The sequence below is a fragment of the Oncorhynchus mykiss genome, chromosome 11, assembly GCF_013265735.2.
Source record: "Oncorhynchus mykiss isolate Arlee chromosome 11, USDA_OmykA_1.1, whole genome shotgun sequence".
In the NCBI taxonomy this organism is placed as follows: domain Eukaryota; kingdom Metazoa; phylum Chordata; class Actinopteri; order Salmoniformes; family Salmonidae; genus Oncorhynchus; species Oncorhynchus mykiss.
Window position 1 is genome coordinate 7,807,889 of NC_048575.1, and position 144,179 is coordinate 7,952,067.

The window sequence follows — 144,179 nt, forward strand, 5'->3', positions numbered from 1 at the left end:
TGGAAAAAAAAGTGTAACAGGCTGCGTTTACACACACAGCCCAATTCTGTTCTTGTTTCCACCAACTGGTCTTTTGACCAATCACATCAGATCTTTTAACATCCTCTAATTTTCATAGCTGATCTAAATGGTAAAAAGACCAAATAGTGGAAAAAAATATCTGAATTGGGCTGACTCTGAAAACGCAGCCTTAGGCAACAGTAAGGCAGCAAAAACAGTTCAAATTCGGCAATGTGGTTTACACATGTAGGCCGAGCATCGTCGCTCTCCCTCACTGCGCCAGTGTCGAGATTACAGAATAAGTAGTCCCGGCTATATTTAGAGGGAGCAAACTGCACGTGAAGCCCAGCCATAACCCACATTACCCTTTAATGAGCATGGAGCGCCTGCCATATTCACATTCTCTCTGCTAATGCAAACACAGCAGGCCCTTTCCGACTGTTTAGAAATGCTACAGTAAGGTATGCTAGAGAAGGTATGCTGGAGAAGGTATGCTGGAGAAAGGTATACTACAGTAAGGTATGTTACAGTATGGTATGCTACAATAAGGAATGCTACAGTAAGGTATGCTAGAGTAAGGTATGCTACAGTAAGGTATGCTAGAGAAAGGTATGCTACAGTAAGGTATGCTTCAGTAAGTTATGCTAGGGAAAGGTATACTACAGTAAGGTATGCTACAGTAAGGTTTGCATCAGTAAGGTATGCTACAGTAAGGTATGCTACAGTAAGGTATGCTACAGTGAGGAATGCTACAGTAAGGAATGCTAGAGAAAGGTATGCTACAGTAAGGAATGCTAGAGTAAGGTATGTTACAGTAAGGTATGCTTCAGTAAGTTATGCTAGGGAAAGGTATACTACAGTAAGGTATGCAACAGTAAGGTATGCTACAGTAAGGTATACTACAGTAAGGTTTGCAACAGTAAGGTATGCTACAGTAAGGTATGCAACAGTAAGGTCTGCAACAGTAAGGTATGCTACAGTAAGGTATGCTAGAGAAGGTATGCTAGAGAAAGATATACTACAGTATGGTATGCTACAGTAAGGTATGCTTAAGAAAGGTATGCTACAGTAAGGTATGCTACAGTAAGGTATGCTACAGTAAGGTTTGCAACAGTAAGGTTTGCAACAGTAAGGTTTGCAACAGTAAGGTATGCTACAGTAAGGTATGCTAGAGAAGGTATGCTAGAGAAAGATATACTACAGTATGGTATGCTACAGTAAGGTATGCTTAAGAAATGTATACTACAGTAAGGTATGCAACAGTAAGGTTTGCAACAGTAATGTATACTACAGTAAGGTTTGCAACAGTAAGGTATGCTACAGTAAGGTATGCTACAGTAAGGTTTGCAACAGTAAGGTTTGCAACAGTAAGGTATGCTACAGTAAGGTATGCTAGAGAAGGTATGCTAGAGAAAGATATACTACAGTATGGTATGCTACAGTAAGGTATGCTTAAGAAAGGTATGCTACAGAAAGGTATGCTAGAGTAAGGAATGCTACAGAAAGGAATGCTACAGTATGGTATGCTAGAGAAGGTATACTACAGTAAGGTATGCTACAGTAAGGTATACTACAGTAAGGTTTGCAACAGTAAGGTATGCTACAGTAAGGTATGCTACAGTAAGGTATGCTACAGTAAGGTATGCTACAGTAAGGTATGCTACAGAAAGGTATGCTAGAGTAAGGAATGCTACAGAAAGGAATGCTACAGTATGGTATGCTAGAGAAGGTATGATAGAGTAAGGTATGCTAGAGAAGGTATGCTAGAGTAAGGAATGCTACAGAAAGGAATGCTACAGAAAGGTATGCTAGAGTAAGGAATGCTACAGTAAGGAATGCTACAGTACTGTATGCTAGAGTAAGGTATGCTACGGTAAGGTATGCTACAATATGGTATGCTACAGTATGGTATGCTACAGTATGGTATACCATGGCCTTTTTTTTGCCTTTACCTCCCTTGTCTCACCTCATTTGCTCACATCGTATATAGACTTGTTTATACTGTATTATTGACTGTATGTTTGTTTTACTCCATGTGTAACTCTGTGTCGTTGTGTGTCGAACTGCTTTGCTTTATCTTGGCCAGGTCGCAATTGTAAATGAGAACTTGTTCTCAACTTGCCTACCTGGTTAAATAAAGGTGAAATAAAAAAATAAACAAATAAAAAATACTACAGTAAGGTATGCTACAGTATGGTATACTACAGTAAGGTATGCTACAGGAAGGTATGCTACGGTATTCTACGGTAAGGCATGCTACGGTAAGGTATACTACAGTCAGTAAGGTATGCTACAGTATGGTGTCGTGTCTTTTCTATCCTTAAATTTAAGACTTCTTGAAGATTCTCTGTAATTAGTATTACGCGATCAACTGATTAATCATGTAACTGGAATTAACTAGGAAGTCGGGGCACCAAGAAAAATATTCAGATTACAAAATTATAATTTCCTAAAATAACTTTTCAGATATTTTATCTGATCAATTAGTCTTCGAATTAATTAATTGTTTACTTTACCTCACGTTAGTCTCATTCCAAATGTCGTAAATTGTTGGTTATCTGCACGAACCCAGTCTTCACTATGAGTCATCCATACATCAATTGTCTTAAACAATTGATTTATTACTAACTAAGTAATTCACAGGAATGCATAAACAAACAAACAAGGTAAATGTGGTTACAAGAAATGATAGGGGAATGTGCCCTAGTGGGCTAAACAAAAGGGGAAGTGGGGGTCAACTGAGATGAGACACTACAAAGTTGATAATTATAACAATTGAAATTCTAATCCTTTGCACATGAACGCTCACTCATACGGGAACAATTGCAATCAATATATATACTTACGCTCAGTGTGTTGTCGGGATCTTTGTTGAAAAGTTTGTTTCTGTTGGAGAGTTTTGTCCGTCTCTCTCTCTCTGTCTTGGTTAGAGGGGATAGTTCAGAGCGACATTCATTCATGTTGTTGTAGGCTAGATGTTTCGGCGGTTGTCGTTCTTCACGTTCAATGATCCCGAATTCCTAGCTGCAGACTAGTAATTAATATCAAAGACTTGTTCTTATTCTGTCGGAATCGATAGTCTAAGAGTTTAACCACATTAGTATGGTTAAAATATTCAGCAATGGTCTGCAACCTTTGTCCTCCTAATGGAGAAAAACATGGTCTGGTGATAATTTCTCAAAGTTGGGTTTTATTCGAAATTGCAGAAAAGGGCTGTCCCAGGATGTCTGACCCTAACTGGGCTCAGGGGCGGTCCTCTGATTTAGTTAACTCCAATTCCCTTTTTGAGTTTTCCTTCATTAAACAGTCCAAAATCAAACCTCATATCTAAGGCTATTATATAAACAGCGTTATGGTAATGTGGCCACACCGTCTCCCATGAGCTTCCCCAAGTTGTAACAAACGGACCACTTCGTAGCTGGATTCTTCACCGATCTTCTATGCTTTCTACGGAACATGAATTTTGTTCGGACCTCGAGTTCTGTGAGGTGGAAGAAATTCCCCTGTTCTCTATGAAAATTTACTCTCTCTATACTGTGTGTCCATGAGGAGATCCTCAGGAATTTACGACGTCTCTCTGACCACAGCAGCCTAATTGGGGAGGAGAGGGGGATGGGGCTCGCCACACCCAAAGAGGGCAACGTCATGACAATGGTATGCTACAGTATGGTATACTACAGTATGGTATGCTACAGTATGGTATGCTACAGTATGGTATGGGTCACAGAGAAATAGATCTACTGTGGAGAGAGTGGTACGATTTAATTCCATCCATCCTTTCTCACATCCTTGAAGTAATCATTGATTAAATATTGGATAGGTGAACACAAGGGCTGTCACCTGTCCAGTCATTTGTAATTACTGACTGCTTCAGGGCAGTGGAGGCTGCTGATGGGAGGACGGCTCATAATAATGTCTGGAACGGAACAGATGGAATGGCGTCAAACACATGGAAACCATGGAAACCATATATTTGATACCATTCCACTGATTCTGTTCTGGTCAATACCACGAGCCTGTCCTCCCCAATTAAGGAGAGGAGAAGGAAAGGATTCAAACAGGGCCTGTGTCTCTGTAAAGCCCCCTACTGGAGTAAGGGGGAGTTGCTGAAGACCCCGTTGAGCCTCCACACCACCACACCAGTACCAAATTGACTACCATCACTAATTGACTCAGAGGCCTATCACCTCTGACCAGGTGATATTCTGCCGTCATATTTCCAGATGACTCTATGTGTTCAATCACCACCGTTCGTCGACACCCATCAGGTGATCAACAGCACCCAGTGTCACGGGAATGCAAAGAAGATCATCAAGGACCTCAGCTACCTAAGCCACGGCCATTTCACCCCGTTACCATCTAGAAGGTGTAGACAGTAGAGGTGCATAAAAGCTGGGGCCGAGAGACTGATAAACAGCCTGTATCTCTAGGCTATCAGACTGTTAAACAGCCATCACTAGCCGGCCTCCACCCAGCACCCTGCTCTGAACCTTAGGCACTGTCACTACTGCTGTACACACCAATCGCATATACTATATATATTTATTGAAAACAAAAACGATGTTTTAAGTGAGAAGTAGGCATTGGTCTGAACCAAGGTTTTCCAGCACACAGCTTTGACCTACTACAAACAATGTGAAGGCAGGATGCTTAGGGTTCAAAACCTTCTCAAACAGCCTGATTCATTCTCTTAGACGAGGTGCTTCCACAATAATATGATTTGTAACACATACATGTTAAAGTATTGGATTCTTCACACATCACACTAATCCCATTCCATTACCTTTTCAAGATTTTAAAAAAGTTATACAAACGCACGCTTTGCTTTTATACTTACAAGACCAGCAAGCTTGATTGAGTGCCTGCTTGTATTTCCTTAAACATCTGTTTGATAACATTTTTATTTTGGGGTCAGTAGGTAACAAAGTGGTGGAGAGTTGGACACAGTCATTCATATACTGTACACTGAGTGTACAAAACATTAGGAACACCTTAATATTGAGTTGCACCCCCTTTTGCCCTCAGAACAGCCTCAATTCATCGGGCATGGATTCTACAGGGTGTCGAAAGCATTCCACAGGGATGCTGGCCCATGTTGACTCCAATGCTTCCCACAGTTGTGTCAAGTTGACTGTATGTCCTTTGGATGGTGGACCATTCTTGATACACACGGGAAACTGTTGAGCATTAAAAAAAAAGCAGCATTGCAGTTCTTGACACACTCAAACTGGTGCGCTTGGCACCTACTATGATATCCTGTTCAAAGGAATTTAAATGTTTTGTCTTTCCCATTCACCCTCTGAAGGGTCCATGTCTCAATTGTCTCAAGGCTTAAAAATCCTTCTTTAATTTTAACCTGTCTCCTCCCCTTCATCTACACGGATTGAGGTGGATTTAACAAGTGACATCAATAAGGGATCATAGCTTTCACCTGTTCAGTCTGTGTCATGGAAAGAGCATGTGGTTCCTAATGTTTTGTATACTCATGTATCCATTCCTCATTTCTGTAACAGTTAGCTTGCCCGTGTAATATTGACAAAAGTTCAGAAACACAAACATGGTCCTGTTTGTGGAAGGGGTCTCGAATGGTTGAGGGACAGCTATTGGGGAACTGTGGTGGGATCTTGGAGGGTTGGGGTTCACGTTTTTTGGCCTGGTGGGAGATCTGTCAACAGGCCCTTGAGCAGGGCATTGACCCTGGATGCTTCTGTGTGTCTCTCTGAATGGGAATCTGTTGGATGACTGGCATGATGTAGTTGTTGAGGGGCTTCACTGCAAGTATATTGTATGTTTCGAATATAATAATATTTTTTTTATTTAAAAAATGGTTCTGTTTTATCAATTGCTGTGATGATCAATGGCAGTTCATTACCTCTGTCAAATGAGTATGGAGCTTGGATTTGTGTTTACGTGTATTCCTTCAGTGCTATTGTAAACTTTAATTTGAAACTTAATGGCATAGGTGGTGTGCTTGCATAAGTTCAAGGGTCACTGGTTTAAACCCTGGTCTGTAGGCTGTTGCCCTCTCGTAGCTGAAATCAGTTTTGAACTAACTATTAATGTGTAGAAATGACCATGGATTAGTCAAAGGTAATTGTCTGCGGTTTTCAGAAGGGGAAAAGCTCAATTGATTGTGACAGTCTGACATTATAAAATGTGACTCTATTCCCATTGAAAGTAAAGTAAAGGAACATGGTTTTAAATCTGTTTTGTTCATGGTCCTAGGTCTCGCCAGATTTAGTGACTAACAGTAAATTAATTCAGTGCCTTAGGAAACAATTCAGACCCCTTGACCTTTTCCACATTTTGTAACATTACCTTATTCAATTTTTTTTTTAAAGTAAAAATCCTCAGCAATCAACACACAATACCCCATAATGACATCACAATAACCCATAATGACATCACAATACCCCATAATGACAAATCAAAACATGTTTTTAGACATTTTTGCAATTTAAAAAATATAAGTATTCAGACCCTTTGCTATGAGACAAGAAATTGAGCTCAGGTGCATCCTGTTTCCATTGATCATCCTGTTTCTACAACTTGATTGGAGTCCACCTGTGGTAAATTCAACTGACTGAACATGATTTGGAAAGGCACACACCTGTCTATATAAGGTCCCACAGTTGACATCGCATGTCAGAGCAAAAACCAACCCATGAGGTTGAAGGAATTGTCTGTAGAGCTCCGAGACAGGATTGTGGCGAGGCACAGATCTGGGGAAGGATGCCAAAAAATGTCTGAAGCATTGAAGTTCCTCAAGAACTCAAGAAGAGTTTAGAACCACCAAGACTCTTCCTAGAGCTGACCGCCCGGACAAACTGAGCCATCGGTGGAGAAGGGCCTTGGTCAGGGAGGTGACCAAGAACCCAATGGTAACCTTCCAGAAGGACAACCATCTCTGCAGCACTCCACCAATCATGACTTTATGGTAGAGTGGTCAGACGGATGCCACTCCTCAGTAAAAAAGCACATGATATCCAGCTTGGAGTTTGAGAAAAGGCACCTAAAGACTCTCAGACCATGAGAAACAAGACTTTCTGGTCTGATGAAACCAAGATTGAACACTTTCTCCTGAATGCCAAGTGTCACGTCTGGAGGAAACCTGGCACCATCCTTACGATGAAGCATGGTGGTGGCAGCATCAAGTTGGGGGGATGTTTTTCAGCGGCAGGGACTGGGAGACTAGTCAGGATCGAGGCAAAGATGAACGGAGCGAAGTACAGAGAGACAATTGATGAAAACCTGCTCCAGAGTTCAGGACCTCAGACTGGGGCAACAGTTACCTTTCCAACAGGACAACGACCTTAAGCACACAGCCAAGACAACGCAGGAGTGGCTTTGGGACAAGTCTCTGAATGTCCTTGAGTGGCACAGCCAGTGCCCGGACTTGAACCCGATCATACATCTCTGGAGAGACCTGAAAATAGCTTTGCAGCAATGCTCCCCATCCAACCTGACAGAGCTTGAGAGGATCTGCAGAGAAGAATGGGAGAAACTCCCCAAATACAGGTGTGCCAAGCTTGTAATGTCATACCCAAGAAGACTTGATGCTGTAATCGCTGCCAAAGGTGCTTCAACAAAGTACTGAGTAAAGGGTCTGAATACTTATGGAAATGTGATAAATCTGTTTTTTTATTTTTTTAAATGAGCAAAAATGTCTAAAAACTTGGTATGTCATTATGGGGTATTGTGATCTCATTATGGGGTATTGTGATGTCATTATGGGGTATTGTGATGTCATTATGGGGTATTGTGATGTCATTTTGGGCTATTGTGATGTCATTTTGGGCTATTGTGTGTAGATTGATGAGGGGAAAAAACAAGGTAATTGTAACAGCTCTTGTTGGTGGTAGAAAGAGTAGACCAAGGCACAGCGTGGAAAGTGTTCATGATTTTAATTAAAAAATAAAAAATAAAAATATTGAAAACGCACAATTTTGTCAGGCAACAGTAACTAAACAGAAAACAAGATCCCACAACCTAATGGTGGGGAAAAAAGGGCTGCCTAAGTATGATCCCCAATCAGAGACAACGATAGAAAGCTGCCTCTGATTGGGAACCACACTCGGCCAAGAACAAAGAAACAGAAAACATAGAATTTCCCACCCGAGTCACACCGAGACCTAACCAAACATAGAGAATAATAAGGATTTCTAAGGTCAGGGCGTGACAGTAATACATTTTAGAATAAGTCTGTAAAGTAACAACATTTGGAAAAAGTTAAGGGGTCTGAATATATACACACAAGCTCACAGAACGGGACCGCTCAGTGCTGAAACACGTAAAAACCGTCTGTCCTCACTACCGAGTTCCAAATTGCCTCTGGAAGCAACGTCAGCACAATAACTGTTTGTCGGGAGCTTCATGAAACTGTTTTCCATGGCCGAGCAGATGCACACAAGCCTAAGAACACCATGCGCAATGCCAAGCGTCGGCTGGAGTGGTGTAAAGCTCGCCGCCATTAGACTCTGGAGTAGTGATCAATTACTCTTCACCATCTGGCAGTCCGACGGACAAATCTGGGTTTCGAAGATGCCAGGAGATCGCTACTTGCCCCAATGCATAGTGCCAACTGTAAAGTTTGGTGGAGGTGGAATAATTATCTGGGGCTGTTTTTCATGGTTCGGGCTAGGCCCAGTGAAAATTTTAATTTACCCCTGTTTCTCCCCAATTTCGTGGTATCCAATTGTTAGTAATTACTATCTTGTCTCATCGCTACAACTCCCGTACGGGCTAGGGAGAGACGAAGGCCGAAAGCCATGCGTTCTCCGAAACACAACCCAACCAAGCCGCACTGCTTCTTAACACAGCGCGCATCCAAACCGGAAGCCAGCCGCACCAATGTGTCGGAAGAAACACCGTGCACTTTGGTTAGCGCGCACTGCGCCCGGCACGCCACAGGAGCCGCTGGTGCGCGATGAGACAAGGATATCCCTACGGGCTAAACCCTCCCTAACCCGGACAATTGTGGGTTGCCCCACGGACCTCCCGGTCGCGGCCGGCTGCGACAGAGCCTGGGCACGAACCCAGAGTCTCTGGTGGCACAGCTAGCGCTGCGATGCAGTGCCCTAGACCACTGCGCCACCCGGGAGGCCGAAGGGAAATGTTTTAACGCTACAGCATACAATTACATTCTAGAGGATTCTGTGATTCCAACTTTGTGGCAACAGTTTGGGGAACGCCCTTTCCTGTTTCAGCATGACAATGCCCCCATGCACAAAGCGAGGTCCATTCCAAAATGGTTGGTTGAGGTTGGTGTGGAAGAACTTGGCTGGCCTGCACAGAGCCCTGACTTCAACCCCATGAAACACCATTAGGATGAATTGGAACGCCGACTGCGAGCCAGGCCTAATCGCTCAACATCAGTTCCTGACCTCTCTAACGTTCTTGTGGCTGAATGGAAGCAAGTCCCCGCTGCAATGAATCAACATCTAGTGGAAAGCCTTCCCAGAAGAGTAGAGGCTGTTCTCGTAACAAAGGGGAGACCAACTCCATGTTAATGCCAATGATTTTGGAATGAGATATTCGACGAACAGGTGTCCACATACTTTTGCAATTGTTATGGATTACAATTGGATAACTGTTACAGTGCCATTTTGGTTGTTAAATGGCTCTGTTACAACAATTTCTTGCTTTCTGTTTTTTTTTAAATATATATAAATGATATATATATATATAAATGAAAAAGTGTACTTGTTTGACATTTTACTGCATTATTAGGAGCTAGTAACATAAGCATTTTGCTGAACCCGTTATGGCATCAGCGAAACTTTGTTCGCGACCAATAAAGTTTGATTTGATTTTGATCTACTACACACGGCTGATTGGTTGATGATCTGTATTGGTCTGTCTTGTCCTTTAACCACAGTACAGACTCGACGTAACAGGACCAGATTTCAAAACAGATTATATCAGACTCAGATTATTAAGAAAATGAAAAACATTTTTAATCAATAAGCACCAATGATTGTATAAAATATACTCACTTATAATTGATCAAATCTCTTATGAATTTCATAAATTATAACTTTTTTTGTGGTGAATTGCTATGTGATTGGTGGAAATATATGTTGAATGAAGTCACATCTAACTAGCCACCTATCAAATCAAAATTCTAGCGCCATAAAAGGAATGCTGTACAACGAAATTACAAAAAACTAAAACAGTCCCTGACAAACTATAAATTACATACTTAACCTTTTAATAATTTGATTCATTCACGTTATGTGAAGTCACCGTATAAATAAGATGTTGAATTGAAATGAAATACTGAGAGAAATTGTTGCTCAAATGAGAAATCACTGGACGTAGAAACACATCTAATATAGTAGTACATCAGCATTTCTTTCCTGAACACCTTTGTAGAATATGGGTGTTATGCGTGTGAAATATACTATTGGCCCTGGTCTAATGGAACAAACATTTCTTAAAGAATGACCTAATAGGACAAACGATAAACATGGCCAATCACTGGAAGACGAAAGGTGACATCTTGAGTAGGATAAAAAACATCTGTAGTGAGAAATAATCTCCGCAAAGCCATGATTTGGAGCTGGTATCGACAGACAAGTATCCGCCATCTCATCTCAGTCAGTCAACCAACCAATCAGAGGATGGGAGAGGAGGAAAATGTTGATGACAATGATGAAAAGTACAATCAACCAACCAATCAGAGGATGGGAGAGGAGGAATATGTTCATGACATGTTCATAAAGGAATGTACATATATTTGACACCTTTCCAGAGTGATAAGATGAGAGCAGATGAGTGGTGGAGGAGGACGGAGCGGTCTGTTAAACATGCTCTCTTGTCTCGATGCAAAGGACCACGAACTGGTTGCTACAGCTTTGTGCTTGCTGTCCCAGGAGGAAGCCTGAAGCTAGATTGGACGACTGGCCCATGACGGACATGTTGTCAGACTGCCACGAATCGCAGGACCGGTCTTCCAACAGGTTGCCAAACGTATTAGAGCCATGCCAGATGCTCTTCTTAGGCCTGCGGGAGAGATATATACATATATAATGGGAGGGTGTATGGATACAGCACATACAGAGGCACATGTACACATCTACACACATTAAAGTCATACTGGCATACATAACAGACGTTCACGCAAACACCAATAAATAGTTTCGATCTCCTACCATGAAAAAAATCTCAAAAAAAAACATAACGGGACTTGAACGAATGTAGCCCCGAACTGAGCAGAGATACCCACCGATGTATGGATCATTTTAATTTAATCTGTTCTCTTCTACCTTTCCTGGCTGGAAAAGTACCAGGAAGTTCATGTTTTATTTGTCACATGCACAAGTCCAATGCTTTAGAGTGTCGGGTCAGTAATGAAAGGTCGTTGGTTTGAATCCAAGCTGACAATGTGTGCAAGGCACTTAACCCTAATTTGCTCCAGGGTATCGCCGGATGGCTGACCCCTGTAAAACAACACATTTAGGTGCACCTATCCGGTGTGTGACAACAAACATTCTTTTTGCAAGCGCTACCCAACAGTACAGTTATCAATATCAAAATAGTATAAATAATTTAAACATATATATATATATATATAAAAACAAAACAGGAAGCTATATACAGGGATAGTGCAGTACCAAATCTACAATGCGCAGGGATCTGAATTTAGAAAACTCAATTTGAATGGATGTGATAAATTAAATATATCAAACTTTGGTCAACTTTAAATTATAATTTGTAAACTTGATACACAGACAATGAATGCAATGCCTACCATATTGAAACTGAATATATAAATATTGAATTTAAAATATTCAATTCCATTTTAAATGGTATTTGAAAACTGAATGCAATATTAATTAATTCAAATCATGAAATTCAAGTTGTATTTATGAATTCAATGATTCAATTTGTGCAGTACAAATGATAAAATATTGAATTAAAATACAGTTTCCGTTGGCACTGAAATCCCTTCCTACAGATGCGACCTCAACATAACAGATGACATCAACAGCCATATCCTTTTTTTTTTGTGCCCAGGCTCTATCTATTCATACACGTTCTCAAATAAGACCTCGCCACAAACTAGGAAAGCGTCTGTTTGAAAAACATCTATAAAAAAGCCACTTTGGAGCCACAATTGCCAGCCTCTAGTCTCTGGTTTGTCGGGGCTGATAAATTCAGCGAGGCGGTATATAAATAGAAGCAATAGAACGAGGGTGGACACAGCTGGCTCGCATGGGCCCGGGCTGAAACACACAACGGTACAACCCTCAGTGTCTGGATTGCGGGTTGTGCTATCCTGCACTTTGTGGAAACAGCCATGTGTGTTCCCCTCTGTCCCTCATGCCCACGTTCTTCCAAACCCATTTGTCATTTGGTGAAGCAGCTTTTACGGGAAGATGAGGGGTGGATGAGGATGTTTATGTAGTCTTTACTATTCAGACAGAGATATAGTATGAGGGCAACCTAGACTTCACCACTCAGACCCCCTACACACACACACACACACACACACACACACACACACACACACACACACACACACACACACACACACACACACACACACACACACACACACACACACACACACACACACACACACACACACACACACACACACACACACACACACACACACACCAGAAGGGGTCTGCCATTACGTCCCGTCCGTCGAAGGAGTAGATCGGGATGTTTGATGGGAATTTGCCTCCACCCCCAGTGAAGATAGACTTGTAGTTACTGAACAAAATGTCCCCCTGTGGATACAGAACGAGTTGAGTTGACTGACACTTCATGTTGTTTCAACGTGGCGGTATACACTGACCTTAGATGATCTTAAGATGAGAGAGGTTGGCTTACCCTGAGGTTGGTTATGGGGTAGCTCTGTCTGAACCTCTGGGGGACCAGGTCTTTATTGATGGTGTGGATTTTTGAGGATACGAAGCCTCGGTAGTTGGCAGGCAGACCCATGGCCATGGCCTGGTCATAGCACCGCTTGTCTATCATGTCGTCGCCACCGAAGTTCCCTGTGTGGGGTTGGTTCAGGGCCACCAGGTTGAGCTGAGGAAGAGACCGAGGATTAGAGATGCTTGTCTGTCATGTCGTCGCCACCAAAGTTCCCTGTGTGGGGTTGGTTCAGGGCCACCAGGTTGAGCTGAGGAAGAGACCGAGGATTAGAGATGCTTGTCTGTCATGTCGTCGCCACCAAAGTTCCCTGTGTGGGGTTGGTTCAGGGCCACCAGGTTGAGCTGAGGAAGAGACCGAGGATTAGAGATGCTTGTCTGTCATGTCGTCGCCACCAAAGTTCCCTGTGTGGGGTTGGTTCAGGGCCACCAGGTTGAGCTGAGGAAGAGACCGAGGATTAGAGATGCTTGTCTGTCATGTCGTCGCCACCAAAGTTCCCTGTGTGGGGTTGGTTCAGGGCCACCAGGTTGAGCTGAGGAAGAGACCGAGGATTAGAGATGCTCCATTTGGTGTGTATTCTAAACCGCCACCTCGTTCAGAGTGATCCTTCCGCTACTCCAGGTGGTCAAGGTAACCAAACAAAAACGTCATAACTGACGTGTGGCGACAGGTAGCCTAGCGATTAAAGTCAATGTTATGCTTGATCTGAAAATGTGGTCAGAGGCGTCGTATGGATGATGTCACGCAATTTCGGAGCCTTTGGAGGCTTGCAGAGTCCAAATTGAGACCGCATCGCCGGGCGCCTCTCAAATGTTGTAACAATGCTGAGGGCTTCGCATTGACATGATTGGTTGACGGTAGGTGAGAGCTGGAGGTCCTGTATTAACACAAACTCACTTCCTTGACAACGTCCTTCACAATCGCTCTGCTCTGCTCCACGTAGCACAAGAAGTATGAAGGTCCTGACTTCTGCAGAGGCCCTATGACGGTAAAATGCTGCACGGCCAATGCAGACGTCAGATTGACCATGCAGAGCCTTTTGTTAAGAGCGTTGGGCCAGTAACCGAACGGTCTCTGGTTCGAATTCCTGAGCAGACTAGGTGAAAAACCTCCTGACGTACCCTTGAGCAAGGCACTTCTCAACAATAACAACAATAACAAATTACTAAAATGTTAAAAATAATAATAATGTGCACATTCACAAACACACACAAATGTTAAGTCATCAACAGTATCATTCTCATCTCTCTTAGGTGATGGTCTTGGTACAGAATGGACCGTCTGCTACTGTGAAATGGGAATCTAAATCTCTAAAACTCGAACCTGGGCAGTCCTTCAACGACAGCACACAGATAGTAATTTAATCCAAAAGTAGAATACTCAAACCACTGCTAAATCACATTTAGACTCCAGTTCATTTTGTGGCCAGGCTTGAGCCAAACCAATGACTTGTTTTCACGAACAATAACAAAAGGTTGAACTTTTTCCCCTCAGTTTTTCTCCTTTTTGGTATCTAGAAGTTTTCTAACTACTAACTAGGGAGCAGAAAGTTTACATAATGTATTTTTGATTGACTGTTTCTTGGCTCCAGTGCAAAGTTTCATAAAACAACCCCGGGTGTTACAAAAGTTAAAGGAAAGATGTGAGTAAGAATACAGAAGTGTAAATAAAGACTGTTTTAAAAAACTTTATTGTTCCTCTATGGAATAACAACAGCTAACTTTGCACAGGTGCAAACGCTTAGCCAATCAAACGCTTAGCCAATCTTGTCATTTTTTTGTCAACAAACTTACCCCGTATCTTCTGGCGGTGCCTGGCTGAGCCTAAGGAGGCAAACGTTTGTTACTAACTGGATTACAATCAGCAATCACACATCATATTCTGCTATAAGCATCCCTTATATGGAGGTCTACGATGCACTTTCACGTAAACAATCCATTGAGGACAATGGGAGACATGAGCAGACAATTCATGCAGTCGAACATGTCCCATCCTCATCTCTACTGTCCTTACCGTGTCAGGTAGAGGGATATTGACTGGGCGGTAGATCAAGTTACCAAGCTGTGCAAGACAGAGACACAGGAAAACACCAAACATATCAGATATATTCACAGCTCACTATTGACATTATTGACACATGGAGACATGGAGGACAGGGACCAGAGACACATGGAGGACAGGGACCAGAGACACATGGAGGACAGGAACCAGAGAGACATGGAGGACAGGGACCAGAGACACATGGAGGACAGGAACCAGAGAGACCAGAGACACATGGAGGACAGGGACCAGAGAGACATGGAGGACAGGGACCAGAGAGACAAGGAGGACAGGAACCAGAGAGACCAGAGAGACATGGAGGACAGGGACCAGAGACACATGGAGGACAGGGACCAGAGACACATGGAGGACAGAAACAAGAGAGACATGGAGGACAGGAACCAGAGAGACATGGAGGACAGGAACCAGAGAGACCAGAGAGACATGGAGGACAGGGACCAGAGACACATGGAGGACAGGAACCAAAGAGACCAGAGAGACATGGAGGACAGGGACCAGAGAGACATGGACAGGGACCAGAGAGACATGGAGGACAGGGACCAGAGAGACATGGAGGACAGGGACCAGAGAGACCAGAGAGACATGGAGGACAGGGACCAGAGAGTCATGGAGGACAGGGACCAGAGAGACCAGGGAGACATGGAGGACAGGGACCAGAGACACATGGAGGACAGGGACCAGAGACACATGGAGGACAGGGACCAGAGAGACATGGAGGACAGGAACCAGAGAGACCAGAGAGACATGGAGGACAGGGACCAGAGAGACATGGATGACAGGGACCAGAGAGACATGGAGGACAGGGACCAGAGAGACATGGAGGACAGGGACCAGAGAGACATGGAGGACAGGGACCAGAGAGACATGGAGGACAGGGACCAGAGACACATGGGGGACAGGGACCAGAGAGACCAGAGAGACATGGAGGACAGGGACCAGAGAGACCAGAGAGACATGGAGGACAGAGACCAGAGAGACATGGACAGGGACCAGAGAGACATGGAGGACAGGGACCAGAGAGACCAGGGAGACATGGAGGACAGGGACCAGAGAGACCAGAGAGACATGGAGGACAGGGACCAGAGAGACATGGAGGACAGAGACCAGAGAGACATGGAGGACAGGGACCAGAGAGACCAAAGAGACATGGAGGACAGGGACCAGAGAGACCAGAGAGACATGGAGGACAGGGACCGGAGAGACATGGAGGACAGGGACCAGAGAGGCATGGAGGACAGAGACCAGAGAGACATGGAGGAAAGAGACCCGAGAGACATGGAGGACAGGGACCAGAGAGACATGGAGGACAGGGACCAGAGAGACATGGAGGACAGGGACCAGAGACACATGGAGGACAGGGACCAGAGATACCAGAGAGACATGGAGGACAGGGACCAGAGAGACCAGAGACACATGGAGGACAGGGACCAGAGAGACCAGAGAGACATGGAGGACAGGGACCAGAGAGACATGGAGGACAGGGACCAGAGAGACCAGAGAGACATGGAGGACAGGGACCAGAGAGACCAGAGAGACCAGATAGACATGGAGGACAGGCACCAGAGAGACCAGAGAAACCAGAGAGACATGGAGGACAGGCACCAGAGAGACCAGACAGACATGGAAGACAGGGACCAGAGAGACCAGAGAGACATGGAGGACAGGCACCAGAGAGACCAGAGAGACATGGAAGACAGGGACCAGAGAGACCAGAGAGACATGGAGGACAGGGACCAGAGAGACATGGAGGACAGAGACCAGAGAGACATGGAGGACAGGGACCAGAGAGACCAAAGAGACATGGAGGACAGGGACCAGAGAGACCAGAGAGACATGGAGGACAGGGACCGGAGAGACATGGAGGACAGGGACCAGAGAGACATGGAGGACAGAGACCAGAGAGACATGGAGGAAAGAGACCCGAGAGACATGGAGGACAGGGACCAGAGAGACATGGAGGACAGGGACCAGAGAGACATGGAGGACAGGGACCAGAGACACATGGAGGACAGGGACCAGAGATACCAGAGAGACATGGAGGACAGGGACCAGAGAGACCAGAGACACATGGAGGACAGGGACCAGAGAGACCAGAGAGACATGGAGGACAGGGACCAGAGAGACATGGAGGACAGGGACCAGAGAGACCAGAGAGACATGGAGGACAGGGACCAGAGAGACCAGAGAGACCAGATAGACATGGAGGACAGGCACCAGAGAGACCAGAGAAACCAGAGAGACATGGAGGACAGGCACCAGAGAGACCAGACAGACATGGAAGACAGGGACCAGAGAGACCAGAGAGACATGGAGGACAGGCACCAGAGAGACCAGAGAGACATGGAAGACAGGGACCAGAGAGACCAGAGAGACATGGAGGACAGGGACCAGAGAGACCAGAGACACATGGAGGACAGGGACCATAGAGACATGGAGGACAGGGACCAGAGAGACATGGAGGACAGGGACCAGAGAGACCAGAGAGACCAGAAAGACCAGAGAGGCCAGAGAGACCAGATAGACATGGAGGACAGGCACCAGAGAGACCAGAGAGACATGGATGACAGGGACCAGAGAGACATGGAGGACAGGGACCAGAGAGACCATAGAGACATGGAGGACAGGGACCAGAGAGACCAGAGAGACATGGAGGACAGGGACCAGAGAGACCAGAGAGACATGGAGGACAGGGACCAGAGAGACATGGAGGACAGGGACCAGAGAGACATGGAGGACAGGGACCAGAGAGACCAGAGAGACATGGAGGACAGGGACCAGAGAGACCAGAGAGACCAGAGAGACATGGAGGACAGGCACCAGAGAGACCAGAGAGACATGCAGGACAGGGACCAGAGAGACCAGAGACACATGGAAGGACAGGGACCAGAGAGACCAGAGAGACATGGAGGACAGGGACCAGAGAGACATGGAGGACAGGGACCAGAGAGACATGGAGGACAGGGACCAGAGAGACCAGAGAGACCAGAGAGACCAGAGAGACATGGAGGACAGGGACCAGAGAGACATGGAGGACAGGAACCAGAGAGACCAGAGAGACATGGAGGACAGGGACCAGAGAGACATGGATGACAGGGACCAGAGAGACATGGAGGACAGGGACCAGAGAGACATGGAGGACAGGGACCAGAGAGACATGGAGGACAGGGACCAGAGAGACATGGAGGACAGGGACCAGAGAGACATGGAGGACAGGGACCAGAGACACATGGAGGACAGGGACCAGAGAGACCAGAGAGACATGGAGGACAGGGACCAGAGAGACCAGAGAGACATGGAGGACAGAGACCAGAGAGACATGGACAGGGACCAGAGAGACATGGAGGACAGGGACCAGAGAGACCAGGGAGACATGGAGGACAGGGACCAGAGAGACCAGAGAGACATGGAGGACAGGGACCAGAGAGACATGGAGGACAGAGACCAGAGAGACATGGAGGACAGGGACCAGAGAGACCAAAGAGACATGGAGGACAGGGACCAGAGAGACCAGAGAGACATGGAGGACAGGGACCGGAGAGACATGGAGGACAGGGACCAGAGAGACATGGAGGACAGAGACCAGAGAGACATGGAGGAAAGAGACCCGAGAGACATGGAGGACAGGGACCAGAGAGACATGGAGGACAGGGACCAGAGAGACATGGAGGACAGGGACCAGAGACACATGGAGGACAGGGACCAGAGATACCAGAGAGACATGGAGGACAGGGACCAGAGAGACCAGAGACACATGGAGGACAGGGACCAGAGAGACCAGAGAGACATGGAGGACAGGGACCAGAGAGACATGGAGGACAGGGACCAGAGAGACCAGAGAGACATGGAGGACAGGGACCAGAGAGACCAGAGAGACCAGATAGACATGGAGGACAGGCACCAGAGAGACCAGAGAAACCAGAGAGACATGGAGGACAGGCACCAGAGAGACCAGACAGACATGGAAGACAGGGACCAGAGAGACCAGAGAGACATGGAGGACAGGCACCAGAGAGACCAGAGAGACATGGAAGACAGGGACCAGAGAGACCAGAGAGACATGGAGGACAGGGACCAGAGAGACCAGAGACACATGGAGGACAGGGACCATAGAGACATGGAGGACAGGGACCAGAGAGACATGGAGGACAGGGACCAGAGAGACCAGAGAGACCAGAAAGACCAGAGAGGCCAGAGAGACTAGATAGACATGGAGGACAGGCACCAGAGAGACCAGAGAGACATGGATGACAGGGACCAGAGAGACATGGAGGACAGGGACCAGAGAGACCATAGAGACATGGAGGACAGGGACCAGAGAGACCAGAGAGACATGGAGGACAGGGACCAGAGAGACCAGAGAGACATGGAGGACAGGGACCAGAGAGACATGGAGGACAGGGACCAGAGAGACATGGAGGACAGGGACCAGAGAGACCAGAGAGACATGGAGGACAGGGACCAGAGAGACCAGAGAGACATGGAGGACAGGGACCAGAGAGACCAGAGAGACATGGAGGACAGGGACCAGAGAGACCAGAGAGACATGGAGGACAGGGACCAGAGAGACCAGAGAGACATGGAGGACAGGGACCAGAGAGACATGGAGGACAGAGACCAGAGAGACATGGAGGACAGGGACCAGAGAGACATGGAGGACAGAGACCAGAGAGACATGGAGGACAGGGACCAGAGAGACCAAAGAGACATGGAGGACAGGGACCAGAGAGACCAGAGAGACATGGAGGACAGGGACCGGAGAGACATGGAGGACAGGGACCAGAGAGACATGGAGGACAGAGACCAGAGAGACATGGAGGAAAGAGACCCGAGAGACATGGAGGACAGGGACCAGAGAGACATGGAGGACAGGGACCAGAGAGACATGGAGGACAGGGACCAGAGACACATGGAGGACAGGGACCAGAGATACCAGAGAGACATGGAGGACAGGGACCAGAGAGACCAGAGACACATGGAGGACAGGGACCAGAGAGACCAGAGAGACATGGAGGACAGGGACCAGAGAGACATGGAGGACAGGGACCAGAGAGACCAGAGAGACATGGAGGACAGGGACCAGAGAGACCAGAGAGACCAGATAGACATGGAGGACAGGCACCAGAGAGACCAGAGAAACCAGAGAGACATGGAGGACAGGCACCAGAGAGACCAGACAGACATGGAAGACAGGGACCAGAGAGACCAGAGAGACATGGAGGACAGGCACCAGAGAGACCAGAGAGACATGGAAGACAGGGACCAGAGAGACCAGAGAGACATGGAGGACAGGGACCAGAGAGACCAGAGACACATGGAGGACAGGGACCATAGAGACATGGAGGACAGGGACCAGAGAGACATGGAGGACAGGGACCAGAGAGACCAGAGAGACCAGAAAGACCAGAGAGGCCAGAGAGACCAGATAGACATGGAGGACAGGCACCAGAGAGACCAGAGAGACATGGATGACAGGGACCAGAGAGACATGGAGGACAGGGACCAGAGAGACCATAGAGACATGGAGGACAGGGACCAGAGAGACCAGAGAGACATGGAGGACAGGGACCAGAGAGACCAGAGAGACATGGAGGACAGGGACCAGAGAGACATGGAGGACAGGGACCAGAGAGACATGGAGGACAGGGACCAGAGAGACCAGAGAGACATGGAGGACAGGGACCAGAGAGACCAGAGAGACATGGAGGACAGGGACCAGAGAGACATGGAGGACAGGGACCAGAGAGACCAGAGAGACATGGAGGACAGGGACCAGAGAGACCAGAGAGACCAGAGAGACATGGAGGACAGGCACCAGAGAGACCAGAGAGACATGGAGGACAGGGACCAGAGAGACCAGAGACACATGGAGTACAGGGACCAGAGAGGCATGGAGGACAGGGACCAGAGAGACCAGAGAGACATGGAGGACAGGGACCAGAGAGACATGGAGGACAGGGACCAGAGAGACATGGAGGACAGGGACCAGAGAGACCAGAGAGACCAGAGAGACCAGAGAGACATGGAGGACAGGGACCAGAGAGACCAGAGAGACATGGAGGACAGGGACCAGAGAGACCAGAGAGACATGGAGGACAGGGACCAGAGAGACATGGAGGACAGGGACCAGAGAGACCAGAGAGACATGGAGGACAGGCACCAGAGAGACCAGAGAGACATGGAAGACAGGGACCAGAGAGACCAGAGAGACATGGAAGACAGGCACCAGAGAGACCAGAGAGACATGGAGGACAGGGACCAGAGAGACATGGAGGACAGGGACCAGAGAGACCAGAGAGACCAGAGAGACATGGAGGACAGGGACCACAGAGACCAGAGAGACATGGAGGACAGGGACCAGAGAGACATGGAGGACAGGGACCAGAGAGACCAGAGAGACATGGAGGACAGGGACCAGAGAGAAATGGAGGACAGGGACCAGAGAGACCAGAGAGACCAGAGATACATGGAGGACAGGGACCAGAGAGACCAGAGAGACATGGAGGACAGGGACCAGAGAGACATGGAGGACAGGGACCAGAGAGACATGGAGGACAGGGACCAGAGAGACATGGAGGACAGGGACCAGAGAGACCAGAGAGACATGGAGGACAGGGACCAGAGAGACCAGAGAGACATGGAGGACAGGGACCAGAGAGACATGGAGGACAGGGACCAGAGAGACATGGAGGACAGGGACCAGAGAGACCAGAGAGACATGGAGCACGGACACCAGAGAGACCAGAGAGACATGGAGGACAGAGACCAGAGATGCTACTGTACCAGGACCTCCTTCCATCCCTCTTGTACCCGGATGTAGAGTTTGCCTGTCCCCGTGGTGATGAAGCTCAGGGTCCCCTGTCTGCTGTTCATCGTCCTTTGCATCATGACCTCGCTGGAAGGAAACGTCTCCATCTAAAGGAAAAACACAGGAGAGAAGCACCTTTTGAGACTGGAAGGAAATATCTATGACTGTTTATAAAACTGTAATTGTTGGGGAGACACTGGCCAGAGTGATTGAGGAGACGACAGTCATTTTATCTCCAGACACTGGTCAGGGCAATTGAGGAAGACAGACATTTTATCTGTAGTGTGTCTGGGGTTATTTGATGATGGACGTGTGATTACATGATGTTACAGGATTGACAATTGATGGTATGACTGGATGACATTATGATGTGACTGACGGGGGGGACAGACTGACTCACCACGGCAGAGGCCCCAGGAGGTCCAGCTGGGCCAGGGGGGCCTTGAGGTCCAGGGACGGTCACAGCTGGAATTGCAAAAATGGGAGACAAACAAACGTAACATTTTATTATGAGAAGCTAGTGAGCATATTACACTATACAGCAAATGCCACAAAGGGTGACCACAAATCTTACCTGGAGAGGGTGCTCCGGGGTGTCCAGGAGGCCCTTGGGGGCCTTCAGGGCCAGGTCTTCCATACCCCGGAGTACCTGGAGACCCCGGAACGCCTGGATGGCCAGGGGGCCCCATAACAGTTTCTCCTTGAGGGCCCTGAAACAGACCCAGTGCTTTAGCAGATATTCATCTACAGTCATTTTTTTTTACCTTGAATGAATATTTAAACCTCATGACTCTGTGAGGTTATTTAAACCTCATGACTCTGTGAGGTTATTTAAACCTCATGACTCTGTGAGGATATTTAAACCTCATGACTCTGTGAGGTTATTTAAACCTCATGACTCTGTGAGGTTATTTAAACCCCATGACTCTGTGAGGTTATTTAAACCTCATGACTCTGTGAGGTTATTTAAACCCCATGACTCTGTGAGGATATTTAAACCCCATGACTCTGTGAGGTTATTTAAACCTCATGACTCTGTGAGGATATTTAAACCCCATGACTCTGTGAGGTTATTTAAACCTCATGACTCTGTGAGGTTATTTAAACCTCATGACTCTGTGAGGTTATTTAAACCCCATGACTCTGTGAGGTTATTTAAACCCCATGACTGTGAGGTTATTTAAACCTCATGACTCTGTGAGGTTATTTAAACCTCATGACTCTGTGAGGTTATTTAAACCTCATGACTCTGTGAGGTTATTTAAACCTCATGACTCTGTGAGGTTATTTAAACCCCATGACTCTGTGAGGATATTTAAACCCCATGACTCTGTGAGGTTATTTAAACCTCATGACTCTGTGAGGTTATTTAAACCCCATGACTCTGTGAGGTTATTTAAACCTCATGACTCTGTGAGGTTATTTAAACCTCATGACTCTGTGAGGTTATTTAAACCCCATGACTCTGTGAGGTTATTTAAACCTCATGACTCTGTGAGGTTATTTAAACCCCATGACTCTGTGAGGTTATTTAAACCTCATGACTCTGTGAGGTTATTTAAACCTCATGACTCTGTGAGGTTATTTAAACCTCATGACTCTGTGAGGTTATTTAAACCTCATGACTCTGTGAGGTTATTTAAACCCCATGACTCTGTGAGGTTATTTAAACCTCATGACTCTGTGAGGTTATTTAAACCCCATGACTCTGTGAGGTTATTTAAACCTCATGACTCTGTGAGGTTATTTAAACCCCATGACTCTGTGAGGTTATTTAAACCTCATGACTCTGTGAGGTTATTTAATCCTCATGACTCTGTGAGGTTATTTAAACCTCATGACTCTGTGAGGTTATTTAAACCCCATGGCTGTGAGGTTATTTAAATGGAGCCAGTAGGACAAATCCTCTTTTGTTGCATGCAGCATCTGAATTTGAAAGAATTAAAAAATATTTGTATTCCCTTTCATGTAAACCAGCATTTTGCCATTGCAGCCAAATTCAAAATCCTCACAACAAAAACGGCTCATTTCAGACATAAATCATCTCGTGCAGCAATTAAACTCAACTGAAACTCACCAAACATTCTTTAGCTATCTAGCACACCATCAAAAGAGGTCATAGACCGTAATAACACCCTCAAATTAAGATGATACCGATGATGTACTCATCTCACGTGTCTATGTTGCATGCTGCTCTTCTCAGTAAGTGTAATTGGTCAAAGCTGTGGTGGGTGGGCGTGGCTTTGGGAGAGTGTGGTCTCCACGGAAACGAGACTCACCACCATTCCAGATGTCCCACGCATACCAGGTGGGCCCGATAACCCGGCCTCCCCCTTCTCCCCCTTGTCCCCTTTGTTCCCCTGTGGACAGACAGACACACAAACTGTGAGAGGTAAGCACACACACACGTGCACACACACGTGCACACACACACACATAACTCAACTCACCATAGTTCCTTTGGGAAGCATTATGACTGTAGAAAAAAATACAACATCCATTGATTATTAAAGATAATAACATGTCTACATGAATAATGACACAGGCATTATGACACATTAGAACATGTCTTGTTTATATCAAAAGTAGAACTGAAATAATACTGTTAGGTTAACAATGATCCATCCAATGTGACTCACGTGGCGGGGCAGGCATCCCAGGGAAGCCCCTCTCCCCCTTGTCCCCTTTGGTCCCAGATGAAGGACAATCCGGCCCCCCTACAGGTCAGATAAGGAACAACAGTTGAGCATTAGGCTGTCGCATAAAAGAGAGGACAACACGACAAAGTAATGACAGACAATGTTGGAACAGACAATGTTTTTTTTTCATATTTAATATGTTGTATTGGATGCAGCAGGTCTCAGAGGTCTCGTGTTGTGTGTGTAATAACAGCACATATCATAAGTTACCATTGATGCTTTCCTTGTCAACAAACAAATAACGGGTCATGTGATGTCATGTCCTTCTTACTTACCATTTGTTGAATTCTCAGAGCCATTTATCTGCAAAAATGAAACAAATATGTTTCAAAGACTTTCCTGAACAGAAACAAGAACAGGGCATATGAAAGGAACAGTTGAAGTGACCGTATAGAAACTTCCCATCATGCATTTCAGACAAACTAAAACAAGATGGCTATTATATGTATATAACATTTGATATTATATATTGTGATGATACATCCACAGATTCAGAGGTCACATCAGGATGTGTCTTTTAATCTATGTGTAACAAAATGGAGGTTTAGAAGGATGAAACAATGCAGTAACCACCACTGCCATGGAAGAAAGAAGATTTTTTCAAGATGGCCCCCATGAAAGACAGGAAACACCAATCACATTTGGCTCATCTCACTTCTGAGAGACCTTACATAGTACGTACATTCTTTAGGTTATGTTGTATTTGAGAACACAATTAACCTGGTATTTACAAAACAATTACATGGTTATACAATCTGAATGGAATTATTGGAAATTACAATGTCTGAAACAGACTTCATATAAAATATTATATAATTTGAATGAATGTTTAATATTCAGTCTTGGGGACCATCCTGAATTGTGTTAGTGTCTTCCCCATGGAAGACCAACCAATGGAAGAGCAACCCCCCAACCGCATGACCACCATGTCCATATGACATGCAGCATGCTGGGAGAGATCCTCAATTCACACCTGGAATAGGTTAGGGACTATGGATGCAACATGCACATTCCCCTTTTATGATGAAGAAGTAAGGAGGGGGGGGGAAGAGAGAGAGAGAGAGAGAGAGAGAGAGAGAGAGAGAGAGAGAGAGATACAAAGTGTGCGTGTGCAGGTGTGTATGTGTTTGCGTGTGTGTGTGTGTGTGTGAGAGAGAGAGAGAGAGAGAGAGGGGGGAGAGAGAGAGAGAGAGAGAGAGAGAAATACAAAGTGTGCGTGGCAGGTGTGTATGTGTTTGCATGTGTGTGTGTGTGTGTGTGTGTGTGTGTGTGTGTGTGTGTGTGTGTGTGTGTGTGTGTGTGTGTGTGTGTGTGCGAGAGAGAGGGAGAGAGAGAGACAGTGTATGAGACAGTGTATGAATGAATGAGTGATTGAGAGAGAAAGAGAATACCCCACAGAGACAGACAGACAGACAGGCCTGAGATCAGCCTGCCCAGCTCTATGAGTGTGAGAGAGAGGGAGAGAGAGAAAGAGAATACCCCACAGAGACAGACAGACAGGCCTGAGATCAGCCTGCCCAGCTCTATGAGTGCGAGAGAGAAGGAGAGAGAGAAAGAGAATACCCCACAGAGACAGACAGACAGGCCTGAGATCAGCCTGCCCAGCTCTGTGCTGTCTGCCTGTCACTTACGGCCTTTTTGCAGTGCGGTCTGGGAGGGATGGGAAAAACATACTGCAAAAAATGAAAGAAAGGGACAGTGAGCAGAACAGCTACAGTACCTGATAATGACATGAACAGCTATAGTACCTGATAATGACATGAACAGCTATAGTACCTGATAATGACATGAACAGCTATAGTACCTGATAATGACATGAACAGCTATAGTACCTGATAATGACATGAACAGCTATAGTACCTGATAATGGCATTAACAGCTACAGTACCTGATAATGACATGACCAGCTATAGTACCTGATAATGACATGAACAGCTATAGTACCTGATAATGACAGGAACAGCTATAGTACCTGATAATGACATGAACAGCTATAGTACCTGATAATGACATGAACAGCTACAGTACCTGATAATGACATGAACAGCTACAGTACCTGATAATGATATGAACAGCTATAGTACCTGATAATGACATGAACAGCTATAGTACCTGGTAATGACACGAACAGCTATAGTACCTGATAATGACATGAACAGCTATAGTACCTGATAATGACATGAACAGCTATAGTACCTGATAATGGCATTAACAGCTATAGTACCCGATAATGACATGACCAGCTATAGTACCTGATAATGACAGGAACAGCTATAGTACCTGATAATGACATGAACAGCTATAGTACCTGATGATGATATGAACAGCTACAGTACCCGATAATGACAGGAGCAGCTATAGTACCTGATAATGACATGAACAGCTATAGTACCTGATAATGACATGAACAGCTATAGTACCTGATAATGACATGAACAGCTACAGTACCTGATAATGACATGAACAGCTATAGTACCTGATAATGACATGAACAGCTATAGTACCTGATAATGCCATGAACAGCTACAGTACCTGATAATGACATGAACAGCTATAGTACCTGATAATGACATGAACCGCTATAGTACCTGATAATGACATGAACAAGCTATATTATCTGATAATGACATGAACAGCTATAGTACCCGATAATGACATGAACAGCTACAGTACCTGATAATGACATGAACAGCTATAGTACCTGATAATGAAATGAACAGCTATAGTACCTGATAATGACATGAACAGCTACAGTACCTGATAATGACATGAACAGCTATAGTACCTGATAATGACATGAACAGCTACAGCACCTGATAATGACATGAACAGCTATAGTACCTGATAATGACATGAACAGCTATAGTACCTGATAATGGCATTAACAGCTACAGTACCCGATAATGACATGACCAGCTATAGTACCTGATAATGACAGGAACAGCTATAGTACCTGATAATGACATGAACAGCTATAGTACCTGATAATGACATGAACAGCTACAGTACCTGATAATGACATGAACAGCTATAGTACCTGATAATGACAGGAACAGCTATAGTACCTGATGATGATATGAACAGCTACAGTACCCGATAATGACATGAACAGCTATAGTACCTGATAATGACATGAACAGCTATAGTACCTGATAATGACATGAACAGCTATAGTACCTGATAATGACATGAACAGCTACAGTACCTGATAATGACATGAACAGCTATAGTACCTGATAATGACAGGAACAGCTATAGTACCTGATAATGACATGAACAGCTATAGTACCTGATAATGACATGAACAGCTACAGTACCTGATAATGACATGAACAGCTACAGTACCTGATAATGATATGAACAGCTATAGTACCTGATAATGACATGAACAGCTATAGTACCTGGTAATGACACGAACAGCTATAGTACCTGATAATGACATGAACAGCTATAGTACCTGATAATGACATGAACAGCTATAGTACCTGATAATGGCATTAACAGCTATAGTACCCGATAATGACATGACCAGCTATAGTACCTGATAATGACAGGAACAGCTATAGTACCTGATAATGACATGAACAGCTATAGTACCTGATGATGATATGAACAGCTACAGTACCCGATAATGACAGGAGCAGCTATAGTACCTGATAATGACATGAACAGCTATAGTACCTGATAATGACATGAACAGCTATAGTACCTGATAATGACATGAACAGCTATAGTACCTGATAATGACATGAACAGCTATAGTACCTGATAATGCCATGAACAGCTACAGTACCTGATAATGACATGAACAGCTATAGTACCTGATAATGACATGAACCGCTATAGTACCTGATAATGACATGAACAAGCTATATTATCTGATAATGACATGAACAGCTATAGTACCCGATAATGACATGAACAGCTACAGTACCTGATAATGACATGAACAGCTATAGTACCTGATAATGACATGAACAGCTATAGTACCTGATAATGACATGAACAGCTACAGTACCTGATAATGACATGAACAGCTATAGTACCTGATAATGACATGAACAGCTACAGCACCTGATAATGACATGAACAGCTATAGTACCTGATAATGACATGAACAGCTATAGTACCTGATAATGGCATTAACAGCTACAGTACCCGATAATGACATGACCAGCTATAGTACCTGATAATGACAGGAACAGCTATAGTACCTGATAATGACATGAACAGCTATAGTACCTGATGATGATATGAACAGCTACAGTACCCGATAATGACATGAACAGCTATAGTACCTGATAATGACATGAACAGCTATAGTACCTGATAATGACATGAACAGCTATAGTACCTGATAATGACATGAACAGCTACAGTACCTGATAATGACATGAACAGCTATAGTACCTGATAATGACATGAACAGCTATAGTACCTGATAATGCCATGAACAGCTACAGTACCTGATAATGACATGAACAAGCTATATTATCTGATAATGACATGAACAGCTATAGTACCCGATAATGACATGAACAGCTATAGTACCTGATAATGACATGACCAGCTATAGTACCTGATAATGACATGGACAGCTATAGTACCTGATAATGACATGAACAGCTATAGTACCTGATAATGACATGAACAGCTACAGTACCTGATAATGACATGAACAGCTATAGTACCTGATAATAACATGAACAGCTACAGCACCTGATAATGACATGAACAGCTATAGTACCTGATAATGACATGAACAGCTATAGTACCTGATAATGACATGAACAGCTATAGTACCTGATAATGACATGAACAGCTACAGTACCTGATAATGACATGAACAGCTATAGTACCTGATAATAACATGAACAGCTACAGCACCTGATAATGACATGAACAGCTATAGTACCTGATAATGACATGAACAAACATGGATATAGGAAGGGCCCCGATTGGCGGGCCACTGGCCCAATCATGTCACAAGACCTGGATTTGAACCTTTATTAAAAAATGGGGGGGGGGGGGGGTCATACTTACTCCTTTGGGGCAGTTGAACATTCCGGGACGTCCAGGGGGCCCGGGGGGGCCAGGGGATCCCTGAGAACAGAGACGGGGGAACAAGACAGTGACAGAGGAAGAGGAAAATATTAGAATCACCATTAGAGTTAAATGGGCAACATACTGGTTCAGAGTCACCATTAGAGTCGAATGGGCAACATACTGGTTCAGAATCACCATTAGAGTTGAATGGGCAACATACTGGTTCAGAATCACCATTAGAGTTGAATGGGCAACATACTGGTTCAGAATCACCATTAGAGTTGAATGGGCAACATACTGGTTCAGAATCACCATTAGAGTTGAATGGGCAACATACTGGTTCAGAATCACCATTAGAGTTGAATGGGCAACATACTGGTTCAGAATCACCATTAGAGTTGAATGGGCAACATACTGGTTCAGAATCACCATTAGAGTTGAATGGGCAACATACTGGTTCAGAATCACCATTAGAGTTGAATGGGCAACATACTGGTTCAGAATCACCATTAGAGTTGAATGGGCAACATACTGGTTCAGAGTCACCATTAGAGTTGAATGGGCAACATACTGGTTCAGAGTCACCATTAGAGTTGAATGGGCAACATACTGGTTCAGAGTCACCATTAGAGTTGAATGGGCAACATACTGGTTCAGAGTCACCATTAGAGTCGAATGGGCAACATACTGGTTCAGAGTCACCATTAGTTTACAATTGGCTCATTCATCCCCCTCCTCTCCCCTGTAACTATTCCCCAGGTCGTTGCTGCAAATGAGAACATGTTCTCAGTCAACTTACCTGGTAAAATAACGGATAAATAAAATAAAAAATAAATAGAGTCGAATGGGCAACATACTGGTTCAGAGTCACCATTAGAGTCGAATGGGCAACATACTGGTTCAGAATCACCATTAGAGTTGAATGGGCAACATACTGGTTCAGAATCACCATTAGAGTTGAATGGGCAACATACTGGTTCAGAATCACCATTAGAGTTGAATGGGCAACATACTGGTTCAGAGTCACCATTAGAGTCGAATGGGCAACATACTGGTTCAGAATCACCATTAGAGTCGAATGGGCAACATACTGGTTCAGAAGTCCATTTCACATCATTCATCCACAAACCTTCATAGTGGAACAACCCTTGATCTGCAGACTTCAGATATGACCACAAGTACACCAAGTCTGGTTAAAACTGTTCAGCCAGTTCGACCAACAGTAAAAGTGATGTCACAGACAGATATTGTTGCTTTACTGGAAGTAATCATCACAGTGAGGTAGGACCAGAGAAGTAATCATCATGGAACACTGAGGTAGGGCCAGGGAAGTAATCATCACAGTGAGGTAGGGCCAGGGAAGTAATCATCATAGTGAGGTAGGGCCAGGGAAGTAATCATCACTGTGAGGAAGGGCCAGGGAAGTAATCATCATAGTGAGGTAGGGCCAGGGAAGTAATCATCACAGTGAGGTAGGGCCAGGGAAGTAATCATCACAGTGAGGTAGGGCCAGGGAAGTAATCATCACAGTGAGGTAGGGCCAGGGAAGTAATCATCACAGTGAGGAAGGGCCAGGGAAGTAATCATCACAGTGAGGAAGGGCCAGGGAAGTAATCATCACAGTGAGGTAGGGCCAGGGAAGTAATCATCACAGTGAGGAAGGGCCAGGGAAGTAATCATCACAGTGAGGAAGGGCCAGGGAAGTAATCATCACAGTGAGGAAGGGCCAGGGAAGTAATCATCACAGTGAGGTAGGGCCAGGGAAGTAATCCTCACAGTGAGGAAGGGCCAGGGAAGTAATCATCACAGTGAGGTAGGGCCAGGGAAGTAATCATCACAGTGAGGTAGGGCCAGGGAAGTAATCATCACACTGAGTTAGGGCCAGGGAAGTAATCATCACAGTGAGTTAGGGCCAAGGAAGTAATCATCACAGTGAGTTAGGGCCAGGGAAGTAATCATCACACTGAGGTAGGGCCAGGGAAGTAATCATCACAGTGAGGTAGGGCCAGGGAAGTAATCATCACAGTGAGTTAGGGCCAGGGAAGTAATCATCACACTGAGGTAGGGCCAGGGAAGTAATCATCACAGTGAGGAAGGGCCAGGGAAGTAATCATCACAGTGAGGTAGGGCCAGGGAAGTAATCGTCATGGAACACTGAGGTAGGGCCAGGGAAGTAATCATCATGGAACACTGAGGTAGGGCCAGGGAAGTAATCATCATGGAACACTGAGGTAAGGCCAGGGAAGTAATCATCATGGAACACTGAGGTAAGGCCAGGAACCTCTGACACGTGTTGAGGAAAGCTGTCATACTGAAAGCAGTGCTGTTCTTTTCTGGCTTAGTGGGCGCCACTTTCAGATGTCTGCAGTACCGTTCGGGTCTGGCTAGGGGGCCCTCGTGAAGTGGTTGGCCCTAGTGCTGTGGTTCTCAAACCTTTGTCCCTGACCCATCATAATAGGGAGGGAGTTCAACTCACCGACACACCCACAGCGTCTCCTCTGTCTCCTTTATGCCCCATTATTCCGGGACGACCCTGTAGCGAGAGGCAAACCACATCATTAATGGAATGATGTCAATATGACCACATTCTGTAGTGTTCTGCATTTGTGTAACCCAAAAGAGTGCTCTTGGGTTTAGGCACTATATGTCACTAACACACATTCTCACTGCCATTGTTATCATTTGTAGACGACAAGGTTAAAATAACATCTCAAATCATAATGTGCGGTACTTACCGGACGACCAGGATAGCCATATTCTCCTTTGGGTCCTTCTGGCCCAATGGGACCCTGTAAAAAACAACACAGCAGCAGTGTTTCCCTTTGTATTTCAACCCTCAGCAGGTGACAAAGATACAGTTTATTTCGGAAGTTTACATACAATTAGGTTGGAGTCATTAAAACTCGTTTTTCATCCACTCCACAAATTTCTTGTTAAGAAACTATAGTTTTGGGAAATCGGTTAAGACATCTACTTTGTGCATGACACAAGCAATTTTTCCAACAACTGTTTACAGACAGATTATTTCACTTATAATTCACTGTATCCCAATTCCAGTGGGTCAGAAGTTTACATACACTAAGTTGACTGTGCCTTTAAACAGCTTGGAAAATTCCAGAAAAGTATGTAATGGCTTTAGAAGCTTCTGATAGGCTACTTGACATCATTTGAGTCAATTGGAGGTGTACCTGTGGATGTATTTCAAGGCCTACCTTCAAACTCAGTGCCTCTTTGCTTGACAGCATGGGAAAATCAAAAGAAATCAGCCAAGACCTCAGAAAGGAAATTGTAGACCTCCACAAGTCTGATTCATCATTGGGAGCAATTTCCAAACGCCTGAAGGTACCACATTCATCTGTACAAACAATAGTACGCAAGTATAAACACCATGGGACCACGCTGCCATCATACCGCTCAGGAAGTAGACACGTTCTGTCTCCTAGAGATGAATGTACTTTGGCGCAAAAAGTGCAAAGGACCCTGTGAAGATGCTGGAGGAAACAGGTAGAAAAGTGTCTATATCCACAGTAAAACAAGTCCTATATCGACAGCAAGGACGAAGCCACTGCTCCAAAACCCCCATAAAAAAGCCAAACTACGGTTTCCAACTGCACATGGGGACAAAGATCATACTTTTGGAGAAATGTCCTCTGGTCTGATGAAACAAAAATAAAACTGTTTGGCCACAATGACCATCGTTATGTTTGGAGGAGAAAGGGGGAGGCTTGCAAGCCGAAGAACACCATCCCAACCATGACGCACGGGGGTGGCAGCATCATGTTGTGGGGGTGCTTTGCTGCAGGAGGGACTGGTGCACTTCACAAAATAGATGGCATCATGAGGCAGGAAAATTATGTCAATATATTGAAGCAACATCTCAAGACATCAGTCAGGAAGTTCAAGCTTGGTCGCAAATGGATCTTCCAAATGGACAATGACCCCAAGCATACTTCCAAAGTTGTGGCAAAACGGCTTAAGGACAACAAAGTCAAGGTATTGGAGTGGCCATCACAAAGCCCTGACCTCAATCCTGTAGAAAATTTGTGGGCAGAACTGAAAAGGCGTGTGCGAGCAAGGAGGCCTACAAACCTGACTCAGTTACACCAGCTATGTCAGGAGGAATGGGCCAAAATTCACCCAATTTATTGTGGGAAGCTTGTAGAAGGCTACCCGAAACGTTTGACACAAGTTATAAAATTTAAAGGCAATGCTACCAAATAGTAATTGAGTGTATGTGAACTTCTGGCCCATTGGGAATGAAAGAAAGAAAAATAATTATCTCTATTATTATTCTGACATTTTACATTCTAACAATAAAGTGGTGATCCTAACTGACCTAAGACAGGAGATTTTTTACTAGGATTAAATGTCAGGAAATGTGATAAACTGAGTTTAAATGTAGTTGGCTAAGGTGTATGTAAACTTCCGATTTCAACTGTATATCCTCATGAAGCTGCATCCTGATGAAGATACATCGCAGGTCCGTAATATTCCCGAAAATATGCATTGTCTGGATTAGGGGGCCTAGAGGCAGGCCTGTATGTGCATATGCAAAAAATGGTTCCAGAACACTTTGAAAGAAAGCAGCTGCTGTAACACGACAAGAGAAGATGTTGAGGGGGGGGTTACTACAAAGGGTAGTGTCAGATTAAGAAGCCAATAAAGTCTTACCATAACTCCAGCTGGCCCAGGAACACCACAATCGCCCTGCGAAAGAGTGAAGATACAAAGTGGATCGTCTGACACAAGTATCGAACTTTGACCGAGGAAACACTGTGCGGGTAAGACTAACCTTGATCCCTTTGGGGCCCTGTGGCCCTGTGAGTTCAGACATCATAGACCTGTCTGCTGCAACCATGGCCCCTGGCTCACCCTTCTCGCCCTGCAAACACACGTGACCAATAACACGATATACATACAGTCAAATGACAATAAGACGATATACATACACGTACAATCAAATGACAATCATACATACTGTAGACACATGAGCACAACCCCTCCTCCGTACACACACCCAGGGGTAATGTGCAGCACATGCATGTTGAAGCAGCATGAGCACCTCTCAGAGAAAGGAAAACATTACATAATAATCTCATTCATGTTGTTCCACAGACCTTGGGACTGAAGCATATTGTCTATGGCTGCTCAGTCTGGAACCCATTAGCAGGCTTATACACATCAATGCCCTGAGTGCAGCAACTAGCTTTAATCATAAGCACTGGCGTTCAGTTTCACACTTTGAATTGATTGAAACCCAAAAGGCTTTGAGCCTGTATATTTGATGTTGATTCAGTCCAGTGCAGAAAAGGTCACATAGTATTTATTACATTTTAGCAGACATTTTTGTACTGGTCTCCCGTAGCCTGGAGGCCCATGGGAATCGACCCCACAATCGTGGCGTTGCGAGTGCCATGTGCTACCATCTGAACCACACGGGACACAATAGGAAATCCTGGGCTCTTCAGTCGTTTCCTTTTCACATGGTGACCCTAGCGGAATTTTGAGCATAGCGGAATTCTGGCCCTAGTGGAATTCTGACCCTAGTGGAATTCTGGCCCTAATGGAATTCTGACCCTAGTGGAATTCTGGCCCTAATGGAATTCTGACCCTAGTGGAATTCTGACCCTAGTGGAATTCTGGCCCTAATGGAATTCTGACCCTTGTGGAATTCTGACCCTTGTGGAATTCTGACCCTAGCGGAATTCTGACCCTAGCGGAATTCTGACCCTAGTGCAATTCTGACTCTAGCGGAATTCTGACCCTAGTGGAATTCTGGCCCTAATGGAATTCTGACCCTAGTGGAATTCTGACCCTAGTGGAATTCTGGCCCTAATGGAATTCTGACCCTTGTGGAATTCTGACCCTTGTGGAATTCTGACCCTAGCGGAATTCTGACCCTAGCGGAATTCTGACCCTAGTGCAATTCTGACTCTAGCGGAATTCTGACCCTAGTGCAATTCTGACCCTAGTGGAATTCTGAGCACAGCGGAATTCTGACTCAAGTGGAATTCTGAGCATAGCGGAATTCTTAAAGGGATAGTGCGTAATTTTTCAACTTCCCCAGAGTAAGATGAACTCATAGATACCATTTGTATGTCTCTGCATGCAATTTGAAGGAAGTTGAAGGTAGTTTCACGAGCCATTGCTAACTGGCATTAGAGCAATGGACTGGAAGCTGTTCCTGTAGAATTCGTCATTGCGCTAACGCCACTGTTCATAGCAACTTCTTTCAAACTGCATGCAGAGACATAAAACATGTATACCATTAGTTCATCTGATTCTGGCAAGTAGAAAAAGTTCTTAGTTGCCAAAATGTGGAACTATCCCGTTAAAATGAAAACACACAACACACACACTTACCTTTAAGCCTGGGGGCCCTATGGTCCCTGGATTCCCCAAGTCCCCCTTTGGACCCCGCGGCCCCTGGGAATTATCATTGTAAATGTAGGTAAATAACCAAAAGAAATCCATCAACAAGAACAGACACATCTACAACAGCTATACTCATAGGCAGACAGCGGGCCGAATCCGGACCCAGAACAGGGTCAATACAAACCGATCATTTTCTTTCTTTTTTTTTAGGAATTCGGTCAGGATTCGACTCCTGGTATCATATGAACACACATAAGACATGGAACAGTTGTAGAATTGCAAGAAATTAGCTTTAAAACTGCTACAGTTTCCCTTCGCTCGATGGCATAATGGGGCGAATATCCATCAGGACCTTTGCCACCTAGGAAATGTGTGTGACAGGACCGTATCCAATAGTATGAGAACCCTGATCGACTACAACACTATCTCTCTCCTATCAGTAAGTATCTGTCCAACTGCACAGTATAAAGTTTGCACTGTCAAGTTCATCCCAAACGCGTGTTCCGCATACTGTATATTCTGCAATAGAGAAAGGACAGACACAATACCATGGTAACCCTACCAACAGATCCTCTGAGCAGTAAGAGAGAAAATCTGATTTGTTTTTACTATCGTATGAATTATGGACCCATACAAAAAACAAAAACAATAGTGTGTTTCAAGGCCCTGTCAAGGGGTCACGTTCCAATGAATCCAACAAAATGACCGAATTAACCGCCAGTCACAGATAAATACAGGTAAATGCATCTCTCATAGCCTGGACCTAATTGTCTTTTGGGACACACAGATAAATACAGGTAAATGCATCTCTCATAGCCTGGACCTAATTGTCTTTTGGGACACAGATAAATACAGATAAATGCATCTCTCATAGCCTGGACCTAATTGTCTTTTGGGACACACAGATAAATACAGATAAATGCATCTCTCATAGCCTGGACCTAATTGTCTTTTGGGACACAAAAAAACCTGTTTAAACCAATTTTATGACCATACATTACAGATATTATTACAGCAATTTGAAACAAATCTTTGATGTGATTCCAGCCATTTCTCAACATAATTAGCTTTTTTTGGGGAGTGAGTACGTCAACAGTGTTCTGTCACATAATCTTATGAAGGCCATTTAAAGAACATCAAGAGGGCAATCTGAAAACATATTAACACACACACACACACACACACACACACACACACACACACACACACACACACACACACACACACACACACACACACGTCTACTCACCCTGAGCCCCTGAGATTCCAGCAGCCCTGAGAAGTTAAACACACCCTCTGTATCACTGAGCAGGACCTGAGGTAGGACAGAGAGGAGAGACAGTGAGATCACTATCAACATCCATATTAAAACTATCCTATCAGAGAGCATCGGTAGGGGTGATAACAATGACTTTAATAACACCTAATTACTTTCTAACATCCTCTTACATCCTGGAGGTTGATAACAGGTCCCGAAGACCCAGGAGGTCCTGGAGGGCCGGGGAAACTGAAACCGTCCCGACCTCTCTCTCCCTGACAACAGAACACAAGGTTAGATGAACCAAGAACAGGGCCAGCCTGGTTGGCTCCAGAAGGATTAACTCATAAAAGATTAACAGGAACGGAGTCAGGAGGAGTGATAGTGTACCTTTGGTCCCATATCACCTTGGTCCCCCTTCGCTCCCTGCATGGAAGAAATGGCAAACAACTATCATGACAAAAGAGAACTGAGACCTGAGACAGTTTTATGATGAACCTACAAGAACAACTGTAAAGAGGATAAAGATAGATTAGAATACTATAAAAATCAGGAAAGGAAACAAAGGAGAGAGATTGAATTGGACAGTAAAAATCAGGTGATGTACTGACTGTATGCCCTGGCAGTCCATCCAGCCCAGAGGCCCCGGTTGCTCCTGGAGCACCAGGCTCCCCCTAGAGGAACACAGAGGAAATGGTTGAGGGGAAGGTTTTAGACCTTTAGATGCCTGTGAGTGACCCACCCACCTAACATAGCCCAAAATTGGCCCAAAATCTACCTCATCTGAGTAATTAATGAGTGAGACTTCTGAAAACCTCTTTATCTTAATGACGAGATTGTAGATTAATTACACTTTCCTATATGAATCACATCTACAGTTGGGAATTGTACTAGGGCATAGATGCTTAGTGCTTTGGGAATTGCTGGTGGTGGGTATGCAGATGATGTACAGTCCCTGAGAGGGTTAAAAAGCAAGATGGCCATCTCTGGCCCTGCCTGTGCACATATGTGTCAGAGAGGAATTCATTGGAAATTAGCGGAATAATAGGAACCACATGGTGCGGAAGTCGGCACTTCCTCTCTGAGGATAAATGGGAACCAGTTGAGTCGAGAGGACGCACCTTTACCGCTACACCAGGAAGCCCGTCCTGCCCGTCTTCGCCCTGTGAGGGAGAAACAAAATGGCGGTCAGTATGGGAACTTTTTACAGGTATGTGGAAGCACATATTCTGACACATAGAGAGAGGAAGACATTGAGAGACAGAGATACATTACAGTGCATTCAGAAAGTATTCAGACCCCTTCACTTTTTCCACATTTTGTTATGTTACAGTCTTATTCTAAATTTAATAAAAAATATATATTTTTATTCTCATTAATCTCTATACAATACCCTATAATGACAAAGCAAAAACAAGGTTTCAAAAAATACTTTCCGAACGCACTGTGTGCCACAGATGTTTTAATTATTAGCTTGGTCCATTTGAAGCCCATTGGAAGTATTGTAAGATTTCGATCCTATGATCTTATACACCACCAGACATGCCACCAGGGGTCTTTTCATAGTACCCAAATCCAGAACAAATTCAAGAAAGCGTACAGTATTATATAGAGCCCTTATTTAATGGAACTTCCTTCCATCTCATTTTGCTCAAATAAACAGCAAACCTGGGTTAAAAACAGATAAAGCAACACCTCACAACGCCTCTCCCCTGTTTGACCTAGATAGTCTGTGTGTATGTATTGATATGTAGGCTACGTATTGATGATGTAGTTCTGTTCTTGAGCTGTTGTCTATTCATGTTCTGTATTATGTTTTATGTGTTGTGTGGAACCCCAGGAAGGGTTGCTGCTGCTATAGCAACAGCTAATGGGGATCCTAATAAAATGCCAAAATATGCTTGATTGATTCTATGATTCATATGACTGATACTTTAAGTGGCGTGCAGTAGGATGTGAACAAGGGCCTTCTAGATAAGGAGTGGTGTGCAGTAGGATGTGAACAAGGGCCTTCTAGATAAGGAGTGGCGTGCAGTAGGATGTGAACAAGGGACCTTCTAGATAAGGAGTGGCGTGCAGTAGGACTGAACAAGGAACCTTCTAGATAACGAGTGGCGTGCAGTAGGATGTGAACAAGGGCCTTCTAGATAAGGAGTGGCGTGCAGTAGGATGTGAACAAGGGCCTTCTAGATAAGGAGTGGTGTGCAGTAGGATGTGAACAAGGGCCTTCTAGATAAGGAGTGGCGTGCAGTAGGATGTGAACAAGGGACCTTCTAGATAAGGAGTGGCGTGCAGTAGGATGTGAACAAGGAACCTTCTAGTTAACGAGTGGCGTGCAGTAGGACTGAACAAGGGACCTTCTAGTTAACGAGTGGCGTGCAGTAGGATGTGAACAAGGGCCTTCTAGATAAGGAGTGGCGTGCAGTAGGATGTGAAGAAGGGACCTTCTAGTTAACGAGTGGCGTGCAGTAGGACTGAACAAGGAACCTTCTAGATACGGAGTGGCTTGCAGTAGGACTGAACAAGGAACCTTCTAGTTAACGAGTGGCATGCAGTAGGACTGAACAAGGAACCTTCTAGATAAGGAGTGGCGTGCAGTAGGACTGAACAAGGAACCTTCTAGTTAACGAGTGGCGTGCAGTAGGACTGAACAAGGAACCTTCTAGATAAGGAGTGGCGTGCAGTAGGACTGAACAAGGAACCTTCTAGATAAGGAGATGTTTGTCTTCTGCCACACTCAGTGGTGAAACAAGTGAGTCACACTTCACACCAACGATCTAATACATGTTCACATTTTAGACAGACTACTGTGTCTAGTATATACAGACTACTGTGTCTAGTATATACAGACTACTGTGTCTAGTATATACAGACTACTGTGTCTAGAAAAACAGATGACTGTGTCTAGTATATACAGACTACTGTGTCTAGAAAAACAGACGACTGTGTCTAGTATATACAGACTACTGTGTCTAGAAAAACAGACGACTGTGTCTAGTATATACAGACTACTGTGTCTAGAAAAACAGATGACTACATACATGAGAACATCCAAGAGTCACGAAAATACTGCCGACGGCAAGTATACGTTGACCTTGATGTCAGGTTGAAGTGTGTTTTTCGAGAGTAGCTTCCTTCCATAGATGGCTTTTACCACAGTCGATGGATAGCAATGATGGTACAGGATATTGTATTGAAACATGCCTGATAGGTACATTGAGTAAAGCCACTATGTCAGTGATAGAAGACACGAGGGACTACCTTGGGTCCTGGACGGCCAGGTTTATCAAAAGGTCCCTGTGGAAAGCACCAGAAAAAGAATTATTGTCAGTATTAATCGTACTTATTTTCATATTAATATCATACTTATGAGCGAAAGGGTTGAAGTCCCAGCGTCGGCATAAGAAACCACTCTTTGTGTTCGAACCTGAATACTTCTGGCCATCACTGCCCCAAAGCCACCCAGTTCCCTAGAACCCTTCATGTCCTGCAAACAACATACAGTCAATGACAACTGATGTGTGCTAACGAAACATCTGGCACAAAATGGTTGCCGGGCATCACTAAGGTGGGTGGCTACACATTGGCAGAGAAGTAGAGGCGAAACTAGATGATTTACTACGCCCAAAAATCTATCCTCGTGAGATAAGAATGCAACATACGTCAAATCAAATGAGATACAGTAATACAGTATACAGAATACAGTAAATTGCTTACTTACAAATCCCCTAACAAACAATGCAGTTTAAAAAAAATATGGATAAAAATAAGAAATAAAAGTAACAAGTAATTAAAGAGCAGCAGTAAAATAACAATAGTGAGACTGTATACAGGGGGTACCGGTACAGAGTCAATGTGCGGGGAACCGGTTAGTTGAGGTAATATGTACATGTAGGTAGAGTTATTAAAGTGACTATGCATAGATGGTAACAATAGAGAGTATCAGCGGTGGGGGGTGGCAATGCAAATAGTCTGCAAATAGATTAAATGTTCAGGAGTCTTATGGCTTGGGGGTAGAAGCTGTTTAGAAGCCTCTTGGACCTAGACTCCAGTACCACTTGCAATGCAGTAGCAGAGATAACATTCTATGACTAGGGTGGCTGGAGTCTGACAATTTTTAGGGCCTTCCTCTGACACCACCTAGTATAGAGGTCCTGGATGGAAGGAAACTTGTTCCCAGTGATGTACTGGGCTGCCTTGCGGTCGAAGGCCGAGCAGTTGCCATACCAGGCAGTGATGCAACTGGGCAGCTGTAGAACCTTTTGAGGATCTGAAGAGCCGTGACAAATCTTTTCAGTCTCCTGAGGGGGAATAGGTTAGTCATGCTTAGTCCTCTTTTTCTGTAGTCCACGATCATCTCCTTTGTCTTGATCAAGTTGAAGGAGAGGTTGTCCTGGCACCATATGGTCAGGTCTCTGACCTCTTCCCTATAGGCTGTCTCGTCGTTGTCGGTGATCAGACCTACCACTGTTGCGTCATCAGCAAACTTAATAACGGTGTTCGAGTCGTGCCTGGCTGTGCAGTCATGAGTAAACAGGGAGTACAGGAGGGGACTAGGCACGCATCCATGAGGGGCCCCTGTGTTGAGGATCAGCGTGGCGGAAGTGTTGTTACCTACCCTTACCACCTGGTGGCGGCCTGTCAGGAAGTCCAGGATCCAGTTGCAGAGGGAGGTGTTTAGTCCCAGGGTCCTTAGTTTATTGATGAGCTTTGAGGGCACTATGGTGTTGTACACTGAGCTGTAGTCAATGAATAGCATTCTCACATAGGTGTTTCTTTTGTCCAGGTGGGAAAGGACAGTGTGGAGTGCAATAGAGATTGCATCATCTGTGGATCTGTTGGGGCGGTATGCAAATTTGGAGTGGGTCTAGGGTTTCTGGGATAATGGTGTTGATGTGAGCCATGACCAGCCTTTCAAAGCACTTCATGGCTACAGATGTGAGTGCTACGGGTTGGTCGTCATTTAGGCAGGTTATCTTAGTGTTCTTGGGCACAGGCACTATGGTGGTCTGCTTGAAACATGTTGGTATTACAGACTCAGACAGGGAAAGGTTGAAAATGTCAGTGGAGACACTTGCCAGTTGGTCAGCGCATGCTCGCAGTACATTTCCTGGTAATCCGTCTGGCCCCGCGGCCTTGTGAATGTTGACCTGTTTAAAAGTTTTACTCACATTGGCTGCAGAGAGCTTGATCACACAGTCTTCCGGAACAGCTGGTGCTCTCATGCATGTTTTAGTGTTATTTGCCTCGAAGCGAGCATAGAAGTAGTTTAGCTTGTCTGGTAGGCTCGTGTCACTGGGCAGCTCTCGGCTTGCTTCCCTTTGTAGTCTGTAATGGTTTGCAAGCCCTGCTACGTGCGACGAGTGTCAGAGCCGGTGTATTACGATTCGATCTTAGTCCTGTATTGAAGCTTTGCCTGTTTGATGGTTCGTCGGAGGGCATAGCGGGATTTCTTATAAGCTTCCGGGTTAGAGTCCCGCTCCTTGAAAGCGACAGCTCTAGCCTTTAGCTAAGTGCAGATGTTGCCTGTAATCCATGGCTTCTGGTTGGGGTATGTACTGTGGGGATGACGTCATCGATGCACTTATTGATGAAGCCAATGACTGATGTGGTGTACTCCTCAATGCCATCAGAGGAATCCCGGAACATATTCCAGTCTGTGATAGCAAAACAGTCCTGTAGTTTAGCATCTGCTTCATCTGACCACTTTTTTATTGATCTAGTCACTAGTGCTTCCTGCTTTAATTTTTGCTTGTAAGCAGGAATCAGTAGGATAGAATTATGGTCAGATTTGCCAAATGGAGGGCGAGGGAGAGCTTTGTATGCGTCTCTGTGTGTGGAGTATAGGTGTGGTTCAGAGTTATTTTCCCTCTGGTTGCACATTTAACATGCTGATAGAAATTTGGTAAAACACATTTAAGTTTCACTGCATTAAAGTCCCAGGCTACTAAGAGCGCCACCTCTGGAGGGGCGTTTTCTTGTTTGCTGATGGTGGAATACAGCTCATTCAATGCTGTCTTAGTTCCAGCCTCAGTCTGTGGTGGTATGTAAACAGCTATGAAAAATACAGATGAAAACTCTCTAGGTAGATAGTGTGGTCTACAGCTTATCATGAAATACTCTACCTCAGGCGAGCAATAGCTCGAGACTTGCTTAGATATCGTGCACCAGCTGTTATTTACATTTGTATGTTGATAGTGTCATTGTTAAGCCACGACTTTGTGAAACATAAGATATTACAGTTTTGAATGTCCTGTTGGTAGTTTAATCTTCCGCGTAGATCATCAATTTTATTCTCCAAAGATTGCACGTTTGCTAGCAGAATGGAAGGATGTGGAGGTTTATTTGATCGCATACAAATTCTCCGAAGGCAGCCCGCCCTCCGGCCCCATTTTCTCTGCCTCCTCTTCATGCAAATCACAGAGATCTGGGCCTGTTCCCGAGAAAGCAGTATATAATTCGCGTTGGGCTCATCAGACTCGTTAAAGGAAAAAAAAGGATTCTGCCAGTCCGTGGTGAGTAATCACAGTTCTGATGTCCAGAAGTTATTTTCGGCCATAAGAGACGGTAGCGGCAATATTATGTACAAAATAATAAGGTACAAACAATGCAAAATAAACAAACAAAAACCACAATCGGTTGGGGACACATAAAACATCAGCCTTCTTCTCTGGTGCCATTGTTACATCATGTACAGTATGTTTAAAAAAAATAATATTTTTAAAATATTTTTTTTTAGCCCTTTTTCTCCCCAATTTCGTGGTATCCAATTGTTTTAGTATCTACTATCGTGTCTCATCGCTACAACTCCCGTACGGACTCGGGAGAGACGAAGGTTGAAAGTCATGCGTCCTCCGATACACAACCCAACCAAGACGCACTGCTTCTTAACACAGCGCGCATCCAACCCGGAAGCCAGACGCACCAATGTGTTAGGGTTAGGGTTAGGGTTAGGGTCTCTGATGGCACAGCTGGTGCTGCAGTACAGCACCCTTAACCACGGAGGTACCGTATGTTTTTGACCCTCTGACAAACAGGAGAGCTGAGTGAGTGAAATCATACCTCCAGGTCCAAGCTGAAGCCCCGTCCTGGGGGTCCCGGTAGCCCAGGGGGCCCCCTCAGACCCGGCTTTCCCTCTGGTCCCTCTGAGCCGGGCAGACCTGGGAACCCTGCAGCACCTGGCTCCCCCTAGGAGAGAAACACAATGGTTCAGTCCAATAACCTCCTCAAGCAAAATGTTTTGCATATGTGAAGGAACTGGATGGGTCTAAGTATTATGAAGCCCATTGGAAGGCTAGGTGAAGGCATCACAGTAGCTTAGACCAATCGTTTCCTTTAGATCTGCAACCACTGATTGAGATGGGGCTAGATGTTGATTTTGGAGCATACAGTCTTCTATTTATTTGGTTCTGGTTATTAGCAGTAATTATCCCTGGCTTCATATGTAGAGACCAGCTGTGTTTGGGTTGATTAGTGGTTAAAAGCAGTTGTGGTTTTTAGGGTCACTTCTAGGTTGGGGAGTAATGGATTGGCATGACTCAAACTGTACCTTTGGTCCATGTGTTCCGCTCAGACCCGGCTCACCCTGTCAAAGAAAATGTTTCAATCAAATGAAATCCAATGTTCTTCAAGAAGCCCTTTTTATTTTTTTTAATTTTATTTTTACAATCACTACACAGGATATCAGAGTTCTACATCCATTAGTCGTACCTTCTCTCCTCTCTCGCCAGCTGGACCAGGGAACCCGTCATTCCCATCAACGCCCTGGGAAATAGAATAGAATAGATTAGATGTATTTAGGCGTAATATTTCTGTCTAGTACGGGATCTCTCCTATCGTCTGATTCTATTTGGCTAAGAAGTGTCGGAGCTGACAGCGCAGCAAGACTGTAGATTTATTTCCACCTTTCTAATTTAGAAATAATTTTCTATTCAGAAGAGCCAGAACTCAATTCAAAGTTTCAATGATGACAACTAAGATGAGATCAATGTCCTGTATGTAATCCTTTCCCACAGTTAGTAAAAGCCTCATGTATTTCCATGTCAAAAGGCCATGGGGCTTTCATGAGGCTTTTGTCCAGCTGCAGTCAGAAAGCCATTAGCTCACTGAGTGAAGATTACATTGCTGCTTCATGGCTTCTTAACCTTTTCATATGAGACTCTTTTAAGATCTTTGACTCCATTGGTCCATTGTTAATGGTCTTATTGTACTTTGTGAATCGTATCGTGAAACAAACTTAAAATGGTTTCTCTACAGATTAGGCGAGAGATCATTGACCTCAGCAATAACATTCTGTAATCTGTCATTCAGGCTGTTAAGCAATACCTCACCACTAGGAAAGTAAATCACCTTTGACCACAGATCTAGGATCAGACTAACCAACCAGCTACCTCCGATCCAGGGCTGAAAAAAAAGACCTGACTCTGTATCATTGGATAACACCGACTTTGCCCTGGTCTGTCAAACACGGAGGGTTGGAATTCCCATAGTGCTCTGTGATCAAGGTCCCTGGCTTTGAGCAGGCGAGACGTCAGAGCTGTAAACATGTTCTAAGGAGGGAAGGCTAGGCAGCTTCTATTGTGTGGTGCAGACCACAGAGAGAGATAGAGGGGCGAGGGACGCTGGCAGGGATTGTGGTTACCGTTGCAAAGGGGAGCAGACTTGCTTATAAACACAGAGCTCCTTTTACAGCTTGGCTATAAGACTGGGTGACACACAGTGCTCCAAAAGAGAACTTCAAAGAGCTGGTATCTAAGTGATGTCACTACTGTGCTCCTTCTAGATTGAGTAACAGATATGCAACACTAATAAAACGTCCCTTCTTTTTCACATTTACAAACATGCTTAAGACAGGGTTTTAAACTTCAGTATACGGGTTATCTAACCATTATATAACCACATCGGTCGTTAACAAACTTAACCGTTTGTGATTAAAAGTGAAATTCCAACGCACTTTTTGAAACCGTTAAAAATAAAACTGTAATATATAAGAACATGTCATGCCTCCATGCCTCTGTCTACAGCCCTCCTCCCCCAAATCAACACAGGGCATCATCAAACGCACTACAACTTGTCAAGGCAGCCAGATCAATGTCACCAGGGTCCAGCTCTGTGGTGACCTCGCCATGGTGACAGTTACTCTGGGTGCCTCAGTCGTCCGTTCAATCACTCACAAACATGGGGCCTCCAGAACCTTCTGGGTTTAAGCAAGCAGAACAAATTGCAGGGTTGTGGGGGAAGTATGGGATTTTTAGATGGTTTCCAGGAATCTCTTGTCATGTAGCGGGCAGAGCTGTGCTAAAGGGTTGCATGAAGGTTGCTACTGGGCTTGACAAACCTTTGGCAGACACCTGGGGGATTCATTATTAACCTGGGGGATTAACTATTAACCTGGGGGATTAACTATTAACCTGGGGGATTCATTATTAACCTGGGGGATTAACCTGGGGGATTCATTATTAACCTGGGGGATTCATTATTAACCTGGGGGATTAACTATTAACCTGGGGGATTCATTATTAACCTGGGAGATTAACTATTAACCTGGGAGATTAACTATTAACCTGGGGGATTAACCTGGAGGATTAACTATTAACCTGGGGGATTAACCTGGAGGATTAACTATTAACCTGGGGGATTAACTATTAACCTGGGGGATTAACCTGGGGGATTAATTGTTAACCTGGGGGATGAACTATTAACCTTGGGGATTCATTATTAACCTGGGGGATTAATTATTAACCTGGGGGATTAACTATTAACCTGGGGGATTAACCTGGGGGATTAATTATTAACCTGGGGGATGAACTATTAACCTTGGGGATTAATTATTAACCTGGGGGATTAATTATTAACCTGGGGGATTAACTATTAACCTGGGGGATTAACTATTAACCTGGGGGATTAACCCGGGGGATTCATTATTAACCTGGGGATTAACTATTAACCTGGGGGATTAACTATTAACCTGGGGGATTAACTATTAACCTGGGGGATTAACTATTAACCTGGGGGATTAACCTGGGGGATTAATTATTAACCTGGGGGATGAACTATTAACCTGGGGGATTAATTATTAACCTGGGGGATTAACTATTAACCTGGGGGATTAACCTGGGTGTAACGGTTTTCTGTATGTGAAGGAGAGTCGGACCAAAATGCAGCATGTAGATTGCGATCCATGTTTTAATGAACAAACGTAAAACACGAATCAATGCAAACACTACAAAAATAAAGAACGTGATGAACGTAACGAAAACCTAAAACAGCCTATCTGGTGAAAAACACATAGACAGGAACAATCACCCACAAACACACAGTGAAACCCAGGCTACCTAAATATGGTTCCCAATCAGAGACAATGACGAACACCTGCCTCTGACTGAGAACCATATCAGGCTGAACATAGAAATAGACAAACAAGACATGAAACATATAGAATGCCCACTCAGATCACACCCTGACCAATCAAAACATAGAAAATACAAAGTAAACTATGGTCAGGGCGTGACACTGGGGGATTAATTATTAACCTGGGGGATGAACTATTAACATTGGGGATTCATTATTAACCTGGGGGATTAACTATTAACCTGGGGGATTAACTATTAACCTGGGGGATTAACCCGGGGGATTCATTATTAACCTGGGGATTAACTATTAACCTGGGGGATTAACTATTAACCTGGGGGATTAACTATTAACCTGGGGGATTAACTATTAACCTGGGGGATTAACCTGGGGGATTAATTATTAACCTGGGGGATGAACTATTAACCTGGGGGATTAATTATTAACCTGGGGGATTAACTATTAACCTGGGGGATTAACCTGGGGGATTAATTATTAACCTGGGGGATGAACTATTAACCTTGGGGATTCATTATTAACCTGGGGGATTAATTATTAACCTGGGGGATTAACCCGGGGGATTCATTATTAACCTGGGGGATGAACTATTAACCTTGGGGATTCATTATTAACCTGGGGGGTTCATTATTAACCTGGGGGATTAACCTGGGGGATTCATTATTAGCCCGGGGGATTAACTATTAACCTGGGGGATTCATTATTAACCTGGGGGATTAACTATTAACCTTGGGGATTCATTATTAACCTGGGGGGTTCATTATTAACCTGGGGGATTAACCCGGGGGATTCATTATTAACCTGGGGATTAACTATTAACCTGGGGGATTCATTATTAACCTGGGGATTAACTATTAACCTGGGGGATTCATTATTAACCCGGGGGATTAACTATTAACCTGGGGGATTCATTATTAACCTGGGGGATTAACTATTAACCTTGGGGATTCATTATTAACCTGGGGGATTCATTATTAACCTGGGGGATTAACTATTAGCCCGGGGGATTCATTATTAACCTTGGGGATTAATTATTAACCTGGGGGATTAATTATTAACCTGGGGGATTAACCTGGGGGATGAATTATTTTGATTATCAGGCAGACACCTGGGGGATTAATTATTTTGATTATCTGGCAGACACCTGGGGGTTTAATTATTAACCTGGGGGATGAATTATTAACCTGGGGGATTAACCTGGGGGATTAATTATTAACCTGGGGGATTAATTATTAACCTGGGGTATTCATTATTTTGATTATCAGGCAGACACCTGGGGGATTAATTTTTTTGTTTACCAGGCAGACACCTGGGGGATTAATTATGTTGATTATCTGGCAGACACCTGGGGGATTAACTATTTTGATTATCAGGCAGACACCTGGGGGATTAACTATTTTGATGATAAGGCAGGCACCTGGGGGATTAACTATTTTGATTACCAGGCAGACACCTGGGGGATTAACTATTTTGATTATCAGGCAGGCACCTGGGGGATTAACTATTTTGATTACCAGGCAGACACCTGGGGGATTAACTATTTGATTATCAGGCAGGCACCTGGGGGATTAACTATTTTGATTATCAGGCAGGCACCTGGGGGATTAACTATTTTGATTATCAGGCAGGCACCTGGGGGATTAACTATTTTGATTATCTGGCAATGCTTTGTTCTAAGAAATGAATTTGCAAAGCACACACACACACACACACACACACACACACACTTCACCAGACCCATCTGCCTTATAAACCTCTGATAGGACCAGAATATAATACCTAGAATAAGTAAGTAATACCTTGTCGGTAAGCATTTCACTGGAAGGTCTACTACACCTGTTGTATTCAGCATTTCACTGTAAGGTCTACTACACCTGTTGTATTCAGCATTTCACTGGAAGGTCTACTACACCTGTTGTATTCAGCATTTCACTGTGAGGTCTACTACACCTGTTGTATTCAGCATTTCACTGTGAGGTCTACTACACCTGTTGTATTCAGCATTTCACTGGAAGGTCTACTACACCTGTTGTATTCAGCATTTCACTGTGAGGTCTACTACACCTGTTGTATTCAGCATTTCACTGTGAGGTCTACTACACCTGTTGTATTCAGCATTTCACTGGAAGGTCTACTACACCTGTTGTATTCAGCATTTCACTGTAAGGTCTACTACACCTGTTGTATTCAGCATTTCACTGTAAGGTCTAATACACCTGTTGTATTCAGCATTTCACTGTAAGGTCTACTACACCTGTTGTATTCAGCATTTCACTGTGAGGTCTACTACACCTGTTGTATTCAGCATTTCACTATGAGGTCTACTACACCTGTTGTATTCAGCATTTCACTGTAAGGTCTACTACACCTGTTGTATTCAGCATTTCACTGTAAGGTCTACTACACCTGTTGTATTCAGCATTTCACTGTAAGGTATACTACACCTGTTGTATTCAGCATTTCACTGTAAGGTCTACTACACCTGTTGTATTCAGCATTTCACTGTAAGGTCTACTACACCTGTTGTATTCAGCATTTCACTGTAAGGTCTACTACACCTGTTGTATTCAGCATTTCACTGAGGTCTACTACACCTGTTGTATTCAGCATTTCACTGTGAGGTCTACTACACCTGTTGTATTCAGCATTTCACTGTGAGGTCTACTACACCTGTTGTATTCAGCATTTCACTGTGAGGTCTACTACACCTGTTGTATTCAGCATTTCACTGTGAGGTCTACTACACCTGTTGTATTCAGCATTTCACTGTAAGGTCTAATACACCTGTTGTATTCAGCATTTCACTGTAACCTGTTGATTTCGGCGCATGTGACGAATAAAATTGGATTTGATTTGATGGAGTTTCAGTGATGTGTTTGGTGACTCACAGGCAGTCCAGGTTTACCCATCTCTCCATCCTTCCCGTTTTCCCCGGGAGCCCCAGGGGACGCAGAGAGGCCCTCAGATGAACCTGGGGGCCCAGGAAGCCCTGGAGGACCAGGTGGACCCTGGATGAAGAAAATAAATCAATAACATTAACAAAATAACACGATACATCTGTCATAACGCATAAATGCATATGCTAATTTATGTGTACCCAAATGGTGTTTGCGGCTATAGTCAGAGAGCAGAACAGCAGCAGGTGGATTCTAGAGATTTGAAAAGGATGACCACTCACTGTCATAATCTCTGTGTCTCCGTCAAAGTACTCAAAGCCTGAGCCGTCCACACCATCCTGCAAACCACATACGCTTACAATGAATGAATGAACTGATGACTCAACGAAAACAACCAAATCAATCTTCCAAATAATTATTCCATCCATCTATTCACATCGGTGTGGTTCATTCCACACTACATACCGGGGATCTGGGTGAGTTGGGTCGACCCGGTGGCCCAGGAGGTCCGGGGGGACCAGGTTTGCCCACTCCAGAATCACCCTTCAGGGTTCAACAAACAAACACAATTCAGGGTCAAACACAACAATCAAGTACAACAGTGTTTCTCAATCCAATCCTGGGAGACCCTTGTTGGATAATGCACATTTTAGTTCTGGCCCAGCACTAACACACCGGATGTAGTTAATCGCCAGCCCTTGATGTAATTGATCGCCAGCCCTTGATGTAGTTAATCGCCAGCCCTTGATGTAGTTAATCGCCAGCCCTTGATGTAATTGATCGCCAGCCCTTGATGTAGTTAATCGCCAGCCCTTGATGTAACTGATCGCCAGCCCTTGATGTAATTGATCGCCAGCCCTTGATGTAGTTAATTGCCAGCCATTGATGTAATTAATCGCCAGCCCTTGATGTAATTGATCGCCAGCCTTGATGTAATTAATCGCCAGCCCTTGATGTAATTGATCGCCAGCCTTTGATGTAGTTAATCGCCAGCCCTTGATGTAATTGATCGCCAGCCCTTGATGTAATTGATCGCCAGCCCTTGATGTAGTTAATCGCCAGCCCTTGATGTAATTAATCGCCAGCCCTTGATGTAATTGATCGCCAGCCCTTGATGTAGTTAATCGCCAGCCCTTGATGTAGTTAATCGCCAGCCCTTGATGTAATTGATCGCCAGCCCTTGATGTAGTTAATCGCCAGCCCTTGATGTAACTGATCGCCAGCCCTTGATGTAACTGATCGCCAGCCCTTGATGTAATTGATCGCCAGCCCTTGATGTAATTGATCGCCAGCCCTTGATGTAGTTAATTGCCAGCCCTTGATGTAATTAATCGCCAGCCCTTGATGTAATTGATCGCCAGCCTTGATGTAATTAATCGCCAGCCCTTGATGTAATTGATCGCCAGCCCTTGATGTAGTTAATCGCCAGCCCTTGATGTAATTGATCGCCAGCCCTTGATGTAATTGATCGCCAGCCCTTGATGTAATTGATCGCCAGCCCTTGATGTAATTAATCGCCAGCCCTTGATGCAATTGATCGCCAGCCCTTGATGTAATTGATCGCCAGCCCTTGATGTAATTAATCGCCAGCCCTTGATGTAATTGATCGCCAGCCCTTGATGTAATTAATCGCCAGCCCTTGATGTAATTGATCGCCAGCCCTTGATGTAATTAATCGCCAGCCCTTGATGTAATTAATCGCCAGCCCTTGATGTTGGTGTTTGGGTCAGAGCAAAACATTTGCAATAAAGTAGAGCACCGCTGAACTATTCATCGATAGTGGAGCTAAAACCTGTAGGACACTAGAACGTCATATACTGTCTGCAGCAGTGAAAGGAGGTTAGACAGTATGTGATGTTGCACCTTGTCTCCTTTGGGACCAGGATCTCCTGGCAAGCCTGGAAATCCCTGAACTCCAGTTTCTCCCTGTGGTAGGAAACACAGCAAGTGAGGATTATCAACATGAGAAATGGCTGATGGGTTAAAACATATGAAGATATCCACATGGGTCGAGTACAGTTACAATAGGTTTTCCAGCAATGATTGGTGGACTGACAGGAGTTGACGATTGGATGGATGTGTGGCCCTTCCTTCCAGAGTTATATCACTCCATAAAACCCAATGTTCAAAAAGACCATCCAGACAGTTTTCACTATAACAGTTATCTAATCCCTCTCCGAGGTACCTTTGAGCCAGCCAGCCAGCCAGCCAGCCAGCCAGCCCACACGTGTGAGCAGCACCCCATATCTTTTCACACAGAGGTCAGGGGACCTGGGCTTCAGAGTTGATCAAACCCACAGGTGGGCAGGTGCTCTCGTTTCACTAGATCGAAACGCACGAAAGCAGATCTAAGACCCCCTAGAGGGACCACCGTAGAAGATCCATTCTCCATCGCCCATCTCTGACGTCCAGGGACGTGAGTTGTAAATAAACACAGACTCAACTTTCCTCATTTTTGTAAAACATTTCCAAATGACTGCCTCCCTCTTTCCTCCGAAGTTGGCTGAGGGACTGGGTCTGGTGTACACATGTGAGGTATCGGCTGTGTGCGCCTCAGAAGCCGTGGTGTGTTTACAGTGGAATGAGAATATTTGTGTTCTTGCGATAGAGAGTGTGGGAATTATTGTATATAGCAGAACAACAGAGTCTCTGTTATGTAGTGTGTACTGTAGGGCCTTATTGGGTGGAGATTCAGAATAAAACACAATACTGGAACTACTCTGTACACTATTGTAAAATAACAATAGTTCACGTTTTGTTTTCAATTGCTAACATGCTTTGGTCAAAACTGAAGTCACACTGTCAAAATTCTTCATACAGTCAGCGAAACAGAAGTGTATGTGATCCAAACTGTGAATCATTTTAATTCCTTTCACACAAAATGCATTCAATGACCACATTCTCTGAAATTCACAAACTCTTTTCTCATTCATACTCCACCACCTGCTAAACTATATATTTGCAGCACGTTTTCAAATGCTAACACACTGTTTTCAAAACGGTTAAAAACACATTCAAAACAGAATGATGGCAAATGTCGTGCATTTCTGCAGTAACCAGACTGAAACATATTGAAAATCTCAGCAGAATATATAATCATTCCAAACACAGCTGATTGCAGTTTCAGCTGAAAGCCGACCCAAGTGTCCTGTTTTTAGTCTCGTTACCAAACAGACAAAAGACGACGACTTCAGAATGATTTAGTTTGGAGACATGGATCAAGGAAGACAGGTTGGTGGGGGAAAGAAGAGTGGCAGGGAGAGGGAGAATGCGTGGAGGACAAAGGAGAGGAAGACCAAGAGTGGTGGTCTCTGATGAGATAAGGGCCACAATTATTGACCATGTTGTTGTAAGGGTTGTCTTCCTCTTCTGAGGAGGAGGAGTAAGGATCGGACCAAAGCGCAGCGTGGTAAGTGTTCATGATGATTTTAATAAAGACAAATGAACACTGGAACAAAACAATAAACGATGACTTGAATAACCGAAACTGTGTGGCCCTAATACTCACACGGAAACAAAACACCCACCAACCAAAACCCAGGAAATCCAGGCTACCTAAGTATGATTCTCAATCAGGGACAACAATTGACAGCTGCCTCTGATTGAGAACCATACTAGGCCGAACTCAAAAACCAACATAGAAAAACAAACATAGACTGCCCACCCCAACTCACGCCCTGACCATACTAAAACAAAGACAAAAACAAAGGAACTAAGGTCAGAACGTGACAGTTGTAAACCAGGGTCTCTCTTTGAGAGAGGCCGGTTTAAGGGTGCAACCAAATCTGCAGCGTTCAACAGTTGCGTCAATAATAGTACACATTTTCCAGCAAAACAACAGGTGAGATTTGCATCCGTCAATGATAAATTGAACTACATATTACAGTATGTTCACATTTTTACATGTTCTGACAAGTTGAAATATATTGATTGTTTTGTGTTTTTCAGTAGGATCCAAAGGTTGCCTCACACAGGAAGGAGAGGCAGAATGTTATCAGATCCGCAGGAAATTGACATTGTTGACATGGTAATTGGCAACAATGCAATAAAACTGCGGGAAATTCGAGACAGAGTGCTGGCAGACAATATCACTGTTGGGAATGTGAATACGGTCAGCACAACGACAATTGCCAGAGTCCTAGAGAAACATAAAATAAGGATAAAGCACCTGTACCCATTGAGAGAAACGGGGAACGTGTGAAAGAACTCCGGTATCAATATGTCCAGGTAAGATGTCTGTTCAATAACCCAACAGGGTACATACACAGCTATGCATAATGTAAAGTACTGTGAAAGGTTGTCAGGATTTAGAGAGTAATGGAGATGGAAGCCAGGCAAACTGCACATACATTCATCTTTGTGGATGAAGCTGGATTCAACCTGGCCAAAACACACCACAGGAGAAGAAATGTGATTGGACAGAGAGCAACCGTGGATGTCCCAGGCCAGAGAGGAGCTAACATCAATGGGTGCAGAACTGTCCAATTATGGTTTGCTGTTACACAAACCACTCATTGGCCAATACAATACAGAGAGGCTCATTTATTTTCTGGATGAATCATACAATGTGGTTTTCTGGATTCTTGTTTTAGATTCCGTCTCTCACAGTTGAAGTGTACCTATGATAAAAAAAATTACAGACCTCTACGTGCTTTGTAAGTAGGAAAACCTGCAAAATCGGCAGTGTATCAAAAACTTGTTCTCCCCACTGTATGTAATGCTCACTGTTAGTGTTTTTCAGGTCAGAGTGTTGTGAGTGACAATGTATTCTTTCTGAGTGAGAACTGTTGCCAGTGTTATGGTCAAACGAGCTTATTTTGAGATATGTATGAAGTGTTTTGATTGTTTGAGTGAGTTTTAGAGGCGAGATTAACTGTTTGGTAAAGATGCATGTTGGTAATGCAGACTGTAAAGAGTTTTGAAAAAGTGGCTTCAAAATTGACCGATGCTTGTTAGCAATTGAATAACACTATAAGTCCCACCATGCAGTAGGCCTATCTCAGCTCAGATGTTTAATTCTAGTAATGATGAACGTTTGAAGTCCTAAGGAATGAAAGATAAGCCACAATGAACAATGACACGCATGAAGAATACTCACAGGGTTTCCGTCTATCCCTCCACTGCCCTAGAGAACACAAAACATATACATTTTTTACAAATGTTTTATTTAACCAGGTAGGCCAGTTGAGAACAAGTTCTCACAACTGCGACCTGGCCAAGATAAAGCAAAGAAGTTCGACACATATAACAACACAGAGTTACACATGGAATAAACAAACATACAGTCAATAATACAGTGAGTGCAAATGAGGTAAGATAAAGGAGGTAAGGCAATAAATAGGCCATGGTGGCGAAGTAATTACAATATAGCAATTAAACACTGTACAGTACTGTGTCAAAAGTTTAAACACACCTACTCATTCAAGGGTTTTTCTTTATTTTTACTATTCTCTACATTATAGAATAATAGTGAATAATAGTGAAGACATCAAAACTATGAAATAACACATATGGAATTATATAGTAACCAAAAAAGTGTTTTAGATTTGAGATTCTTTAAAGTAGCCACCCTTTGCCTTGATGACAGCTTTTCATACTCTCAACCAGCTTCATGAGGTAGTCACCTGGAATGCATTTCAAATAACAGGTGTGCCTTGTTAAAGTACATTTCCTTAATTTGTTTGAGCCAATCAGTTGTGTTGTGAAAAGGTAAGGGTGGTATACAGAAGATAGACCTATTTGGTAAAATACCAAATCCGCATTATGGCAAGAACAGCTCAAACAAGCAAAAACAATTTACAATTGCGACCTGGCCAAGATAAAGCAAAGCAGTTCGACACATACAACAACACAGAGTTACACATGGAGTAAAACAAACATACAGTCAATAATACAGTAGAAAAATAAGTCTATATACAATGTGTGAGGTGAGACAAGGGAGGTAAAGTAAAAAAAAAGGCCATGGTGGCGAAGTAAATACAATATAGCAAGTAAAACACTGGAATGGTAGATTTGCAGTGGAAGAATGTGCAAAGTAGAAATAAAAATAATGGGGTGCAAAGGAGCAAAATAAATAAATAAATACAGTATGGAAAGAGGTAGTTGTTTGGGCTAAATTATAGATGGGCTATGTACAGGAGCAGTAATCTGTGAGCTGCTCTGACAGTTGGTGCTTAAAGCTAGTGAGGGAGATAAGTGTTTCCAGTTTCAGAGATTTTTGTAGTTCGTTCCAGTCATTGGCAGCAGAGAACTGGAAGGAGAGGCAGCCAGAGAGATATACCTGCTGGAGCGCGTGCTACAGGTGGGTGCTGCTATGGTGACCAGTGAGCTGAGATAAGGGGGGACTTACCTAGCAGGGTCTTGTAGATGACCATGGTGGAATTGCTGCAAAGAAACCACTACTAAAGGACACCAATAAGAAGAAGAGACTTGCTTGGGGCAAAACAAAAACACGAGCAATGCACATTAGAACGGTGGAAATCTGTCTTTTGGTCTGATGAGGCCAAATTTGAGATTGTTGTTTCCAACTACCGTGTCTTTGTGAGACGTAGAGTAGGTGAACGGATCATCTCTGCATGTGGTTCCCACCGTGAATCATGGAGGAGGAGGTGTGATGGTGTGGGAATTCAAGTCACACTTAACCAGCATTGCTACCACAGCATTCTGCAGCAATATGCAATCCCATCAGGTTTGCGCTTAGTGGGACTATCATTTGTTTTTCAACAGGACAATGACCCAAAACACCTCCAGGATGTGTAAGGGCTATTTGGCCAATAAGGAGAGTGATGGAGACGTGCTGCTTCAGATGACCTGGCCTCCACAATCACTCAACTTCAATCCAATTGCGATGGTTTGGGATGAGTTGGACCGCAGAGTGAAGGAAAAGCAGCTAACAAGTGCAGAGCATATGTGGAACTCCTTCAAGAATGTTGGAAAAGCATTCCAAGTGAAGCTGGTTGAGAGAATGCCAAGAGTGTGCAAAGCTGTCATCAAGGCCAAGGTTGGCTACTTTGAAGAATCTCAAATCTCAAATATATTTGGATTTGTTTAACACTTCTTTGGTTACTACATGATTCCATATGTGTACAGCTCCCACAATCTACTTATTATCAATTTCTTTCAAACAATCATCAGTCATTTGTGTCAGTGCAGTACATGTTGAGTGCCCTTCTCTATAAGCATGCTGAAAGTCTGTTGTTCATTTGTTTACAGAGAATTAGAATTGTATCTGGTCAAACTATTTTTTTTGCAAAACTTTGCTATGCGTCGGCAGCAAGCTGATTGGTTGGCTGTTAGAACCAGTAAAGGGTGCTTTACCATTCTTGGGTAGCGGAATGACTTTGGCTTTACTCCAGGTCAGAAGAAAAACGTTTTCCTCCAGACGGATTAAAATGATGACAAATAGGAGTGGCAATAAAGTCTGCTACCATCCTCATTAGCTTTCCATTTAAGTTGTCAATACCAGGTGGTTTATCTTTTTTATTTTTTATTTCATTTGTTTAACACTTTTTTGGTTACTACATGATTCCATATGTATTATTTCATAGTTTTGATGTCTTGACTATTATTCTACAATGAAGAAAATAGTAAGAATAAAGAAAAACCCTTGAATAAGTAGGTGTCCAAACTGTTGACTGGTACTGTATAAAAACGATTTCTGACCCCAAAAAACATTCATAAAAAACTGCTATTCTAAACCACTGAATGAGGTAACAATACAGCCGTCATCGTGGCCACTGGCTGTGGGCATGAAACCACCTAAATGGGCCATTAAAAGGAGTCAATAGCAGAATTAAAGAGAGAGAACACCAATGGAACTGAACTATTTTGGTGAGAAATACGCCTGCCGAGACAAACCACACAAATGTCTAGGAGTCAGAGTGAACAAATGAATCGGCCGGAACCAGATACAACTGTGATTTGCAATTACAATACAGTTCTGATCAACATGAACAATAGGGGGTGAAGGGGAGGGGATGTTGTGGTAACAAACAGGTTCTTACTGGCTGGCCGTCGTTACCGGGTGTTCCGGGTGTTCCTGCTGGTCCTGGGGGCCCCTGGGGGCCCCTGGGTCCTGGCAATCCCTGAGAGAAGCCTTTGCTAAAGAGACTGTGTGGGCCTGGGGGCCCAGGGGAGCCAGGGGGGCCGGCTGGCCCTGGATCTCCTTGCTCTCCTTTCTGACTGGAAGTCACCTGGAGAGAGAGAGAGAGTCACACCATGAGAACATTAAGTGTGGTAGTGTGGTATATCGGCAACTAATGATTTGTTTGATGGCTGGTCAGGTACTATTAATTATATGTATTAACCCTAGATGACTGACAGGGGCGCTGTTTGGAAGCCACTGCACAGCCATCTTGTTACTCCTCCTCCAGTGTAAAACAGATGTTGGAAGATATAGAAATGCATTTATTAATGTCTACATTCATTTTAGACAAGTATATTCTATTACAGACACCTTCATGCAAACTTTTAATTATATTTAGTGACCTGAACATAAAACAAATAATGAAAGAGCATATTCCTTAATAAATACATATTTGTTTTTAGAGAGGACTAATGTTACTGTCCCCATGTAATTTTGTCCTTGAAACCTTTTATTGAAATACTGTCAAAAATTCCATTCATTCCTATGGAGTACTGCTTCTACCGGGCAGTACCAATATGGAGGCCGGTGACTTCTAAGCCTCTCACTGGGGCGGCAGGGTAGCCTAGTGGTTAGAGCTTTGGACTAGTAACCGGAAGGTTGCAAGTTCAAATCACCGAGTACAAATCTGTCGTTCTGCCCCTGTTCCTAGGCCGTCATTGAAAATAAGAATTTGTTCTTAACTGACTTGCCTAGTTAAATAAAGGTAAAAAATAAAAAAATAAAATGGTCATTGCATCATCAATCCAGGGTTTATACACATCATTACTATAGAGCAGGTAACACATTATCGGTCTTCAGTTGCATTCTCTTAAATCTGTCAACAACTCATACTTACACTGCTTGGTCTGTAGTTTGCATCCGCAGTCCGACTTGGTCCTGTGGCCAAAGATACAATCTCAATACACATATATATGGCTCTGTGTCTTACCAGGTTTTATCGCCCCCTGGTGGCTCTTTACTTCAACACCACAAGGGATTATAATAATAATAATATATTCATGCAGTGTTATGTACAGTCTATCTCCATGTCTCTCCCTCACATCTCTCACCTCTCTCTACTTTCAACTCCACGTCCTGACCTGAGATCTCATCAGCATCCTCATCGTCACTGGGCGACGCCTCGGTCGGAGGGGCGCGCACGGTTCCTCTGGCGCATGGTTCCTCTGGCTGAGAGGGTAGGCGGAGGTAGGGGCAGGTAGCAGAGAGAGAGGAAGAGAGTGGGGGATGGGGGTCAGATTTAAAAGGACGCATCCTGTGAACATAGAGCTATAGCCAGGTTTGCCAAGTTCTGCAAGATGGGCTTTGTTGCCGCCCTGTGTTTATATGCAGCTGAGCATGAGTCAAGAAAGCTCAACTAGGTCATCCAATGGAATTCAATTAAATGTGCACTATGCAGAAATCGCTCTGCCATTTCCTGGTTGCTAAAATTCTAATCGTTTTCCTAATTTCAGTTTATGTGACAAAACGCAAGTATAGTGTGAAGAATCAGTGTACCATCTAAACCACTGTGAAATATATTTTACATAACCAAAAATATTGTAGTTTCAGCTTTTTGAATCTGGTGTACAAAACCGAAAGTAAAAGATGCAAAAATATAACTTAAGAACGAGAAGCATAGAAATAGAGATAATAGAACAGATCATTGAACTTGTTTTCAATGAGAAAATGACATATCTAAGTTGGTCGGGTCGCCCAAAAAATTTATATATTGTAACTTTATTCAATTCAAATGCGTTTTATTTTCCTGAGAGATTGACGGATTGGTTGCAAAGGTTTTTACATGTTTTTCCTAGAAAAGTCTCATTATGGAATGATGGCGTGAAGTTTTATTAACATTTATAAAGCATTGTTGCTAAGGACTTGCATTTCGTATCTAAGCGACCCTAGAATTTGTAATGTTTGGTTAATTTCTTGCCATGATTACTTGTGGCCATATTCTGAAGGTACTTTCAGTCCTCACTGGGCTTCAGATGGTTCAGATGTCTTTTCGTTCTCTCTGGCGGATTGTTACAGAACGTATTATTTTTTTTTTAACCTTTATTTAACTCGGCAAGTCAGTTAAGAACACATTTTTATTTTCAATGACGGTGGGTTTAACTGCCTGTTCAGGGGCAGAACGACAGAACTGGGAACTGAACTTGCAACCTTCCGGTTACTAGTCCAACGCTCTAACCACTAGGCTACCCTGCCGCCTCTACACTCTAACCACTAGGCTACCCTGCCACCTCTACACTCTAACCACTAGGCTACCCTGCCACCTCTACACTCTAACCACTAGGCTACCCTGCCACCTCTACACTCTAACCACTAGGCTACCCTGCCACCTCTACACTCTAACCACTAGGCTACCCTGCCACCTCTACACTCTAACCACTAGGCTACCCTGCCGCCTCTACACTCTAACCACTAGGCTACCCTGCCACCTCTACACTCTAACCACTAGGCTACCCTGCCACCTCTACACTCTAACCACTACGCTACCCTGCCACCTCTACACTCTAACCACTAGGCTACCCTGCCACCTCTACACTCTAACCACTAGGCTACCCTGCCACCTCTACACTCTAACCACTAGGCTACCCTGCCGCCTCTACACTCTAACCACTAGGCTACCCTGCCACCTCTACACTCTAACCACTAGGCTACCCTGCCACCTCTACACTCTAACCACTACGCTACCCTGCCACCTCTACACTCTAACCACTAGGCTACCCTGCCACCTCTACACTCTAACCACTAGGCTACCCTGCCACCTCTACACTCTAACCACTAGGCTACCCTGCCACCTCTACACTCTAACCACTAGGCTACCCTGCCACCTCTACACTCTAACCACTAGGCTACCCTGCCACCTCTACACTCTAACCACTAGGCTACCCTGCCACCTCTACACTCTAACCACTAGGCTACCCTGCCACCTCTACACTCTAACCACTAGGCTACCCTGCCGCCTCTACACTCTAACCACTAGGCTACCCTGCCGCCTCTACACTCTAACCACTAGGCTACCCTGCCACTTCTACACTCTAACCACTAGGCTACCCTGCCACCACTACACTTTAACCACTAGGCTACCCTGCCACCTCTACACTCTAACCACTAGGCTACCCTGCCACCTCTACACTCTAACCACTAGGCTACCCTGCCACTTCTACACTCTAACCACTAGGCTACCCTGCCACTTCTACACTCTAACCACTAGGCTACCCTGCCACCTCTACACTCTAACCACTAGGCTACCCTGCCACCTCTACACTCTAACCACTAGGCTACCCTGCCACCTCTACACTCTAACCACTAGGCTACCCTGCCACCTCTACACTCTAACCACTAGGCTACCCTGCCACCTCTACACTCTAACCACTAGGCTACCCTGCCACCTCTACACTCTAACCACTAGAATCTTGAGATTCTGAACCAAAGGCTTGATAATGTTTGCCATCGACACCATTGCAAAGTTTGAGCACGTGATTCTTCACCATTAGTGGAGATAAGAGCGAAAGTGAGTATGGTTTTGATGTAGTTGATCTCTCCCATGTCTCTGCAGGAGTTTTACAGATCTGTTGCGGATTCATTCCCATTAAGATTAACGTCACTTTTATTGGCCAACCAAAAGTTGACTTCCACTTTTTAACCCAACCCCTCCGAAAGAGGAGTGGCAATAAAGTCTGCTAGTGATGTAGATATGAAGCAGAGTAAAGCTTAAAGGATGTTAGCTACAGATACACACAGGATTAAACCTATCATACAGGACATACACATACATATAGAGGTTTAGAGAGGCGCCCCGGGAGCTGTTGTTTTGCGGGGTTAAGTGCCATGCTCAAGGGCACAACGGCAGGCAGTGGCATCTAGGCTTTGATTCCAGCAAGCCTCCGGTTGTTTGATCCCACCAGATTTTTCCCCATTGGACCCGGAATTCTAAGTGGCTCGCCTCTCTAACTGCTAGGATACCTGATATCACGAGAGAGAATTACAGGACTGTGGTTGAAAAGAAGGATGCTCTGAATGTGGATATTTGCTTAATGAGTTTCAGGACAGAAAGAAGCTCTGGGAAAAGCATGAGAGACAAGCTGGTGCAGTCGTTCAGGTGTGTGGATAGAATACAGTGCCACATTGAGAAGGATGGAAGTCCTCAAGAAGAAACTGGCTCACAAGAATATCCTGAAGCACACGCAGATGGATATCCTGAAGCACACGCAGATGGATATCCTGAAGCACACACAGATGGATATCCTGAAGCACACGCAGATGGATATCCTGAAGCACACGCAGATGGATATCCTGAAGCACATGCAGATGCAGACCCGGAGGATGGAAGCTGATGTGCAGAGGCTTCAAAGGCAGATGGCCAGAAAACTGGAGGTAATTTACACTATTTAGCATATTATGTATGTCATGTATGTACTCAGGTATGTCAAGGTAAATATTCAGGGAAATACTCTATGTCCAGGTAAGTGTGTTCAGGTAAGTGTGTTCAGGTAAGTGTGTCTAGGTAAGTCAAATCAAATCAAATGTATTTATATAGCCCTTCGTACATCAGCTGATATCTCAAAGTGCTGTACAGAAACCCAGCCTAAAACCCCAAACAGCAAGCAATGCAGGTAAGTATGTTCAGGTAAGTATTCAAATACGTATTCAGGTAGGTTTTCAGATAAGTATGTCCATGGAAGTAAGGCTATGGACAGAGAATCTTGTTTATCATGGTCTGAATGCCCTTTAAGTGCCTTTTGGCAAATTCCAAGCGGGCTGTCATGTGCCTTTTACTGAGGAGTGGCTTCCGTCTGGCCTCTCCACCATGAAGGCCTGATTGATAGAGTGCTGCAGAGATGGTTGTCCTTCTGGAAGGGTCTCCCTTCTCCACAGAAGAACTCTGGAGCTCTGTAAGAGTGACCATCAGGTTCTTGGTCACCTCCCTGACCAAGGCTCTTCTCCCCCGATTGCTCAGTTTGGCCGGGCAGCCAGCTCTAAGAAGAGTCTCGGTGGTTCCAAATTTCTTCCATTTAAGAGTGATGGAGGCCACTGTGTTCTTGGACCTGCAGAATTCTTTTGGTACCCTTCCCCAGATCTGTGCCTCGACACTATCCTGTCTCGGAGCTCTACGAACAATTCCTTCGAAGGCATGACTTGGTTTTTTCTCTGACAAGCACTGTCAACTGTGGAACCTTTATATAGACAGGTGTGTGCTTTTCCAAATCATGTCCAATCAATTGAATTTACCACAGGTGGACTCCAATCAAGTTGTAGAAACATCTCAAGGATGATCAATGGAAACAGGATGTACCTGAGCTCAATTTTGAGTCTCACAGCAAAGGGTCTGAACACTTATGTAAATAAGGAATTTCTGTTTTTTTAAATATATATACATTTGCTAACATTTCTAAAAATCAGTTTATGTGGTATCGTGTGTAGATTGATGAGGGGGAAAATTATTTAATTCATTTTAGCTGTAATGTAACAACATTACATATCCATGTAATGTAACAACACATATCCATGCAGATGGATATCCTGAAGCACACGCAGATGGATATCCTGAAGCACACGCAGATGGATATCCTGAAGCACACGCAGATGGATATCCTGAAGCACATACAGATGCAGACCCAGAAGATGGAAGCTGATGTGCAGAGGCTTCAAAGGCAGATGGCCAGAAAACTGGAGGTAATTTACACTATTTAGCATATTATGTATGTCATGTATGTACTCAGGTATGTCAAGGTAAATATTCAGGGAAATACTCTATGTCCAGGTAAGTGTGTTCAGGTAAGTGTGTTCAGGTAAGTGTGTCTAGGTAAGTCAAATCAAATCAAATGTATTTATAGAGCCCTTCGTACATCAGCTGATATCTCAAAGTGCTGTACAGAAACCCAGCCTAAAACCCCAAACAGCAAGCAATGCAGGTAAGTATGTTCAGGTAAGTATTCAAATACGTATTCAGGTAGGTTTTCAGATAAGTATGTCCATGGAAGTAAGTACCAGAGAATCTTGTTTATCATGGTCTGAATGCCCTTTAAGTGCCTTTTGGCAAATTCCAAGCGGGCTGTCATGTGCCTTTTACTGAGGAGTGGCTTCCGTCTGGCCTCTCCACCATGAAGGCCTGATTGATGGAGTGCTGCAGAGATGGTTGTCCTTCTGGAAGGGTCTCCCTTCTCCACAGAAGAACTCTGGAGCTCTGTAAGAGTGACCATCAGGTTCTTGGTCACCTCCCTGACCAAGGCTCTTCTCCCCCGATTGCTCAGTTTGGCCGGGCAGCCAGCTCTAAGAAGAGTCTCGGTGGTTCCAAATTTCTTCCATTTAAGAGTGACGGAGGCCACTGTGTTCTTGGACCTGCAGAATTCTTTTGGTACCCTTCCCCAGATCTGTGCCTCGACACTATCCTGTCTCGGAGCTCTACGAACAATTCCTTCGAAGGCATGACTTGGTTTTTTCTCTGACAAGCACTGTCAACTGTGGAACCTTTATATAGACAGGTGTGTGCTTTTCCAAATCATGTCCAATCAATTGAATTTACCACAGGTGGACTCCAATCAAGTTGTAGAAACATCTCAAGGATGATCAATGGAAACAGGATGTACCTGAGCTCAATTTTGAGTCTCACAGCAAAGGGTCTGAACACTTATGTAAATAAGGAATTTCTGTTTTTTTAAATATATATACATTTGCTAACATTTCTAAAAATCAGTTTATGTGGTATCGTGTGTAGATTGATGAGGGGAAAAATTATTTAATTCATTTTAGCTGTAATGTAACAACATGTGGAAAAAGGGAAGGGGTCTGAATACTTTCCAAATGCACTGTTAGTGTGTCCGTGTGTGTGTGTGTGTGTGTGTGTGTGTGTGTGTGTGTGTGTGTGTGTGTGTGCGTGCGTGCGTGCGTGTGTGTGTGCGTGTGTGCGCGCTGACAGACTAGCAGAAGTGCTAAAAGCTATGCAGGAAGAGGCTGGGACCAGTTCCACGAACACACTGGGAATGGTCCTAAATCATCCCCTGCCTCAGCACATGCCCTGCTCCCGGATTAAGCTTCCCTGGTATACAGATCTAGGATCTGTTTTCCCTCCCCAAATCCTAACTTTCACCATTAGGGAGAAAACAAACAGACCCTAAATCAGTGATTTGGACTTCATCCTATTACCCAGGGTGTGTGGGTTGTGGAGTAGTTGTCCAAATCACTGATTTAGGGTCTGCTTGTTTTCTCTCTCCCTAATGGTGAACGTGGAAGCCATCCTGGAACAGAGAGGTTTAGCAGTCAAATCCCCTTTCCTGAGTCTACCCCAACGCCAGCTACAACAGAGGACACAAACAAGCTGGGTGTAGGAACAGCCTCAAGGAAAAGTAAGGATGACGACAGAGTAGACCACGAACATACAATTAGGCTAATGGTCACAGATTTGATCAGAACAGATTTTTTTTTAAAACACAGATCTGAGAGTTTTCATGGTTGTTGAACTTTTACTATTCATTAAATATGACCTTAGTCACCTTGGACAACGAACAACAGTATGTATTCCTTTTTATCAAATTCACAAAACAGAGCTTTTAGAGAAAGAGGCTTCCTTTGAGGGTTCAGCTTTGATTCGGAGCACCTGGATTAAATCTAAGCAATAGCAGTTAAACGATCATACAGCTGGACACTGAGCGAGAGAGGGTGAGAGAGAGAGGGTGAGAGAGAGCAAGAGAGTGGAAGAGAGAGAGCAAGACAGAGTGGAAAGAGAGAGAGCAAGAGAGAGTGGAAAGAGAGAGAGGGTGAGAGAGAGAGCGAGAGAGAGTAGAAGAGAGAGAGGGACAGAGAGTAGAAGAGAGAGAGGGCGAGAGAGAGGGACAGAGAGTGGAAAGAGAGAGAGCAAGAGAGAATGGAAAGAGAGAGAGCAAGAGAGAGTGGAAGAGAGAGAGGGAGAGAGAGTGGAAGAGAGAGAGGGAGAGAGAGTGGAAGAGAGAGAGGGAGAGAGAGAGGGAGAGAGTGGAAGAGAGAGAGGGCGAGAGAGAGAGAGCAAGACAGCGTGGAAGAGAGAGAGAGCAAGACAGAGTGGAAAGAGAGAGAGCAAGAGAGAGTGGAAAGAGAGACAGCAAGAGAGAGTGTAAGAGAGAGAGGGAGAGAGAGTGTAAGAGAGAGAGGGAGAGAGAGTGGAAGAGAGAGAGGGAGAGAGAGTGGAAGAGCGAGAGCAAGAGAGTGGAAGAGAGAGAGGGAGAGAGAGTGGAAGATGGAGAGGGCAAGAGGGAGAGAGTGGAAGAGAGAGAGTGGAAGAGAGTGGAAGAGAGAGAGGGAGAGAGAGTGGAAGAGGGAGAGGGCAAGAGAGAGAGGGAGAGAGTGGAAGAGAGAGAGGGCGAGAGAGAGTGGAAGAGAGAGAGCGAGAGAGAGAGAGGGCGAGAGAGAGCGAGAGAGAGAGAGGGCGAGAGAGAGAACAAGAGAGAGTGGAAGAGAGAGGGTGAGAGAGAGCGAGAGAGAGAAAAAGAGCTCAGATGAGACTGAATAAGGTGACGATTAATAATTGACTGCTGAGGTAAAAGAAGAGATTATTCGGAAGATCACAGCTCTATGAAAAAAAATATTTCGCCCGACTTTCTAGTTAATTACATTTACATGATTAGTTCAAACAGGTGATATTAATTACAGAGAAAATATTTTATAGAATAGCATGTCATATCACTTAATCCGGCATAGCCAAAGACACGACACAGCTGTGTAGTGTTAGGACAAAACCCCAAATGTGCACACTGTGTGGTCTCTCCCACTGAAACACTTTATCTCATCACTGTCTTTTCAGATGATATCCAATCCCTGGTAATGGGAGAGAAAAGCTCAAGGGAAACTGGAAGGAAAACTCAGCCAAGCATCAGCAGCTGTTTTGATGTTAAGCAGTGTGCTTGGTGTCCATGTGTCAGTTGAAGGAAGATGGAAGGCAGTGTTCAAGAGAAAGTTATGGTGCCAATCTTGCTTATATCTGGGATTGAGGCCTGCGGTTTTAGTCTGGTGCCATCCTTGTAAATAATGCAGGATCTCCACAAATAGCATGGGATATGTCAACGTTAGTTTACTTTTGAGGCATGAAATGTAATATCAAGACATCTCTCTCCAAACGGGCAGAGGGAGGAAGAAGAGGAGTGGTTGGGCAGGGGGAGGAAGAAGAGGAGTGGTTGGGCAGGGGGAGGAAGAAGGAGTGGTTGGGCAGGGGGAGGCAGAAGAGGAGTGGTTGGGCAGGGGGGGGAAGAAGAGGAGTGGTTGGGCAGAGGGAGGAAGAAAAGGAGTGGTTGGGCAGGGGGAGGAAGAAGAGGAGTGGCTGGGCAGGGAAAGGAAGTAGAGGAGTGGCTGGGCAGGGGGAGGAAGAAGAGGAGTGGTTGGGCAGGGGGAGGAAGAAGAGGAGTGGTTGGGCAGGGGGAGGAAGAAGAGGAGTGGCTGGGCAGGGGGAGGAAGAAGAGGAGTGGCTGGGCAGGGGGAGGAAGAAGAGGAGTGGTTGGGCAGGGGGAGGAAGAAGAGGAGTGGCTGGGCACACATCACAACTGCTGCTTCCAGACTCTTGATATATGGCTCAGTTTACACAACTAATAAAAGGCACTAATGTAACTAAGTCCTCTGCCAGTTACAGTGGAAAAACCTATGTGTTCTTGTCTAAACGGCTGTGTGTGTGGGGGGGGGGGGGGGGGGGGGCACAGATCCTTCAATGTGTCAGAAAGCAGTTAACTATTCAGAGGAGGATATATGCTTTCCTCTCAGACATGGTCCAAGAAGGTCAGACCAGATCTGGTCGAGCTAACAGCGTTTCTCAGATAGGAGAAGCTGGCTGGAGGAAACGGAATGGCATATCTTCACGTCTCCCATCAAACTGGTCCCGTTAACTTGAATTGTCTGGATGTGCTGTAGATACCCGGGGGTTAGAAGGTGTACATGTTGATGACGTATGATGACGTATTGATCATGTATGGGGGCGACAGGTAGCCTAGAGTGTTGGGCCTGTAACCGAAAGGTTGCTAGATTGAATCCCTGAGCTGACAAGGTAAAAATCTGTCTTCTGCCCCTGAACAAGGCAGTTAACCCACTGTTCCCCAGTAGGCCGTCATTGTCAGTTGTTCTTTTAAATAAAATAAAAATGTTTTTAAAATGTCGTAAAACTCTCCCTGTGGGTTTATGAAAGTGTGATAGAATATGTGTGTACAGGGCTGGGTCTGAGTGTTTTCAGTCACTCACCACGGTGTACTCTCTCTCCTCCACTACCTTCTTCACTTCATCCATAGTTTCTGTGTCGTCGAAGGAGTCGTCTCCACTCCCATAGCCAGATGCCTGAAAGAGCGTAACAATGGAAGCGCTATAGTAGCAACCTTGTATTTTCATTACATAACGCTTAAGTTATGACATTGGAATCTCACTAATAGTTTTACATATTCAATAGGCAGTGAGGAAGAATAGTCTAGATGCTTCTATCACAAGCAAATTGTCTAATGCTTTTCCAAGTATTTAAACAAAATATATATATATATTAAACCTTTATTTAACTAGGCAAGTCAGTTAAGAACAAATTCTTATTTTACAAGTAGCAATAACTTATGCTTAAAAACGTAGCTAAAACCAGAGAAAATAATTAACTAAATCATGAAAAAAACAACTGGAGTTCAGTGCTGTTTTCACCAGAAAGCGAATTAATCTTTCAACACACAACCCTGCGATGTCCTCTAACCACCACTAGAGGGGCTGATGGTCCCATTCATCATCAGCATGTCAGGTTTCAGGATGGAGTAAGGTAGAAGTTCAGCACATTACCACTGATGTAGGGTCAGATTTGACATTTTCATCATGGTTGAAATCTGATCCGAGATCAGTGGTTAGAGGTCCATGTACAGTGTCCGCTAGATAGTCTCTCCTGGCATCCTTTCCTTTATGATAACTAATCTGAAAATACTTGATAGTTGATAGCTGTATGGTGGAAACCTAGCGAGTCCCACCCAGTCCTATACCCAGTCCTACCTTGTCCTACCCAGTCCCACCCAGTCCCATCCAGCCATACCCAGTCCCATCCAGTCCCACCTTGTCCTACTCAGTCCCACCCAGTCCCATCCAGTCCCACCTTGTCCTACTCAGTCCCACCCAGTCCCATCCAGCCATACCCAGTCCCACCCAGTCCTACCTTGTCCCACCCAGTCCCATCCAGCCATACCCAGTCCCACCTTGTCCTACCCAGTCCCATCCAGTCCCACCTTGTCCTACCCAGTCCCACACTGACCTACCCAGTCCCACCCTGACCTACCCAGTCCTACCTATTAGGGCTAAAGTGAAAATAAGGTCAGATGTAGTATTGGGAAACACTCACATAGGGGTCGTCCTCTTCACACAGGTCATCTTGGGCTGTGGGGTATCCCTTCAGAACCAGCTGCTGGATACAACCCTGGGGAGAGAGAGAGAGGTTAAGGCACATTAACACTAGTATACACACTCACAGTACCCTGGGGGGGGGGGGGGGGGGGGGGGGGGGTTAAGGAACATTAAATCTATTAAACACACTCACAATAAATGCATGTCCTGATTTGATTTGCCAGCTCTCAAATCAAATCAACACAACCTTTTAGTGAAATGGAAATATCTCATTTACGGCGAACAGGAACCTCAATCTGGTAACAGGTTCCTCAACCTGGTAACAGGTACCTCAACCTGGTAACAGGTACCTCAATCTGGTAACAGGTACCTCAATCTGGTAACAGGTACCTCAATCTGGTAACAGGTACCTCAATCTGGTAACAGGTTCCTCAACCTGGTAACAGGTACCTCAATCTGGTAACAGGTACCTCAATCTGGTAACAGGTGCCTCAATCTGGTAACAGGTACCTCAATCTGACAAAAACTCTTCAAGACAGCAGCCTTTAAACCGCTATAACAGAACATAGATCTCACTAACAATGACTGTCAGGAGGGTCGAATGGCACATGGCATGTTTGACTAATCTGTTTATGGGTCTATCCAGAGGACAAACACCTGTTTTCAATCCAACAAAGTGGAGAGGAGAGAGGAGGAGGGGAGGGAGAAGACAGAAGGGGAGAGGAGGGAGAAGAGAGGCTCAGTAAACTAAATAAAGTCCATCTGATGCTGTAAAGAGAGGTTGAAGGTAAACAGGAAATGTTTCCGTGCAACAGCTCTGATTCCATCAAAGTTTTATGAGCTTTTCTGAGATCAATATTATTATTTGGTCATTTTTACCCCCTTTTTTTCTCCCCAATTGATAGTTACAGTCTTGTCCCATCACTGCAACTCCCGTACGAAATTATAGTATTTTATCCTGAGGTGCTTTCAGGAGTGCCACTGCTGTTGCGTCTGTTTGTTAGTGTTCCTCACAGGGGAAGAAACAGGATATCAGATTACAACACAAACACACTATCAGCTGGAGGCCTCACTGCCTCCAACACACATTGACAGAGAGAGAGAGAGCGAGAGAGAGAGAGAGAGGGGGGGGGGGTCGAGGGGGGAGGGAGAAAGAGAGTGGCAGAGACCAAAACAAAGTCAGACAGACATTAATGAGAGAGAGAGAGGAGGGAGAAAGAGAGTGGCAGAGACCAAAACAAAGTCAGACAGACATTAATGAGAGAGAGAGAGAGAAGCGAGAAAGAGAGTGGCAGAGGAAAGAAAGAGGGGTAATGAACACAAAGAGTGACATTTTGATTTTCCCCTGACCAGCGAGAGGTCTGTTTTGATCCAGGGTGGTGAGAAAGAGACAGGCTGGTGCTGGTTGAAACTGGCGGGGAGAACAGAGAGTTTCCTGCTCCTCCAGACTAAGGTAACTATATTTCACTGAAAATACCAACCCATTTGCTCCAATGAAACTTTATGGGTGGGAAACAGCTGCTTGGCAATAGCTTTTTGGTGCTCTTAAAAACTGAGGCAGGCAATACTTTATTAGTTAATCCATTCTGTTTAGAACAATACAACATCTAAGTAGTGGTGGTAGGGTGTAGAGCTCTGCTACTTGCTCGACTGGCCCCAATATTGTACATCGGGGTTAAAGGCCAGGTAGAGTGTGGGCAGGGCTCGGGCTTCACTAAATTGATCACTAACAATTTGACCCTGAGCCATTTGCTCGTCCTCTGCTGCGCAGTAGAGTCATATCTGACTAAAATCATAACATGGTGTCAGAAGTGCTTCAATCTCGTCAAATATAAGACAGGATCATTTAAAAGAAAATAATAATGTTCCTTGAGTTTCGAGTGGCAAAAGTAGCTAACAGCTCTCTCACATCTCTCCGTTGCTATGGATACTCACAGACTCAGAGCGCCATGTGCAGAGCTCATGCAGAGTGAACAGTGTGAAGGGAGTGAGTGACAGACAGAGAGGAGGAGCTAATGGATTTACTAATGGAGGAGGTTATTTCTGATTTCGGGCAGGGCCAGGCAGGGCGGGGCCGGGCGGGGCAGGGCCGGGCCGGGCAGGGCAGGGCGGGGCCGGGCGGGGCGTGGCCAGGTGGGGCCGGGCAGGGCGGGGCAGAAGCAATCAAGCCTGGGTAGGGTAGGGCCTGAACATAACGATCACAGGTAGGGCTCGATTCATCCCTATGCAGGGCTCTAGTAGGGTGGAGTGGAAGTAGCATTTTGGGTGAAATATACTACAGTGTAATGCCTAGGCTTTAGGTCAATAGGATAACACTGCCTTGTAGCTCGCAGAAAACCTGAGTTCAAACCCCAGTGAGTCACACATACATAGTGTGACTGAAAACTAGTTAAAGCCAAATTCCACCCGAAGATGCTCTTTTAGTATTTGTTTCATTAGTCGATTGTTGACAAACTTCCAAAAATGTTTTGCTTGTCAGGAGAGGATGAAAACCAGAGGTTTTATCAGCCCTGCAGGACAATGACTGGGTAGCCCTGGAACACCAGGTGAGTGCAATTAAATACCAGGTAGAAAACAAAAAACTGAAGTGTTTAGGCCCTCCAGGACAATGACTGGGTAGCCCTGGAACACCAGGAGAGTGCAATTAAATACCAGGTAGAAAACAAAAAACTGAAGTGTTTAGGCCCTCCAGGACCAGGACTGGTTTAGATGAAGAGAAAATGGACAAATGCACCTCTCGGGCTGAGGTGAAGGTGTTGAAGTATTGTTGGATTATTTAAGATATTCTTTGAAGAAGTAGGGTTTCAGACATTTACAAAAGATGGGCAGGAACTCTGCTGCCCTAGCTTCAGGGGGAAGCTGGTTCTACCATTGGGGTGCCAGGACTGGGCTGAGCAGATCCTGCCCCCCCCCCCCCCCCCCACACACACACACAAACAACACAACAAAAACCCGTCAACTCACCACAAACCTGTCCAGCCCCGTACCACCTGCGTTGCCCACGAAGATGCCCGAGCTGGCCTCGAAGGTGAGGGGCTCCGGGCTCCTATGGAAGGCCACACGGTGGTACTCCTCACAGTCCATGTAGAGACGCACCTCTGTCCCCTGCACCGTCAGCGTGAAGCGGGCCCACCTCCCCGTCAGGTCAGCCAGTTTGAAGCTCGCAGCCTCCTGGGTGCTCCCGACCCCCGGGTCAGTGTAGTAAAGGAGCACCTGCTGAGACCCGTCCTCCACGGGGCTCAACGCCACGCCCAGCTGCACCACCCGTTGGTAGGCGTCGGTGATGGCGAATAGGACCCCGCCGTGCCGCGTGGTGGGCTTGGCGGTGACGATCACGGTGAAGTCCCGGTAGAAGGGGTCAGGGATGAAGGACTTGGTGAGGCGGCCCACGTTGGCATCGGGCCCGAAACGGTAGGCCGGATAGCCCTCAAAGCCCGTGACGAAGGAGACGGAGGGGGGGAGAGGAACGCCGATCAGCTCTGTCAGGTCCATCTGGCCCTGGGAACCCCCCTCTGAAACACAAAGAAATACCATTAGATCACATAAATAGTGAATTAATACATAGGAAGACTTGATGAAGTGTCTATTCATGATTAATTCATCATGAATGTTTTTATTGATTAGAAACTGGTCTGAAAATTCACTGCACAGACTATTTTATTATTTATTATTTAACTAGGCAAGCCAGTTAAGAACAAATATGTTATTTACAACGACAGCCTACCAAGGAACAGTGGGTTAACTGCCTTGTTCAGGGGCAGAATGACAGATTTTTACCTTGTCAGCTCAGGGATTTGATCCAGCAACCTATCGGTTACTGTAACCAAAATCCCTGAGCTGACAAGGTAAAAATCTGTCAGGCTACCTGCCGCCCAACCTACTCCCTTCTCTCTGGCAAGTCATGCATGCTTTTATTTCCCACAATTACTTTCCCCTTCAATGGACTCACGTTAAAGAAAAAGGATTGCAATTCTACCCCAGAATCAAGAAGATGACTACACTCACACACACCACACATGGTCCACGTTAGGAGGGAGAACCCGTGGATCAATCGTTCATTTTGTGCTCCTGTAAAAGCACTGCTCCTGTAAAATGGCCTTAGCAAGCTAGGCTATCCCACACCGCTAGGCTAGCTCACACCGCTAGGTTAGCCCACACGGCTAGGCTAGCCCACACTGCTAGGCTAGCTCACACTGCTACTGCTAGCTAACACCGCTAGGCTAGCTCACACCGCTATGCTAGCTCACACCGCTAGGCTAGCTCACACTGCTAGGCTAGCCCACACTGCTAGGCTAGCTCACACTGCTACTGCTAGCTCCCCATAGAGAGACACAGATATATAGTCTGCTGGCCATCAGCTCTCAGGCAGCTTCAAGACAGTGTCTCTAGTTAACCTTAACCCTTGGTCTGAGTGCATGTTTTACTGGTGTCATGGAACAGAGGACAATGACCTGATAGAGCTATCACCTGTTTACTGGTGTCATGGAACAGAGGCCTGATAGTACTATCACCTGTTTACTGGTGTCATGGAACAGAGGCCTGATAGTACTATGACCTGGAATTCCTCGCCCACCCAGTGACATCACAGCAGATGCTTCTGGACCGGCCCAATGGGGGATCAGCTGGGGACATCACACCGCCGCACTCTCTGGCAGATGCAGGATTCCATGATGCAGTACAAGACAACATAATGTACAAGACCAGGATGTGACAGGACCAGGATGTGACCAGGATGTGACCAGGATGTGACCAGGACCAGGATGTGACAGAACCAGGATGTGACCAGGATGTGACAGGACCAGGATGTGACAGGACCAGGATGTGACCAGGATGTGACAGGACCAGGATGTGACCAGACCAGGATGTGACAGGACCAGGATGTGACAGGACCGGGATGTGACAGGATCAGGATGTGACCAGGATGTGACAGGACCAGGATGTGACCAGGATGTGACAGGACCAGGATGTGACAGGACTAACACTACCTGGACCAAGACATCTCCATAAAAGTGATTTCTTGGTCCAGGTGGACAAATATTTCACTAGGAATCTGCGTATTCCTTCAAAGCTCACATCCTGGTCACATCCTGGTCACAGTGAGTGCATGGCATCGTGTGTGTATGTGTGTGTTTGTGTGCATCGTGTGTGCATGTATGTGTGTGTGTGCGTGTGTATGTGCGTGTGTTTGTATTAATGTGTGTATTAATCCATGAGTGTTTTCTCTCTAAGTGGTCATCAGTCCACTTAAGAAACTCTCTCTTGGTCATTTCCTACGTGGGTCGTTGCGTTTCGAGGAGTGTGTAATGTGGCCTGCACTCGGAGCACTGCATTGTTTTGGCAGGAACTACACTGTTGCCAACTGTACACATAGCCCAGTTAAACAGCCTCTGCACTACTTCATTATGTACACATTGCGGCTTATTCGTCTCACTCGGGTTATACAATTCAAATAAATGATCATATTTGAGTCCAATTGTAATTTGGCAACCGGAGCAACTTCAGACGCTAAGGGAAATGGGCCTTGTGTGTCACACACCTCAGAGAGCTTTGGAGTGAGATGGCAGACAGTGTGGCTGAATTAAAAACACATTCTATCCTGAGCCAGACCTGCTTTAATACTGTAAGTATCAGTTCTGTGTGTGTATGTATATGTGTGTGTGTATATATGTGTGTGTGTATGTATATGTGTGTGTGTATGTGTGTGTGTGTGTGTGTGTGTGTGTGTGTGTGTGTGTGTGTGTGTGTATGCATGTGTATATGTGTGTGTGTGTGTATGTATGTATGTGTGTGTGTATGTATATGTGTGTGTGTATGTATATGTGTGTGTGTGTGTATGTATATGTGTGTGTGTGTGTGTATATATATATGTGTGTGTGTGTGTATATATGTGTGTGTGTGTGTATGTATGTGTGTGTGTATGAATGTGTGTGTGTGTGTATGTACAGTGGGGCAAAAAAGTATTTAGTCAGCCACCAATTGTCCAAGTTCTCCCACTTAAAAAGATGAGAGAGGCCTGTAATTTTCATCATAGGTACACTTCAACTATGACAGACAACATGATAAAAAAAATCCAGAAAATCACATTGTAGGATTTTTAATGAATTTATTTGCAAATTATGGTGGAAAATAAGTATTTGGTCACCTACAAACAAGCAAGATTTCTGGCTCTCACAGACCTGTAACTTCTTCTTTAAGAGGCTCCTCTGTCCTCCACTTGTTACCTGTATTAATGGCACCTGTTTGAACTTGTTATCAGTATAAAAGACACCTGTCCACAACCTCAAACAGTCACACTCCAAACTCCACTATGGCCAAGACCAAAGAGCTGTCAAAGGACACCAGAAACAAAATTGTAGACCTGCACCAGATTGGGAAGACTGAATCTGCAATAGGTAAGCAGCTTGGTTTGAAGAAATCAACTGTGGGAGCAATTATTAGGAAATGGAAAACATACAAGACCACTGATAATCTCCCTCGATCTGGGGCTCCATGCAAGATCTCACCCTGTGGGGTCAAAATGATCACAAGAACGGTGAGCAAAAATACCAGAACCACACGGGGGGACCTAGTGAATGACCTGCAGAGAGCTGGGAGCAAAGTAACAAAGCCTTCCATCAGTAACACACTACGCCGCCAGGGACTCAAATGCTGCAGTGCCAGATGTGTCCCCCTGCTTAAGCCAGTACATGTCCAGGCCCGTCTGAATCTGAAGTTTGCTAGAGAGCATTTGGATGATCCAGAAGAAGATTGGGAGAATGTCATATGGTCAGATGAAACCAAAATATAACTTTTTGGTAAAACCTCAACTCGTCGTGTTTGGAGGACAAAGAATGCTGAGTTGCATCCAAAGAACACCATACCTACTGTGAAGCATGGGGGTGGAAACATCATGCTTTGGGGCTGTTTTTCTGCAAAGGGACACCAGGACGACTGAAGGAAAGAATGAATGGGGCCATGTATCATGAGATCTTGAGTGAAAACCTCCTTCCATCAGCAAGGGCATTGAGGATGAAACGTGGCTGGGTCTTTCAGCATGACAATGATCCCAAACACACCGCCCGGGCAACGAAGGAGTGGCTTCGTAAGAAGCATTTCAAGGTCCTGGAGTGGCCCAGCCAGTCTCCAGATCTCAACCCCATAGAAAATCTTTGGAGGGAGTTGAAAGTCTGTGTTGCCCAGCAACAGCCCCAAAACATCACTGCTCTAGAGGAGATCTGCATGGAGGAATGGGCCAAAATACCAGCAACAGTGTGTGAAAACCTTGTGAAGACTTACAGAAAACGTTTGACCTCTGTCATTGCCAACAAAGGGTATATAACAAAGTATTGAGATAAACTTTTGTTATTGACCAAATACTTATTTTCCACCATAATTTGCAAATAAATTCATTAAAAATACAATGTGATTTTCTGGATTTCTTTTCTCATTTTGTCTGTCATAGTTGAAGTGTACCTATGATGAAAATTACAGGCCTCTCTCATCTTTTTAAGTGGGAGAACTTGCACAATTGGTGGCTGACTAAATATTTTTTGCCCCACTGTATGTGTGTGTGTGTGTGTGTATGTGTGTGTGTGTGTGTGTATGTATGTGCTTGTATGTGTATGTATATGTGTGTGTGTTTGTACGTGTGTGTATGCATGTGTATATGTGTGTGTGTGTATATATGTGTGTGTGTATGTGTGTGTGTGTGTGTGTGTGTGTGTGTGTGTGTGTGTGTGTGTGTGTGTGTGTGTGTATGTATATGTGTGTGTGTGTGTGTGTGTGTGTGTGTGTGTGTGTGTGTGTGTGTGTGTGTGTGTGTGTATGGTTCCCAATTAGAGACAGCTGATAATCGTCACCTCTAATTGGGGATCATACCTACTGTGTCCTTTTCCCACCTGCGATGTGGGATATTGTTTTGCGAGAGTGCATTTGTGCGGTACGTTTTGCATGATCGTTATATCTTTGTTGTTTAAAAAAAATAAATCACGAGAAATAAAATGTGGAACTCTACTCACGCTGCGCCTTGGTCCAGTTATTTAAACGACGGTCGTGACACTGCCTGGTTTTTTTCTGTTGGTGTGAAACCACAGCATTTGCTGGACTGTAGCTAGCTAATGGGAGTAATGTGGAACCGTGGACCACTTTAATACTAGACTATTTACACTCTGAAGTCTTTCTCCCGGGCCTGATCCAGATAGTTCAGATAGTTTGTGTAAAATGTCTCATGGTGTTAGATCTGCTTGTGCTTTAGCTTAAATCCTCGGACTATCGTTGTCGAGCCATACATGGAGATGAATGAAATCTATCAGATTAATCGCCTGAGTTAGAATACCTCACGATAATCTGTAGACCATACTATTTACCGGGAAAATGTTCATCTATATTTTTCATAGCTGTCTCTTTACCACCACAAACCGATGCTGGCACTGATATGTCACTCAACGAGCTGTATAGGGCCATAAGCAAGGACGAAAATGCACATTCAGAGGTGGCGTTTCTCGTGGTGGAAGATTTGTGTGAACAATCGAGTTAAGCAGATCTCAAGTTAGGATTGGGTACATTTAATGCATTTATAATGAGTGACAGTTGAAGGACAAGGACCTCCAGGAGTTAGATAGATAGCTAGCTGCATTCCTGCATTCCCTCTTCAATAACAGCCATGTTCATAATGGAAAAAATTCAGTAAGGGACTCATCTCTCTCAAGGAGCGTCTGTGTGTGTCTGTGTCTGTGTGAGTGTGTGTGTGTGTGTGCGTGCGTGCGTGCGCGTGCGTGCGTGTGTGCGTGTGTGTGCGTGTGTGTAACCACATGGTAGATATACAGTTAACTGCCAAAATAAAGGAATCACCAACATAAAGTGTCTTAATAGAGTGTTGGACCACCACGAGCCAGAAGAGCTTCAATGGACCACGAGCCAGAAGAGCTTCAATGGACCACGAGCCGGAAGAGCTTCAATGGACCACGAGCCGGAAGAGCTTCAATGGACCACGAGCCAGAACAGCTTCAATGGACCACAAGCCAGAACAGCTTCAATGGACCACGAGCCAGAACAGCTTCAATGGACCACAAGCCGGAAGAGCTTCAATGGACCACGAGCCAGAAGAGCTTCAATGGACCACGAGCCAGAACAGCTTCAATGGACCACGAGCCAGAACAGCTTCAATGGACCACGAGCCAGAACAGCTTCAATGGACCACGAGCCAGAACAGCTTCAATGGACCACGAGCCAGAACAGCTTCAATGGACCACGAGCCAGAACAGCTTCAATGGACCACGAGCCAGAACAGCTTCAATGGACCACGAGCCAGAACAGCTTCAATGGACCACGAGCCAGAACAGCTTCAATGGACCACGAGCCAGAACAGCTTCAATGGACCACGAGCCAGAACAGCTTCAATGGACCACGAGCCAGAACAGCTTCAATGGACCACGAGCCAGAACAGCTTCAATGGACCACGAGCCAGAACAGCTTCAATGGACCACGAGCCAGAACAGCTTCAATGGACCACGAGCCAGAACAGCTTCAATGGACCACGAGCCAGAACAGCTTCAATGGACCACGAGCCAGAACAGCTTAGCATACAGAGCCTTGGAAAGTATTCATACGCCTTGACTTTTTAAACATGTTACGTTACATCCTTATTCTAAAATGGATGAAATAGTTTTCCCCCTCATCAATCTACACACAATACCCCATGATGACATCACAATACCCCATGATGACATCACAATACCCCATGATGACATCACAATACCCCATGATGACATCACAATACCCCATGATGACATCACAATACCCCATGATGACAAAGCAAAAACTGGTTTGTAGATTTGTTTGCAAACAAAACAAAAACTGAAATATCACATTTATATAAGACCATTTACTCAGCACTTTGTTGAACCACTTTTGACAGTGACTACAGCCTAGAATCTTCTTGGGTTTGACGCTACAAGTTTGACACTGTATTTGGGGAGTTTCTCCCATTCTGATCTGCAGATCCTCTCAAGCTTTTTCAGGTTGGATGGGGAGTGTCGCAGAACAGCTATTTTCAGGTCTCTATAGAGATGTTTGATCGATCGGGTTCAAGTCCGGGCTCTGACTGGGCCACTCAAGGACATTCACAGACTTGTCCTGAAGCCACTCCTGTGTTGTCTAGGCTGTGTGCTAAGGGTCGTTAGAAGATGAACCTTCACCCCAGTCCGAGTTCCTGCCCTGAAGCAGGTCTTCATCAAGGATCTCTCTGTACTTTGCTCAGTTCATCTTTCCCTCATTCCTGACTAATCTCCCAGTCCCTGCCACTGAAAAACATCACCACAGCATGATGCTGCCACCACCATGCTTCACCGTAGGGATGGTGCAAAGGTTTTCTCCAGAAGTGACGCTTGGCATTCAGGCCAAAGAGTTCAATCTTGGTTTCATCAGACCAGAGAATATTTTTCTCATGGTATGGGCGTCTTTAGGTGCTTTTTGGCAAACTCCAAGCCAGCTGTCATGTGCCTTTAACTGAGGAGTGGCTTCCGTCTGCCCACTCTACCATAAAGGCCTAATTGGTGGAGTACTGCAGAGATGTTTGTCCTTTTGTCAGAGTGGTTCTTGGTCACCTCCCTGTTTGGCTGGGAAGCCAGCTCTAGGAAGAGTCTTGAGGTTCCAAACTTCTTCCATTAAAGAATGTTGGAGGCCAGTGTGTTCTTGCGGACCTTCAATCCTGCAGGAATTTTTTGGTACACTTCCCCAGATCTGTGCCTCGACACAATCCTGTCTAAGGAGCTCTACGGACAATTCCTTCGACCTCATGGCTTTGTTTTTGCTCTGACCTGCACTGTCAACTGTGGGACCTTATATAGCCTTTTGAAATCAGGTACAATCAATTGAAATTACAACAGATGGACTCCAATCAAGTTGTAGAAACATCTCAAGGATGATCAATGAAAACAGGATGCACCTGAGCTTAATTTCATGTCTCATAGCAAGGGGTCTGAATACTTATGTCAATAAGGTAATTCTGATTTGTATTTTTAATACATTTGCTAACTTTTCTAAAAACCTGTTTAAGCTTTGTCTTTATTATTGTGTGTAGTTTGATTTTTTTTAAATATATGTTTATTTCAGAATATGTCTGTAACTGTCACGTTCTGACCATAGTTCTGTTATTTTATTATTTGTTTTAGTATGGTCAGGGCGTGAGTTGGGGTGGGCAGTCTATGTTTGTTTTTCTATGTTGGTTTTTGTGTTCGGCCTGGTATGGTTCTCAATCAGAGGCAGGTGTCGTTAGTTGTCTCTGATTGAGAATCATACTTAGGTAGCCTGGGTTTCACTTTTGGTTTGTGGGTGTTTGTTTCCGTGTGAGTGTTTGGGCCACACGGTACTGTTTCGGTTTTGTAAATTCACGTCATCATTTATTGTTTTGATTCAGTGATCAGTGCTTTCTTTAATTAAAATCATCATGAACACTTACCACGCTGCGCTTCGGTCCGATTCGTACTCCTCCTCAGACAAAGAGGAGGAAATACGTTACAGAAACACCCACCACAAGAGGACCAATCAGCGTGGTAATGGGCAGCAGCGACCGAAAACACAAGACTCCTGGACTTGGGAGGAGAGGAGGCAGCACGGCAACGCGGCTGGAAGCCCGAGAGGCAGCCCAAAAAATGTCTTGGGGGGGGTGGCACACGGGGAGTGTGGTAGGAGACCTGAGCCAACTCCCCGTGCTTACCGGAGAGTGTTATGCGGTGGAGCACACAGTGTCCCCATAGCAACGGTCTATGACGGGACTTTGTTTTGTGTTCACTTTGAAAAGAGCCTAATTTACCTAGAAGTAATTCACGAGATCAAAAGGCTTGTCGCCAGTGACTTCAGCGTCCCGCTTTTTGAGTGACAAACATGTTTTGGGTCAGCCATGAGCGGTTTGAAAAACATGCAAAAAGGAGCAAGCTGGCTAGGTAAACGTTAGCGTATTCAGCTGAGTGAGGCAGGTGAGCGATGGCCTCCTGTAAGCACAAAGCCTGTCTGTTAGCAGCAGGCTTAGAGGTGAGTAAACACGGGCATTAGCCTAGAGCCCAGCAAAGCGCCTAGCGCCCTAGCCTTGATCAAAGGCCTACAGCACTTATGTGGGAATGAATGAGGAACATTCATAGAGACTCAGCCCTGAGTTAGCATACATGCTAATGCAACTACAAGAGAGATTTGCTGAGATGACACCGAGCCACTGCTTTCTACCACACAGGAGTAGTAGATAAATGGCTTGGATTTGAGAAAGATCTACTGTTAGGGGCACTGAGTCATGCGCGCGCACACACACACACACACACACACACACACACACACACACACACACACACATCATCATCATCATTCAGTCATTACCTACAGCACTAGGGACTGGAACCTCAAGAATTTTAATCTCACCAGCAATGGTTAAGTGGGTCATGTTCACAAATTCAAATTAGACTTAAAACTGTACTCTGGGGAGGTGTCGCCCCCGAACGCCAAGGAGTGTTTTTAATTAACTACTGCGGTAATGCCTCTATTTTCACACTACTAGTCCCTTGCTTTTCAGGATGTATGTTATGGAGTGGTATTAGTGGCAATGAAATTTCTGAAAATACATTTACAAATTATTTGAATTCTGTTGGCCTTAATATCTCTCCATATGATTTCACCATTTAGATAGGACTATCGCGGAAACAGAAGCTTTACAATGTTACAATGCAAACAGCAAGCCAAGCTAAATCTGGCTAAATCCTTAAGAGCCTTGAATCTGTTATCACTCCCATGGCCTTCATCTTTGACACCATACATGTGGCTTACCTCTGCCATATTTTGGGAAGAGGAGGACATTTTTCACCATAAACTCAGTATGAACATTACTCGCTCTATCAACACTGAGCAGGGACAGTGAAGAAGCAGATTGATGCATACATTTTGTAATTTTTTTTTAACAGGAATTAAAGTTCAATTGGTATGAAAAGAGCCAGATGTATTTATTTTTATTTACCAAGTCAGCTAAGAAAAAAAGTTGTATTTACAATGATGACTTAACTGCCTTGTTCAGAGGCAGAATGACACATTTTTACCTTGGGGATATGATCTAGCAATCATATGGGGATAGCTTGGGGATATGATCTAGCAATGATCTACCTCGGGGAGATGATCTAGCAGCCTTTCAGTTACTGGCCCAATGCTCTAACCACTAGGCTACCTGCCGCCATGAATGGATGGGGTAGCAGGTAGCCACGGTCATCTCAAAGAAGACATTTCTACCCTCTCTGTTCCGTAGTCCTCTATTGGAGCAAAAAACATAAATACATTCCTGGGATGCATAATTCGTGTTTGGAGAAACCTCTTGGTTTTAACAGAGTCAATTTTTCATGAAGTTTAATCAGGCGAATCAATACAAGCACTGCTTTCTCTGCTAATTTCTTTACCAGCCAGCCAAGCTTTCGCCCAAGCCTAACACTAGAGCCCTTGAGAGAACGCAAATATGTTTTTCTCTTGTAAAATGAATTACATCACAACATTTGGACAGAATTGACATGACAGAAATGTGGGTATAAACATCAAGAAAAGATTCAAGATTAGTCACTGCAGGTTTTGGGAAAGTGCATTAAATATCAAATATAATTCCCTATTTCTTGGAAAACAAAAGAGAAGTGAAAATGGAAATCTATTTGGCATAGCTGAAGGCATAATTCATAGCGATTCAAACTTGACCACAATCAATCTTTGTGGGCTAATGCTTTTAAAACGAAGTGATCCCTCTAGCATCGAGACTAACCAATTAACGAGGTACAGTAATGTTTTCTGGATTGTGCGTGTATGTGTTGTATATGAGAGAAATTAGGTTCAGTTGCTAGGGGTTACACTGACTTGAACAAAGGAAAAAGGTATTTCTGTCGCTGCTTTGCGTTCCAACCAATGATTCAACAATACGTTTTAATATTCTGCACGTCCCAAACTAACCTTCTGCTGACAGTATACACGGTCTGTGTCTGAATACCTATAATTACGCCCTAAATAGGCCGTTTGAATATGCGGCGGGAAAAAAATGTAGTTTAACAGTATGTTACATTTCGAAATTCGAATATAATTGAAATGCCCGGATGTCCTACTCATTTCGGCTTTGACAACAATTGACCAATACAGTGGCTTCAGAAAGAGCTGCTGGCAAACGCAGTAAAGTGCTGTTTGAATGAATGCTTATGAGCCTGCTGCTGCCTACCGCCGCTCAGTCAGACTGCTCTGTCAAATCATAGACTTAATTATAATATAATAACACACAGAAATACGAGCCTTAGGTCATTAATGTGGTCAAATCCAGAAATCTATTTTATTTTTCCAGATGTTGTGGTGTTACAGCCTGATTTCAAAACGGATTACATTTTAAATTTTGTGCAATACCCCATTATGTCAGTGGAATTTTGTTTATAGACTATTTTCAAAATGAATATAAAATGTAAAGCTGAAATGTCTTGAGTCAATAAATATTCAACCTCTTTGTTATGACAAGCCTAAATAAGTTGAGGTGTAAAAATGTGCTTAACAAGTCACATAAGAAGTTGCATGGACTCACTCTGTGTGCAATGATAGTGTTCAACATGATTTTTGAATTACTACGTTATCTCTGTACCCCTCACATTACAATTATCTGTAAGGTCGCACAGTAGAGTACTGGATTTCAAACACAAATTCAACCATGAAGATCAGGTTGGTTTTCCAATGCCTTGCAAAGAAGGACACCCCTTTGATCATGGTGAAGTTATTAAATACACTTTGGATGGTGTATCAATGCACCCAGTCACTACAAAGATACAGGCGTCCTTCCTAACTCAGTTGCCGGTGAGGAAGGAAACCGTGACGCCAATGGTGACTTTAAAACATCTGCAAGGACAAAGGAGTTTTTTAGGATAAAAATAAACGGAATAGAGCTAAGCACAGGCAAAGTTCTAGAGGTAAACCTGGTTCAGTCTCCTTCCAACAGACACTGGGAGACAAATTCCCCTTTCAGCAGGATAATAATAAGTTGGCTACCAAGACGACATTGAATGTTCCTGAGTGGCCTAGTTACAGTGTTGACTTAAATTGGCTTGAAAATCTATGGCAAGACATGAAAATGGCTGTCTAGCAAAGATCAACAACCAACTCGACAGAGCTTGAAGAATTGTTTTAAATAATAATGTGCAAATATTGTACAATCCAGGTGTGCAAAGCTCTTAGATTTACCCAGAAAGACTCACATCTGTAATCACTGCCAAATGTGATTCTAACATGTATTGATTCAGGGCTGTGATTACTTATGCAAATGAGATATTTCTGTATTTCATTTGCAACACATTTGCAAAAATAAAATAAAAAAAATGTTTTCACTTTGTCATTATAAGTGTGTCAATGGGTGAGAAAGAAATATATTAAATCAATTTTCAATGCAGGTTGTAACACAACAAAATGTGGAATAAGTCAAGGGGTATGAACACTTTCTGAAGGCCCTGTAGATATGGGGATGCGCTACTGAAATCAATGAATAGCGTAAAACAATGCAATCGTGCATTTTCTTTTCATCTAGTAGAATTTGCTGTAAACCGTTCGGGAATTTCACATCCACAATGCATTGGAAGAGGGGGGCTGCGAGTGTTGATAGCTGGATCTATTCAAGTAAACAACAATAGAATATGGCAAATAGCGAAGCTTCTGTGACGGTGTTTAAATGTTCTCCTTCAAATAACAATAATAGTATTTCATGGTAACGTTACATCTTTGAAAACAGATTTGCAGCCTGCTCCCTGCCGTGCCTGTAGCTAGCTATGCGCTTCGGTAGGACTAGAAGATCCAACTGTTCGGACAGTAACAGGGTAGCTTACTTGCTGTTGAGCGACAAATTCATATTTAACATTAGCCTAGTTGGCTAGCGAGTAAATAGCAGGGCTTGTGTTCAACCTGTTACAGGATCTGATGACAATACCAGGCATGTAATTGAGTGACGAATGCTGCAGGAGAAAATGGCGCAGAAAAAGGTTGAGTAAAAACCATGTGGCCATAGTTCGCTCTCTTGCCACTGCACTATGCACTGACACAAGCTATAGCTAACTAGTAACGCGGTAGTCTACATTACTATTTCTCACAGCGGTGCTGCTCCCAACATTTCTATTTTCTTCTAGTTCTCCTCACGTCAATTTATCTGTGTTGAGCTGATTGTAATGTTCATGCTATGCAATATGAATTTCTACCTGAACGGTTACAGGCTGAATGGGTCTAGCTTGTTTCCTTGCACTTAAATAAAAACTACATTTAAAAAACACAAGTATCTACCTCAAAGGTTACTGAACACTGACCCCGTATATAGCTTCCTCTCCGTGGTACTGAACACTGACCCTGTATATAGCTTCCTCTCCGTGGTACTGAATACTGACCCTGTATATAGCTTCCAGTCTCTGGTACTGAAAACTGACCCTGTATATAGCTTCCTCTCCGTGGTACTGAATACTGACCCTGTATATAGCTTCCTCTCCGTGGTACTGAATACTGACCCTGTATATAGCTTCCTCTCCGTGGTACTGAACACTGACCCTGTATATAGCGTCCTCTCTGTGGTACTGAATACTGACCCTGTATATAGCTTCCAGTCTCTGGTACTGAACACTGACCCTGTATATAGCTTCCTCTCCGTGGTACTGAATACTGACCCTGTATATAGCTTCCTCTCCGTGGTACTGAATACTGACCCTGTATATAGCTTCCTCTCCGTGGTACTGAATACTGACCCTGTATATAGCTTCCTCTCCGTGGTACTGAACACTGACCTCTCTGTGGTACTGAACACTGACCTCTCTGTGGTACTGAACACTGACCCTGTATATAGCTTCCAGTCTCTGGTACTGAACACTGACCCTGTATATAGCTTCCTCTCCGTGGTACTGAATACTGACCCTGTATATAGCTTCCTCTCCGTGGTACTGAATACTGACCCTGTATATAGCTTCCTCTCCGTGGTACTGAACACTGACCCTGTATATAGCTTCCTCTCCGTGGTACTGAATACTGACCCTGTATATAGCTTCCTCTCCGTGGTACTGAATACTGACCCTGTATATAGCTTCCTCTCCGTGGTACTGAACACTGACCCTGTATATAGCTTCCTCTCCGTGGTACTGAACACTGACCCTGTATATAGCTTCCTCTCCGTGTACTGAATACTGACCCTGTATATAGCTTCCTCTCCGTGGTACTGAATACTGACCCTGTATATAGCTTCCTCTCCGTGGTACTGAATACTGACCCTGTATATAGCGTCCTCTCTGTGGTACTGAATACTGACCCTGTATATAGCTTCCAGTCTCTGGTACTGAACACTGACCCTGTATATAGCTTCCTCTCCGTGGTACTGAATACTGACCCTGTATATAGCTTCCTCTCCGTGGTACTGAATACTGACCCTGTATATAGCTTCCTCTCCGTGGTACTGAACACTGACCTCTCTGTGGTACTGAACACTGACCTCTCTGTGGTACTGAATACTGACCCTGTATATAGCTTCCTCTCCGTGGTACTGAACACTGACCTCTCTGTGGTACTGAACACTGACCTCTCTGTGGTACTGAATACTGACCCTGTATATAGCTTCCAGTCTCTGGTACTGAACACTGACCCTGTATATAGCTTCCTCTCCGTGGTACTGAATACTGACCCTGTATATAGTTTCCTCTCCGTGGTACTGAATACTGACCCTGTATATAGCTTCCTCTCCGTGGTACTGAATACTGACCCTGTATATAGCTTCCTCTCCGTGGTACTGAATACTGACCCTGTATATAGCTTCCTCTCCGTGGTACTGAATACTGACCCCGTATATAGCTTCCTCTCCGTGGTACTGAATACTGACCCTGTATATAGCTTCCTCTCCGTGGTACTGAACACTGACCCTGTATATAGCTTCCTCTCTGTGGTACTGAACACTGACCCTGTATATAGCTTCCTCTCCGTGGTACTGAATACTGACCCTGTATATAGCTTCCTCTCCGTGGTACTGAATACTGACCCTGTATATAGCTTCCTCTCCGTGGTACTGAATACTGACCCTGTATATAGCTTTCTCTCCGTGGTACTGAACACTGACCCTGTATATAGCTTCCTCTCCGTGGTACTGAATACTGACCCTGTATATAGCTTCCTCTCCGTGGTACTGAATACTGACCCTGTATATAGCTTCCTCTCCGTGGTACTGAATACTGACCCTGTATATAGCTTCCTCTCCGTGGTACTGAATACTGACCCTGTATATAGCTTCCTCTCCGTGGTACTGAACACTGACCCTGTATATAGCTTCCTCTCCGTGGTACTGAATACTGACCCTGTATATAGCTTCCTCTCCGTGGTACTGAATACTGACCCTGTATATAGTGTCCTCTCTGTGGTACTGAATACTGACCCTGTATATAGCTTCCTCTCCGTGGTACTGAATACTGACCCTGTATATAGCTTCCTCTCCGTGGTACTGAATACTGACCCTGTATATAGCTTCCTCTCCGTGGTACTGAATACTGACCCTGTATATAGCTTCCTCTCCGTGGTACTGAATACTGACCCTGTATATAGTGTCCTCTCTGTGGTACTGAATACTGACCCTGTATATAGCTTCCTCTCCGTGGTACTGAATACTGACCCTGTATATAGCTTCCTCTCCGTGGTACTGAATACTGACCCTGTATATAGCTTCCTCTCCGTGGTACTGAATACTGACCCTGTATATAGCTTCCTCTCCGTGGTACTGAATACTGACCCTGTATATAGCTTCCTCTCCGTGGTACTGAATACTGACCCTGTATATAGCTTCCTCTCTTATGTCTTGTTTTTTATTTAATTTATTTAATTAGTTCTATATTTTTATATTGAATACTACACTGTTGGGTAGGGCTTGTAAGCTCAGCATTTCACTGTACTTATATATGTGGCACATAAAATGTGAAGATGATTTACGTAACTGGAGGGAAATTAAGTAGGGAGCACCAAAGAGAATTCCAGGGAGTTTCCACAGTAGCATTGTAGTGGGTTACCGTGACTCATGACCCTCCTGTAAACAGAGAAACGTCTGAGCTCAGGGTAGATGGAGACCTCAGATGTTAAGATGCACACGGCTACTGTAAACCATCTGTAACATGTGGCTGCAGCTACCAAAGTGAGGACAAGGAAGTTGTTTCTTTCTGGAATCGCCAAGTCCAGCTGTGCCCAGCTCTGATAGGTCAGCACAGAGAGAGAGAGAAACCTCTGTCAGTAGGGCTACAGTTTCACATAAAGCATAGGACTATTTTCTACTGGTGTGCAAGGGGTTTTAATATCCGTTCACCTGGAATGTCTGGTGGTTTTATGCCCCAGGCCTTTTCACACACAGGTGGACGGATGGACGGCAGTCACCTGGAATGTCTGGTGGTTTTATGCCCCAGGCCTTTTCACACACAGGTGGACAGATGGACGGGCGGGCGGACGGACAGACGGACTGACTGACTGACCGACCGACCGACGATTATGAAAAAGCTGTGGTAGGACACCATATACTTAATAGTCCTACCACCTAGTATACAAAGCCTCATTATTTAACAGTCCTACCACCGAGTGTACAAAGCCTCATTATTTAACAGTCCTACCACCTAGTGTACAAAGCCTCATTATTTAACAGTCCTACCACCTAGTGTACAAAGCCTCATTATTTAACAGTCCTACCACCTAGTGTACAAAGCCTCATTATTTAACAGTCCTACCACCTAGTGTACAAAGCCTCATTATTTAACAGTCCTACCACCTAGTGTACAAAGCCTCATTATTTAACAGTCCTACCACCTAGTGTAAAAAGCCTCATTATTCAACAGTCCTACCACCTAGTGTACAAAGCCTCATTATTCAACAGTCCTACCACCTAGTGTACAAAGCCTCATTTAGACCCTTTCTTGCTATACATTTGTAACCTAATGACCCCCATTCTGCTTAGTGTTGTACTTGGATAGGAGTGCAAATTACAGAGTGAGGTGTAAACCTCAGCAGACTGAATGGAACTTATATTATGAATGCAGGAGCTGTTGCAGCACAGGGGGAGCACATTAAACAGCACGCAGACAGACTTTTTTTTATGAACATCTGCATTCAACTGCGCTCATTACCCATTGACTTGGCCCTGACCATCTGTGGTTTGGTTCCTGCCCGACAGGCTCCATCTTAAATTCCAGCAGTGCTTTTTCACTGAGTCAGGAGAATCTAACAATACTAGGGTAGCTGAGGTCAACCAGTCTACAGTAGCTAGTCTCTGATCACAGAGTCCAGAATGAATGACTGGCTGGCTGTTCATTATGTAGTTTGTTATGGAAACAAGATGGTTGCTGCCGGTGAGAGCTATGTGTAACTGCTCTGCTGTGTGGTCTACTGAGGCTTCGTACTGTAGCTAGTCAGACATCTTGGTTCACCACAGAGATGCTGAGATCAGCTAACGATCCGTGAACTTTGTGGGAGGATATAATGTAATGTCCTCTGGGAATAATCTGGCAACACGGGAAAATAGAGTTCTGCAATGCAAAGGCCTTATGTAAACCTGTGTAAAAGAAAATGGTGCCGACGGATATGGCTGCCGTGCTGCTAGCTCTTAGTAAACTTTGCAGTATTTTTTTTAATGTGTTTTTTCTTACATTATTAGCCCAGGATTTTTTTTGTGTTATTACATACAGCCGGGAAGAACTTTTGGATATCAGAGCGGCGGTAACTCACCAGCATTACCAGTATTATGACCAGGAATACGACTTTCCCGAATCAGATCCTTTGTTCGTTCCATAAAAAAACAATTCCTTGAAGAAAAAAATCAGCAAACATATTTGCTGATCACCAAAAGGCATGTGGGAGACTCCCCAAACATATGGAAGAAGGTACTCTGGTCAGATGAGACTAAAATTGAGCTTTTTTGGCCATCAAGGAAAACGCTATGTCTGGCGCAAACCCGAGAACTCTCATCACCCCAAAAAGACCATCCCCACAGTGGAGAATAGTGATGGCAGCATCATGCTGTGGGGATGGTTTTCATCGGCAGGGACTGAATTGAAGGAATGAAGGAATGATGGAATGGCGCTAAATACAGGGAAATTCTTGAGGGAAACCTGTTTCAGTCTTCCAGAGATTCGAGACTGGGACGGAGGTTCATCTTCCAAAAGGAAATGACTCTAAACATACTGCTAAAGCAACACTTGCGTGGTTTAAGGGGAAACATTTAAATGTCTTGGAATTGCCTAGTCAAAGCCCAGACCTCAATCCAATTGAGAATCTGTAGTATGACTTAAAGATTGCTGTACACCAGCAGAACCCATCCAACTTGAAGGCACTGGAGCAGTTTTGTGTTGAAGAATGGGCAAAAATCCCAGTGGCTAGATGTGCCAAGCTTATAGAGACATACCCCAAGAGACTTGCAGCTGTAATTGCTGCAAAAGGTGGCTCTATGCATGCTCAAGTTTTCTGTTTTGTTTAATCTTATTTATTGTTTGTTTCACAATAAAAACATATTTTGCATCTTCAAAGTGGTAGGCATGTTGTGTAAATCAAATGATACAAACCCTCAAAAACAAAATGTTTATTCCAAGTTGTAAGGCAATAAAATAGGAAAAATGCCAAGGGGGATGAATACATTCGCAAGCCCCTGTATTACTGCACTGTTGGAGCTAGAAACACAAGCATTTTGCTACACTCGCAATAACGTCTGCTAAACACGGGTATGTGACCAATACATTTGGATTTGATTTGGATTTGAAATGTTCTCTATTTCCATCATCACTACCATGGTGTTGGGAAGCTAGAGTCCCGAGGCACAAGGCTGTCAGACCACAAGGAGAAAGTCTTATCACACCTTCTGTCTGGTGGATCCAATAGTTTGGTTACAGTGAGTGTAACTAGGAGATAACCGCCAGCCAGCCAAGAGACAAGAAGGGTGAGTATCTAGCAGAGTTAGCTTAGCCCATTTTTACAGCAGTGGAGGCTGCTGAGGGGAGGACGGCTCATGGAAACCATGTGTTGGATGTATTTGATACCATTCCATCTATTTCCCGCTCCAGCCATTACCACAAGTCCTCCCCAATTAAGGTGACACCAAACCCCTGTGCTTTACAGCGTGCAGGATCATCTAGGCTAGAGTGACAGATCACAGGGACTACAGAGGCATGAGCTGGGAGGCCTGTCTGTCTCCATATTTCTGCCTCTCTGTCTGTCTCCATATCTCTGCCTCTCTGTCTGTCTCCATATCTCTGCCTCTCTGTCTGTCTCCATATCTCTCTGCCTCTCTGTCTGTCTCCATATCTCTGCCTCCCTGTCGGTCTCCATATCTCTGCCTCTCTGCCTGTCTCCATATCTCTGCCTCTCTGTCTGTCTCCATATCTCTCTGAAGCACACACACATGCTAACCCACCCACTCACTCACACTCACACACACACTGGGGGTTGGAGGGGGGTAAGTGGGACTCTGTGGAGAGCATTCTTGTGCCCCGTCCAACATTCAGACAACAGAGCGTCTTCTCTGCCAGGATGGTGGTCTTTCAGCCAACAACTCTTTGACCACAGAGCTGTATGACCTCAAGTGGTCTGTAAAGACCGTCTCTGTATGACCTCAGGTGGTCTGTAAAGACCGTCTGTATGACCTCAGGTGGTTGTGTAAAGACAGTCTGTATGACCTCAGGTGGTCTGTAAAGACCGTCTGTATGACCTCAGGTGGTCTGTAAAGACAGTCTGAGGACACAGGGAGAGAGAATGAGATTCTCCACTGATGGAGAATGTTAATGTATGGCCTGAGAGTGTTACCAATGCTGTGTGTGTGTATGTGTGTGTGTATGTGTGTGTGTGCCTCATTGAGAGAGCCTGTTGACAGTACACCAGACTCCCAGTCTGATGTAGTCACTCAGATGGAGCTCAGGGAGTGTGCGTGCGTGTGTGTGTGTGTGTGTGTGTGTGTGTGTGTGTGCCTCATTGAGAGAGCCTGTTGACAGTACACCAGACTCCCAGTCTGATGTAGTCACTCAGATGGAGCTCAGGGAGTGTGCGTGCGTGTGTGTGTGTGTGTGTGTGTGTGTGTGTGTGTGTGTGTGTGTGTGTGTGTGTGTGTGTGTGTGTGTGTGTGTGTGTGTGTGTGTGTGTGTGTGTGTGTGTGTGTGTGTGTGTGTGTGTGTGTGTGTGTGTGTGTGTGTGTGTGTGTGTGCGTGCGTGCGTGCGTGCGTGCGTGCGTGCGTGTGTGTGCCTCATTGAGAGAGCCTGTTGACAGTACACCAGACTCCCAGTCTGATGTAGTCACTCAGATGGAGCTCAGGGAGTGTGCGTGCGTGTGTGTGTGTGTGTGTGTGTGTGTGTGTGTGTGTGTGTGTGTGTGTGCGTGCGTGCGTGCGTGCGTGCGTGCGTGCGTGTGTGTGCCTCATTGAGAGAGCCTGTTGACAGTACACCAGACTCCCAGTCTGATGTAGTCACTCAGATGGAGCTCAGGGAGTGTGCGTGCGTGTGTGTGTGTGTTTCACCAGAGGATAAAGGATATGATCCTCCTTGTTCAGCAGACAGTGTAACACCATCCAAAAGGCAACACCTAGCATGGATCAGTGGTAGGACACCAGTTTAAAACTAGTTAGGGATAGGCGGGATGCAAATGTCTCAACTGGCCAATAGCCAGGGAAAATGCAGAGCGCCAGATGCAAATAAAATATTATAAAATTAAAACTTTCATTACATCTTACACATGTAAGACACTCAATTAAAGCTACACTCGTTGTGAATCCAGCCAACAGTTCAGATTTTAAAAATGCTTTTCGGCGAAAGTATACGAAGCTATTATCTGATAGCCTGTACCATCTGCACCAGCAGTGAACAAAGGAGTTAGCATATTTCAACCCTGCAGGCGCTGCACAAAACGCTGAAATAAAATATTCAACATGCATTACCTTTGACAAGCTTCTTTTGTTGGCTCTCCAATATGTCCCATAAACATCACAATTGGTCATTTTGTTCGATTAATTCCGTCCATATATATCCAAAATGTCCATTTATAAAGTGCGTTTGATCCAGAAAAAAACAGCTTACAAAAAACGCAACGTCACTACAAAATATTTCAAAAGTTGCAGATAAACATTACCAAAATATTTCAAACTACTTTTGTAATACAACTTTAGGTATTTTTAAACGTTAATAATCGTTCAAATTGTAGACGGGCAATCTGTGTTCAATACAGGAAAGAAAACAAACCAGCGCCACTTTTCACGTCTTGCGCAACTCACAAAAGTGTCCCCAGTTCCTAGTTGGCCTACTTCTTCATTGCACAAAGGAATAACCTCAACCAAATTCCAAAGACTGGTGACATCTAGTGGAAGCGGTAGAAACTGAAAACATGACCCTAAGAAATATCCCTTGGCAATAACAACTAAGGAACAGAGAGAGGCAAAAAAAATAAAAAATCTTAACAGTTAGTCCTCGGGGTTTTGCCTGCTACATAAGTTCTGTTATACTCACAGACATGATTCAAACAGTTTTAGAAACTTCAGAGTGTTTTCTATCCAAATATATGAATATGCATATCTTATATTCTTGACATGAGTAGCAGGTAGTTGAAATTGGGCACACTATTTATCCAAAAGTGAAAATTCTGCCCCCTAGCCCCGAGAGGATGTATTACCAATAAAGAGCAAATCTGTATGACCTCAATACATCCATTTATACAGGAAATCATGTCCTCAAGTGCTCTGACTGAAAGAGAGTAGAGAGTACTCCCTGCCAAGCACAATAGTGGCCACTGTGTGTGTGTGTGTTCACTTCTGACCAAAATCCCATACCAAAACAGGGCCTACTAACATAAGTAAATATTTATAAGGAGGGTGTTACTGATAACGTTGTCTGGTCTCCTGTGCCATTCTGTCTAGGCATAATGTCAAGGGCCAAAAAGGCCAAGGGCCAAATAGCTCTGTATAGCAGGTCACAGACCTAACGGTCTCTCATGACTGGTCTACTCCTCCCAGATATCTTCATCTCTAATCTAGGTAGATTTTTCATTTTGGCCTTTTGAGAAACACGTTCACCAGGATTTCAGAAAGGTACACGTATTCGTACTGATTCGTTTGGTATGAGTACCTCGGTTCGTTCCGCACTGGGAACCCGAATGGATACAACAAATATACAAAAAAGTAACTAGGTTACTTGCCGCCCCTGAATGATGTCACAACAGACAGGAACATAGTGAATGATGTCACAACAGACAGGAACATAGTGAATGATGTCACAACAGACAGGAACATAGTGAATAATGTCACAACATACAGGAAGATGGTGAGTGATGTCACAACAGACAGGAACATAGTGAATGATGTCACAACAGACAGGAACATAGTGAATAATGTCACAACATACAGGAAGATGGTGAGTGATGTCACAACAGACAGGAACATAGTGAATGATGTCACAACAGACAGGAACATAGTGAATGATGTCACAACATACAGGAAGATTGTGAATGATGTCACAACAGACAATGACAGGAACATAGTGAATGATGTCACAGAAACTGGACTTGTGCCACAATTAGGATGCTTTTTAATTTTGCGTATTTAGCCAAATAAACAAAAATTAACTAGAGTAACTGTTAGCGTTTCATTTTCCATCTGTACTGTAACCGTACCTGTAACCTGTACGCTAATAAACGGGAAGCAAGTCCTGGGAGTGAATTTAATAAATAAACGAACATGAAACATAACAAGAAACACGAGTAGCATACAGACATGACATATAGGGGAGGTAATCAGGAAGGTGATGGAGTCCAGGTGAGTCTCATGAGGCGCAGGTGCGCGTAATGATTTTTTATTTCACCTTTATTTAACCAGGTAGGCCAGTTGAGAACAAGTTCTCATTTACAACTGCGACCCGGCCAAGATAAAGCAAAGCAGTGCGACACAAACAACAACATAGAGTTACACATAGAACAAACAAGCGTACAGTCAATAACACAAAATAAAAAAAAGAAAGTCTATATACAGTGTGTGCAAATGACATGAGAAGGTAAGGCAATAAATAGGCCATAGTAGCGAAGTAATAATGATTGTGACAGGTGTGCGAAATATTGAGTACACTGGCGAAATCGAGCACCAGCGAGGAGGAGAGGGAGTAGACGAGACAGTACCCCTTCCCTGATGTGTGGCTCCAGTCGCAGGACACAGACCAGAGGGAAGGTCCCAAGGACCAGGCCGGTCGCTTCTGCTGAGGCGCAGGAACCTGTAGAGCCAGCTGAGGCGCGGGAACCTGTAGAGCCAGCTGAGGCGGGGGAACAAGTCGAACCAGCTGAGGCGTGGGAACAAGTCGAACCAGCTGAGGCGTGGGAACAAGTCGAACCAGCTGAGGCGGGAGCCCATATCCTTTCAGCTGAGGCGGGAGCCCGACGAGCCAACCAAGACTTGAGAACCTGACGAGCTAGCTGAGGCATCCCTGGTAGCTTCGGCAATGGAAGCCTGACGAGCCAACCGAGGCATGAAAGCCTGACGAGCCACCCGAGGCATGAAAGCCTGACGAGCCAGCCAGAGCATGAAAGCCTGAAGAGCCAGCCGGAGCATGAAAGCCTGACGAGCCAGCCGGAGCATTAAAGCCTGACGAGCCAGCCGAGGCATGAAAGCCTGACGAGCCAGCCGAGGCATGAAAGCCTGACGAGCCAGCCGAGGCATGAAAGCCTGACGAGCCAGCCGAGGTATGAAAGCCTGACGAGCCAGCCGAGGCATGAAAGCCTGACGAGCCAGCCGAGGCATGAAAGCCTGACGAGCCAGCCGAGGCATGAAAGCCTGACGAGCCAGCTGAGGTATCTTCGGCTGCTTCGGCAGCCGCCCTCGGACCCGATCAGGTTAAAAGCAAAAAAAATCCCTGTTGCTTCCCTTTTGTGAGGTGTTATTCTGTAAACGTATACGCAAATAAACAGGAAGCAAGTACAGGGAGTGAATTTAATAAATAAACAAACATGGAACAAAACAAGAAACACGAGAAGAGTACAGACATGAAACATATAAACAGAATCAGAGTCAATAACACCTGAGGAAAGAACCAAAGGGAGTACCATATAGGGGAGGTAATCAGGAAGGTGATGGAGTCCAGGTGAGTCTCATGAGGCGCAGGTACGCGTAATGATCGTGACAGGTGTGTGTAATAATGAGTACACTGGCGACAACGAGCGCCAGAGAGGAGGAAAGGTAGTTGACGTGAAAGTACCTGAACCGTGAGGCCAAAACCTCAACTATGCCACAACCCCTTATTGGAACAAAGAGAGATTATTAAAGAGGCTGAAAAACTACATCTTTCTGAAATTCTTGTTGTAAAGAACAATACAATATGTACAGTCCAGTCCATTCCTGCCCAGTGGTTACCAATCAAAAATAGCTTGTTCGATTGAGCTACATGCTCTTGCCCCATCCCTTTGCTGGTGTGTAGGCCAGGCCAGTGTTATTTGGTTTGGGTAGATCATGGCTGTTGTAGTGTATGGCTGGAGGGGGAAGGAGGCTCCCGTCATGTAAATGTCACGTTGTTTCAGAGGCCTTCCTGTGTGTTTAACCAGCTGTAATGCCGCCTCTCTGACCCAAGTGTCCGAGAAAAATGGTACTCCGGTTTCAATTGCTGCTCTCTTTGGCAGCTTGGCTTCAAAATGTCCCCCAGAGGTTTAAGGCCTTTTCAACAGAGTGTGAAAGCTTCCAGCCTCTCAGGGGAGGAGAGAGGGAACGATGACTGATGGAGTGCTTTGTAAAGGGAGGTCTGCAGTATACCGTGGCCCCTTGAAGACTAGAGAGCCATCCATAAGGGATTTTTCTTAGGAGTACAGTGGTAGTTCCAGAGTCATAAAGAAGCCTTCTCATAAAAAAACATACGCTATTTTATCTTCTTTTCTTATTTATAAAGAGTCTTCCTGGACTAAGCTGAGTGGGGTTTGTGTGTCTGTATACAACACTTGGAAGTTTTGGAGATCCCAGTTTAGAAAAGAAATATTCCTGTGGAGTGCCGAGAGTAATGTACACTAACGCTCAGAGCGATACCATCTGTCTTGACATGTTGTATTACAGTGGGAGTCTGTAAAGTCTGAAGAGAGCCACTTCCAGACCACTTGCCTTCCATTGAATCTGGGCATCGCCATCGTTTCCATGGCGTCGGCTGATTGTGGCTGTTTGACGAACAGTCAAGCTCGAGCTGATCTCCTGACCAAACACCCACTTACCTTCTCTTACTGAAAAAAAAATAAAAAATACCCAACACGCTCCAACCCGAACCGTAGCTTCAACTCCCCCAAAAAAAGAACCCGACATGCTCCGACCTGAACCATTGCTTCAACTCCCATAACACGGTCACTCGTACTCAGGTTCTAGTCCTCCCAGAACATTGAACTTCCATTTTCCAGTGCTTCCTAGATGGTGGGTCGACTCAGGACCCAGTGACCCACTTCTTCAGAGTAGAATAATTCCTTTAGGTTCACAGGTAGAAACACCGGGCTTGTTTTCTTGGTAGGCCACAAGACAATTCCAAAAGGCACATTTGAGAACCACTGTCTAGCCCAACGGTCAAAACTGTTTGATATAACATCATAATTCATGTTAAAATAGTTGTAATGACATCATTTCAACCTGTTTTCCCGCTGGGACCTAACTCAGCATTCTATGCTACTGGAACAACCCAATGCATGATGTTACCAAAGAAACAGGCAAAAAGCAGCTGTGTGTTCATACATTTCAACTGTATAGTTTCAGCCTCTGCTGTCCTTGGCCTACAGAGGCAGGTTTAGCTTGACGCCCAGAGGAGCTGAAAGATTGATTCTTCGTTCTCATTAGAGCCAATAACATACAGGGCCCAGGGTAAACACCATTCCTACCACCCAGTACAAAAATGTATCCACTCACTACGGTAGTGGCTCTGGATAAGAGCGTCTGTTAATTGACTCACTACTTTAGTGGCTCTGGATAAGAGAGTCTGTTAATTGACTCACTACTGTAGTATCTCTGGATAAGAGAGTCTGTTAAATTACTCACTACTTTAGTGGCTCTGCTAAATGACTCACTACTGTAGTGGCTCTGGATAAGAGCATCTGCTAAATGACTGAAATGAAAAGCTGTTGTCATCCAATGACCTAATAAATCCACTATGGACCACGAAGCTGTAACTGTTATGTAACCAATACCAACTAATACCTCTTAGTTTAGCAAGAAGGCAGACATACATTCATAGGAATTTGATTCCTAAATGAAAAATAATGTGTGACCTTAAATATATACATTTCTCTTTCCTCTACTATAGTTTTATATATATACAGTGCCTTGCGAAAGTATTCGGCCCCCTTGAACTTTGCGAAATACAGTTTAATATCTTTATGTTTGAAGCCTGAAATGTGGAAAAAGGTCGCAAAGTTCAAGGGGGCCGAATACTTTCGCAAGGCACTGTATTTAAAATTGAACCTTTATTTAACTAGGCAAGTCAGTTAACCCTCCTGTTGTGTTCATTTCATGATAATTAATTCTGTGTTCCCGGTCCAAAATGACCGCCCCATTATAGCCGATTATAAATCCATAATAATACATATATTATCATCTAATGTTTTTATTAACTTAAGTTCTTGAGAACATTACAAGTTTTGATCTTCTATTTGCTATTTATGGCCTGTAGGCCTCATTGACCTGAGCTCATACAACTAGTTTTTGAGTAAAAAAAAGAAAGCATAATGTATGGATTATTTTGACTATAACAAATACTCAGATGAAACATATTGTGCTGTTTATCACAGACTACTTTGTGTCAAAGTTTAGGACTCTCTCCTCCTCACCAGTGTCATGATCAAAGATATGATCAGGAGCCTCACATACAGTATATTGTTTGGTCATTGTGCTGCCACAGAATGAATTGTGAGGAAGGCCTCAAAAAAGCTTTATATACCAGAGCTGTGAGAAATGTTCTATATATTATTGAAACAATGTTGCGATTGTTTGTGAGAATTCCAACAGGTGTGATTCCCGTGGGGGAAAGATTCTATTGGGGAAAGGTTCCTGAGAAGATTACCATGGAAGCCAAGAAGGGGAGTGAGATGTGTTTGTGCTCAAATACACATGCATGTGGGGGTCTGGGAGAGGAAGTGTGTCCATCTGATGAATGGGCATGTACCTGAACTCAATTTTATACACTAATTGTCTCACTAGAATATGTGGACATTTCTAATGACCGGTCATTTTTGACCGGGAACACCACAGGTGTACAAAAGTTAAATACCCAAAATGTAATGAAAATCATCTAAATGTATTTTGTGTGATCAGATGCCCTGTGTGGACAACGTCATGGAACCTTATGACAATGAGATTAAATTAACTACATTTTCCAGAGAGAGAAAAAAAACGTGTAAATCGGTCCAATTCGACCGGAACACAGCAGGAGGGTTAAGAACAAATTCTTATTTACAATGACGGCCTACCCCGGCCAAACCCTAACCTGGACGACGCTGGGCCACTTGTGAGCCGCCCTATAGTTAAAGGATCAGAGCCCTGTAGAACCAACCACCTGAACAGGCACGTCACAACCCATACCCAACCTTTCTTTCGTATCGTCCGAGATCCCTAAAGATTGGAAAGCTGCCGCGTCATCCCCCTCTTCAAAGGGGGTGACACCCTAGACCCAAACTGTTACAGACCTATATCCATCCTGACCTGCCTATCTAAAGTCTTCGAAAGCCAAGTTAATAAACAGATCACTGAGCATTTCGAATCCCACCGTACCTTCTCGCTGTGCAATCCGGCTTCCGAGCCAGTCACGAGTGCACCTCAGCCACACTCAAGATACTACACGATATCATAACAGCCATCGATAAAAGACAGTACTGTGCAGCCGTCTTCATCGACCTGGCCAAGGCTTTCGACTCTGTCAATCACTGTATTCTTATCGGCAGACTCAATAGCCTTGGTTTTTCTAATGACTGCCTCGCCTGGTTCACCAACTACTTTGCAGACAGAGTTCAGTGTGTCAAATCGGAGGGCATGTTGACCTCTGGCAGTCTCTATGGGGGTACCACAGGGTTCAATTCTCGGGCCGACTCTTTTCTCTGTATATATCAATGATGTCGCTCTTGCTGCGGGCGATTCCCTGATCCATCTCTATGCAGACGACACCATTCTGTATACTTCTGGACCTTCCTTGGACACTGTGCTAACTAACCTCCAAACGAGCTTCAATGCCATACAACACTCCTTCCGTGGCCTCCAACTGCTCTTAAACGCTAGTAAAACCAAATGCATGCTTTTCAACCGTTCGCTGCCCTCACCAGCACGCACGACTAGCATCCCCACCCTGGACGGTTCCGACCTAGAATATGTGGACAACTATAAATACCTAGGTGTCTGGTTAGACTGTAAACTCTCCTTCCAGACTCATATTAAACATCTCTAGTCAAAAATCTAATCTAGAATCGGCTTTCTATTTCGCAACAAAGCCTCCTTCTCTCACGCCGCCAAACTTACCCTAGTAAAACTGACTATCCTACCAATCCTCGACTTCGGCGATGTCATCTACAAAATAGCTTCCAACACTCTACTCAGCAAACTGGATGCAGTCTATCACAGTGCCATCTGTTTTGTTACCAAATCACCTTATACCAACCACCACTGTGACCTGTATGCTCTAGTCAGCTGGCCCTCGCTACATATTCGTCGCCAAACCCACTGGCTCCAGGTCATCTATACGTCTATGCTAGGTAAAGCTCCGCCTTATCTCAGTTCATTGGTCACGATAACAACACCCACCCGTAGCACACGTTCCAGCAGGTATATCTCACTGATCATCCCCAAAGCAAACACCTCATTTGACCGCCTTTCCTTCCAGTTCTCTGCTGCCAGTGATTGGAACGAATGACAAAAATCGCTGAAGTTGGAGACTTTTATTTCACTCACCAACTTTAAACATCAACTATCTGAGCAGCTAACCGATCACTGCAGCTGTACATAGTCTATTGGTATATAGCCCACCCATTTTCACCTACCTCATCCCCATACTGTTTTTATTTATTTACTTTTCTGCTCTTTTGCACACCAGTATCTCTACTTGCACATCATTATCTGCTCATTTATCACTCCAGTGTTAATCTGCTAAATTGTAACCATTCGCTCCTATGGCCTATTATTGGCTACCTCCTCGTGCCTTTTGCACACAGTGTATATAGACTTTATTTTTTCTACTGTGTCATTGATTTGTTTGTGTTATTGGCTTGTTTATTGTTTACTCCATGTGTAACTCTGTGTTTTGTCTGTGTCACACTGCTTTGCTTTATCTTGGCCAGGTCGCAGTTGTAAATGAGAACTTGTTCTCAACTAGCCTACCTGGTTAAATAAAATGTTAAATAAAAAAATTAAATACACTGAACAGTAATCCTGTCTTGCAATTACAATTAATCTTCCCGTTATGTGTTTGTACCCACAGAAGCACATCTAAATCAACAACAGGTTATAAAAGGGATTTTCTAACGCTTCCTCCAAAATAGTTCCAAATGAGATTCATGCCAACACAGTCCAGGTAACGCTACAACTCAAGCCCTCGTCACCTGATCTTAGACTGTCCCGATTGAGAATTTGTCCTCTTTGGCTGCCAGGGCCTGTATAACAGAGGAGAGAGCTGTTACTTTCTCGGCTCTTTGATGCCAAACAGCACTAAACATCTGAACTCCGACTCACTTCCACTAGGGTGTAAATGGCTGAAAAATAGATCCACAAAATGTTGTGAAAGATGAGAGGACCTGAGGAGCGCCATGCCAGCTTTATGGTCAGCTGTCTTCAAATGATGGTTAATCTGCTCCTGAAGAGACTTCTTAGAAACATCTAAGACATTTCTTGTTTATTTGCAAGAGGAAAATGTTGTATACTGTTACCAGGCCAATATGGAGTGCTCTGTACGTGCCAAATAGGAGTAATTGGGATTTTTACTTTCATGTTATCTTGTAAATTTGCTTCTTTGCCTCCGGTCTTTCTCTCTCCTTTGACCGTCTGTTTCTACTTATGTCACCCCCCCCCCCCCCTCTCTTTTCAAGTTTAGGGATCACCTTGACGGGGAAGGTAAACATCCAACAACTCAGAGTTGAAAGGTCACAAACTCTTGTTTTCAAATCAGGTCATGGCGGAGGAAACCCCACTCCCCTCGCTAAAAACGTTACAAGACCGACCGAAAAAGCTACGACTACAATAATCAACCGCTCCCTTCGCACAACCCCAAGTAGTGGAGTAGAGAGATTGCATCATCCGATGGAAAATTCAATGGAAATTTGCTTGACACAAGTCAAAACTAACAGAGAGAAAAGGGGAGTGTTGGGGAAAATTAAAAGCAGTTGGCCAGCCATTGAAAACATGACCCTGGAAGAGAGAGAGAGAGAGAGACGAGGAATAAGAAGGTTTGATACACTGCCTGAGGATGTTGAATAACTTCACATGAAGTTTACTGAGAATATCTAGTTGGCATGGGAACAATTAAACACTAAGTAACATTAAAAACAAGCAGATCCATTCAGAACAAAGTGTATTGTTTGTGTGAGGTCTGTGACTATAAACTAAAGTGAGGATCACAACCGCAGTTTATTGTGAAATAAAAATGCTGTTTAATAAACAGACCTATTTATACCTGTGAGGTCATCTTACACACATTTCAACTGACTGGCTCGTCTTAGGAAATAAACGCTTCTCTCTTCTTTCTTTTCAGTCTAGCTCATTGACTGGCCATTTAACAGTGGCATGCGGACGTCTACGGACGTCCTGTCAGCAATACGGGGTCCCACTTTGTAGAAGGAAGACATCCCCAAGACATGTCCCTCATCACAAACAATAAGGATTTCTCCCCACATTTAGCTAAAGGGGTGCTAGGGTCTGTTCGTTGCCAAGGCACTCCCTCATTGCATTCCTCCCCTTGTGCCAAACTCCCGTCTCTTATCCCTCCCCATCACCATGACCACAAGATCCTCCGAGACATGTGACACTGGATTATGGGTATGTTTATGGTAACCCACAAAGCAGTAGGGGAGGACTGGCATCCTTGCCCGTCCGCAGTTGCTGACAAGTGGCTTCTCTAACCCAGAAGTCTCTTGTCAAACCATTAACATTAGGTAAACCCTGGCCCCGGACACCGCTAGGGTAAAACGCTGGCTCCGGACACCGCTAGGGTAAAACGCTGGCTCCGGACACCGCTAGGGTAAAACGCTGGCCCCGGACACCGCTAGGGTAAAACGCTGGCTCCGGACACCGCTAGGGTAAAACGCTGGCCCCGGACACCGCTAGGTAAACGCTGGCCCCGGACACCGCTAGGGTAAAACGCTGGCCCGGGACACCGCTAGGGTAAAATGCTGGCCCCGGACACCGCTAGGGTAAAACGCTGGCCCCGGACACCGCTAGGGTAAAACGCTGGCCCGGGACACCGCTAGGGTAAAACGCTGGCCCCGGACACCGCTAGGGTAAAACGCTGGCCCCCGACACCACTAGGGTAAAACGCTGACCCTGGACACCACTTCCACTTGCTCCCGAGTGACGCAGTGGTCTAAGGCACTGCATCTCAGTGCTAGAGGCATCACTACAATCCCTGGTTTGATTCCAGGCTGTATCACAACCGGCTGTGATTGGGAGTCCCATAGGGCGGCGCACAATACGCCCAGCATCATCCGGGTCAAATAAACATTTGTTCTTAACTGACTTACCTAGTTAAAGGTTAAAGGTTAAATTCATTCAAAACACATTGGCTGAAAAGCACCCACCCTTCCCTTAGCCAAGAGTTCAACATAATACTCTCCATACATTATACTCTATCAACACACTCGCTCTGTGCCCAAAACGAACTCCTACCTTGACGGCAAAGTTATGCTTAAATACACCCACAATGGAGCGATTTCACAGCCAATGATATCTCAAGAACGGTGAGTGGAGAGGGAATTGAAGTGAAGTTTATATTTAATTCTCTGGGTTTTTCAGAGCATTTTATATCACGTGTTGCCAGGTATGCTCCTCCTGGAATTGTGTTTCCCATTAAATCCACAGCGTACAGAATCCCCTGGACTTCGCAGGGATGCCAGGTTTGACTCAGCTGTTACAGTATGCCAGTATCTATAGGAACACAACACACTTTATATCCAAACTACCACCAAGCACAGAAAACACTCTAGTATTTGTTTGTGGACTTTGGCTTCAGATTCTCATCTGTAGCCTCACACTTACGTGTCATTGGCATCTTGACTAAGGAGGGGAGATGGACAGTGGGCAGTGAAGCGTGTAACCTCCATCACAACATCTTACTCCGAAAAACACACTCTTTGTTTCCAATCAAAGTAAAACGGCTGATTGGTTTAGAAGAAGAGATGTGGGAGAAAACATTGTTGAGTCAAGATAACAGATGGATAACTCAAGACACAAAGCTGAGTGAGGGAGATGCAGGTACATATTTAAAAGTAGCGTAATTGCCTCCCGAGTGGCACAGCGGTCTAAGGCACTGCATCGCAGTGCTGGAGGTGTCACTACAGACCTGGGTTCGATCCCAGGCTGTATCACAAACGGGCCGTGATCGGGAGTCCCATAGGGTGGCGCACAATTGTCCCAGCGTCGTCCATGTTAGGGGAGGGCTTGACCGGGGAGGTTTTACTTGGCTCATGCAGGCTGACCTCGGTCATCAGTTGAACGGTCTGTCCTCTGACACATTGGTACGGCTTCCGGGGATAAGCGGGCAGGTGCTAGAAGAAGTTAAGTTTGGCAGGTCATGTTTCGGAGGACACATGACTCGACCTTTGCCTCTCGAGCCCGTTGGGGGAGTTGTAGAGGTGAGACAACGTTTTGTTTTGTTTTTATGGGAGAAAACATAAATAAAAAGTCATATTGAGCATTGAATGATACAATAATCGTGACAATTACATCTGCATTTAAACGAGATCAACACAGTCAAAGTCATGTGGGTCAATATTTATCATGGATGTGTTTTTGGAAGAGTCCCATTTGGACATAATAATAACCCCATAACATTATGTCAGACCCATTACAATAGAATGACTGTGGGCAGCCCATCATTACAGAGCATAACAGACAGCTCCACCTCTCGCAGGACATGTAATACATACAACACAATCATAATAATTACTGTTCAGGGAGGGGCAGTGTTAAGTTATACAGCTGTACCATTGAGAGCATCTTGACCGGTTGCATCACCGCTTGGTATGGCAACTACAGTACTTGGCATCCGACTGCAAGGCGCTACAGAGGGTAGAGCGTACAGCCCAGTACATCACGTACAGCCCAGTACAACCCCAACCCTAACCCTAACCCCTAACCCTAACCCTAACCCCTAACCCTAGTCTGGTGTTCCTGGAAACTCATCAGTCAGTCTGGTCTTCCTGGAAACTCATCAGAATAGTCTCTCTCTCTCTCTGTCTTCATCTCTCTCTTCCTCTTACCCCCTCTCTTTCTCTCACCCCCTCTCTTTCTCTCTCTCTCTGTCTTCATCTCTCTCTTCCTCTTACCCCCTCTCTTTCTCTCTCTCTGTCTTCATCTCTCTCTTCCTCTTACCCCCTCTCTTTCTCTCTCTCTCTGTCTTCATCTCTCTCTTCCTCTTACCCCCTCTTTATCTCTCTGTCTTCATCTCTCTCTTCCTCTAACCCCCTTTCTTTCTCTGTCTTCATCTTACCCCCACTCTTTCTCTCTCTTATTTCTGTCTTCATCTCTCTCTTCCTCTAACCCCCTCTCTCTCTGTCTTCATCTCTCTTCTCTTACCCCCTCTCTCTCTCTCTGCCTTCACCTCTCTCTTCTAGAGGTCGACCGATGGCCGATTAATTAGGGCCTAGTTCAACTTTTCATAACAATCGGTAATGTGCATTTTTGGATGCCGATTATGGCTGATTACAATGCACTCCACGAGGAGACTGTGTGGCAGGCAGATCACCTGTTACTCCACGAGGAGACTGTGTGGCAGGCAGATCACCTGTTATGCGAGTGCAGAAAAGAGCCAAGGTAAATTGCTAGCTAGCATTAAACTTATCTTATAAAAAACAATCAATCTTAACATAATCACTAGTTGACTACACATGGTTGATGATATTACTAGTTTACCTAGCTTGTCCTGCGTTGCATATAATCAATGCGGTGCCTGTTAATTTATCGAATCACAGCCTACTTCGTCAAATGGGTGAGGATTTAACAAGGTCAATCGCGAAAAAAGCACTGTCGTTGCACCAATGTGTAACTAATCATAAACATCAATGCCTTTCTTAAAATCAATACACAAGTTTAAAAAAATTAAACCTGCATATTTAGTTAAAATAAATTGTTAGCAGGCAATGTTAACTAGGGCAATTGTGTCACTTCTCTTGTGTTCTGTGCAAGCAGAGTTAGGGTATATGCAGCAGTTTGGGCCGCCTGGCTCGTTGCAAACTGTGTGAAGACCATTTCTTCCTAACAAAGACCGCAATTAATTTGCCAGAATTTTACATAATTATGACATAACATTGAAGGTTGTGCAATGTAACAGCAATATTTAGACTTAGGGATGCCACCCGTTAGATAAAATATGGAACGGTTCCGTATTTCACTGAAACGTTTAGTTTTCGCAATTATATTTTCCGGATTTGAACATATTAATGACCTAAGGCTCATATTTCTGTGTGTTTATTATACTATAATTAAGTCTATAATTTGATATTTGTTAGAGCAGTCTGAGTGGTGGTAGGCAGCAGCAGGCTCGTATTTCTGTGTGTTTATTATATTATAATTAAGTCTATAATTTGATATTTGATAGAGCAGTCTGAGCGGTGGTAGGCAGCAGCAGGCTCGTATTTCTGTGTGTTTATTATATTATAATTAAGTCTATAATTTGATATTTGATAGAGCAGTCTGAGCGGTGGTAGGCAGCAGCAGGCTCGTAAGCATTCAATCAAAGAGCACTTTCCTGCGTTTGCCAGCAGCTCTTCCCTGTGTTTCAAGCATTGAGCTGTTTATTACCAAGCCTATCAACTTCCGAGATTAGGCTGGCAATACTTAAATGCCTATAAGAACATCCAATAGTCAAAGGCATATGAAATACAAATGGTTGAGAGAAATAGTCCTATAATAACTACAACCTACAACTAAACCAAATTGAACATGTTTCATTATTTATTTGAGACTAAATTTATTTTATTTATGTATTATATTAAGTTAAAAATAAAAGTGTTTATTCTGTATTTTTGTAATCATTAAAAAATTAATAAAAAAATCGGCATCAGATTTTTTTGGTACTCCAATAATCTGTATTGAAAAATCAGGGTCTCTCTCTCTCAAGGATGTTCATTAACCATGCTGAGAGGTCAAGGCTAGAACAACAGTGATCACAGGGAATCCCCCTAACCGAGTGACCTCAAATGACCTTACACTTCGACTGCCTGTGCTTACGCAGAGTGCTGATACATTATCTTCAACCAAAAGAAACGTTTAAAGTTGATGAAAGCTTCTAAAACAGCAACAGCTGAGGCGCTAATCATACAAGCAGCGTTTGAAGGATGCGCCACCCACTTCAAAAAGACAAGCGGACATTTTTTATCAGACAGAAGAAAAAAAACACTGGAGTCCCAAAGCAACTCGATAAATCTGTCGGCTGCAGACGGCTGCTCTGTCATTGGGGGAAGCCCTCTCTCTAGTCTCATCACATCTGGTAAGAGAGAGAGAACAAACACAGCGACACGCAGCAGTACCGACTTCTATCAACAGCCAGACGGGACGCCGGCTCCTCAGGGCTCAGATGAGAAGACTCTCTCTCTCTCTCTGGTAAGGTTTGAGCAGTATCCAGATGTTCATACCGTCATATCACTTCTGTACCATATGGCATAACTGGAAGAGCACACAAGGTGACAACGACGCATAAAACAATTTAGGCAACAGGAATCTTGATCCAGGAGGGGATTGAATGTCTCTGCTGTAACCAAGCCGTGTTCACAATGGCAGTTTGAAGTGACTCAAATCCTATTTATTTGCATTTCAGATTCAAATCTGTTATTTTTCCTATGTCAGAATGGTTCAGATAATAACTACAGAATGAAGCCAACATCAGCGTGTGCTTTGGTTGCGAATGGTATGAACTTTGAACTCTTATTCACTACAGAAGTGATATCTCCTACCCGTTGAGTTAGCAACCGCAGCTGCAAACGCAGGTTAGGAAGGAACAGACAGAGTATCCCGTCTACCACACAACGACGTTACTACAACATATCCAATTGACCACCAGAGACATTCTTCAAAGGACAAAGGACTCGGGTTTGGCAACACGGCCTTCCATCTACCACCAACCTACTGAAGCGCAGCTCAGAGTAAATATTTATTGCATTTTCCTTTTCCAAATGGGTGGTAATTTAGAATGCATAAGATACTGTATTTACGATACCACAGCTTCTTCCCTTTGTTCCTCAGTCTCCCGCCTTTCACTGAACCCAACCCCTTTTCCTAACAAGCTGTCATATCTGTTCCGCCCGCCAGGGATTTTTACCTTTATGACGTAATTTGTAATCAAGTTATGATTAATTGTGTGTACAGAAAACGTTTGACCTCTGTCATTGCCAACAAAGGGTATATAACAAAGTATTGAGATAAACTTTTGTTATTGACCAAATACTTATTTTCTACCATAATTTGCAAATAAATTCATTAAAAATCCTACAATGTGATTTTCTGGATTTTTTTTCTCATTTTGTCTGTCATAGTTGAAGTGTACCTATGATGAAAATTACAGGCCTCTCTCATCTTTTTAAGTGGGAGAACTTGCACAATTGGTGGCTGACTAAATACTTTTTTGCCCCACTGTATGTGTGATTCTGTGTGATTAGTTAGGTATTTACTAAATAAATAATGAAACCCAATTTTGTATTGCTGATTCAACTTGTTAGCCAGGGTTCGTGCAGATAAAATAATTTACAACTTTCAGATGAGACTGAGTTAAGGTGACGATTGATATTGACTGCTATTGATGTAAAATATTACTAGGTCTTTAAGAGTTTATTCGGAAGATAACAGCTCTATAAATATTATTTTGTGCTGCCCAACTCTCTAGTTAATTACATTTACATGATTAGCTCAAATCAAGTGATATTAATAACGGAGAAATTATTTTATAGAATGGCATGTCATATCACTTAATCCGGGATAGCCAAAGACATGACACTACTTAACTTAGTGGACTCCTGTGGCTGGCTAGCTAGCGGACTCCTGTGGCTGGCTAGCTAGCGGACTGCTGTGGCTGGCTAGCTAGCGGAGTGTTGTGGCTGGCTAGCTAGCGGAGTGTTGTGGCTGGCTAGCTAGCGGACTGTTGTGGCTGGCTAGCTAGCGGACTGTTGTGGCTGGCTAGCGAGTGGACTGTTGTGGTTGGCTAGCGAGTGGACTGTTGTGGTTGGCTAGCGAGTGGACTGCTGTGGCTGGCTAGCGAGCGGACTGTTGTGGCTGGCTAGCTAGCGGACTGTTGTGGCTGGCTAGCTAGCGGACTGTTGTGGCTGGCTAGCTAGTGGTAGCTAGTGGACTGCTGTGGTGATTCCTGTGGCAATTCTGACATTTTGCAATGCAATGTGCAATGATTTGGTCTAATTTGTCGTGAAAACGCACTGAAAATGAAAAATCTTTGTTGACGTGTGGCTTGATAGCAACAGTACTCTTACAATAACTTACATAAAGGTCCCAACTTCTCCTCCCCTTCCACTGCCTGCCTGGCCATTTCTCCCACACATGTTCACACACACACACACACACAGTGTCCGTTTGGGGAGAGGAGAGGAGAGGAGAGGAGAGGAGAGGAGAGGAGAGGAGAGGAGAGGAGAGGAGACTAAACTGAGCTGCCGAGTTTGATGAATATCCATCTTCATCTTCCTCTGCTTAATATTGTCCAGAGTTTTGGAGAGTTTGGAATTTGGAATGCAGAAATTGTTTCGCATTTTAAGTCAAATACAGCTGTGGCATCCAAAGTCTGTTATTCAATCAGGAAGAGACAAGAGGGAGCAAAGATTTACACGTAACATAAATAAATGTTTACCGTGTGTGGCCTGGGCCCCACTTGTATGTCTCTTTTACTGAAAGGAAGCGCTAAATTATTTTAATTACATATCTAAGTACAGGACATCAGGTACAAACATCGGTTCTCTACTTTTCACTCAAATTCTTGACAGGAATATGGGTGTGACGCGAATCACCACAGTCTCATCAGCAATGGACGATGGCTTGCTTTACTTAAAGGGATAGTTCACCCCAAAAAGAAAGCTCATCTGTATGAACTCAGCTCATTTTTGGACCACTTAAAGGGAAAGTCCACTCAAAAAACAATATTTTGGTATTTGTTTCATTAGTCCACTGTTGATAAGAGTCCCAAAATGTTTTGCATGTCAGCAGTCGAGAGAAGATATTCAACCTTCAAGAAGTATAGTGTCATCGGACACATCATCATAGAATGCAAACTGAGGTGTTGAGTCTGTTGACATTCAGTATTGGCCATGCCGCTGTGAGGGGTGATGCAGTCTGATTTCTGGGTCTACTACTTCCCCACAGCCAGGACAGAGCTGCAACTCATCCTTCATTACAGCTAAACTTAGCAACCTGGTAGGAGGCCTCGCTCTCTCTCCCTGTTGTCCCGACATGGGTGGACAAACGGACCACCCACACCCCCTCTCTCTGGTTCAAAGACCGGTCCAGAATTAAGAGTAAACAGGCTCGCTCACACACACACACACACACACGCGCACACGCACTCACACTCACACGCACACGCACACACACTTCTGAGTGATCTTATCTGTGTAGAATATATGTGCAGCAGCATGAGACACTGTGCAGACAGTTTACATTAATTTCAGGACAGCATCTCTTTGAAAGCATATAGTTCCTATTAATATATACAGCAACGGCCCTCAGCTCCACTCCTGAGGAGAATCAGTTGGTGGTCCTCACACGGAATAAGCATGTTAGTACAGAATAATGAACAAATCTATGAACGCGAAGTGAGGCGGCCCTCTCTGTCGGCGCCGGAAGTAAATCTATGGTATAGTGAGGTGCTGTTAGGCCCCAGGAGACGCGACTGAAAACCGGCTGCGCCATCTCATAGTCATCATCATCACAGTCACTAGTGAAACACATGGGATTACTTTTCCTGCCTCCAACGGTTCTTTCTCAGAAGAGATATATAGGCTACTACATACAGTACAGACTAGGTTACAGGAAAATGGTTATGTCAGCACTGTTTGGAGATGAATTATTGTGCTCCTCTTTTGAACAATGTCCTTTGTCTCCGTGTTTATTAAAATAGTCCCATAAACATCTTTAAGAGCGTCTTTTGCATGTGTGAACCAGATGGAAGGCGCCAACACTAAGCAGATTGCCAAATTCCACCCACCTTCCCATTAACATGAGTAGGTCGCCTTCACACGCACTGTAGGACCTAAGCATCTCAAATGTTAAGGTCCCGGCCCCCCATTGTATAAAGACATTGGACATAATCCCTTCAAACGGTGCATTTTTTTTAAGGCTCTAAATTAGACTATTGAAGGATTTAACTGTAGATAAACAGATCATTAGTACATCAACACATTTAGGTTTAAGAGGCATCAGTCTTCAACCTTAATCTGAATTGGAAAATGCTTAATCATACATTTAGACTTGGGGTGGCACTAAGGCCGGAATGGCGCACTGTGCCTGCTGGCTGTTCAAATTCACATTTACAAGCATTAAGAGAGACAAATCACCATGAGTGAATTCCCATAAACTCATTTTACGATGTCTCCACAAGAAAAACAACCTAACTTCTAAGCTGCATTGCTTGCTGTTTGGGGTTTTAGGCTGGGTGTCTGTACAGCACTTTGTGACATCGGCCGATGTAAAGAGGGCTTTAATAAATACATGTTCATTGATTGATTGATTAACTAGCTATGCCAGTACCTCATACTCCTGGTATGTGTAAGGGCTCATTACGATGACACACACTTAACCAGGTATTTGTCTAGGACTAGGCTGATAAGAAAACCATTAGGGCTAGTCCTTATCACTACACATGGATTCTACAACAGCTGCGTTTAGACAAGCAGCCCACTTTTGATATTTTTTTCAAATAATTGTTCTTTTGACCAATCACATCAAGATCCTTTCATATCAGATCTTTTTCAGAGCTGATCTGATTGGTCAAAAGACCAATTAGGGAGGGAAAAAAAGATCAGATTCGGGCTGCCTGTGTAAACACAGCCATACTTCAGGGAACAAGAGATGGTTTAAAAAGTATAGGTGGTGGGTAGGCTACACCACAGAACTCCAAAATGGGGAATACCAGCTCGATTTCAACAAATACACAAAGATGGGACTATTTAATGAAGCTGCCAGTTGAGTACTTGTGAGGCATCTGTTTCTCAAACTAGACACTCTGATGTACTTGTCCTCTTTCTCAGTTGTGCACCGGGGCCTCACACTCCTCTTTCTATTCTGGTTAGAGCCAGTTTGCACTGTTCTGTGAAGGGAGTAGGACACAGCGTTGTACGAGATCTTCAGTTCCTTGGCAATTTCTCGCATGGAATAGCCTTAATTTCTCAGAACAAGAATAGACTGGCGAGTTTGAGAGGAAAGTACTTTGTTTCTGGCCATTTTGAGCCTGCAATCGAACCCACAAATGCTGAATCTACAGATACTCAACTAGCCTAAAGAACAACAGTTTTATTGCTTCTTTAATCAGACCAACAGTTTTCAGCTGTGGTAACATAATTGCAAAAGGGTTTTCTAATGATCCAATTAGCCTTTTAAAATGAGAAACTTGGATTAGCTAACACAATGTGTAATTGGAATTGCTGATAAATGGGCCTCTGTACCCCTATGTAGATATTCCATAAAAAATGTCTACACTATATTTCTGATCAATTTGATGTTATTTTAATGGTCCAAAAATGTGCTTTTCTTTCGAAAAAAAATGTATAAGTGACCCCAAACTTTTGAATGGAGGTGTATACAATCCATTGCTCCTCTTAAAAACGATTCTTTAATCTCCACCCCTTCGTCTACAAGTGACATCAATAAGGGATCATATCTTTCACCTGGATTCACCTGGTCAGTCTCTGTCATGGAAAGAGCAGGTGTTCCTAATGTTTTGTCCGCTCAGCGAATATGATCTCCAGAGCATGTCAAAACGGCCTTCTGCGTGCGTTTCTACTGCTGAAGAGCGACAGTAATTATCTGTCAGTCTGCACATGGTCCTTTATCATGACGAGCCATATATATATAACATTAAAATAAAATGGAAAAAGCCAAATATCAACCCATGCATTGACCTTGAGTTGAAGTTTAAGCCAAGTCGGGGACCTGTCGTTAGACAGATGCATGCATGCTGGCACGCGCGCGCACACACACACTGAATGGTTATATGCGTAGATGTATAGTGATAGAGCTCTAATGACTTAACTCAATTGGTTAGCTACTGATGCAACAGGTAGCCTATGCGCTCCGTCATAAAAACACTTAGCCATCTGATGATGACCCGTCTGCGTCCATGATTACACTGCAACACTAGTCGGTCTGTGTCAATTGATTTCAGAGGCCAATGCATTCGCCTGGTTTGCTCACATCATGCATTACTTTTGCTCTGTAGCAGAACCATTAATCACGGAGCCGTCGGCGACAGGTCATTGAAACGTCTCGGTAGACACAGAGCGCACAGCAAGCGCATCGGTTTAAGCTCTCCAATTTGTTCCACACTATGGACATGTTCTGTCTGCGCATTTTTGTTAAGTGTCGCACTGTCATGATATGATATAAAGCTTTACCAGAATTACACGTTACGCAAATAATAATGAAATTGCTTGGTTTTACGCTTGGTTGCTGATGGTGTCAAAGACATGCGCTGCGTATTTACACCCACAAGGTTCATACAACTCAGCAGTTTCATGCATCAGTCTGTAAGACTTAAAAACTAATCATATTAAAAACCAATCTTAAATCCCAAAACTAGACCCACAAAGAAAGTGTTTATGGACCCATCGCTCAGTTTCATAACGCTATAATAATTGCACAGGACCAATGTCCCAAAAAAAGTTTAACTTTATGCAAAGGAATTGATTGTACCAATGAATTTTAGAATACGATATGCACTATCACAAAATCGTATCACTAAACATGCACTGACTATGTGACTTCATCAAGCTATTAGGCAAAACATGCATGAATGAATGCATATTTGCTAAGCTATACTTTCTCACAGTTGCACAATAGCAAACCACTTGAGCCAAATGAGAGAGAGAACAGAACAAAATATGATGAGCGTGACATACCGTCCAGAAGGCGATATGGAGTCGACAGTTGGCAGTACCACAGTGTGAGGTGTATTCCAACGGACCACAGGGAGATGCTGATGATAAAGGGGGGAAAAGTTAAGAAGTTAGCTGAGTAAAAAAAATTGGGTTTGTCAAAACACTTTCAATGCGCGTAAAATATGCGTGAATTTACCGGGAAGTCATTTTCAGTCTTGGTAAGTCCACACAAAAGTCTTCTTGTTCCAATGTGATAGTGGTAAGAGTTGGAGCCCCGCTCTATCCTTCACTCACTTAGTCACTCACTCACTCACTCTTTAAAATGTCTCGATCTCCCCTGACTCACTCTCGGTTTCCTTGGACTGTCCGCAGTTCCAACTGAAACAAAGACTCCTTCAGTCCTCCAGGACCAAAACACTGAAATCTGACTCCTCGCAGTCGCTTCTCGTGGACTCTCCCCTCATATAGCGCTACTCCAGATTCAAATTAACGCACACTAACATCCCTTCCTCTCTATTAAGGAGTGAGCTCTCTCTCCTACCTTTCTCCTGTTTTTAAAGGGTTCTTATCTGGCCTTGAAATGAGAAAATATGCAACAGGCACAGAGGCATATATTTTTTGTATATAAAAAAAAGAGTCAGTTATCACTTGATGAATATTCACATCACCTTCTCCAAACCAGTTGAGGTCAGTGTTGATGTGGCTTTGGTTTGAGTGTGAAACCTGTCTACTACTTATACACTTCTGTTGACTTCTAATATGGCTACAACCAAACAAAGTATTTAGAAAAGAGTCATCAAAACATTTCGCTTTTTAAGAGAATATCTCCATTGTAAATGCAGTATATGCCAGCGCAACAGATTTAAAAGACTTCTTCCATCAACAGTAAGCAGTAACCACGGCGACAGAGTTACGTCAAAAACACTCAGGGATACTGTAAACCTACACACTTATTGTGAATGTACAGCTGTTGATTGTCTGCACTTCAAGAAAGACCTTGGCACAGTCCAAACCCACCACCCACCTTAGAGTGTAACAGTATAACGTTCGTCCGTCCCCTCGCCCCTCCCTACCTGGGCTTGAACCAGGGACCCTCTGCACACATCAACAACTGACACCCACGAACCATCGTTGCCCATTGCTCCACAAAAGCCGCGGCCCTTGCAGCAGCAGCAATGGGAACCACTACTTCAAGGTCTCAGTTCGAGTGACGTCACCGATTGAAACGCTATTAGCTAGCACCACCGCTAACTAGCTAGCACCACCGCTAACTAGCTAGCCATTTCACATCGGCTACATATAGTCAAGATGGAATCCAGCATCCAGGTCCCAAGAGCCTTGATGTCTGTCTGGAAGATGCCTTTGAAGAAGACAGCTCTGAAATTCCCTTCCCATCCACAGCCCAGACTGATACAGACAAATCACAGCCATGAGGGATGCTATTTGAGGCCAAACCACTGATATGAGAGGCGATCACAAATGGAGTTTACAAAAGTTCAACCAGGAAGGCTGGTCTGAATGGTTGTTTAACTTCGTCCAGTTAGCAGAACATAATTCACTTTGTTTCCTATTCTACATCATCAGCAGCTTCTCTATCCTCTTTCCTTTAAGCCATGTGTGACATGTCATTCACCTATTTACCTTACAGCCTATAAGAACGGCACAATTATGCTCATTCCTCTCGCTTGCTGTTCAGCCTATGGACTCATTCTTACAATTATCACCTTTCTTTCTCTCAACCAAAAGGAATAAACATGTCAACTTACCCATGTTCTCTCACTTACTGTTTTTCCAGCAACAGTTTTCAAATGACAACCCCTGCTTTCAATGTTGTTTAAGTCACGTCAGACGCTGAAACCTCCCCCCGAGGGAGAGGATACGTCCCTTTGGTCCAGCGATCGAACTACACCCACTCCCATGCCATCCAGGTGATTGATCCACGACTAGCATTTAAAGTGAGAGAATTGCCATTAGACAAGTAGGCCCATTTCCAACTGGCTTCAAATGGGCTCGGCTCATCTCTGTAACGCCCAGAACGATGGCATCCCCTTTGTCAGGAAAATAGGTAATTTCTCTATTCACCACGGACATCTCCATCGCCTCCACCCAGGGCCCATCTCGCTGCGGCCACGACCAACGACCGGTGCTGTCAGCTATCCAGCTGTCTTTAAAACCTCTGATCCCAGCCTACAGTGTATACTTTTCATCGCATAGTTTGTGGTAGCAATTATCATTTAGCATTTGTTAGTTCTGGTCACTCTGGGTGTAGTTCTGGTCTCTCTGGGTGTAGTTCTGGTCTCTCTGGGCGGAGGGCTGGTCTCTCTGGGCGGAGGGCTGATCTCTCTGGGCGGAGGGCTGGTCTCTCTGGGCGGAGTTCTGGTCTCTTTGGGCGGAGATCTGGTCTCTCTGGGCAGAGTTCTGGACTCTCTGGGCGGAGTTCTGGACTCTCTGGGCGGAGTTCTGGACTCTCTGGGCGGAGAGCTGGTCTCTCTGGGCGTAGTTCTGGTCTCTCTGGGTGGAGAGCTGGTCTCTCTGGGTGGAGATCTGGTCTCTCTGGGCGGAGTTCTGGTCTCTCTGGGCGGAGAGCTGGTCTCTCTTGGTGGATAGCTAGTCTCTCTGGGGGGAGAAAGTGAGAGCGAGGGAAGGAGAGAGAGAGAGAGAGAGAGGGGGGGGAAAGAGATAAAGGAGTGAGAGATAGAGAGGGAGGGAGAGGGAGGGAGGCTTCTTGACACAATGGAATGGGAGTCAGGGGAGGAGTGAGGAGTGGTAGCCAGATACTGTTCATTCAACCTGGCCTCGCCTCCACAGCTGTGTGTGGTCAACCACGCCCAACTGGAGGGGAGCAGACGGCCATGCTTAACGCCCCTCCACGAGCCAACCCTTGTCCAATGCCCCCACACACACACGTGGACTTCTGCAGGTATACACACACACACACACACAAACACAAACACACAAACACACACACACACACACACACACACACACACACCCAGGGCCATCTCGCTGCGGCTACGACCAATGACCCGGTGCTGTCCAGCTGTCTTTAAAACCTCTGATCCCAGCCTACAGCTTATACTTTTTTCAATGTATTGCTGCATGTTACCACCCAAGAGAAGAGAGCTTGATAAATGACATCTAAGATATGCTGCTGTGGTTAGCAGTCATCCCACGTTGATATATCATATAATTCACTTCAGCTTCAGATCTGGTTGGATTTATCATAAACGCTAATTTCACGCAGACTCTCGAGGCTATTCATGGGGAACACTCAACCATAGGCTTTTCTTCGCATCCTGGATTCATATTCACTATCCTGAATATTTACCATGGCTGTTTGCTAAACAACATGTTGTCTTGTGCCATAAATTAGTTCCAAATATAGTTATTCTCTGCAGGGACAAGGGCGCATATATGCTACTGGTAGTGGCTTGCAAGTATAATTCATGATTAGCCTACAGTGCCTTCAGAAAGGGTTCATACCACTTTAATTATTCCACATTTTATGTTAGAGCCTGAATTCAAAATGGATTAAATATTTGTTTTCTGTCACCCATCAACACAGAATACCCGATAATCACAAAGTTTAAAAAAAAACATGTTTTTAGAAATTGTAGTAAATGTATTGAAAATGAAATACAGAAATCTAATGTACATACAGTATATATATATATATATATATATATGTATAGAGGGAGGGAGAGGGAGGGAGGCTTCTTGACACAATGGAATGGGAGTCAGGGGAGGAGTGAGGAGTGGTAGCCAGATACTGTTCATTCAACCTGGCCTCGCCTCCACAGCTGTGTGTGGTCAACCACGCCCAACTGGAGGGGAGCAGACGGCCACGCTTAACGAACCCTCCACGACCAAGCCAACCCTTGTCCAATGCCCCCACACATGTGGACCTCTGCAGGTATAGACACACACAAACACAGACATTGGAAGGGGCAATCAATTAACAGCCAGCTCTGGCTCTGTGGGCAGAGGTGTTTGCTGAAGTCCCACTTGATGATAACTGATGTTTCATTCATTCCCGTCACTGGGTGGACATGAACTCTTCAAGGGAGAGTGCACCTTGGCCCAATAATTAAAGGGCACCACATTTACATTTTCATTTTCTCCAGCTTAATACCAGGTTCTTTATATGCAGGTTTTGAAAATGACTTTTACTTCTAATACTATCCCTGTGATGTCACAGAGAAGCATGTAGAACTTTCCTTCTGATCTGTTTAAACGCAGAACGTGTAAACGTGCCGTTTCCAGATACTGAATGTAAACAGTGGCTTGGTGCTGGAGATAATGAATATGAGGTTGAAAAGTGTCAGAATTTCCCTTTCAGTTATGCCCAGATGCTGACACATACCTTCGCTGTCCTTGCCTCCATTCCACCACTAAAACAACAGAACTGGTAAACGTGGAGAAACATAGCATCCCCAGGGCTGGGATATTTCTCAGAGCAATAGGAACATATGTTAACACTGGTTATCCTCACAAATCCATCCCTCCATTCCACACGATTAAAGATTTTACCGACACATTTGAGGGATATTCTCAAGATGAAGAAAAACTGTTCCAAACACACATTTATGTTTCAATGTCTAAGACACTTAAATGGACATTAAGGACGTGTCAGAATGTGGATCTTATAACGCTGTCACCCCACACCTAAACTCATGTCATTTCCCTTTATAACGCTGTCACCCCACACCTAAACTCATGTCATTTCCATTTATAACGCTGTCACCCCACACCTAAACGCATGTCATTTCCCTTTATAACGCTGTCACCCCACACCTAAACTCATGTCATTTCCATTTATAACGCTGTCACCCCACACCTAAACTCATGTCATTTCCCTTTATATAACGCTGTTACCCCACACCTAAACTCATGTCATTTCCCTTTATAACGCTGTCACCCCACACCTAAACTCATGTCATTTATCTTTATAACGCTGTCACCCCACACCTAAACTCATGTCATTTATCTTTATAACGCTGTCACCCCACACCTAAACTCATGTCATTTCCATTTATAACGCTGTCACCCCACACCTAAACTCATGTCATTTCCATTTATAACGCTGTCACCCCACACCTAAACTCATGTCATTTATCTTTATAACGCTGTCACCCCACACCTAAACCCATGTCATTTATCTTTATAACGCTGTTACCCCACACCTAAACTCATGTCATTTCCCTTTATAATGCTGTCACCCCACACCTAAACTCATGTCATTTATCTTTATAACGCTGTCACCCCACACCTAAACTCATGTCATTTCCCTTTATAACGCTGTCACCCCACACCTAAACTCATGTCATTTATCTTTATAACGCTGTCACCCCACACCTAAACTCATGTCATTTCCCTTTATAACGCTGTCACCCCACACCTAAACTCATGTCATTTCCATTTATAACGCTGTTACCCCACACCTAAACTCATGTCATTTCCCTTTATATAACGCTGTTACCCCACACCTAAACTCATGTCATTTCCCTTTATAACGCTGTCACACCACACCTTTTTATTTCCATATCACTTACATTAGTTTATTTTGGTGAACATACTTGCTTGGCAATCAGAAAGTTTATTTGAATGACCGTTTCCATGTAAGCAAACATAACGTTTCATGCAGGAAAAATGTAAATGGACAATGTTTCATAACAGAAGTCATAAGAATGACTCTGAAAAGAGTGACACTTTATCTAATGTCATTTTGACTGAATTTGTATAATCTTACTAACATTTCTATAACGGTCTATATAAATGTATGACTTCTGCAGTCAACCCAAGACTGTTTTTCAACAATGTCAAGATTGTAATAAACATTGTTCCGTATCCTAGCAACAACGTGATGAAACGCGTATCTTAGGCAACAGGATCACAAAAGAAGGGGCTGCCATTGGATAATTCATCCTTGGATACGTCATGTGGTGCACAGTCTTTTAAAAGTCTGCAATTACACCACAATGTCAATATTGTTCACATTTCTATGAGACTTTGCAAGAGTTTTGAGTATGGCATCATATCGCTTTAATCCATCTTCCAAAACGAAAAAAAAAATGATTCAAAATCTGAGATTGATGAATCGACCAGCTCTTTAGGGAAGCATTTTTTGGGGGGGAGGATGGAAGCAGTGTTCGATCCAAACGTCTGTTTCAAACATTTCTTTTGGGACAAACTATTTTCCTCCTGCGTGCCGTTTCCGAAACAATACCTGGAATCGTAAATTAAGTCAATGACAGTCTCTTATTCTCTACAGTGAGGGATTCATCAGACAGACAGACAGACACACAGACAGTCTCTTATTCTCTACAGTGAGTGATTCATCAGACAGACAGACACACAGACAGTCTCTTATTCTCTACAGTGAGTGATTCATCAGACAGACAGACAGACAGACACACAGACAGTCTCTTATTCTCTACAGTGAGTGATTCATCAGACAGACAGACAGTCTGTTATTCTCTACAGTGAGTGATTCATCAGACAGACAGACAGTCTCTCATTCTCTACAGTGAATGATTCATCAGACACACAGACAGTCTCTTATTCTCTACAGTGAGTGATTCATCAGACAGACAGACAGACAGACACACAGACAGTCTCTTATTCTCTACAGTGAGTGATTCATCAGACAGACAGACAGACAGACACACAGACAGTCTCTTATTCTCTACAGTGAGTGATTCATCAGACAGACAGACAGACAGACACACAGACAGTCTGTTATTCTCTACAGTGAGTGATTCATCAGACAGACAGACAGTCTGTTATTCTCTACAGTGAGTGATTCATCAGACAGACAGACAGTCTGTTATTCTCTACAGTGAGTGATTCATCAGACAGACAGACAGACAGACACACAGACAGTCTGTTATTCTCTACAGTGAGTGATTCATCAGACACACAGACAGTCTGTTATTCTCTACAGTGAGTGATTCATCAGACAGACAGACAGACAGACAGTCTCTTATTCTCTACAGTGAGTGATTCATCAGACAGACAGACAGACAGACAGTCTGTTATTCTCTACAGTGAGTGATTCATCAGACAGACAGACAGACAGACAGTCTGTTATTCTCTACAGTGAGTGATTCATCAGACAGACAGACAGTCTGTTATTCTCTACAGTGAGTGATTCATCAGACAGACAGACAGTCTGTTATTCTCTACAGTGAGTGATTCATCAGACAGACACACAGACAGTCTGTTATTCTCTACAGTGAGTGATTCATCAGACAGACACACAGACAGTCTGTTATTCTCTACAGTGAGTGATTCATCAGACACACAGACAGTCTGTTATTCTCTACAGTGAGTGATTCATCAGACAGACAGACAGACAGACAGTCTGTTATTCTCTACAGTGAGTGATTCATCAGACAGACAGACAGACAGACAGTCTGTTATTCTCTACAGTGAGTGATTCATCAGACAGACAGACAGACAGACAGTCTGTTATTCTCTACAGTGAGTGATTCATCAGACAGACAGACAGTCTCTCATTCTCTACAGTGAGTGATTCATCAGACAGACAGACAGTCTCTTATTCTCTACAGTGAGTGATTCATCTTCGACTACGGATCAGGAGCTATTTTTCTAGGCGAGGAACGGAAACAGAACAGAAACAGAGAAAATAACAAAATGTCTTTCCCAAACCTCCGCCAGATACTGGATCGGGATATTCAAGAAACCCGTGAAAACGATGAAACTGCTCTTTCGATCTGATACAAAAGACTTTTACAGACAGATCAACTGCCCAGCACTGCAGTGGGGTTATTAGCATTGTACCAAAGGTAGAACCTTGGTTAAATACCCATTCACTTTAAACAGTTTAACAAGGCTCTTCTCAAGTGGCACATCCAACACCCTTTGACCTCATCCATCCTTATGTAATGCCTGTTCTTGGATCAGATGGGTGATCTTTCACCTCATACCAACACTTTTTAATGCAGCTGAACTAGGAGCAGAGGACAAGGCTAACTGGATGCTCTCCCGGTGCCAAGGAAGGATGACTGTAGATGACTATCATCTTGAAGACACCGGACGAACAATGACATTTGTGAAAGCTGTCCCAGAAAACCACTGGGGAGCAGAATTTTCAACAGCTAACTAATCTGTGATAAGCGGGGTTCTGTTTAAGAGAACGATGAACTGCAGTGCATTTAAGCACAAACTATGTTTTAAAAATTGTATTTTACCTTTATTTAACTAGGCAAGTCAATTAAGAACAAATTCTTATTTACAATGACGGCCTACACTGACCAAACCCGGATGATGCTAGGCCAATTGTGTGCCGCCCTATGAGACTCCCAATCACAGCCAGATGTGATGCAGCCTGGATTCCAACCAGGTACTGCAGTGACACCTCTTGCACTGAGATGCAGTGTCTTAGACCACCGCGTCACTCAGGAGTGTCTCTGCGAATGAGGTTTAGATAAATGTGTGTGCAGCAAAGACAATACCTGTCATTCTCAAGTAGACAGTGTTGGATCCAGTGTTGGATGATATGATGGTCAAGGCTACAGATGAGTAATATAATGACACCGCTATACTACAGCCAGTGGGCGTTGAGGGACTGCTTCCTTTGAAAACAATGAAAGTTGCTATACTGCTCGCGTTGTGTCGTGTCCAAAGCAGCATCCATGCTCAGGAATCACTGAGGTTCAATTCTCGATGTCAATGGAAAAAATGAGTGGTGGAGCTGGAGTGTTAGGTTAAGCATCTGTCCAACTTTGCGCGCGCGCACACACACACACACAATGCTAGGCGATGTTTCATTGTGTTTAAATGCCCCTCCTTAACCACCATTCAACAAGTGTGTCAGACCCATATTAGGCTCCATTATCCACACTTCTCTTCAAGGCCTAAATACATGATCGCAAATTTAATTCAAGACCTACATACATTATCCCTAGTTTATGTTCTAAATACAGGTGTTACATAAGCTGTCATTATCCCTACTTTAATTCAAGGCCTAAATACATTATCCCTACTGTAATTCAAGGCCTAAATACATTATCCCTACTTTAATTCAAGACCTAAATACATGATCCCTACTGTAATTCAAGGCCTAAATACATTATCCCTACTGTAATTCAAGGCCTAAATACATTATCCCTACTGTAATTCAAGGCCTACATTCATTATCCCTGCTGTAATTGAAGGCCTAAATACATTATCCCTACTGTAATTCAAGGCCTAAATACATTATCCCTACTGTAATTTAAGGCCTAAATACATTATCCCTACTTTAATTCAAGGCCTACATACATTATCCCTACTTTAATTCAAGGCCTAAATACATTATCCCTACTTTAATTCAAGGCCTACATACATTATCCCTACTTTAATTAAAGGCCTAAATACATTATCCCTACTGTAATTCATGGCCTACATACATTATCCCTACTGTAATTCAAGGCCTAAATACATTATCCCTACTGTAATTCATGGCCTACATACATTATCCCTACTTTAATTCAAGGCCTAAATACATTATCCCTACTGTAATTCAAGGCCTACATACAGGTGTTCCAACTCATCTGAAAGCCCTCTACATCACCTGTCAGGGCAGGCATTCCACAGGCTTCAGCACCTTATTAGATCCAGAGCACCTTGAACACTTCTCTTTTCTCTCTGGAGTCCAGGGTTTGTTATTGTTCTGACAATGAGCAGCCAGTTAAGGTGGGAGGGGGGTGAGGGGGTTCCTCCAAAGGCTTAGATGACTTTTCTGCAGGAAGGGAGACGGGGGGGTAACATAGAGTCGTCTCTCTTAGCTCACCTCCTCCCTGAACAAGACCTTGATTTTATTCAAAATGGCAGCCAAAAGAATAGAGAATGTGAAAGCGCTAAGCAAGGGCATCTTTGGAGTTCCACAGTCTCAGCTCAAGGGTAACATGATCAGCATTGGTGTAGAATGACGCCAAATACATATTTTATTTATTGATAATAACACATTGTTTTAGGATTTGAGGACTCTCAAGCATGTCTTGTACAGAAATCTTAAATGAGCATGGGTAGACCCAGCACTGAATCACTTCTGTTATACTGTAACCTTGTAGGCCAAGCTATCACCAAGTCCTGTTTTCTTTTTTTCTCTTTTCTTATTTTTTTAACCTTTATTTAACTGGGCAAGACAGTTAAGAACAATTTCTTATTTACAATGACGGCCTACCAAAAGGCAAAAGGCCTCCTGTTTCATTGACGTTGACTCTGGAAACACTGATGAAGTTCTATGCCAAATTTGACATCAAAAATATAACACAGTGCTGTGATTTTCTCTATTTTTGCAAATATTCTTTACAATGAAAGTTATCCGATCATCAACCAAAACCTAATATTAGATAAAAGGGCCTGACATTCCCCTTTAGAATTCTCTAGAATTCTCAAAGAAGGCAAAAGTCATCCAGGTCCCGAGGCAACAAAACCCACACACATTTCAGGGATCTTTTATTTCAGCTCATTAAAAAAAACAGGACCAACACTTCACATGTTGCGTTTATAGACAATGATCCAAAACACACAAGCAAGTCTCCACTCTAGAAATAAAAAGTTCCTTGAGTATCCTTTAAGGGTTCTTCAAAACTGTCGGGGAACACCTATACGTTCTTCAAAGAACTCATTTTAAGGGATCCTCGAAGAACCTTTTGAAGAACCCTTTGGGGTTAGTTTTTGAACCACCTCCCCTCCCCCTACTACTATTAATAATATTATTAATAATAATAATAATAATAATAATAATAATAATAATATGCATAACAATAAGATTATCTTTTAGTTCTGTGTTTATTATGATTTTAGTGGCAAAGCAGAATTTAAAAAAATGAAATATGAGGTAAACTCCCAGCAGAGCCCCAAAATCCAATGGGTTTATCCTCTGGTGTTGTGATGTTAATGTGTTGATGTTCTCCGTATCCATAGTCAGAATGATTTTGCAATGCATGGTGATCTTACACATTTCCTGATTATATTCATCAGAGGTGTAGGGAGGTTGATTGACGTCCATTGAACTGTGTCAATTTTCTGTTTTTGGAAAGATTTGCACAAATATGAAAAGATAGATGGTATCATTATTAAACAATATCAATTTAGATCACACAAGGGACAAACCTTAACTGGAAAAACATAAAGATCTCAATTTAAGGTAAGTGCCTGCACCTGCTGTCCTTTCAAATTCAAATGTTTCAGTTGAGCAGTTAGGTTCCTGCAAGAACCCCCCACCAACTAAGGAGGTTCCTCGGTGAACCCCACCTCCTATGGAACCCTAAGGTTCTTCAAAGAACTTTGAGGATCTTAGAAGAACCCTTGTTGAGCCCCTAATTTTTTTGTGTGTGCGTGTTAGAATAGCTGAAAAGCAACACATTTAAAGTTTCGGCCTAATCAAAGTCCAGATGTAAACTCGGTTAGAGATGTGTCAGGACCTGAAACAAGCAGCTCCATAACCCACAGATGTCGTTGAGTTAAATCAGTTCTGCATGGGAGAGTGGGCCAAAATTCCTCCACAGCAACATGAGAGACTGCAGGAACAACTACAGGAAGCGTTTGGTTGGAGTCATTTCAGCTGAAGGAGGCATGACCAGTTATTGAGTGTAAAGGGGAAATTACTTTTCCACACAGGGACATTGGGTGCTGCATTACTTTGTTTATTGAACAATTATAAACCATTTTTATGGGGTGGATCAGCTTTAGTATTGCTGATAGATTGGAGCTTTCATCAATGTAATTGTCTGCATCACTTCCATTCCCCATTAATATATTTTTTTTGCACACACACACACACACACACACACACACACACCCTTTCATTTTAAAAATATTTTTCCTTATTTACTTTCTAACCCTACCACCCCCAATTGGAGTATACAACACTTAGGCTTGACTGAGCTGACACCCTTTCGCAGGTGAACGGTGTTTCCTCCGACACAATGGTGCGGCTGGCTTCCGGGTTTAAGGAGCGAGGTTAGGCGGGTCATGTTTCGGAGAACGCATGACTCCGCCTTTGCCTCTCCCAAGCCCGTTGATGAGAAAAGATCGGAAAGTGGGGTGAAAAAGCGGGGTAAAATCCCAAAATGTTTACAAAACAAGAACAAAAAAACAGATTGTCCAATCCGTCTCCCCTACCACCAGACCTGGGATCAAAAACTATTTCTAATATCTCAATTACTTTCACATATTTAAAAAAGACACGTAGTTGAATATGTTGATGTTTTGGAAGTACACTTGGAAACTATTAGAAAAACTAAATTACACCGACTCAAATACAATCCCGTGCATTTAACCCGGCTATTTGAAAATAGTATTTGAACATACTGTCAAATACAATTTGGCAGACTATTTGGTTTTTACAAATAAACATTAAAATAAAAGTATATTAAATACCAAATACACATGGTCTGCCCACCACCTATATGGTACATTCAGAAAAAAGACAAGGGAGGGGGGGGGGGGGGGGGGGGGGGGGGTGAGGATATCGTCATGGCGATGAGGATGGATGACCTCTACTTTCCCCGTTAACCACATCTCTTCCCCGGTGACCACATCTCTAACCCCTTCTCTGCACCCAGGTCTGACCCCATTACACATCCATACTGAATACAGGATATGGAAATGGATTACGGAACGAGTCAACCAGGAGTCACAATTCTGACAGCGTAACCCAGGCTTTAGGTTTCATGTCCATGGAGGGAGAGTTGGTTTTATATGTTGATGAATGGCAACATTGCGCCAGCTAGAACAGAACCCCTAAGGGTCCATATGCAGTTGAAGTCGGAAGTTTACATACACTTAGGTTGGAGCAGCTGTCATGCCGCTCAGGAAGGAGACGCATTCTGTCTCCTAGAGATGAACGTACTTTGGTGCGAAAAGTGCAAATCAATCCCAGAACAATAGCAAAGGACCTTGTGAAGATGCTGGAGGAAACAGGTACAAAAGTATCTATATCCACAGTAAAACAAGTCCTATATCAACCTAACCTGAAAGGCCGCTCAGCAAGGAAGAAGCCACTGCTCCAAAACCACCATTAAAAAAGCCAAACTGCACATGGGGACAAAGATCGTACTTTTTGGAGAAATGTCCTCTAGTCTGATGAAACAAAAATAGAACTGTTTGGCCATAATGACCATCATTATGTTTGAAGAAAAAAGGGGAATGCTTGCAAGCTGAAGAACACCATCCCAACCGTGAAGCACGGGGATGGCAGCATCATGTTGTGGGGGTGCTTTGCTGCAGGAGGGACTGGTGCACTTCACAAAATAGATGGCATCACGAGGGAGTGATATATGTGGATATATTGAAGCAACATCTCAAGACATCAGTCAGGAAGTTAAAGCTTGGTCGCAAATGGGTCTTCCAAATGGACAATGATCCCAAGCATACTTCCAAAGTTGTGGCAAAATGGCTTAAAGACAACAAAGTCAATGTATTGGAGTGGCCATCACAAAGCCCTGACCTCAATCCTATAGAAAATGGGTGGGCAGAACTGAAAAAGCGTGTGCGAGCAAGGTGGCCTAAAAACCTGACTCAGTTACACCAGCGCTGTCAGGAGGAATGGGCCAAAATTCACCCAACTTATTGTGGGAAGCTTGTGGAAGGCTACCAGAAACGTTTGACCCAAGTTAAACAAATTAAAGGCAATGCTATCAAATACTAATTGAGTGTATGTAAACTTCTGACCCACTAGGAATGTGATGAAAGAAATAAAAGCTGAAATAAATCATTCTCTCTACTATTATTCTGACATTTCACATTCTTAAAATAAAGTGGTGATCTTAACTGACCTAAGACAGGGAATCTTTACTTGGATTAAATGTCAGGAATTGTGAAAAACTGAGTTTAAATATATTTGGCTAAGGTGTATGTAAACTTCCGACTTCAACTGTATATGTGAGAGTAGGATGGATAGATAAGACATCTCTTGCCAAACGGTGACTGAAGCTGTAACTCTAGTCTTGACTGTGCACATTGTGTTCCCCGGAGTAAAATAAGTACATACATAGCACTCAGAGAGACACTGGTATCAGTCCTCCAAGACCAGTACTGTCCAGCTCTCGGTTGCCAGGTCTGTGATTTTTCCCGAATTGAGTTTGTTTTCACAGGGGCCCTGTGGTTGTCCCTGAGCCCAACGTTGGCTTGCCGCTCTCTTTCACTGATTAAAACACCACGACCGTAGCTGCTGTTGTTTGACATGGAACACATATGGGCCCATTTAGCAACGAGCACGTCCCCCCTCATAAAAAGGCACAATCTGGCAAACAAACACCATTGCAGATGTTAACTGGTGCTATGGCTACTTTAACTCCCAACCAGCTCTGTTCTCCTGTTAAAAATACAATTAAAATTAAAAAAGAGTCCAGAGTCTTTTCCCACCTGCGGAAGGTGTTTCTATAACATATGGAACATTGGAAAAAGTGCTACCAGGTCAAAGGCCATTGAGGCAGAAACGCGTAACGGTACTTCAACAACAGTGGGGACCATGTGCAGTGCAGACCATGTGCGGTGCAACCAAAGTTGGCATGTTGAAATCAAAGTTTAAATTTAGTAACAGTAATCTAAACAGTCATGGAGAAAGCAATCTACCAAATATTTACGCTACAAGCCAAAATAGTGTTTCGTGTCAATTGCTTGGGAATCACCCTGGAATGTTTTTCACCATTATGACATAAAACGCAGCCTGTGTGAAGTGATTAGGGTCAAGCATGACAACGGCACAGAGAACCAATCCTTAATCAGATTAGAGCTGTCGACAGAGAAGTTTGTGAAATACTATGAGACTCTCCACATCTCTGCAGACCATAATCATCATTTATCTCAGGACTAGGGGTTTTACAGTCTTAACCCCTGGTGTCCTGGCTAAATTCCCAATGGGGCCTGTCATGCCAAATAATGTCCCCAGCTAAAGTGCCCTCCCCCCCTGCATCACAATTGGATTCGATAAACTATTAGCGTCCGTTGCTATACAACACTAATAGACAGACAACACTAATAGACAAACAATGTAACGGCTTTCTTCTGTGGACAAAGGAGAGGACCAAAGCGCAGCGTGGTTAGTGTTCATGTTTAATAAAGACGATAAACGTGAACACTACAAAATAACAAATGTGAAAAAACGAAACCGTTCTGTCTGGTGCATAGACACGAAGACAACCACCCACAAAACCCAACACAAAACAGGCTCCCTAAATATGGTTCCCAATCAGAGACAATGACTAACACCTGCCTCTGATTGAGAACCATATCAGGCCAAACATAGAAACGGGAAAACTAAACACAACATAGAATACCAATCAGCTCACGTCCTGACCAACACTAAAACAAAGAAAACACAAAATAACTATGGTCAGAACGTGACAAACAACTAACACTAATAGACAAACAACAACACTAATAGACAAACAACACTAATAGACAAATAACAACACTAATAGACACACAACAACACTAATAGACACACAACAACACTAAGTCAATCACACATTTGAAAGACTACAGTATATGTAATAATTGTATATATAATTGCATTGTTTACCTCAGTCAACAGCTGTGTCTCCCGTCAGTACAGCAGGCGTTAGGGTGAGTACTCAGTGGAGGCCTGGATGCTGCTGTTGTGTGCAAAGAGAATTACCTGAAGGTTGTCCTCCCACCTTTCTTAGTACCCTTCAAGGGACTTGACCATGGCAGTCTTGAGGGTCTGGTTGGTCCATTCACCCAAACCTGGAGGGGCTAGGAAAGGGATATATATTAACAATGGAAGATATGGAAATATGTCTTAATATGTAACAAGAAAAACTAAAACAAACCATTGGTGACAGATGTCATGACGTTGGCCTGGGTGTAGGTTCATGACAGTCATAAATACCTCTCCCCCTTTTTCCTCGCTCTACCCTACTGATGTGACATTTGAAAATCCTTTGGTTAACAGAGATTCTGGGAACATCAGAAGGTGGGGGGAAATGAACTATAGTCTGGTAATCCGACCAGTTGAACATATGCGGTGGTACTTAATGAATATGATGTCAGTTCGGTTGTCATCTGAGACATTCTCATCAATGATAGGATGACATAAACTCTACAGTGGAAAGTCTACACATTATAGTTATCAGATTCACATGGAATTGTTATTAAATTTAAATGTTTGAATATACAATTATTGGTGAAAAGATTAAATGTAATTTTAACTTCCAAATGAGAGATTTGGGTTTTCATAAGGTTAGGGCTCTGCTCAATCAGTGGCACGCCCCTATGAAGAGACATGGTTTATAAAACTTCTCAAACATACCCTTCTCGCTTCACTATATAAAGCCTTGACGAAAATGTAACCTCCTGTTCCGAGGATATGAGGACGACGGTCCATACGTTAAAAGAACTAAGCCAACCTCAGCGTGAGCTTTGGTTGCGAATGGTATGAACGTTGAACTCTTATTCACTACAGAAGTGATACCTCCTAGCCGTTGAGTTAGCAACAGCAGCTGCAAACGTGGGCTAGGAAAGAACAGACAGAGTATCCCGTCTACCACACAACGACGTTACTACAATGTAGCCAATTTACCACCAGAGACATTCTTCAAAGGACATAGGACTCGGTTTGGCAACGCGGCCTTCCATATACCACCAACCTACCGAAGCGTAGGTCAGAGTAAATATTTATTGCATTTTCCTTTTCCAAATGGGCGGTAATTTAGAATGCATAAGATACTGTATTTACGATAGAGACATCGCTTCTCCCTTTGTTCCTCAGTCTTCCCGCTCTTTCACTCAAACCCAGCCCCTTTTCTTTTGTGTATCCAGCTGTCATATCTGTTCCGCCCGCTAGGGACGTTTTCCTTTATGACGTAATTTGTAATCAAGGTATGATTCATTCTGTGTATATGTAATTCTGTGTGACTAGTTATGTATTTAGTAAATAAATAATTAAACCCAATTTTGTATTGCTGATTCAATTTATTTAGCCAGGGTTCGTGAAGATAACCAAGAATTTACAACTTTTGGCCTCCCGGGTGGCGCAGTGGTTAAGGGCGCTGTACTGCAGCGCCAGCTGTGCCATCAGAGTCCCTGGGTTCGCGCCCAGGCTCTGTCGTAACCGGCTGCGACCGGGAGGTCCGTGGGGCGACGCACAATTGGCCTAGCGTCGCCCGGGTTAGGGCTTGGTCGCGCACCAGCGACTCCTGTGGCGGGCTGGGCGCAGTGTACGCTAACCAAGGTGGCCAGGTGCACGGTGTTTCCTCCGGCGCATTGGTGCGGCTGGCTTCCGGGTTGGATGTGCGCTGTGTTAAGAAGCAGTGCGGCTTGGTTGTGTATCGGAGGACGCATGACTTTCAACCTTCGTCTCTCCCAAGCCCGTACGGGAGTTGTAGCGATGAGACAAGATAGTAGCTACTACAACAATTGGATACCACGAAAAAGGGGGGTAAAATTCAAATAAATAAAGAATTTACAACTTTCAGATGAGACGGTGACGATTAATATTGACTGCTATTGATGTGAAAGGTCTTTAAGAGTTTATTCAGAAGATAACTGCTCTATAAATATTATTTTGTGGTGCCCCGACTTTCTAGTTAGTAACATTTACATGATTAGCTCAATCAGGTAATATTAATTACAGAGAAATTATTTTATTGAATAGCATATCACTTAATTCGGCATAGCCAAAGACACAACACAGAATATAACCTATAACATTCGTACCATTGTTCCAGAGTTCACAACCTCAGTCACTCAAGATGACCTCAGGAGAACTGTGGGTGTTGAAGATGGAGGTAGCCTCGCCAGTCTTGTTCTTTATGGGTATCATATAAAACAACAATCAAGCGGCCTCCCGAGTGGCACAGCGGTCTAAGGCACTGCAGCACCATAGGCCCAGGTTTGATCCCAGGCTGTATCACAACCGTCCGTGACCAGGGAGTCCCACAGCGCCGCACAATTGGCCCAGCGTCGTCCGGATAAGGGGAGGGTTTGGCCGGGGGGGCTTTACTTGGCTCATCGAGCGCTAGGGATTCCTTGTGGCGGGCCGGGCGACTGCAGGCTGACTTTGGTCGTCAGCTGAACGGTGTTTGATCAGACACATTGGTGCAGCTGACACCCGGGTTAAGCGGGTGGTGTTATGGAGCGAGGTTTGGCGGGTCAAGTTTCTGAGGGCGCATGACACGCCTGTCGCGAGCCCGTTGGGGAGTTGCAGCGATGAGACAAGATAGAAATTGAGGAGAAAAAGGGTGTAAAATACAACATGGTTCGGCAGGGTAGCCTAGTGGTTAGAGCGTTGGACTAGTAGGAAGGTTACAAGTTCAAATCCCCGAGCTGACAAGGTACAAATCTGTCGTTCTGCCCCTGAACAGGCAGTTAACCCACTGTTCCTAGGCCGTCATTGAAAATAAGAATTTGTTCTTAACTGACTTGCCTAGTAAAATAAAAAAAATACATTTTTAAAAATAATTATCCAAGCACCCTTTTTAAAAAGGGTTACAGAAGGGAATTTAGAGTTAAGCAAATTCTCTTCCTTTACTGACGTTAAATGGGTATTGCCTCCACCTTCTTGGTAAAGTCGCTGCCAGACACCAGCTGTTGCCATTCCTGGATTTCGTAAAGGGTCTGATGAGGTCCACCCCTAACATTTTATAAGATATCTGTGTCATACAATATGCAGATTTTTTTAATATTGAACTCTGCTGTGGTCAAATAAAGCAAAACAAAACAACTTATCACACTTACTGATCATGGTGAAACAACTTTGACAGCCATTAACTCCGATGTCACAGCCGTCACTCTCTCAAACTTCTGGCCAGCTGTCCACATCCTTGACAATCCCACGCCACATGAAGGGTAGGTTAATTTTGGCAATCATGCGCTTCACCTCCGAAATGGACAGTATGCATCTCGGTCAGCACGGCCTCCTTCTCCTCCTTAATGAAAATCACCCTCCTGTGTGGCTGGCCATCCTTCCCCGATAGGTACATGTGGAAGAGAAGGGTTGTTGAAATGCTCAAGTCTAAAGGAAATTTGCACTGCTGTCTTTCTCCGTTTCTCTCACTCTGTCTTCCATTATCTTCCCACCACTCTCTCCCGCTCTCACTTTCAAAATTTCTTTCAAATGTTCTTCCTCTCTCTCTTTGTCTGTCTAGCGAAGATACCTAGTTAAGAGCAGTTGGAGTTACGATAATTGCTTACACATATCCCATTTGATTGATCAGGGTTAACTAATAGCTAGATACCTCAATATGACAGACAGAACTACATGTATTGCAGGGGTCAATGAATCTACAGTAAGCTGCCTGGTGTGGCTCCCATCAGGGGTCAATGGATCTACAGTAAGCTGCCTGGTGTGGTTCCCTTTAGGGGTCAATGGATCTACAGTAAGCTGCCTGGTGTGGCTCCCATCAGGGGTCAGTGGATCTAAGCTACCGGGTGAGGCTCCCTTCAGAGGTCAATGGAGCTAAGCTGCCTGGTGTGGCTCCCTTCAGGGGTCAATGGATCTAAGCTGCCTGGTGTGGCTCCCATCAGGGGTCAATGGATCTACAGTAAGCTGCCTGGTGTGGTTCCCTTTAGGGGTCAATGGATCTACAGTAAGCTGCCTGGTGTGGTTCCCTTCAGGGGTCAATGGAGCTAAGCTACCGGGTGTGGCTCCCTTCAGGGGTCAATGGAGCTAAGCTGCCTGGTGTGGTTCCCTTCAGGGGTCAATGGAGCTAAGCTACTGGGTGTGGCTCCCTTCAGGGGTCAATGGAGCTAAGCTGCCTGGTGTGGCTCCCTTCAGGGGTCAATGGAGCTAAGCTGCCTGGTGTGGCTCCCTTCAGGGGTCAATGGAGCTAAGCTGCCTGGTGTGGCTCCCTTCAGCGGTCAATGGATCTAAGCTGCCTGGTGTGGCTCCCTTCAGGGGTCAATGGGTCTACAGTAAGCTGCCTGGTGTGGCTCCCTTCAGGGGTCAGTGGATCTAAGCTATCTGGTCTGGCGCCCCCTCACCCCTCTGGGACCCTGAACACACACTCCTCATATTACACATCACTCTCATCCTGGTCACAGCAGGGAGGGACACACGTACGTAAACCTGACCCCAGGCAAGGTGGCAGAGGGAGCTAGACCTTCATACAGATGTTTGACAGAGGGATAAGGAATGTAATTGATAAACAGCCACGGAACAGAGAAAACACACTATTCAAAAGCAGTAACAGTAGCTAAATAGTGTGTCTAGACAGTCGTACAGGTCCATTTAGATCCATAGGGAAATCAACCAACCCTCATCAATGACAATAAATGTATAATATACCCGAGGACGACGTCTGGCTTGAGTTACTTGGAACAAAGGGAAAGAGCTGACATCTGGATGGCTTCTTTTGGCCATGGCGGATTCCAAATCACCTCTTTAACCTTCAAAATCCTACTTCTTTGCTATTAATAAATAATTGAAACCATATCACTGAGACGTTGGTACAAGTGTGTCCATCTGCTTTTCTTATTATCCTAGTGGTCTTAAAATGACACATCAGCGAGTGACTATTGAAACGTGGACAACGTGGGCTAGCTAGACTGCCTGCTAGTCTCCTTGTGTCTTGCTACTCCACCTTTGGGAGTTAACATGAAACGCAGGGCCAGCTGAAAAAACGAATGTAAGTTCACTGTAATACTGATAGAGCAACATAGGTGGTCTTTCCATTTTTCCCAGTGTGGAAAACAATTACTGAACAGGTTGCAGAAGAACCTATGCACGTAGAACCTCTATATAGGGGCCTCCCGAGTGGCGGGGTGGTCTAAGGCACTGCAACGCTGTGCTATCTTTGCCACTAGAGATTCTGGGTTCGAGTCCAGGCTCTGTCACAGTCGGCCGCGACCAGGAGACCCATGGGGCGGGGCACAATTGGCCCAGTGTCATCCGGGTTAGGGGAGGGCTTGGCCGGCAGGGATGTCCTTGTCCCATCGTGCACTAGCGACTCCTGACATGGTCGCCAGGTGCATGGTGTTTCCTCTGACACATTGGTGCGGCTGGCTTCCGGGTTAAGTGGGCATTGTGTCAAGAAGCAGTGCAGCTTGGTTGGGTTGTGTTTCGGAGGACGCACGGCTCTCGACCTTCACCTCTCCCGAGCCCGTACGGGAGATGCAGCAATGAGACAAGACTGTAACTACCAATTGGATACCATGAAATTAGGGTAAATATATATATATATATGTATATATATATATAAATAAAGAACCTCTCCACGTAGATCTAATCTTCAGGTGGATGGGAATCTAAAATACATTTTAAAAACGTCTTCAGTCTCTGGGGTGGTAAAAAAAAATTGTTTCTCTCTCTTTTCCCCTCTGTAATACTACTAGACACTTAACAATTGTATGAAGTTGTCTTCAGCCCAGATAGGGTTCACAATCTCCAAACCTCATAACTAGATACCAAGAAGCCATTTCAGGCTATCAAGTTAGAGTAGCTAGCTTGTCTAACCATCTCAGCTGGCATGCCTGCTGGCAAGGTTGGTAGCTAAATGTACTGAATAATACATTCTTTTCAATCTTCTAATCAGATTTCAGCAGAGAAGCATATTTAATTTATAAAAAAAATAAGAACCACCAGTCAGGAGGATATACAAACAGCTCAAGAGGTATGCTTAGATATGCAGAAGAAAAAAAACATATTTTTTTGGACATAGAATTAAGTATAATGATTAAGGCTCTAGATTGCAGGAAAAAAAATGTTTTATGTGTTTGAAAAATGCACAGACTGGGGGCATACCCCCTCTCCAGACCACCCACCAAGAAAAACTCACACATTTTGTGCCACCTCAGATTTTTGGGGTACATGATGCCCCTGCACACACAAACACCATTAAGACCTGTCTCTGAGGCTAGGATAACAGAAACGGCTCTCTTTCTGTCAGAACTGGGAGAGGAAAGTGTGCCAACAGGGAGAGAAGACTGTTAGATTATATTGGCAGAGAACAGGCAGAATATCTCTAGTCCAAACTCTGTTGAAAACAATTTAAGGCTTGGAGGATATGAGCCTTGTCTTGTGCCATATCAGTTGACCTACATTTTACTGAAAACATTTCAGCTTATCTGGCGTAACGGACCCAATATAATATTCAAAACTGCAAACCCCGTCCATAAGGCATTCGAGGCAGGCAAAAGATAGTGCCAAAAGAATGTCAACTTTTAAATAGGATTCGAAACCAGGACGCGTATCCACAAAGCATCTCAGTAAATGTCCTACTCCCAGCTCAGAGTAGGTTTTAGGATGATGTTAAAGACACTGCTCAGACAAACTCTGAGCCAGAAGTAATATCAACCCATAAAAAGTTTCTCAGCTGGTTTAAAGGTACCACAAAGGAACGACTGATGACATTGACATGCAAATGATGGTGAATAATCACGATGAGGCATCGCCAGCTCTGAACTCCATCGTACATTTAAACAATAAGGCCCGTGGGGGTGTGGTATATGGCCAATATATCACAACCCCCCGAGGTGCATTATTGCTATTATATAAACGGGTTACCAACGTAATTAGAGAGGTAAAAATATATGTTTTGTCATACACATGGTATACGATCTGATATACCACGGCTTTCAGCCAAATCAGCATTCAGGGCTCGAACCACCCAGTTTATAATATACTGTATACTTTATAATATAATATACATGCTTCAGACAACAACAGTGAATGTAACTGTACATGTTGAAACATTGTAATGGTAGGATCTTGTAATGGTAGGATGTTGTAATGGTAGGATGTTTAATATTATTTTCACTTGACACGATCACTTTGCCTACTCTTAATTACTGCCAAATATATTGGCATGCATAACCTTAAAATATATATATAATAATCTAATTCTGATGGTTGTTAAAAGCGACATTTTGACAGAATTACCGTTATATCAATACACTCGTCGTTACTACAATTTAACAACTCTAAATCGCTTTGCCACAGTAGGCGTCAAGTCTCTAGCCTGCAATGTTCCGCTGTTACGTTTCGAAAGGTCTATCATTTTCATCGAACACAATCAAAGTTAACATAAGCACTACTGTAGATGCCTTCAAATTCATAGAAAAAAAAAAATTAGACTTTTTTTTTTTAACAATGTATTTGTTGCGTTCCAAATGGATAACTTGAAATAACATTATATAGGTTAGTGTCGCTCATGGGGTTATCCTAAATAACCGTCGACTTGCTGAGAGTCTTATGACCAAAGAGGCTTCGTGAATAGCTTTAATTTTGCACCCATGAAAGTAGGAGTCAAGCACTTCTGTTCTCAGCACTTATGACCAATTTTCTACTCCGAGACGCTTTGTGGATACGGGCTCAGGTCTGACGGAAGGTGAGGTCATGGCATTATGTTCTGGTGCTGAGGGGAAGGTAACTTCAGCTCACCAGTTTTGTACCAGGGCACATTTATAAAAAATGACTCCATTCCTTAACATAAACAGTTGTTTAACATAGAGATGTGTCACACCCTGACCATAGAGAGCCCTTAGTTCTCTATGGTGTAGTAGGTCAGGCAGTGACTAGGGGGTGATCTAGTATAGATATTTCTATGTGGGTGCTGATATGGTTCCCAATTAGAGGCAGCTGTTTATCGTTGCCTCTGATTGGGGATCATATTTAGGTAGGTTGTTTCCCCACCTGCAGTTGTGTGATATTATTTTGTGTTTTGGGCATGTGCACCACGTAGTCACGATTGGTTGATTGATTGATTGATTAGTTGATTGGTTGATTGATTGGTTGATTGATTGATTGATTGATTGATTGGTTGATTGATTGATTGATTGGTTGATTGATTGATTGGTTGATTGAGTGGTTGATTGAGTGGTTGATTGAGTGGTTGATTGAGTGGTTGATTGATTGATTGATTGGTTGATTGATTGATTGGTTGATTGATTGGTTGATTGGTTGGTTGATTGATTAGTTGATTGGTTGATTGATTGGTTGATTGATTGGTTGATTTATTGGTTGATTGAGTGGTTGATTGATTGATTGGTTGATTGATTGATTGATTGGTTGATTGATTGGTTGATTGATTGATTGGTTGATTGATTAGTTGATTGGTTGAGTGATTGGTTGATTGATTAGTTGATTGGTTGAGTGATTGGTTGATTGATTAGTTGATTGATTAGTTGATTGGTTGAGTGATTGGTTGATTGATTAGTTGATTGATTAGTTGATTGGTTGAGTGAGTGATTTATTTGACTAAGTTTCACTTTATAATAAATATGTGGAACTCAACATCCGCTGCGCCTTGGTCCAGCTCTCCACACGTACATGACAAGATGCATGTCGACGGGTAAGTCCAACGGTGTAATTCCTTCACAAGTATTTAAAACTGAGGTTCTGTGGTGGAGGAATGTCTGCAATGTGTCCCACAGCCCACCACCAGCCTAATTAGGACATGTTTTCAATTGCTCTCAGATGAACACAGCCCACCACCAGCCTAATTAGGACATGTTTTCAATTGCTCTCAGATGAACAAGATAGGAAAATTAACTTCAAATCTGACAAATTGAGACAGATTTCAATGATGATTAAATGCATTTTTGTTGTGGTTGCAAACAAATCTCACACCATTTTCCATACATGATCTGAATGGTGTAAACCAGTGGTTTCCAAACTTTTTTTAATAGTCCCGTACCCCTTCAAACATTCAACCTCCAGCTGTGTACCCCTTCTGGCACCGGCGTCAGCTGTACCCCCTCTGGCACCGGCGTCAGCTGTACCCCCTCTGGCACCGGCGTCAGCTGTACCCCCTCTGGCACCGGGGTCAGCTGTACCCCCTCTGGCACCGGGGTCAGCTGTACCCCCTCTGGCACCGGGGTCAGCTGTACCCCCTCTGGCACCGGGGTCAGCTGTACCCCCTCTGGCACCGGGGTCAGCTGTACCCCCTCTGGCACCGGGGTCAGCTGTACCCCCTCTGGCACCGGGGTCAGCTGTACCCCATCTGGCACCGGGGTCAGCTGTACCCCATCTGGCACCGGGGTCAGCTGTACCCCATCTAGCACCGGGGTCAGCTGTACCCCATCTAGCACCAGGGTCAGCTGTACCCCATCTAGCACCAGGGTCAGCTGTACCCCATCTAGCACCAGGGTCAGCTGTACCCCATCTAGCACCAGGGTCAGCTGTACCCCATCTAGCACCAGGGTCAGCTGTACCCCATCTAGCACCAGGGTCAGCACACTCTTAAATGTTGTTTTTTGCCGTCATTGTAAGCCTGCCACACACACACTACATGATACACTACATGATACATTTATTAAACTTAAGAATGAGTGAGTTTTTGTCACAACCCGGATCGTGGGAAGTGACAAAGAGCTTTTATAGGACCAGGGCACAAATAATAATCAATCATTTTGCTCTTTATTTAACCATCTTACATATAAACCCTTATTTGTTCATAGAAAATTGTGAATAACTCACCACAGGTTAATGAGAAGGGTGTGCTTGAAAGGATGCTCACAATGTTGTATTGGAGAGTCTCAGTCTTAAATAATTTTCCACACAGTCTGTGCCTGTATTTAGTTTTCATGCTAGTGAGGGCTGAGAATCCACGCTCACATACAGTATACCAGGAGCTGTGCCAGGCCACCACATCTGTTGACTCATCCAGCTGTAATGCATAGAATTCACTGGCTTGTATGTGAAGCATTAATTGTTATGGAACATCTCCTGCCATGTCACTGATGCGTCGTGAAACAGTGTTGTTTGATGAAGACATTGTCTATATAGTTTTTTCGGGTCTTTTCCCCCCAGCATTGTCACAGCCATATCCACGGCAGCAGGAAGAATGAAGTCCTCCACAATAGTATGGGGCTTGCCTGTCCTAGGCCACTCGATAGCTCACCATATAAGACGCTTCCAGACCCTTATTATTGATGGTATCTGTTGCTTTTATACATGTCTTACTACTCAAAAGTAATCTTAATTCTCACTCAAAACACCCGTGGCTTATCTTTCAAATTGGCATGTTTTGTTTCTAAATGCCTGCGCAAGAGTGAACGTTTCATTGCGTTGTGAGATAACACACTGTGGCTGAGGAAAGGCCCTACTCCCAATATAAGTGAACCCCAAATCAATGTCGTTCTCATCATATTTGCACCTTTTCGCTGGTCCAACGTCCCTGTCTGTTGATTGGTGCTTTCCCGAGTAAGGGGGCAGTAGCTTGGTGCTTTCCCAGGTAAGGGGGCAGTAGCTTGGTGCTTTCCCAGGTAAGGGGGCAGTAGCTTGGTGCTTTCCCAGGTAAGGGGGCAGTAGCTTGGTGCTTTCCCAGGTAAGGGGGCAGTAGCTTGGTGCTTTCCCAGGTAAGGGACAATAGCTTGGTGCTGTCCCGGGTAAGGGGGCAGTAGCTCTTCGGCTGCATCAGATTCACAACTGTCAGTGTCCATGCTAGCTGGGCTAACAACAAATGTAGAATTACTGATCCTAGCATTGGATGTGCTTGTGGAAGCAGAACAACTTGTGTCATTGACAGGTGCAGGTGTAGTACTGCTGGTAGTAGCAGTACTACCAGTAGAGCCGGTATGTGTCTCTATGGACGTGGGCCTTACTAAATGGACTGTTCGAAAATGTGAATCTAAAAAAAAAAGTGAATCACATTTTAATTTCACTTCCCCCCGACGGCATTGCGCGTACCCAGATTGAGAATACCTGGTGTAAACAATCTCACACCATTTCTCATGCGTGATCTGAATGGTGTAAACAATCTCACACCATTTCTCATGCGTGATCTGAATGGTGTAAACAATCTCACACCATTTCTCATGCGTGATCTGAATGGTGTAAACAATCTCACACCATTTCTCATGCGTGATCTGAATGGTGTAAACAATCTCACACCGTTTCTCATGCGTGATCTGAATGGTGTAAACAATCTCACACCGTTTCTCATGCGTGATCTGAATGGTGTAAACAATCTCACACCGTTTCTCATGCGTGATCTGAATGGTGTAAACAATCTCACACCGTTTCTCATGCGTGATCTGAATGGTGTAAACAATCTCACACCGTTTCTCATGCGTGATCTGAATGGTGTAAACAATCTCACACCGTTTCTCATGCGTGATCTGAATGGTGTAAACAATCTCACACCGTTTCTCATGCGTGATCTGAATGGTGTAAACAATCTCACACCGTTTCTCATGCGTGATCTGAATGGTGTAAACAATCTCACACCGTTTCTCATGCGTGATCTGAATGGTGTAAACAATCTCACACCATTTCTCATGCGTGATCTGAATGGTGTAAACAATCTCACACCATTTCTCATGCGTGATCTGAATGGTGTAAACAATCTCACACCATTTCTCATGCGTGATCTGAATGGTGTAAACAATCTCACACCATTTCTCATGCGTGATCTGAATGGTGTAAACAATCTCACACCGTTTCTCATGCGTGATCTGAATGGTGTAAACAATCTCACACCGTTTCTCATGCGTGATCTGAATGGTGTAAACAATCTCACACCGTTTCTCATGCGTGATCTGAATGGTGTAAACAATCTCACACCGTTTCTCATGCGTGATCTGAATGGTGTAAACAATCTCACACCATTTCTCATGCGTGATCTGAATGGTGTAAACAATCTCACACCATTTCTCATGCGTGATCTGAATGGTGTAAACAATCTCACACCATTTCTCATGCGTGATCTGAATGGTGTAAACTATCTCACACCATTTCTCATGCGTGATCTGAATGGTGTAAACAATCTCACACCATTTGTCATGCGTGATCTGAATGGTGTAAACAATCTCACACCATTTCTCATGCGTGATCTGAATGGTGTAAACAATGTCACACCATTTCTCATGCGTGATCTGAATGGTGTAAACAATGTCACCTCTGTTTGATCGGGAAAACAAATCCTTGTCTCACTAACCTCTCTCCGCCTACACACTCATCTACCCCTACACACTCATCTACCCCTACACACTCATCTACCCCTACACACTCATCTACCCCTACACACTCATCTACCCCTACACAGTGCCTAAAGGACTGCTTAACAGCATAAGAGGATGAGCATTGGTAATGGGGGAGTGAGGGGAAGAGTGCATTAATAGAAACATCATTATTTATGCACACATTTAAAACGAATACTCACCCATCTACACACAATACCCCATAATGATAAAAATGGTTGCAAATGTATTGAAAATGAAATACAGAAATATCTCATTTACATAACTTCTCACACCCCTGAGTCAGTACTTTGTAGAAGCACATTCCGCAGTGATTACAGCTGAGTCTTTCTGGGTAAGTCTAAGAGCTTTCCACACCTGGATTGTGCAACAAATTGGTTGTTGACCATTGCTAAATAACCATTTTCAGAGCTTTCCATAGATTTTCAAGTAGATTTAAGTCAAAAATGCAACTCGGCCACTCAGGAACATTCACTGTCTTCTTGGTAGCAACTCCAGTATAGATTTGGCCTTGTGTTTAAGGTCATTGTCCTGCTGAAAAGTGCATTCATGTCCCAAGTTTCCTCCACGATGTTTCCTGTGATTAGCTCCATTCCGTTTCTTTTTTATCCTGAATTACTCATCAGTCCTTAACGATTAAAACATATCCATAACCACCACTATGCTCAAAAATATGGAGAGTGGTACTCAGTAATGTATTGTACTGGATTTACTCCAAACATAACACAGTTTTTGCAGTATTATTTTAGTGCCTTGTTGAAAACAGGATGCACATTTTGGAATATTTCAATTCTGTACATGTTTCCTTTTCACTCTGTCATTTAGGTTTGTGTTGTGGAGTAAGTACAATGTTGTTGATCCATCCTCAGTTTTCTCCTATCACAGCCGTTAAACTATGTTAACTATGTAACTGCGGTTTCCTTCCTCTCCGGCAACTGAATTAGGAAGGACGCCTGTATCTTTGTAGTTACTGGGTGTATTGATACACCATCCAAAGTGTAATTAATAACTTCAAAGGGATTTTTAATGTTGGCTTTTATTTGTTTATTTGTACCATCTACCAGTTCAGTGCTCGACCGAGGGACCATACAGATAATAGTATGTGTGGGGTACAGAGACGAGTAAGTTGTTTAAAAATAACGTGAGTCCATGCAACTTATGTGACTTGTTAAGAAAATGTCTACTCCTGAAATGATTTAGGCTTGC

The 144,179-nt window shown here is 44.1% G+C and overlaps 1 protein-coding gene across 4 annotated transcripts; it reads right to left on the bottom strand.

Annotated features, from left to right (window-relative positions):
- Positions 1-9,445: 9,445 nt before the first annotated feature.
- Positions 9,446-115,623, bottom strand: LOC110536542 (collagen alpha-1(XVIII) chain). Of its 4 annotated transcripts, XM_036934756.1 has the most exons (41): positions 115,273-115,612; positions 115,098-115,174; positions 72,809-73,356; positions 69,843-69,917; positions 68,726-68,818; positions 59,593-59,710; positions 59,379-59,419; positions 58,401-58,589; positions 55,496-55,522; positions 52,261-52,323; positions 50,863-50,940; positions 50,679-50,735; positions 50,389-50,508; positions 44,843-44,896; positions 44,682-44,717; positions 44,195-44,320; positions 40,394-40,429; positions 38,254-38,295; positions 37,744-37,806; positions 37,523-37,558; positions 37,324-37,407; positions 37,124-37,189; positions 35,863-35,925; positions 34,292-34,381; positions 34,171-34,206; positions 32,235-32,288; positions 31,976-32,032; positions 29,497-29,556; positions 26,085-26,126; positions 24,729-24,756; positions 24,394-24,471; positions 24,205-24,230; positions 24,034-24,114; positions 22,329-22,464; positions 22,155-22,219; positions 21,730-21,861; positions 14,902-14,949; positions 14,682-14,711; positions 12,844-13,044; positions 12,625-12,740; positions 9,446-11,004 (listed from the first exon to the last, which is right to left on the bottom strand). In XM_036934756.1, the coding sequence occupies exons 1-41, from the start codon at positions 115,281-115,283 to the stop codon at positions 10,803-10,805; spliced, it is 3,585 nt and encodes a 1,194-aa protein (XP_036790651.1). In that variant the 5' UTR covers positions 115,284-115,612; the 3' UTR covers positions 9,446-10,802. The 4 variants fall into 4 exon arrangements, 2 of the variants coding, with proteins under 2 accessions (XP_036790651.1, XP_036790652.1); XM_036934757.1 differs by lacking the exons at positions 9,446-11,004; positions 12,625-12,740 and having other exon boundaries at positions 12,914-13,420; positions 115,273-115,622; XR_005034542.1 differs by lacking the exons at positions 9,446-11,004; positions 12,625-12,740 and having other exon boundaries at positions 13,014-13,044; positions 21,713-21,861; positions 115,273-115,623.
- Positions 115,624-144,179: the final 28,556 nt, after the last annotated feature.

Bases quoted from the DNA above. Each gene is read 5' to 3' on its own strand.
- LOC110536542 (XM_036934756.1), bottom strand. The intron at 44,321-44,681 runs GTACAGTTTGAG...TTTCTCTCCTAG, and splicing joins GCGGAACACATGGACCAAAG to GGGGAGCCAGGTGCTGCAGG. The intron at 12,741-12,843 runs GTAAGCCAACCT...CTGTATCCACAG, and splicing joins ACCCCATAACCAACCTCAGG to GGGGACATTTTGTTCAGTAA.